This window comes from Vigna unguiculata, chromosome 5 (genome assembly GCF_037176805.1).
Source record: "Vigna unguiculata cultivar grain cowpea cultivar isolate G323 ecotype 2 chromosome 5, ASM3717680v1, whole genome shotgun sequence".
Lineage (NCBI taxonomy): Eukaryota > Viridiplantae > Streptophyta > Magnoliopsida > Fabales > Fabaceae > Vigna > Vigna unguiculata.
In genome coordinates, this window is record NC_140796.1 from 9,274,625 (window position 1) to 9,414,620 (window position 139,996).

General features: G+C 30.0%; 14 protein-coding genes across 24 annotated transcripts; 8 read left to right on the forward strand and 6 right to left on the reverse strand.

The window, feature by feature from the left end:
* The first annotated feature begins 5,611 nt into the window (after window positions 1-5,611).
* Window positions 5,612-6,898, forward strand: LOC114184323 (F-box/kelch-repeat protein At3g23880-like). Its single transcript, XM_028071632.2, has one exon. The coding sequence runs from the start codon at window positions 5,612-5,614 to the stop codon at window positions 6,896-6,898; it is 1,287 nt and encodes a 428-aa protein (XP_027927433.2).
* Window positions 6,899-8,700: 1,802 nt separating this feature from the next.
* LOC146886045 (F-box/kelch-repeat protein At3g23880-like) lies at window positions 8,701-15,185 on the forward strand. The gene is made up of 3 exons (XM_085673279.1): window positions 8,701-8,911; window positions 9,479-9,559; window positions 13,999-15,185. The coding sequence occupies exons 1-3, from the start codon at window positions 8,701-8,703 to the stop codon at window positions 15,183-15,185; spliced, it is 1,479 nt and encodes a 492-aa protein (XP_085529405.1).
* Window positions 15,186-27,560: 12,375 nt separating this feature from the next.
* LOC114184325 (F-box/kelch-repeat protein At3g23880-like) lies at window positions 27,561-31,435 on the forward strand. The gene is made up of 2 exons (XM_085673280.1): window positions 27,561-28,247; window positions 31,157-31,435. Exons 1-2 carry the CDS (start codon window positions 27,561-27,563, stop codon window positions 31,433-31,435), a joined length of 966 nt encoding a protein of 321 aa, XP_085529406.1.
* Window positions 31,108-32,437, forward strand: LOC146886046 (uncharacterized). Its single transcript, XM_085673281.1, has one exon. The coding sequence runs from the start codon at window positions 31,481-31,483 to the stop codon at window positions 32,435-32,437; it is 957 nt and encodes a 318-aa protein (XP_085529407.1). The 5' UTR covers window positions 31,108-31,480.
* A 4,919-nt stretch (window positions 32,438-37,356) lies between these two features.
* On the forward strand, window positions 37,357-38,652 carry LOC114184326 (F-box/kelch-repeat protein At3g23880-like). Its single transcript, XM_028071636.2, has one exon. It carries the CDS (start codon window positions 37,357-37,359, stop codon window positions 38,650-38,652), a length of 1,296 nt encoding a protein of 431 aa, XP_027927437.2.
* A 9,313-nt stretch (window positions 38,653-47,965) lies between these two features.
* On the forward strand, window positions 47,966-50,191 carry LOC114183882 (uncharacterized). Its single transcript, XM_028071048.2, has 2 exons — window positions 47,966-48,162; window positions 48,446-50,191. Exons 1-2 carry the CDS (start codon window positions 48,137-48,139, stop codon window positions 50,004-50,006), a joined length of 1,587 nt encoding a protein of 528 aa, XP_027926849.2. The 5' UTR covers window positions 47,966-48,136; the 3' UTR covers window positions 50,007-50,191.
* Window positions 50,192-50,769: 578 nt separating this feature from the next.
* On the reverse strand, window positions 50,770-60,087 carry LOC114185218 (MATE efflux family protein). 6 transcript variants are annotated; one of them, XR_014995193.1, is made up of 13 exons: window positions 59,815-60,087; window positions 58,795-58,919; window positions 58,244-58,402; window positions 57,995-58,128; window positions 56,995-57,130; window positions 56,481-56,577; window positions 56,279-56,379; window positions 53,162-53,325; window positions 52,583-52,654; window positions 52,356-52,472; window positions 51,820-52,114; window positions 51,590-51,708; window positions 50,770-51,317 (listed from the first exon to the last, which is right to left on the reverse strand). XR_014995193.1 is itself a non-coding variant. In XM_028072829.2 (13 exons), the coding sequence occupies exons 1-13, from the start codon at window positions 60,027-60,029 to the stop codon at window positions 51,257-51,259; spliced, it is 1,590 nt and encodes a 529-aa protein (XP_027928630.2). In that variant the 5' UTR covers window positions 60,030-60,087; the 3' UTR covers window positions 50,770-51,256. The 6 variants fall into 6 exon arrangements, 2 of the variants coding, with proteins under 2 accessions (XP_027928630.2, XP_027928629.2); XM_028072829.2 differs by having other exon boundaries at window positions 51,820-51,915; window positions 58,244-58,396; XM_028072828.2 differs by having other exon boundaries at window positions 51,820-51,915.
* A 4,311-nt stretch (window positions 60,088-64,398) lies between these two features.
* Window positions 64,399-69,565, reverse strand: LOC114183012 (receptor protein kinase-like protein ZAR1). The gene is made up of 2 exons (XM_028069839.2): window positions 67,649-69,565; window positions 64,399-65,467 (listed from the first exon to the last, which is right to left on the reverse strand). Exons 1-2 carry the CDS (start codon window positions 69,135-69,137, stop codon window positions 64,833-64,835), a joined length of 2,124 nt encoding a protein of 707 aa, XP_027925640.2. The 5' UTR covers window positions 69,138-69,565; the 3' UTR covers window positions 64,399-64,832.
* Window positions 69,566-73,088: 3,523 nt separating this feature from the next.
* Window positions 73,089-75,280, reverse strand: LOC114183018 (uncharacterized). Its single transcript, XM_028069848.2, has 3 exons — window positions 75,063-75,280; window positions 73,582-73,757; window positions 73,089-73,446 (listed from the first exon to the last, which is right to left on the reverse strand). Exons 2-3 carry the CDS (start codon window positions 73,741-73,743, stop codon window positions 73,303-73,305), a joined length of 306 nt encoding a protein of 101 aa, XP_027925649.2. The 5' UTR covers window positions 73,744-73,757; window positions 75,063-75,280; the 3' UTR covers window positions 73,089-73,302.
* Window positions 75,281-79,800: 4,520 nt separating this feature from the next.
* On the forward strand, window positions 79,801-83,221 carry LOC114183011 (putative receptor-like protein kinase At3g47110). Its single transcript, XM_085673677.1, has 2 exons — window positions 79,801-82,637; window positions 82,728-83,221. Exons 1-2 carry the CDS (start codon window positions 79,964-79,966, stop codon window positions 83,123-83,125), a joined length of 3,072 nt encoding a protein of 1,023 aa, XP_085529803.1. The 5' UTR covers window positions 79,801-79,963; the 3' UTR covers window positions 83,126-83,221.
* A 1,472-nt stretch (window positions 83,222-84,693) lies between these two features.
* On the forward strand, window positions 84,694-88,357 carry LOC114183015 (proteasome subunit alpha type-4-like). Of its 2 annotated transcripts, none has more exons than XM_028069845.2 (2): window positions 84,694-84,823; window positions 87,396-88,357. In XM_028069845.2, exon 2 carries the CDS (start codon window positions 87,402-87,404, stop codon window positions 88,152-88,154), a length of 753 nt encoding a protein of 250 aa, XP_027925646.1. In that variant the 5' UTR covers window positions 84,694-84,823; window positions 87,396-87,401; the 3' UTR covers window positions 88,155-88,357. The 2 variants fall into 2 exon arrangements, with proteins under 2 accessions (XP_027925646.1, XP_085529806.1); XM_085673680.1 differs by lacking the exon at window positions 84,694-84,823 and adding an exon at window positions 86,521-86,544.
* Window positions 88,358-88,780: 423 nt separating this feature from the next.
* On the reverse strand, window positions 88,781-91,047 carry LOC114183014 (protein trichome birefringence-like 34). 4 transcript variants are annotated; one of them, XM_085673679.1, is made up of 5 exons: window positions 90,630-90,952; window positions 90,348-90,511; window positions 90,068-90,264; window positions 89,749-89,910; window positions 88,781-89,314 (listed from the first exon to the last, which is right to left on the reverse strand). In XM_085673679.1, exons 1-5 carry the CDS (start codon window positions 90,760-90,762, stop codon window positions 88,966-88,968), a joined length of 1,005 nt encoding a protein of 334 aa, XP_085529805.1. In that variant the 5' UTR covers window positions 90,763-90,952; the 3' UTR covers window positions 88,781-88,965. The 4 variants fall into 4 exon arrangements, with proteins under 4 accessions (XP_085529805.1, XP_027925644.2, XP_085529804.1 ...); XM_085673678.1 differs by having other exon boundaries at window positions 88,787-89,314; window positions 90,348-90,525; window positions 90,630-91,046; XM_028069842.2 differs by having other exon boundaries at window positions 88,799-89,314; window positions 89,749-89,907; window positions 90,348-90,525; window positions 90,630-91,043.
* Window positions 91,048-111,230: 20,183 nt separating this feature from the next.
* On the reverse strand, window positions 111,231-113,490 carry TBL34 (TRICHOME BIREFRINGENCE-LIKE 34). Of its 2 annotated transcripts, none has more exons than XM_028069840.2 (5): window positions 113,069-113,490; window positions 112,787-112,964; window positions 112,503-112,699; window positions 112,170-112,328; window positions 111,231-111,687 (listed from the first exon to the last, which is right to left on the reverse strand). In XM_028069840.2, the coding sequence occupies exons 1-5, from the start codon at window positions 113,443-113,445 to the stop codon at window positions 111,327-111,329; spliced, it is 1,272 nt and encodes a 423-aa protein (XP_027925641.2). In that variant the 5' UTR covers window positions 113,446-113,490; the 3' UTR covers window positions 111,231-111,326. The 2 variants fall into 2 exon arrangements, with proteins under 2 accessions (XP_027925641.2, XP_027925642.2); XM_028069841.2 differs by having other exon boundaries at window positions 111,231-111,675; window positions 113,069-113,466.
* A 12,377-nt stretch (window positions 113,491-125,867) lies between these two features.
* Window positions 125,868-126,857, reverse strand: PYL4 (PYR1-like 4). The gene has a single exon (XM_028069847.2). The coding sequence runs from the start codon at window positions 126,689-126,691 to the stop codon at window positions 126,134-126,136; it is 558 nt and encodes a 185-aa protein (XP_027925648.1). The 5' UTR covers window positions 126,692-126,857; the 3' UTR covers window positions 125,868-126,133.
* Window positions 126,858-139,996: the final 13,139 nt, after the last annotated feature.

Consider the following 139,996-nt stretch of genomic DNA (forward strand, 5'->3'; position numbering starts at 1 on the left):
TTCTTTTACACTGATCTTTAAAAGATCCTTCAACCACCTTTGCTGCCAGTTGCTTTGCCCTAAGAGCCATAGAAATTGTGACCTTTGTATTCCATTTCTTGGCTGTTTTATTATGTATATCCAACAGTTTTAAATTGGGATTTTCTATTAATGAGTTGTCTAAGGTTTGACTCAACCATTTGGAATTCATCAAATTAATAATAAATTCTCTATTGTAGCTATGATGGTCTTGAACTTTTCTTAATTGCCATGTTTGACATGAAACCAGAAATACAAATAAAGTGACCAATCACACTTTCCTTGGGCCCCCAAACATCTCACCATCACTCTTTCTTTGTCATTTTTCTCAAATTTCAAATTTCTTCTAGCATGCACAACATAAGTCCTTACACCCTTCACAAATTGTGCCTTATCCACGAATGTTGTTCCCACTTCCCACTTGTAATCAGTCATAGATTTTGGTTTCTAAACTGTCCTAAAAAAACCACAACTGTTATTCCCATCGTGGTCTGTGTCACTGTCATTACCCTCACAACTAAACAACTCTTCTAACTCCCAACCATTATCAGACAGACCTCTATCGTGTTCGCATGGTCACTGTCATCAGGAACCCTTTCATTATTATCATGACTGTCTTCACTATCATGACTGTCTTCACTTGGACCAACTTCAACGAACACCATACCTTCAACAAATTTTTCTTTACCATAATCAACAATTATTTGTACATCAACTACGCCTTTAGCCACTTCATTATTAGAACCCCAATGGTTACCATCACTATCTCTAACAGAATCTGCATCAGAATCAATCCAACTTTGAACATCAATCTCAGTGTCTGTCTCCCTTTCGTCATCACCTTCAACCATATCTTGCAACCCAACCTCAACTTGTGGATTTCCAACACCTACACCCACATCCTCAAGTCCAACTTGAGCTTATGAATTTCCTACACCTTCACCCACATCCTCAACTACAATTTCAGGTTCAAACCTTCTTAAACCTTCACCCAACTACAATTTCCTACACCTTCACTAACATCCTACAATCCAACTTTAGTATCTTTGTTCATTACAAGTTCATCCACACCAAACCTTACTACAATATCAATGCCTACTACTTCAAATTCACCATCTATCTCAACTTTTATTGCATAAAAAACATGGTTGTTTTCACCACTCTCTAAAGGTCTCACCACACCTCATTCAGATTCAACTATATTGTCTTCTACTTGGGCTTCATTAACTCCATGCACAACAAACAAGTGCACTTAGCCACAACGCCTTGCGATATGAACCATATTAAGTGAACCCTTGTCATCATCCAAGGGGTGTAACAACTTCTCAACACAATAGCACAACCCCTTTATACTATAATATCCCATTTTCCTAAGTGACCATAATATTTCAAAATAACTTCATCTGTCAGGATCACATGATCAATTAGTAGTTTTCCCACCAAAATATTTCCACCACTCATCGTTGGCAAAGTTACCATGGTGGTGGACCACAACCTCAAATCTTTGGTTAGACATTGGAAACAACAATAAACATAAAAAGTTTGAAAAATGTTAACAATCTTTAAATGGGGAACAAAGACTCAATCTAAAGCCGGCAAACGATAATGAAACCCACCACGAAAACCGACAACACAAACAATTTAAAATTGTGGGTCACGAAATTCACCAAATAATACACCATCGATAAAGAAAATAACAAATTTAAATAATCCACCAAATGCAAAAGTGAAACCGACCAAAAACCCTAATCATTAACAGTAATCACAAACACTAATAAGAAAAATTAATCACAAATCCTAAACCATAAAACTGACCTTCGCGATGATGCACAACATCCAGGAAAAAATCTTCACCAAACACAATAATTTTTCATGCACAAGAACAATCTTTGATGTAAGTGAATGCACAATCTCCTCAGATCTCCAATTGAAAGAAATCCCTAGTTCTTAATGAATCCCTAAACCCAATTCCACCAATTTGTAACCCCAAAACTACCTGATTAAAATTAAAAAGGGCAGCACAATAAAATAATGATCACGTCATTCAACAATGCTTCATGTCATAGTAATGAACCACGATGGATACTATTCTGTTAACTATTTAGACAAAATTAAGAAAAAGGACCTAATTGAATGAAATTTACGAAAATTAGGACCAAATTAAAAACAAATCCTAAACTAAGACCAAATAGAAAAAAGTTAACCAAAACTAGTATCAAATGACTATTTAATCCTTTAAACTTTAGTAGCACATGGTCTTTTATTTTTTTAGGTTCTTTAGGGTTGTATATCTTTCAAAGAATTTTATTGTATGAATTGATTGTTTAATATAACTTATTTTTAATTGTTGAGATATATTATAATGAAACATAATTAAATATTACAAATATGGTATATAATTAGTTATGTAATTGTTTTAACTAAATAATGGTTTTATATATAATATTTAATTGTATTTCATTCTATTAATATGGATAAAAAATATATATTATTATGTATGGATATGAAAATTTTAAAACTAAGAAAATAAGAGTTATTAATAAATATTATAAGAATAAATATTTTAATTTATTTATCGTATGTATTTTATATTTTTTTAATATTAAGATTGTGTATATATGGAGGAATACAAAAGGCGCGTAAAAGGAGATGAAAAATAGAAAGATGGTGTGAATAATTTGATTAAAGTAATAATATTTTTAAAACATTATGAAGTGATATATTTTTTAAATGGTTAAATTAATTTTTATTAATTATTAAAGTTTAATTTAATTATATTTTATTATTAAATTCAATATTATTATTATTATTATATAATAACTATTATTTTGTTATTCTATATAACATAGATTTCATATTCCTAATAAGGTTATCTTAGACAAATGAATTTTGACATATATAGGTTCTATTGATATTTTACAGCCCATAATTAGTTATCATATGAAAATTTATCAAAAGAGTAAATAAATAAAATAACGTAAAACATAGAAAAAAACCACATCAAACTTATGATAAATTTGATAAATTTTAGACTTCATAATACATAAGAAAATTATATTTTTTATAAAAAAAATCTAAATAAATACATGAAACTAAAACATTAAACCTATTTTATAAATAAAGGCTAAATTTTATATATATATATATATATATATATATATATATATATATATATATATATATATATATATATACTAGAGAACATACATAATAAAAAGTATTTTTTAATTTTTATAAAAGTTTAAGTTAAGATAAATAATAAATATATAATTAATTTTTAAAGTAGTTGTTAAATATAAAAAAAAAAATATGTATAAAAAAATTTTAAAATAAAAATTTAAACAAAAAGGTTTTTAAAATAACAATTAAAAATAAATTATTTATAAAATAATTAATTTTTAAAATAATTAAAGATAAAATTGAAATAATGAAATATGGAAAAAAATATCTTTATATATATATTGCTGATTTTATGTATAGAATCAATCTAGAATTATATATATATATATATATATATATATATATATATATATATAATTCAAAAATTTGGAAGACCAGAGCTCCCACCAGCTTATTCTATCCCTTTGCCACTGTGAATGAGAGTTGTTGAGAGTTGATTAAATATTTCCTTCGATCGGTAGGGTGTTATAAACATGAATAAACAATATCAAACAATTTTTGTGCTTTTGAAAATAATTAAACATATATAATTATTATCTCATAATGTTTTTAAGATATTAGGTAATCAATTATATACTATAATGTTTTTGAAATATATAATAAAATATTATAATATGTTATTACTTAATAAAATAATATCTTTCAATATTTTAGAGATATTTAATATAAAATATTATCTTTTTAAATAATTTCTAATTAATTTTTATATAAATATTGAAATTCAATAATTACTATAAACAAATAAAAATATATCTTTTTGTGAAAAAATATATTTATAATAACATTTTAAGCTAAAAAAATTATTAATAAGCTAAGAAGATAACCAAATATAATAAATATATGTTACATTCAGTAAAGAATATATATATATATATATATATATATATATATATATATATATCATAAAAATGTATAATATTAGTTATCATTATCTGTTTAAACTGATAATCTCATTACGTAATAAGTTAAAAATGAATTTTTTTCCTTTTTCTTAACAAATACCAAGTAAAAAAAAAAAAACTGCTTTAATTCGACCTATTTCTAATCCGAAATGACAGTGTTCTTCGTGATCAACTCTCCCTATCTTCCATGGTGAACAATTTATTGATAGTTACGTAGTTGTAAAATTTTGAAATATTATAGGACTGAGGTAACAGGCATGTATGACTAGATAGATGCGTAAAATTATTTATAAAATTAATTGAACAGGTTAAATATGATTTAATTAATAAATTCACAATTTTCTCTTTCTTTTTCCGGAATTTTATTCACAAAATATGCTTTTGAAAAACAACTAAATAAATGAATTTATAAGGAAAAACATGAGAATATTTAGTGATTATATTATTTAGTTAAGAATTATTTCAATTATGTTTATAAATAGAAAATGTACTATTAATATATATATATATATATATATATATATATAATCCTATAACAAGATTATTTTAATTGAATAAAAATAAAAATATTTTTATTGAAAAATAATACCAAAGTACGTAGTTACAAAAAGTTAATTATGTGAAAAAAGATATAAATGATTAAATTAGATTTTGAAATGATATAATTTGTTATAACAATAACCATATTTGATTAGATAAAATATACTTATATTTGTTTTCAAATTTATTGAGAGTTAGGGTTTTGATTCTCTATATATAAGAAGTTTCACCTCACATATATTATCATACTATATAAATGAGAAAAATAGTTTGAGTTTTTTTCCTTATTTTTTTTACTATTTGCTTAAGCCCTTTCTGTGTTCGTAAGAATTGAGTAATCGTCGCAGTTGGTCATCGAAGATTCTTGCAGTGCAAAAGAAAGATAAAGGTAATTTCTTGATTCATATGTTTGATAACATTTTTCTTTCTTTTTTTTTTCAAGAACATTCTAAATTTTATCTTTAATCCAAACCATGAAGAAGTAAAAGGCTAGAATACTCTATATACCTTCTATTTTTCTTTTTTAATTATTTTATTTGTACAATTATTATGTGATTAGATATATATGATTGTTGTTTGAAGGGTCAAAAGCATTATGACTTAGCTTTAGATTGATTTTGTGGAGAAAAGTTCATTCGTAGAAGAGTTCCTTTCTCAGATTATCTAGATTTTAATTTTGATGATATCAAATCAATTACGTTTAGGTCAAAATATTCCTTCAATGTCTACCAAAGTTTCTAAGATAGTGATAATTCATCAAACACATTTGTTTATTAAAATTTTATTTTAATTAGAGGAAATAATTATAAAATTCCAAGGACCGAGACTAAGATAGTTGTAGATATAGTTAATATTTTCCAAAAATTCAAATTGTGATAATGGAAACAAAGATGTAAAATTTGCTAAAAGATTTCTATGTTATAAATTGTGAGTGATGTATCATATTAATTTTTACTTTCAGGTTAAAAAATATGTTGTGTGAAGATGCGTTGCTGGAAATTTTATCAAGACTTCCGGTGAAATCTCTTAAGCGATTCATGTGCGTGAGCAAGTACTTTCAATCTATCATCTTGGATGCTCGTTTTCTGAGAATGCATCTTGAAAATTCACGCAAAAGGACTCATTTCTTGTTAAGTTACTTAAGCGAAGGTAAAACTTCGGGCTTTCTGATTCCCTTACCTATAAGTTCTTTGTTGGAAGATTCAACACCCTTGTTTAATGCTGATATTATCAATGGATCTAAGCCTCAGAGGGAGATGTATAAGGTTATTGGTTCATGCAATGGCTTGGTCTGTTTGACTAAATGGAACCGAATGCTACCCGACATACTCTACTTATGGAATCCTGCTACAAAAGCACTAATTCAAAATCCATATCCTCCACATTCCGAACAACTTTCATTAAAACTTCATGAGAAAGAAAATGTTGTTATGGTGGGGTTTGGCTATGATAATTCAAGGCATTCCTACAAAGTGGTTGCAATATTTGGCCATATGATGGATTTCGAAGGTGATAATCATCCTTTTAGATCAGTAATTTGCAACCTGAATGACAAGATAGGTTGGAAAGACATTCAAGATTTTCCCGTTGATCCTACTGCAATGAAAGGTAATGGAATATACCTAAACAACACTCTTAACTGGTTAGGGTCACCATATTGTAACATCTATGACGAAGATGGCAGTTATATTTTATTTGATGAAGTGGTGATAGTTTCGCTTGATCTTGAGACTGAGATATACAAACAGATATTGCTTCCCTCCAAACTTAATGGGGTGTCTGTAGGAGATTTCTGCTTTCGTGTTGGAAAACTCCATTGCAATGAAGCTCCACTTATTGGAGTTTTGAGTGGTTGTTTAAGTCTTTTTCTTCATAATCGCAAGAAAAAACGTCTAAGTATATGGCAGATGAAGGAGTTTGGGAATCAACAATCTTGGACTCTCTTGCTGAACGTATCTCTTCGAGATCTTGGATTTAATACCATACGATCACCTACGAATTTCGGTTATGATTATTACCTATGGACTTTAGAAAATCAACATTTTTCTTGCAGTTATAGCAATTTTCTACCTCTGTGCCTGATTGAGAATGATCGTGACATCGTGATCATTCACGGTTCCTTTCAAGGTTGTGTGAAGCAAACAATAGTTTATAATCTAAGAGATAAGACAATGACTTCCAAAAAGATGGTTCACAACTTACGTTGGATCTATCCTTTGGATTATGTCGAAAGCTTGGTTTCCCCTCTATTAGATTAGGTGTTCTATAATGATTTTTTAGACATAATTTTTGTTATGTTAGTGAATATTGTTTGTAGATACTATCTTTAATTTTGGCTTCATCATGTCGAGTCCTCTGTCAAATTTAAAATTTTTTAATTGAGTTTCTATCAAAATTATAAACTTTTGAGCCATCAAAATTTTAAAACAACTTTTTTTCGTGCAATTAAATATTTGTTTGTGACAAGATCATTATTGTGGAGTGTAACATATTATTTTGATGAAAGAATAATTGAGAGGTCTCTCTTAAAATTTATTGTCATATAATATTTTGATACAAGAGAATGATTATGAGATCTCTTTCACAAATTTATTGTATTTATTTGTTTTAAATTTTAATTTAATTAAAATTATGAAATTAAATTTAATTAAAATTATATAATAAAAGAATATAAAATTTAAAAAATTTAAAAATTTAAAAACTGAAAAACTAGAAAATGAGAAAATTATGTAATTATATAAATATAAATATGTAATTATAAATTATATAATTATAAAAGTATGAAATTATAAATTATATAACTATAAAATCATAAATAAAAAAATTATTAAATTACTAGCGAACACACTCACGAACAAACCGGCGTAAGTGTGTTTGCATTTTCTTAATTTTTATAGAAATTTAAATTAAGATGATTAAGACATATATTAAAATATGTACATAAAAAAAGTTTTGAACATAACATTTTTAAAGATAAAAGAGGTTTTTACAATAACGGTTAAGAGTAAACTATTTATAAAATAATTAATTTTAAAAATAATAATTAAGTGTAAAACGCAAATATGGTAATGTGAACACAAAAGAGGATATCTCTTTATATATTGTTATAGATTAAATTATATTTCATAATATTATGTTTTTTTTAATTTTGTAGTTTTATAATTATCTAATTTTACAATTTATAGTGTAAAATCCTAGAAAATGGTATTTAGAAGTGATAGTGGTTTAAAAATAGTGAGACTCGATTATTTTAATATTAAAAAGGTTTTATTATAAATAGAATTGTTATAAACGAGTTTCATTATTTTAAAACACATAATCTCTTTAGAAACCACTTTTCTAGAACTGTCTGATTTCTCTCTAAAAGTTTTGTCTTTCCGGTCGTCTAATTGAAGAACCGAGACCGTAGGATTGATCCTCTCGGTGAGCTCTTCAATTTGGACCGATTAGTTCCTCCGTTCGTGTAAGTTAAGTTCCCGCTGTCTTTTTGGTCTTTTCTGTTTTCTGTTGCATGTAAGCCTCTTCCGCTTGCATGTGTTGTTTTATTTATTAGTATGAGTCTCTGCTGATTAGTGATCATAATGGTATATCCTGATCGTTCTTGTGATGTTTCTATATGTAGATAGAGCATCTTGTGGAGTTAGAGACGTTTGAAGTTTATAGAGTTGTTTAAGCAGGATACTAGGTAAGGGAAGCTAATGTCTATTATGTCTCACAAACTTGTTAAGAATGTTATTATATGATTATTTTATAATTGACTGATGTGTTTGATAGGTGAATTGAGTTGTGATGTTTGAAAACGATAAATGCTTAGGTTTTATATGTTGTTTGAGAATAATTGTATGCTATGGGTGCAATTGGATGCAATTGATGTGAATATTTTGATAGAATTAATGTTTGATACTCGAATGGTCTTTGGTGGAGGTTTTGCAGTTGTATGGATTGGTTGAATATGTATAATTTTGCTTAAATTAGTTTCTGTAGAATTATGCAGAATTGCTTACTCGCTGGGCGAATAAGTTGATATGCAGAATTATTCAGAACACTGATCTGCAGAATTATGCAGAACACTGATCTGCAGAATTATGCAGAGATTCGCATACTCGTTGGGCGAGTGCTACTCGTTGGGCTAGCATGGGCCAGTGACTGGGCTAGTGCTACTCGCTGGGCTAATTTCCAAGGAACTTCCAGACCTGTACCAATGGCTGAGCGAGTGGTACTAGTTGGGCGAGCATGGGCCAGTGGCTGGGCGAGGGCTACTAGCTGGGCGAGTGAGTCAGAACCTGAAACTTGTATTTTTGAGTTAAATTGGGTGGTGCTTTAGTTATCATAGAAGCTTTATAATTATTATGAATGATGAGTATATGATATGAGATTGTTTGTATGATACTGAGTTGAGATTGGTTAATGCTAACCCAAGGAGGATTAACAGTGATTGTGATAGTGTATGCATTGAGGTAGGGATTGTCTTGGCAGTTATCCTGATGCTTTAATAACCATTCAAATTCTCAAGTAGAGAGGAATAGGATATGTGGTGAGAGGAGCAGAAGGTCCTAGCCTAGGGGTTTTTCCTTGACCATAGGTGTTAACGAACTTATCTTGTATGTGGTAGAGTTGTCGCTCTTAAATCTATCACTACAATGCATGTATCCGAATTAGTTGAGTCATAGTTTATAAATATATGTATGTGGATATATGCTTGTCTGTAGTTGTTAGATATATCAATATTATATGGTTTAAGAAAATTCTTTAAAAGTCATTAACTTATCTTTCTTATGTGTTTTTGTCTTGTGTTGTATGTTTTTCTTTTGTGATGATCACCTATTCGGTGGGAGCAGTGGTGGTTGCAGTTTCAGAGGCACCCCTGAAGGTTGAGGAGTCATCTTTTAGGTCGAAGGAGGTCTCAGTGGGAAGTTATTGTAAGTGGTTAACTTGTGTTTAGAGTTAGAAATGTTTGGTATGTACAGTTGATATATTTATATAGTCTGATCATTTGTAAGACTGTATTAATATACTTTATACATTTGTTTTTATTTGTTGTGAATACTAAGGTGGAATATCCTATTTTATTAGTTTTAAGCTGCTAAAATTGGGATGTTACATATAGTTTCATAATTTTTTAGTTTTTTAATTTTTCTAATTTATATAGTTTCATAATTTTTTAGTTTTATAATTTTTTAACCTTATATTTTTATAATTTTATAGGTATATGTTTCGCATTTCTTGTAATTTATATTTTTTATTATTATTTTTATTTTAGAAAATAATTTTTGTTAGTAATGATATGTTTAGTTGTACTAATTTACTGTGCAAAGAAAATAACAATACATGATTTGAGGGTGAAATGCACTTTCCTCTATTTGAGAGAGAGAAGAAGAAGAGAAATAATAGGATTATTTGGTTGATGGTAAATTATCCTTCATAATCTTCATAATAATGAAAGTTATGTTTTTTAAAATAATGCTGAGCATAATAATTAATATCCCAAATTTTTAAATTGTTTGTCAAATCATTTTCTTAATATGTAATAAGTAAGTATATTGTATTTTTATTATTTTTTATTAATTTTTTTCAATTTTTTTATTTTAATATTTTTTATAAAATAAATCTAAATCATCTAAATATAATTTTAGGTTGCATTCAACAATAAATATAATTTAGTAATTTTATTTTTCTTTCAATTAAAATTAATTTTTAATTTTTAATCTATCACATCAATTATATCAATCACAAATGTTTATAAATTTTATTTTTAAAACCACTCACTTGCATTCCAAAATCACTTAAAAATAACAAGATAAACTTTTTCCTCTAATCCAATTAATCCTTATCATCTTTCTCCAATCAGTTAACTTTTACAAATAAATACACCTTAAATCTTTGAGAAAGATTTTATTATTATGATATATTATAAAAAGAATTATATAATGACATCTAAGTAGAATGACGATTCAAAAGATAATTCTCATATATTACATAATTAACATAACTTTAATTTATTTACTTGGTCTTTTTTCTTTTAAAATTCCAAAAAGTATTCATCTCGTCTCGTACCTTTCTTCTTAGCTACCTCATATCTCATATTATCAAACAAATAATTATCGCTTGATATGGGATAGTCCTATTAAACATATGATATGTCATTGTCTTATCAAATGAGATGACTATAACAACGAATTACTTTTAAAGTTTATTTTTGATAATATTTTTAAAAAAGTAAATCTCATAAACAAAAAGAATAAATGTATAACTAGTAAACAGTACAAAACTATTTATTTACTAAATTTAAATAATATATACTGTTTTACAATGAGGCTAAAATAATAGTTGTAGATATAGTAAAAATTAATTTTCCAAAAATTACTCTAAATAAAATCATATTTGATTAAAATATATTAAAATATTCAAAATTGTTTAAAACTTTCCAAAACAGGCCATGTAATATTATTCTCCGAGACCGCTCCATTATTAATAATCAAAAACAAGTGTTTTTAAATTTTATAATATTACGAGAAGTAACAATAATTTACAAAATATATTCACATTTGATTAAAATTACTTTAAAATGGGAGAAAGATAGTACATTTCAATATTTTTTTATTATCAATTAAAAAAATAAAAGATTTTTTATTTTATAACTTGTTTTTTAACCTAAGTAGGATTAGATATACTTGTATCAATAATTTATTATTTTATTTTATAACTTTATAATATTGTAATTTAATCCTACATTTTTGTTATTTATTTTAATCATTTTTAGAAACTTAGTTATTGGTTGAAAAAAATGTGTCTTCATCGTCTTATGTTGTCTCTTTCGTTTTTGCAAACTTTTCGTTTTTTCAAATTTGAAATAGTACTTCCTCCATTCAATCATGTTATCTCTTTTCTAAAAAAAATCTTTAAATTATATACTTTTTTAAATGAGATAATTTTGTACTTGTTTTATTAAAATGGGTAAATTTAGAAAACTTTACCGTAAGTTATGTTTATATAAACAACTTCAAACATGAGTTTTTATTTGATGTTTCGTACGTATTTTAGGATTGTATTTGAGTTGTTTATATTATTTGACATATTTTCGTTTTAATGTTAAGTCAAATACTAATATGAAACACGCTTAAAATGTCAAATAAACTTAACAAAATTTGATTAAAATGACTAAATTCAGCTATTTTGAAAGATGAAGACTAAATTGGTTTAAAGTTTCAAAATAGACTAATTCAAAAATTTACTGAAAGTTAAGGAGCCAAAAACATATTTAACATTTTTTTAATAATTGAAATATGTTGTAGGGTACACGTCTAATTTTGTTTTAGGTTAAATTATTTTATTAGTCTCATTTTTTTAAAATCTTAAATAGATCTCATTTTCTTTATTTGTTTTAATTTGGTCTCTAATTAAGAAAAATAGATATAATCAAGCCCTAATAATTAGAAGTGTTCGTTGTAACATCTCAAAATTTATATTACAATGTTTTTAGTATGTTAACACCTAAAATCTAATAATACATTACTTTTCATGTATGTTGTATCTAATCTAATAAATTATGAATATATAAATATAAAGATTATAAATATTTAGAATATACAAATAATTAAATATTTTATAAGAAAATATATTAAATACTTTAGAATTTATATATAGATATATGTTAATGGTAAATAATGTATAATCAATTTTATTACAATAATGGAAGAAAAGAAAAGTCTAAATGTAAAACAAAATTTTGTGGTAAATGATTGAGTTATATTATTCAATATTTAGTGGCCACAAATTTTTGTTGAACACGGTTACAGTTACAAAGTTTATCCGAAAGTAAGAAAAATTTAATTAGTATATATATATATATATATATATATATATATATATATATATATATATATATATATATATAAATATCATAAAATAATATAAAAGTGTATAATTTTAATTATCATAATTTATCTGTTTAAACTGATAATCTGATTACGTTATAAGTTAAAAATGAATTTTACCTTTTTTTTTTTTACAAATAGCAAGTAAAAAAATTCTTTAACTCGATTTATTTGTAATCCGAAGTGACAGTGTTATTCTCCTTATCAACTCTACCTATCTTCCATGGTCAACAATTTTTTTATGATGGGGATAGTTACTAAGTTGTAAAATTTTCAAATATTAGGACTGAGGTAACAACCATGTATGACTAGATAGATGCGTAAAATTATTTATAAAATTAATTGAACAGGTTAAATATGATTTAATTAATAAATTCACAATTTTCTGTTGTTTTCGGATTTTTATTCACACAATATGCTTTTGAAAAACAACCGTAAATAAATAAATTTATATGGAAAAACATGACAATATTTAGCGATTATATTTTTTAATTAAGAATTATTTCAATTGTATAATTAGAAAGTGTACTATTAATATATATATATATATATATATATAATTAATCCTATAACAAGATTATTTCAACTGAATAAAAATAAAATTGATTTTATTGAAAAATAATCACAAAAAGTTGTATGAAAAAAGATATAAATGAATAAATTAGATTTTGATATGATATAATTTGTTATATCCATATTTTATTAGATAAAATATACTTATATTTGTTTTTAAATTGATCAAGAGTTAGGATCATGATTGTCTATATATAAGAAGTTTCACCCCACATATTAACACACTAAACAATTGAGAAAAGTAGTTTCTGAATTCTTTTTTCCCTTACGTGTTTACTATTTGCTTAAGCCTTCTCTGTGTTGGTGAGGATTCAGTATTCGTTACAGTTGGTCATCGATTATCGCAATGGAAAAGAAAAATACAGGTAATCTCTTGATTCATGTTTGATAAAGTTTTTTTCCTTTTTAGTTTAAAAGCGTTCTAATTTATACCTTTAAATCAAAACAATACCATAGTATCTCTTTCTGAAAAGCTATGAAGGAAAAGTAAAAAACTATTCTATATATACCTTCTTTTTTTTTCTTTTTTAAATTATTTGATTTCTGAAATTATTATGTGATTATATATATATATATATATATATATATATATATATATATATATATATATATAATTATTGTTTGAAGGGTCAGAAGCATTATGAATTAGATTAGATTGATTTTGTGGAGAATAGTTAGTAGTTCACAGAAAAGTCCCCTTAATCAGATAGATTATCCCAATTTTAATTTTGATGATATGAAACATTTTACATTGACACGAAAATATTCCTTCGATGTTTATCTTAGTCATAGTTATATATATGAATCATATTTGTTTATTAAAATTCTAATTTTAGTGATAGGAAATAAATATAATTTTTTTTCCAGAAATTAAAATATTGATAACTCAAACAAATATGTTGTATGTGAAGGTGTGTTGTGTGAAGATATGTTGTGGGAAATTCTATCAAGGCTTCCCGTAAAATCTCTGGTGCGATTCATGTGCGTGAGCAAGTACTTTCAATCTCTCATATCGGATCCACTATTCGTGACAATGCATCTTCAAAACTCACCTAAAAGCACCAATTTCTTGTTACGCAACTTGCATGAAGATAAATATTCTTGTTTTGTCGTTCCCTCACCCGTCACCTCTTTGTTTGAAAATTCAAAACCATTGTTTACTGTTGATATTGCCCATGGATCTAAGGATCAGGTTCTTGGTTCACATAATGGCCTTGTTTGTTTGGCTAAATGGAACGAAAAGGGACCAATGTTTCACTTATGGAACCCTGCCACACAAGGAGTATTTGGAAACCTAATCCTTCCTGAGTTAAAAGAAGTTGAAATGCTAGGGTTTGGCTATGATAATTCAAGCCATATCTACAAAGTGGTAGCAATAGTTGTCCATCGGAATTCCAAAGATTATCCTCTTCAAACCTTAATTGGCAACCTGAATGACGAAAGTGGTTGGAGAGAGATTCAAGATTTTCCTGCTGATTCCACTATAGTGGTAGGTGATGGTATATGCCTAAACAACACTATTAACTGGTTAGGGATCCCAAATTATAAAGATTGTTACGATGAAGTTGATGGTTATGATGATGATGAGGACGAGAATGTTATTTCATTTGATGAAGTGGTGATCGCTTCGCTTGATCTTGAGACTGAGACGTACACACAGATGTTGCTTCCTCGCGAACTTAATGGTGTGTTTGTAAGAGATTTTTATTCTCTTGGTGAGGTGCTCCATTGCAATGAAGCTCCACTTATTGGGGTTTTGGGTGGTTGTTTAAGTCTTTATCTTCATAATCGTGATACAAAATATCTCAGCATATGGCAGATGAAGGAGTTTGGGAATCGAAGATCTTGGACTCTCTTGCTGAATATATCTCTTCAAGATCTTGGAGTTAACTTATATAGCCTCTTGCTACCTATATGCATAATTGAGAATGACCGTAACATCGTGATCATTCACAGTTCATTTCAAGATTGTATAAAACAAACAATAATTTATAACACGAAAGATAAGACAGTGACCTCCAAAAACATGACTGAGAACTTACTTTGGATCTATCCTTTTCATTATGTTGAAAGTTTGGTTTCTCTATTGCATAGATGAAGTGTTGTATCACAATTTCTTTTAAGTAAAATTGTTTTTTTTTATTATTATTTTTTTACATGATAATCATAGTGTTGTAAATTACTTTAATGTTATTTACGTGATTGCTTTTTTCTATTCAAATTCCAAAGACTATTATTCATCTCATCCCTTTCTTCCTAACTACTCCCATAGTGTTAACATGTTACTTCAAATCTAAACTAATTATCTGATACTATCAAACAAATAATTATCTCTTGATCAGTCATATTAAACCTCTGAAATGTGATTAAATCATGACTATAACTACGAATTACTTTTAAAGTTTATTTTAATAATATTTTTAAAAGTTGATGTCATAAACAAAATAATAGATGCATAATTTGTAAACAGTAAAACAATAATTATTTGCTCTAAATTTTAATAATATATATGCTAAATAGTCGTTGTACAATGAGGCTAAAATACTAGTTGTAGATACAGTAAAAATTAATTTTCCGAAAAATTACGCTAAAGAAAATTATATTTGATTAAATATTCAAAATTGACTTTTTCAAAACAGCTCAAATAATATTATTCTTCAAGACCGTCCATTATCAATAACCAAGAACAAAGTTTCTATATTTTATAATATTACGATAAGTAACAATAGTTTAGAAAATATATTCATATTTGATTACGACATTCATATTTCATTAAAACTACTATAAAATCGGAGAAATATAGTAATTTCCAATATTTTCTATTATCAATTAAAACAAAATTATTTTTCTATTTTATAACTTGTTTTAGAACCTAAGTAGGATATATATTTATATTCAATAAATTATTATTTTTATTTATAATATATGAATAGGTTAAATATAATTTAATTTTTTTAATAGGATAATTATTATTATATATTATTAAATTATATTTGATAAGAAATATACACTAAAAAAAGAAAACTTTTATAGCGTTTTTATTTTAGTGGGGTCTTGAACCGACAGAAAAAAATTAATTTTTATTTGTAAGTTATGATTTTTAAATTATTGAAATTTTAAACCACATATTTTACTGTAACTTGTTATTTAATATTTAAGAATAATATTTAAAAAAATATGGGACAAAATAAACTTGTAACCATTTAAAAATATTTGTACTTTTACTTTCTTAAAATAGTTATTCCTCTTTCTTTTTCACATAAGCTTCTTTTAATCCTAAATGTGAAACTTTTTTCTCTGTACCACTTTAATTTTGTTAGTCTTAATCAAAAGTCTTCTTCTAACAAGGGTGTTCAAAAAATATATTTTTTTAATTTGATCTACTTTTTTCCGATTTAATTCATTTAAAAAAATTCAATTTATTTAAAATCTATTTTATTTTATCTGAATCTCAATTATATCTATATTTTATATATATTTTTGAATTGGCTTCAATATTTCGACCCACTGACATTATCTACCTTCTTCCCTTCTCTTCTCTGTGGTTCGCATAACACTGGCAAATTTATATCCCTGAGATCAATTGGCTATGATGATGTTGTGTTTATAGACGTAAAATAATTTTGGAAATATTAGGACTGGGGTGACTAAATAGATGCGTAAAATTATTTATAAAATTAATTGAACAGGTTAAATACGATTTAATTAATAAATTCAATCACACTTTTATATTGTTTTCGGATTTTTATTCACACAATATTTTAAAAAACAACCATAAATAAAGAAATTTAGAAACTTGGATTCTTGGAATAACTTTATTGGGTTTACTAGCTTTGTGGAAAGCAAGTGGAAGTCTTATAGCATGGATCGGTCTGGGATCTTTGTCCTAAAAGAAAAACTAAAATTTCTGAAACGAGACCTAAAAGTATGGAATAAAGAAATTTTTGGGAACCTAAACTTACAAAGGAAGGATTTAATTAAGAGAATAAGCGATTTGGATAAGAAGGATGATGAAAGCAGTCTAAACGATGAGAAGAAATTAGAGAGAAAGGAATTGTTTAGTGAGTTAGAAGTAGTGAGCCTTAGACAAGAAGCGCTATGGAAACAAAAGTCAAGAGCTAAATGGATAGCCAAAGGGGACTCTAATTCTAAATACTTTCATTCTTTGGTTAATTGGAGGAGGAACAAAAATGAGATCAAAGGAGTAGAATGCCTAGGAAAGTGGTGTGACAAACCTGAAGTTGTAAAAGGCTTAGTGAAGGATTATTTTAAAGAAAGGTTAACAGATTCAACATCAAGTGATATTAGATTGGGGAAAGTGGACTTTCAAACTATATCACCAAGGGAAATGAAATGCTAATCCAAACCATTATAGAGGTTGAAATTAGAGAAGCAGTATGGCAGTGTGAGGGCACCAAGAGCCCAGGACCAGATGGTTTTAATCTAGGGTTCATTAAAAAACATTGGGGGATTTTGAAACAAGATGTGGTACATGCTATAAATGATTTTCAGTCAAATGGATTCATCCCAAAGGGGTGTAATGCTTCCTTTATTGCACTCATACCGAAAAATGATAATCCTATGGGCCTACATGAATATAGACCAATATCCCTGGTGGGCTGCATGTACAAGATACTAGCTAAAATACTAGCCAATAGACTTAAGCTTGTTCTACCTAACATTATTCATTGTACACAATCTGCTTTTGTTAAGGGTAGAGGACTACTTGATAGTGTTTTAGTTGCTAATGAAGTAATTGAGGACGCTAGACAAAATGCAAAGCAATGCGTAATAATTAAATTGGACTTTGAGAAGGCTTATGATTCAGTGAAGTGGGACTTTCTTTTTTATATGATGGCTAGACTAGGCTTTTGTACTAGGTGGATAAATTGGATCAAGGCATGTTTAGACTCATCTACAATTTCTATCCTTGTCAATGGTAGTCCAACTCAAGAATTCATACCAACAAAAGGTCTTAGACAAGGTGACCCTTTGGAGCCTTTTTTGTTTCTAATAGTGGCGGAAGGGTTAAATGGAATAGTTAGACAAGCCAACAAGAAGCAACTGCTGGAAGGAATATCAGTAGGGACAAAACAAATAAAAGTGAATATGTTACAGTTTGCGGATGACACTTTGTTCTTTTGTAAACCAGGAGTAAAAAACATAGTGGCCATAAAGAGTATCTTGAGATGCTATGAAATTGCATTAGGTCTTAAGGTGAATTTCCATAAGAGTGAGCTAGGAGGCATAGGAATAGCGGAAGACGAGTTAAAAAGAAGCTCTATTATCCTAAATTGTGGTGTGATGAAGGTACCGTTCAAGTACATAGGAATATGTGTAGGAGGAAACCCAAGGAAAAAACAATTTTGGGAACCAATAGTGACAAGATTAAGAATAAATTATCTCGGTGGAAAGGAAGATTTCTATCATTTGCGGGTAGAGTGTGTTTAATTAAATATGTTCTTACCGCTATACCACTCTACTATATATCTTTCTTTAAATTACCAACCTGTGTTAGTGAACACATTATAAGAATACAGAGGAAATTTTTATGGGGTTGGGGGGCAGAGGGGAGGAAAATAGCATGGGTTAAATGGGAAACTATATGTAAATCAAAGGGGGAGGGAGGTCTTAACATTAAGGATTTAAATATTTGCAATACAGCACTTTTGGCTAAGTGGAAGTGGAGGTTAAGTACAGAAGAAAAGGGATTATGGAAGGACGTTTTAGATTCAAAATACGAGTCATGGAGAAGCTTGGATGATAGAAAGTGTGGACAAAGAGAATCTCATTGGTGGAACGATCTCCGAAAGGTTTATGTATCAGGTGAAGAAAGAACTTGGTTTGAGGAAAGTGTGACTTGGAGAGTTGGTTCAGGGACTATAATAAAGTTTTGGGAAGATGTATGGGTAGGGGAGAAAGCACTTAGAGATTCTTACCCTAGACTATATTTAATTTCAAATAAAAAAGAAAGAACCATAAGCGAATGTGGGAAGTGGAAAAATGATAAATGGGAATGGAATCTTGGATGGAGGAGAGAATGGTTTGAATGGGAAAAGAATTTATTTCAATCTTTTATGGTAGACCTAGAGAGGATAAATATTGATAGTAGACGAGTTGATAGTTTACAGTGGATGGATGGGGAAGATAAGGAATATACAGTTAAATCAGCATATGAAAAGATGCAAGGCATTTGCAATGGAGAACAACTTCTAGTCTTTCAAAGCCTATGGAGGGTTAAAGTTATTCCATCAGCGATTTTTTTTGCATGGCGTGTTATGTTAAAGGGGGTACCTACAAAGGTAAACCTTAGACGTAGAAGAGTTTTATTGAATAATTATGGTTGTGCCCTTTGTGGAGAGCAAGAAGAAAGCGTAAGTAATTTGTTCTTTGATTGTAAAGTTGCCTCTAAAGTCTGGAACATGTGCAACAATTGGGTAAGGATCTTGAATGTCCACTATAATCAACCTTACGAAAGCTTTCTACATTTCCATGTATTGGAACTCAACCATAAAGGGAATGATATTTGGAAGGGGGTATGGGTGGCTGTAATGTGGAGTATATGGAAACATAGGAATAATGCTGTGTTTAGCAACGCCATATCTGATGCAGAAGAAATATTTTGTATGGCTCAACTAAGAGTGTGGGCATGGATGAAACATAAAAGCACTAAGGTAAGCTTCTCTTTTTCGGATTGGTGCATGTGTCCTATACACTGCATCAGATCTATAACATAGCAAACCATATAAATATTGGACTACAAAGGTAAGAACATTTGTGGGGTGAGTGGTTAGATGGAAGGTGGGAAGGAGGGGGAGGGGTTGAATTTTAACAAATATATTCCAGGTTTGTTTGGATACAGGTGTGGATATAAAGGGCAGAAGGGACTGGAAGAATGGGCAATCGAAAACTACCCATAACAAGGAGAAGGCATGCTATTACAATGTCAAAGGGTGATTGCTAAAACACTCATAATTGGGATGAACACATGTCGAAGGCATAATCAGGAAAACAACAAGCAATGAACGAGGGATATTGATGTGACGGAAGAAATATGCAATGTGTTTCCAAGAGCACCCTGTGAAACCTCTATATGAAAACAAAGACAAATGAATAATTTGATCAAAGTCTTGGAATCATAGCTAAGAGAAAGTGATGAATGGTAAACCAACCACAAAAATTATAGGTGTGGAAAGATGTATGGAGTATAGCAACACAATTCTTGTATGATCTATTGAATATGCTTCCCTAGCAATGCACACATAAATCTATATCGCTTTAAGAGTTATAGATATGATAGAAACACCTTCATTTGTTTGGTTGATAGGGATCTTTGATACCAAATGTACATGTCATTAACCTTGACATATAAAGGTAGAATGACTGGGAACACTTTATATATATTTTTTGTATACGGGTTGGAGTACCCCAAGTACTCCATTATACATATAAATACTTATACTTTGCCGATAAAAAAAAAGGGAAAAACATAAGAATATTTAGCGATTGCATCTTTTAATTAAGAATTATTTCGATTAATTGTATTTAATCCTATAACAAGATTATTTCAATTGAATAAAAATAAAATTGTTTTTATTGAAAATTAGTTACAAAGTAATCACAAAAAGTTGTATGAAAAAAGATATAAATGATTAAATTAGATTTTGATATGATATAATTTGTTATATCCATATTTGATTAGATAAAATATACTTATATTTGTTTTCAAATTGATTGAGATTTAGGGTTTTGATTCTCTATATATAAGAAGTTTCACCTCACATATTAACACACTATACAAATGAGAAAAATAGTTTGAGTTTGTTTTCCTTATCAGTTTACTATTTGCTTAAGCTATCTCTGTGTTCGTGAAGATTGAGTAATCGTCGCAGTTGGTCATCGAAGATTCTTGCAGTGGGAAAGAAAGATAAAGGTAATCCCTTGATTCATATGTTTGATAAAGTTTTTTTTTTTTTTTTAATTTTAGGTTCAAAAAGTTCTAAATAATACCTTCGATTTTTCTTTTTAACTTATTTGATTTGTACAATTATTATAGATATATATGATCCTTGTTTGAATGAGGAAGAAAAATTATGAATTAGATTAGATTGATTTTGTGGAGAAAAGTTAGTTCATAGAAGAGTCCTTAATCAGATTATCCAGATTTTAACTTTGATGATATGAAATAAATTACATCTAGGCCAAAATGTTCCTTCTATCTCTATCAAGGTTTCTAGTATATTGATAATTCTTCAAACATATTTGTTTATTAAAATTTTAATTTTAATTAGAGGAAATAAATATAAATTTTGAAGGAATGAGATTAAGATAGTTGTAGATTTACTTAACTTTTTCCAACAATTCAAATTTCGATAACTGAAACAAAGATGTAAAATTTGCCAAAAGATTTTTATTTTAGAAATTAAGTGTGATGTCATGATATTATTTTTTACTTTCAGGTTAAAAAAAAAAATAGTGAAGATAAGATGCTGAGCGAAGATGTGTTGTGTGAAAATATATTGTTGGAAATTTTGTCAAGGCTTCGGGTTAAATCTCTTAAACGATTCATGTGTGTGAACAAGTTCTTCCAATCTCTTATCTTGGATCCATGTTTTGTGACAATGCATCTTCAAAACTCACGCAAAAACACCAATTTTTTGTTAAAATACTTAGATGGAGATAAAACTTCACGCTCTGTCATTGCCCCACCTATCAATTCTTTGTTTGAAGATTCAAACCCTTTATTTCTTGATATCCATGGATCTACGCTTCAGAGGAACAAGTACCAGGTTATTGGTTCATGTAATGGCTTGGTCTGTTTGGCTATATGGAGGAACCGAAAGGGACCAAGCATGTTTCAGTTATGGAACCCCGCCACAAAAAAGTATGTTACTTACCCCAATTCTTCATTAAAAGTTTTTAAAGAAGAAAAAGTTGCTATGTTAGGGTTTGGCTATGATAATTCAACGCATACCTACAAAGTAGTAGCAATAGTTAGCCATATGGATTCTAAATATAGTCGTTCTTTTAGATCCGTAATTTGCAGCCTGAATGATGAGAGTAATTGGAGAGACATTCAAAATTTTCCTGTTAATCCTGCTGGAGTGGAAGCTAATGGGATATACCTAAACAACACTATTAATTGGTTAGGGAGGCCAAATTCTAATGACTCTAAATATCATTCTTATGTTAGATTTGATAAAGTGGTGATTGCTTCGCTTGATCTTGAGACCGAGACATACACAGAAATGTTGCTTCCTCATGAACTTAAGGGTGTGTTCATAAGACATTTATGCTTCCCTTGTGGTCAACTCCATTGCAATGAAGTTCCACTTATTGGAGTTTTAAGTGGTTGTTTAAGTCTTTTTCTTCGCAACCGCGAGACAAGACATCTAAGTATATGGCAGATAAAGGAGATTGAGAATCAAAAATCTTGGATTCTCTTGCTGAACATATCTTTTCATGATCTTGGAGTTAACACCATACCTACGAAATTCGATCACGAGTATGACTTATGGACGACGTTAAGAGTAGATCAACATTTTTTCTGTAGTGATAACAATTTGCTACCTCTGTGCATGGTTGAGAATGATCGTGACATCGTGATCATTCGAAGTTCATTTCAAGGTCATGTGAAACAAACAATAATTTATAATTTGAGAGATGAGACAGTGATTGTCAGAAAGATGGCTGCCAACTTACGTTGGATTTATCCTTTTGATTATGTTGAAAGCTTGGTTTCCCCTATTGGTTCCACACGAACATAATGAAATAGCTCCATTGTAATAAATCTCCACTTATTGGGGTTTTGAGTGATTGTTGAGGTTTTTTTTTTTTTCATTACTGCAACCATGATTGGTTTTCCCTCTTTAGTAGATTAAGCGTTCTATCACAGTTTGTTAAGAACGATTGTTATTTTAATCTTTTTTATTTTTTATTTTTTGCGTGCTAGTGATATAGATTGTGGATTATTAGTTTAATTTTATTTACGTGAATTGGTTTCTTTATCAAAATCTAAAGAGATTCATCTCGTACCTTTATTTCCTGGCTACATAATATTAACATGTTATTTAAATTTAAGGCTTAAATATATATTTGGTCCCTATTTTTGTTGATTTTATTCAATTTGATTCTTATTTTCGTTTTATGTTCAATTAGGTCTTCATTTTTATCAAATTATGGTTAATTTGGTCTTTTTCACTAACGGTGTTTAAATAGTTAACGTTTTTGAACAGTACATGCCACATGTCAACTCCTGGTTTTTTGATTTTTTTTTTAATTTTTTTTTAATTTTTTTAATTTCAAAAAAAGGGTCCACGTGTCAAGTCACAATTATGCCACGTGTCAATGCTAGTGCCACGTGTCAGTTTGTGATAGTACTATTTTTTTTGTTCAATTTAGTCCCTATAATCATTATTTTTGTTCAATTTAGTCCCAATTTTTATTAAAATAAATCAATTTTGTTCTTTTCAAATTGACACTAAATTTTATATCTTTTATACAAATTATATCAATATCTTTTCTAAAATTGACCTTTAAATTTATTATTTTTTAAATTCAATTATAAATTATTAAATTTAATTATAAATTGAATAAATTCTTATATTTAATTGCTAAATAGAATATAATTATTTAAAATATTATAAGAATATAATTATTAATTTTTTTTTCTAATATTTATATTCTAAAATATTTTTAAAATTGATATATAAAAATATTTTAAATATTCAAAATATTTTAGAATAATAAACTAATATTTGTAAAATTAATATTTACATATAAGATATTTTAGATTTTAATATCTAAAATGCAATAAAAATATTAAATATTTTAAATTTAAATGTAAATTTTACAAATGTTAACATATATTTTTAAAATTTTAATAATTATATTAATAATATTTAGATAATTATATTCTATTTAACAATTGAATCTAAGAATTATATTCAACTAATAATTAAATATTATAATTTATAATTAAATTTAAAAAATAAGAAATAATAATGTCAATTTTAAAAATTAAATGGTTCTATTTTAACAAAATTTGGGACTAAATTAAACAAAAGTAACGAATATAGAGACCGAATTGAACAAAAATAACGAATATAGGCACTAAATTGAACAAAAAAATAATACTACCACAAACTGACACGTGGCACTAGCATTGACACGTGGCACAATTGTGACTTGACACGTGGACACTTTGTTTGAAATTAAAAAAATTAAAAAAAAAATTAAAAAAATTAAAAAAAAAATTTAAAAAATTTAAAAAAATCAGGAACTGACACGTGGCATGTACTGTTAAAAAACGTTAACTATTTAAACATCGTTAGTGAAAATGACCAAATTAACCACAATTTGACGAAAATGATGACCTAATTGAACATAAAACGAAAATAAGGACCAAATTGAATAAAATCAACAAAAATAGGGACCAAATGTATATTTAAGCTTAAATTTAAACTATTTATCTCATATTATATATCGTACAAATGTATTTATCCCTTGATATATGGCATTCATATTAAACCTTCTACGTGGTTATCTTTATCAAGTCAAGACTATACGAATCACTTTTAAAGTTTATTTTGATAATCTTTAAAAAAAAATGTAGATGTCATAAACAAAAGAATAGATGTATAATATTAGTAAACAGTAAAAAATATTTATTTTCTATAATTTTTAATAATATATAAATAGCTGTTGTACAATGAGGCTAAAATATTTAGATATACTAAAATTTAATTTTCCAGAAAATTACTCTAAATAGAATTATATTTGATTAAAATATTGAAAATTGATTAAAACTTTTCAAAACAGATCAAATGTAAGACTTATTAAATAGTGTGACACAAAGGATAATTTAAGGGTAATTTAAGTTGCAAGGGTAATTCAAGAGGAATGTGAATGGAACGACAATATAATTATTTCAGGTTCCAAGAATTAGTGATTTTAAGAATGAATATTTAGTTTGATAAATCCATCTGCTGTGTAGTATGCTTGTCACATGTTGTTTAGTGATAAATTTTTGTATTTGTATACATGTGATTCTAATTAAGGAATATACTGGGTTTATGTAAATCCTAGAGTTTTATAAGATGTATTATTGGCATGAGTTGAATTATTTTAGTGTTGTTTTTATTTTTGGTATTTGAAAGTTTTATTATTTAATAGATAATGACATGAAAGAGAACTCGTCCCTTTAAGAATAAAAACAGAAAAAAAAATAGTTTATAGAAAAATGATACACATAAAGCAGAGAACTTTTGGTATATAATAACATTTATACTCTTTTTATTACAAGGACAACTTATCAATAATATTTTAAAATTCTAGAATATAATTTATCGCAAAAGAGTGAAAAAACAATGCGTTAAAAGACTTAACAAGATAGACATGAAACCGTGAAAGAAAAAGGAAAAGAAAATAATAGAGAAATAATATGACTAGCTTCATTTAAGACATAAATGATTATAGTTTGTCGATTTTGGAAACATCATATGTAAAGATATTTCATGAGGTTGTGTGAATTGATTTATATACTAATTTAACTTTTTACTTACTCACCTATATTGTAACTATTATCGTGTTTAGAGTTTAAAAAAATGAGAGTTATTATCAAATATTATAGCAAACATCATTTTTTTAAAAATTAAAAGTAATTTTTTAAAATATTCTGATTTCTTTATTTATTTTATGTTTGGCATAGGGAAAGATAAAACTCAATGAAACCATTTTTCATCTTAAGTGAAGAAAATAATTATATTTAAAATATAATTTTAAAAGAAGAACTATGTCATGAGAATCCATCATATATTATTATAAATTATTCATTTGTGCTTAGAGTATTAATAAATAACTTTTATACATATTCATCCACAATAAATAATATGAACTTTTATAAATATATATTGTGATAATATATATATATATATATATATATATATCATAAAATACTGTACAGGTGTATAATTTTAATTATCATAATTTATCTGTTTAAACTGATAATCTGATTGCGTAAAAATGAATTTTACCTTTTTTTTAACAAATACAAAGTAAAAAAAAAAATCTTGTTTAATTCGACCTATTCTAATCCGTAATGACAGTGTTCTTCGTGATCAACTCTGCCTATCTTCCATGGTCAACAATTTTTTGATAATGGGAATAGTTACTTAGTTGTAAAATTTTGAAATATTATAGGACTGAGGTAACAGATAAATGCGTAAAATTATTTATACAATTAATTGAGCAGGTTAAGAATGATTTAATTAATAAAAATTCACACTTTTCTGTTGTTTTCCGATTTTTATTCACACAATATGCTTTTAAAAACAACCATGAATGAATAAATTTATAAGAAAAAACATGAGAATATTTAGCGATTATATTTTTTAATTAACAATTATTTCAATTATATATGTTTATAAATAAAAGTGTACTATTAATATATATATATATATATATATATATATATATATATATATATATATATATATATAAAATCTTATAACATGATATAAATGATTAAATTAGATTTTGATATAATATCATTTGCTATAATCATATTTGATTAGATAAAATACGCTTATATTTGTTTTCAAATTGATTGGAGTTTGGGTTTTCATTTTCTATATATAAGAAGTTTCACTTCACATATTTCAGTTTTTTTTTTCCATATCTGTTTAGTATTTGTTTAAGCTCTTTCTTTGTTTATGAGAATTGATCAATCCTTAAGACTCGTCACAGTTTGGTCAGAAGATTCTCGCAGTGAAAACGAAAAACGGTAATCCCTTGATTCATATGTCTGATAAAGTTTTTCTTCTTTTTCTTCAAAAGCGTTCTAAATTATTTCCCTAAATCAATTAATGCTACGGTATTTTTTTTTTTTTGGAAAACTATGAAAGAGAAGTAAAAGAGGCTAGAATATTATATATATATATATATATATATATATATATATATATATATATATGATTATTGAAGGCTCCGAAGCATTATGAATTAGACTTGATTGCTTTTTGTGGAGAAAAGTTAGTTCATAGAAGAGTTTCGAATAAGATTATCCAGATTTTAATTTTGATGATATGAAATAAATTACATTGAGGCCAAAATATTCCTTTTATGTCAATCAAGGTTTCTAGTATAGTGATAATTATATATCAAATATATTTGTTTATTAATATTTTAATTAATTATAGGAACTAAAAATATAAATTTTCAAGGAATGAGGCTAAGATAGTTGTAGATTTACTTAATTTTTTCCAAAAACTAAAATTTTGATAACTGAAACAAAGAAAAAATTTGCTAAATCAATTTGTATTTTATTAAAATATTCACATCGAATAAAAAAAAATCCACTTTTTTTATTAAAACAATGTTTTCTACTTTATAAATTATATGTTTGATGCTATGATATTATTTTTGACTTTCAGAATAAAATAATATAGTGAAGGAAAAGATGTTGTGTGAACATATGTCGGGTGAAGATGTATTATGTGAAGATATATTGCTAGAAATTCTGTTAAGACTTCCAGTGGCATCTCTTATGCGATTCAAGTGTGTGAGCAAGTACTTTCAATCTCTTATATTGGATCCATGTTTCGTGACAATGCATCTTCAAAATTCACGCAGAAGCACCAATTTCTTTTTACGTTACTTAAATGGAGATAAAACTTCATGGTTTGTTGTTCCTTCACCTATTACTTCGATTGAAGATTCAACGTCCTTCTTTGATGATGATATTATCCATGCATCTAAGGATAATGTTCTTGGTTCATTCAATGGCTTAGTCTGTTTAGGTGAATGGAACGAAAAGGGAATCGTGTTTTACTTATGGAACCCTGTCACAAAAGAAGAATTTGGAAACCTAACACTTACTAAGAAAGATAACGTTGCTATGTTAGGGTTCGGGTACGATAATTCAAGGCATACCTACAACGTGGTAGCAATAGTTTACCATCTGAATTCTGATCATCCTTTCAGAACCTTTATTGGCAGCTTGAATGATGAAAGCGGTTGGAGAGAGATTCAAGGTTTTCTTGCTGATCCTTTTATAGTGGAAGGTGATGGAATATACCTCAACAACACTCTTAACTGGTTAGGGATACCAAATTATAATGACTATGAATATGATGACATTGCTATTTCATTTGATGGAGTGGTGATTAGGGATGGCAACGGGGCGGGGTGGGTACGGGTATCATGATCTCATCCCCATCCCCATAATAAAAATTCATCCCCATCCCCATCCCCAAACCCAACGGGTATACAACTTTTGACCCATCCCCATCCTCATCGGGTAACGGGTATTTTCTTATACCCATACCCATACCCATTTTTTTATTGTTCCATATATCAATTAAATATTTTTTATAAAAAAAATTTAAAAATCACACCAACGGAATCATGATACTATCAAAATATTCAATATTAAAATAACATACTCTTTTTGATTTTCATGATGTCAAATATTAAGAAAAATATTATAATAGTATAAATCTCAAATTAAAGTATCAAATAACAACTAAATAAAATTCAAATAATTACATAAAAGCTAAAAAATTACACATTACTAAAATTTTATAATAACCAAAATATTTATTAATTTTACAAATGATCAGTGGTTTCATTTGCATTCGATCCACCTACACATAGAAAAAAAATGAAAAATTAGATATGATATAATAATTGAAATTGAAAATTTTAATTACTAGAATATAATGTACCTTCTTCATCAGATTCATTTTCACTCATGAGAACATCTTTTCCTTTTAATTTTTTAACACCTACAAACACCAAATGTAGAATATTAGATGAGAATTCACAAAAAATACTAACAAAAAATATTAATAAATTTGAGTAACTTACCTAGATGGTTTGAGTTCCATATCCAACTTCTTGTACACATCAAAGCCTCTATAGTAAATAATTAAACATTATCATGAAACAAAAAATAAATAATAAATAAAATTATCATAAAGGAGTAAAGATAATTAAATGTGTGACCCAAATTTGAGAATATCCATTTGAACATAACATAACGGAAAAAAAAATGTATAATTAAGATTATGATAAAAGGAAAAGTACCTTGAAGATCTGCTTAAACCTTAAAGAACAAGCCAAACAATTAAAAGAGAGTAAAAAAGTGTATAACCAAAGTAACAAAAAGAAGAGCTACAAAATAAGAGTCAAACATTTTCATGAAAATAAATAAATAAATAAAGATAAACAAATGTGTAACCTAAAAATTATTTCATAGAATGAAATTGAGGAACACCTATTTGAACATAACCATGTACAGAGAGTAAAAATTATGTAATAAGAAGAAGAAAAATTACCTTCAAAATTAAATCTTGAAAAACAAACCAGACAATTGAGAGAGTAAACAAAGTGTATAACAAAAAACAAAGAGAATGAGAAATATGTTATATATATATATATATATATATATATATATATATATATATATATATATATATATATATATATTATATTATATTATATTATATATTATATTACTATGTATATATATATATTATATGTGTGGATATCTTATGTTTATATATATATAATTATTTATATATTATATTATATTATATATTATATTATTATTACTATGTATATATATTATATGTGTGGATATCTTATGTTTATATATATATATATATATATATATATATATATATATATATATATTTTTATAGATATATATTTATTTTAAGTATATATTATATTATATTATATAATAATATAAATATAATAATATATATTATATTATTATGTATATATATTATATGTATATGCGTAGATATTTTATGCTTTTATATATATATATATATATATATATATATATATATATATATATATTAAATTTTTATAAATTTGTCATGTTATAAATTTGTTTATAAAAGATCTCACTAGTTAAATGATTAATTTGTTTTATACGTATATATTATATATATTATATTATATTATTATGTATATATATTATATGTATATTATATTATATTATATTATATTATATTACATGTATATGTGTAAATATATATATATATATATATATATATATATATATATATATAAAAGTATATTTTATTTATATGTATATATACTATATTATATTATATTATATTATATTATATTATATTATATTTTATGTGTAAATATATTATTTATTTATATATATTTTTTAGATTATTTAATAAATTATAAATAGTTTAGTAATTTAAGTGGGGACGGGTATTTGGGCGGGTATATATATATCCCCATCCCCATCCCCATCCCCAGTTGAAAATTTCAGGTATTACCCATACCCATACCCATACCCAGTCAAAGCGGGGATTCCCCGTCAAAACGGGGACGGGTTCGGGTATACCCACGGGCACGGGTTTATTTGCCATCTCTAGTGGTGATTGCTTCGCTTGATCTTGAAATTGAGACATACACACAGATGTTGCTTCCTCACGAGCTTAATGGTGTCTTCATAAGAGATTTCTGCTATCTTTGTGAGGAGCTCCATAGCAATGAATTTCCACTTATTGGGGTTTTGGGTGGTTGTTGAAGTCTTTTTCTTCATAATCGCAGGACAAAATGTTTCAGCATATGGCAGATGAAAGAGTTTGGGAATCAAAAATCTTGGACTCTATTCTTAAGATCCAATGGCATAGCTATCTTTATCTGCGTAACCACATAACTACTGTGTAAACCATTTTCTGTTTTTCCGTTTGTACGTTAACCTAAACTTTCTTCTCTTTCTGTTTGTATAAAAGGAAGAGACTCCTCTCTTTCTAACAACAAAAATATAATAAACACTTCTGCTATCCATAACAGTTCTTTTCTATGCGTTTCTGCACTCTTTTGCTTTCCCTCACCATTTCCGCTTTTCCCATGCTCTCTTTTTTTTTTTACGTGGAAAAGTCAGCCATGGTTATTCATGAAATCTGATATGGTATCAGAGCTCTTCGTATGAAGAGCTCTGCTGCGCGCCTGGACTACTCTGATAAATCTCCTAATTTTTTTTTTGGTTTTTCTTTACATTCTAAATACTTTTCTCACCTGATTTCTTTACAGTTCTTTCTTTTTCTTTTTCATATCATGGCCAAAGAAGAAAAATCAGAAAAGATTTCAAATGATAGCTATCTCTACCTGCACCCTGGAGAGAACCCAGCCATAGCTCTTGTTTCTCCTGTTTTAGATTCAAATAATTACCATTCATGGAGAAAATCGATGCTCACAGCTCTCAGTGCAAAGAACAAGTTACAGTTTGTGAATGAAGCCGCAACTGAACCCGATAGTGATAGCCCCCTGCGTGATGCCTGGATGAGGTGCAACAATATGGTGGTTTCTTAGCTGGTGCACTCAGTTTCACCACAAATACGACAAAGCATCCTATGGATGGAAAATGCAGAAGATATATGGAATGACCTGAAAAACCGCTTCTTTCAAGGAGACCTCTTGAGAATCTCAGACCTTCAATCTGAAGCTACGCAGTTGAAGCAAGGAGACCAAACGGTGAGTGAGTATTTCACCAAACTAAGGATAATCTGGGACGAACTTGAGAGTTTTCGACCAGACCCTATGTGCAGTTGCAAGAAAGTCTCTGAACTTATTGCACAAAGAAAGCTCGAGGATCGTGCCATGCAATTTTTGAGAGGTTTGAATGACCAATTTAGCAATGTAAAGTCACACGTATTATTGATGGAGCCCTTGCCTCCCATTACGAAAATATTTTCCTATGTTTCACAGCAAGAAAGACAGTTTTCAAACAATGCTTTCAACCCAGAAGTCAAGATCATTGCTGCTGCTAATAACTCAGGTTCGTCATGCACTTTTTGTGGTAAAAATGGTCACACTGAGTCTGTATGTTATAAAAAGAATGGATTTCCAAGCAACAAAGGAGGCAAGCGGGTTTGTTCACATTGCGGAAAAACTGGCCACACTATCGATACGTGCTATAAGAAGCATGGGTTCCCTCCTAGCTACAAGCCTTTCAGTGCCAACATCAAGGCTGATGATATCAAGAATGATGAAGATGAGCAAGAAATCAAATTCACAAAGCAACAATATCAGGCTTTGATGGCACTAATCAAAGCTACAGGAGAGTCCGCTACCACAGCACCAAAGTCAAGTCACATCAGCAGCATATCTACGAATAATATTGACTCAGGTAACATCGTTTCATGCATTAATATGATACATAACAGAGAAAAATGGATTGTGGACTCAGGGGCTACAGACCATGTTACCATAGGTCTGGATAATTTTGACTCTTTTAATAAGATCAATGATATCCAAGTTAATCTACCTAACAAACACAAGGCCAGATATCACTTATGTTGTCAATCAACTTAGCCAATACGTAAGTGCACCCACCAAGGATCATCATCAAGCCGCATACAAGGTTCTTCGTTACCTAAAAGGCACTATTGGGCAAGGAATATTCATGGATGCGAAAAGTGATGTTCACCTCAAAGCCTATAGCGACTCCGATTGGGCTGGATGCACCGACTCTCGTAGATCCGTGACTGGATATCTAGTATACCTTGGAAACACCATCATCGCTTGGAAATCAAAGAAGCAGACCACCATCTCCAGAAGTTCTGCTGAAGCCGAATATCGAGCCTTGGCTCACACGGTCTATGAGGTGCAATGGTTATATCATCTCATGCATGACTTACGTCTCTCCACCACGCAACCCCCTACTATCTATTGTGACAACACATCTGCCATAAAAATCGCTAATAACCCCGTCTTCCATGAACGAACGAAGCATATAGAGATCGATTGTCACACCATCAGGGAGAAAATACAGCAGGGATTGGTCAAACTTCTTCCAGTGAAAACGAACCACCAACTTGCTGACATCCTTACAAAAGCTTTACCTCCTAGTCTTTTCTCCCAACTCAGCTCCAAGCTTGGCACGCAGAACATCTATTGCCAGCTTGCAGGGGGTCTTAAGATCCAATGGCATAGCTATCTTTATCTGCGTAACCACGTAACTACTGTGTAAACCGTTTTCTGTTTTTCCGTTTGTACGTTAACCTAAACTTTCTTCTCTTTCTCTTTGTATAAAAGGAAGAGACTCCTCCCTTTCTAACAACAAAAATATAATAAACACTTCTGCTATCCATAGCAGTTCTTTTTTATGTGTTTCTGCACTCTTTTGCTTTCCCTCACCATTTCTGCTTTTTCCATGCTCTCTTCTTTTTTTTTTTACGTGGAAAAGTCAGCCATGTTATTCATGAAATCTGATATCTATCGTTGAACACATCTCTTCAAGATCTTGGAATTAAGACCAACATATATAGCATCTTGCTACCTCTGTGCATGATTGAGAATGATCGTGACATTGTGATCATTCACAGTTCACAAGATTGTGTGAAACAAACAATAATTTATAATCTGAAAAATAATACAGTGATTCTTAGAAACAACTCAGAACTTACTTTGGATCTATCCTTTTAATTATGTTGAAAGCTTAGTTTGCCCTATTGCATAGATTAGAATTTGGATCTATCCTTTTTTTTATTATGTTGAAAGCTTGATTTGCCTATTGCATAGATTAGAAGTTATGTAACAATTTATTAAGCACAACTTTTTTAAAATTTTTTTTTACATGATAGTAAATATAGTTTGTGAATTATACTTTAATGTTATTTTAGTGGTTGCTTTTTTCTTTTCAAATTCCAAAGACTATTCATCTCATACCTTTCTTCCTAACAACCCCACACAGTTAACACGTTTACTTATAAAATTTTAACTAATTATAAAATATTATCAAACAAATAATTATCCCTAAATATGTGACATTCATATTAATGTGATTAAATCATGACTAACTACAAATTACTTTTAAAATTCATTTTAATAATATTTTTAAAAGTACATGGCAATAACAAAATAATATATCATAACTTGTAAACAGTAAAAAAATTATTTGCTCTAAAATTTAATAATATAAACTAAATAGCTGTTGTACAATGAGGCTATAATAATACTAGTTGTAGATACAGATACAGTAAAATATAATTTTCCGAAAAATAGCACTAAATAAAGTCATTTGATTAAAACTTTTCAAAAGAGGCCAACTAATATTTTGTACGGGATTGACAAATATACTAAGTCCAACAAGAAATAAAGTGAATATGATTAAGAGACTTGTGTAACCTTTGACAATTCTTAAAATGTATAATTTGATTAGACATCAAATTTCACAAAAAAATATTTCTTTTGTATTTTTATCAAGCATATGGTATGTAACCATGTATAATAAAGACTTTAATAACATTGGATTTCATGATTTCATTTAAAGCAAAAATAGTATAAAATATCCTTCTAATTCCTAGTCTATAATTCACACATTGTGCATTTGGACCTAAAGTCTAAAACTTAGAATAATAAAATAAAAATCTTATGTCTAACAATATTTATTATGTGTTTGTCTTAAGATAAAAATTTTGATGTTAAGAATGATCAATGATATACTCTATGTATAAATGCACAATTAATTAGCTGCCTATTCTACTTTAGGTTATAATATCATGTCCAATGATTACATACTCACAATAATTATAATGTAATTAAAACAGTGATGAAAAAGAATTATATTGAATACTGAAATTCACAAAAATTTAAGAATACATTACGTCCAACCTTTAGTTATCCCTTAATGTTGGTTCCGAATACTAAAATAAAAAATAATGATGAAGATCTTAACATTATGAATATTAAAATAATGATAAAGATGAATGTTTCCAATATTATTACTTTCAAATATTTTTTTCTAAAAGTATTTATTTTTTTTCCTCTCTTCTCGAAAGGGGAGTTTTATTCCCAAAAGGTTGATGACTTTTGACTCTTGAACCCTCTATTTAAAGTCTTTCTAGAGTAAATTTCAGGTTGAAAGTTGTATTTAAATTTTTTATTGAATCTCTATTGACAATTAATTATGTTGATAATTTAATTATCCTTGTTCATAATCTTTTGAAATATCTAAGATTTTCACTTGAATAATAATATTGAAAATATTTTTTTAATTTTCAAAGATTTCTCTTTATTTAATAATCTTGGAAATAGTTTTCAAATTTTGATGGACTTCCACTTGATCTATCAAATATAAACCAAATACTTATCTTTTTACATCTCATTAAATAAAACTTAAAAATATCTAAAAATATAATAATAAAATAAAAATTAAAAAATAAAACATCATAATCATTCTTAAAAAACTCACATTTTTTATCAGTTTTTTTTAAAAAATTTATAAAAAATACTTTTAAATTGTTATAAAAAAATGATAAGAAATTACAACCAATTCTTTTTTGCAAAATATTTGGTATAAAAACACTTTTCAGAAAAGAAAAACCATATTTGATTATATAAAATAAAATAAAATTTGTTTTTAAATTGATAGAGAGTCAGGGTCTTGATTCTCTATATATAAGAGGTTTTACTTCACATAATAACACACTAGACAATTGAGAAAAAAATTGTTTTTGAGTTTTTCTTTTCTTTTCTTATCTGTTTACTATTTGCTTCAACCCTTTCTGTGTTCGTTGAGGATTAGTTGGTCATCTGAGGATCGAGTAATCGTCGCAGTTGGTCGTCGAATCGAATATTCTTGCAGTGGAAAAAAATAAAGGTAATCGTTTGATTCATAGTTCTGATAACGTTTTCTTATCTTTTAGTTCAAAAACGTTCTAAATTATATCTTTAAATTCAAACTATGAATTATGAAGGATAAGTGAAAGGCTAGAATTCTCTATATATCTTCTATTTTTTTTTTTTAAATTATTTGATTTGTACAATTATACTGTGATTATAAATTATGATTTTGTTTCGATAAGATTGCAAACGCTTTTCATGTAGTTTAAATTTTTTCTTGCCAAAATTATAAACTCATGCAACTTTTTTGTATTTTATACAAAACTGCAAATGCTCTTCTCAAAGACAATTACTACTGACTCCTTTCAATTAAGTCAACTATCAAAAGTCCCTTGTACTATATAGTGAGTTGTGATTTTCCTCTCAAATCAACTATTATTTTTATAATAATTTTCTTCTTCTCATATCTATTAAAATTTGGTGAACACCCCCTCCAAAATTAATTTTTTTATGGAATATATAGTTGTAAAATTTTAAAATAATAGGAGTGATTTACTTAATAAATTAATTCATACTTTAGTACTGTCTTCCCATTTTTATTAATACAATATGTTTTGAAAAAACAATGATAAATAAATTATATAACGTTAGAATATTTAGCGATTATTTTTTAGTGAGGAATTATTCAATTATACTTATAAATATAGTGTAATATTATATATTTAATCCTATAACAAGATTATTTCAATTAAATAAAAATATAATTGTTTTGGTGAGAAATAACAACAAATTACTTACAGCAAGTTGTATAAAACAATATTTAAATGATTAAATTAGATTTTGAAATGATATAATTTGTTATAATCTATTTGATTAGATAAAATATACTTATATTTTGTTTTCAAATTGCTTGAAAGTTAAGGTATTGATTCTCTATATATAAAAGGTTTTACCTCACATAATAACATACAAGACAATTGAGAAAAATACTTTCTGAGTTTTTTTTTTCTTATCTGTTAACTATTTGTTTAACCCTTTCTGTGTTTGTTGAGGATTCTCACAGTGGAAAAAGAAAAAGTAATTCTTTGGTTCATAGGTTTGATAAAGTTTTTCTTATTTTGGCTAAAAACGTTCTAATTATACATTAAAATCCAAACTAAGAAGTAAAAGGCTAGAATATACTTTATATACCTTTTATTTTTATTTTTTTTTTAAATTATTTGATATATGTGATTAGAAATATATGATTGTTGTTTGAAGGGTAAGAAGCATTATGAATTAGATTAGATTGATTTTGTGAAGAAAAGTTAGTTCATAGAAGAGTTCCTTAATCAGATTATCCATATTTTAATTTTGATAACATGAAATACATTACATTTAGGCCAAAATATTCCTTCTATGTCTATCAAGGTTTATAGTATAGTGATAATTCTTCAAACATATTTGTTTATTAAAATTATAATTTTGATTAGAGAAAATAAATATAAATTTTCAAAGGAATGAGACTAAGATAGTCGTAGATATACTTATTTTTTTCTAAACTATTCATATTTTGATAACTGAAACAAAGATGTAAAATTTGCTAAAAGATTTCTATTTTATAAATTATGTGAGATGTTATGATAGTATTTTCTACTACCAGGTTAAAAAAATCCGTAAAAGGGGAGATGTTGAGTGAAGATGTATTTTGTGAAGATATGTTCCGGGAAATCTTGTCAAAGCTTCCTGTGAAATCTCTTATGCGATTCATGTGTGTGAGCAAGTATTTTCAATCTCTGATCTTGGATCCACATTTCGTGACAATGCATTTTCAAAACTCACGCAAAAACACCAAATTCTTGTCAAGATACCTAAATGAACGTAAAATTCCCTGCTTTGTCATTCCCTCACCTATCCATTCTTTGCTTGAAGATTCAACACCTTTTTATGCCGATGATATTACCCATGGATCTAACCTTGAGAGGAACAAGTATCAGGTTATTGGTTCATGTAATGGTTTGGTCTGTTTGGCTATATGGAAGAACAGAAAGGGACCAAGCATGTTTCACTTACTGAACCCCGCCACGAAAAAGCTATTAACATGCTCTCATTCTTCCTTAAAACTTGCTAAGGAAGAAATAGTTGTTATGTTAGGGTTTGGCTATGATGATTCAAGGCATACATACAAAGTGGTAGAAATAGTTAGGCATATGAATTTCGAATATGGTCATCCTTTTAGATCCATAGTTTGCAGCCTGAATGAAGAGAGTGGTTGGAGAGACATTCAAAATTTTCCTGCTAATCCTACTACAGTGGAAGGTGAAGGAATATACCTTAACAACACTCTTAACTGGTTAGGGATGCCAAATTATAATTATTATAACTACGATGACCTTGATATTTCATTTGATGAAGTGGTGATTGCTTCACTTGATCTTGAGACTGAGACCTACACAAAGATGTCGCTTCCTCACGAACTTGATGGGGTGTTCATAGGAGATTTCTGCTTTCCTTGTGGTCAACTCCATTGCAATGATGCTCCATTTATTGGAATTTTGGGTGGTTGTTTAAGTCTTTTTCTTCGTAACCGCACGACAGAATATCTAAGCATATGGCAGATGAAGGAGTTTGGGAATCAAAGATCTTGGACTCTATTGTTGAACACATCTCTTCAAGATCTTGGAGTTCATCATACCATACGATTACCTGCGAATTCCCGTTACCATTATTACCTACAGAGGATTTTAATACAAAATCAACACTTTTGGTCTGATGATAACAATTTGATACCTCTGTGCATGATCGAGAATGATCGTGACATCGTGATCATTCAAACTTCGTTTCAAGGTCGTGTGAAAATACTAATTTATAATTTGAGAGATAAGACAGTGACTTCCAAAAAGATGATTGACACCTTAAGTTGGATTTATCCTTTTGATCACGTTGAAAGCTTGGTTTCCGTTGCTGCTTCCTCGCGAACCTAATGGATCAACTCCATTGCAATGAAACTCCTCTTATTAAGGTTTTGAGTGATTGTTTAATTTTTTTTTTTTTCATAATTACAGCCACGTTTGGTTTCCCTTTTTAGTAGATTAGGCATTCTATTAAGCAGTATTGTGTTTTTAATCTTTTTTATTCTTTTATTTTTTTGCATGTTAGTAATATAGTTTGTATATTATTACTTTAATTTTATTTACGTAGTTGGTTTTTCTATTCAAATTCTAAAAAAGATTCATCTCGTACCTTTATTTTCTAGCTACGTAGATTAACATGTTATTTGAAAATTTAAACTAATTATCTCATTATCAAACAAATATATTTATCCCTTGATTTATGGCCTTCATATTAAACCTATGATATGTTATTTTATCAAGTCAAGACTATACGAATCACTTTCAAAGTTTATTTTGATAATATTTAAAAAAGAATGACACGTCATACACTACAAAATAAATTATTAGCGGTTTATTTTTTTTATTATGTGAAACCGTTAAAAAATTTATAAGTTCTGTTAGTTTATATTACTCGTAACAAAATTGTTTATATTATTTTAATATTTTTAATTTTTTATAAAACGTTGAAATGATATGAATACATGGGTTCATTTTCTTTCCAAAATTCACTCTGAATACCTGAAAAACCCTCTCGTCTTGCATCTTCAGGTGTATGAAAGAGTTCTTTGCTTTCTTCCTAAAACAAAAGTAATTTTGTAATCAACTGAACTATTTTTGTTTATAAAATAAGGGCTTGTTAGTGTCCTCATTGTGCAGCTAGGTTTGCATATCCCTATTTCCTCTGCTTTTGTCTCTCAGACAATGGTCCTTCTGTCATTAAAGAAACTATTCAATTATTTGATACACAAATTTTACTGAAAAAGTTATACTACATAGAGATACACTGATAGAAAACAGAAGAAAGAAAGATAAGAATTCTTTTTCATCAGAGACATTGAATTGATACAAAATTCATAAAGAAAAAAAAGACATATAAGACAATTAGTTTAATTAAAAATAATATATACTATGAGAAATATTGTATGAATTTTTTATTATCATCATGATTATGAAAATACCGGCTTGTCTTACTAAGTTGTCGAGGTGGAATATTAGAAACAAGAGGAAGGATTTTGTGAGTGTTTGGTTCTACGTCAAAGTGATTAGAATTGATTTTTTAACATTGGATCGGTATGTGTTTGGTTTCTAAAATTAATTAAAGAGTAAAAAATTTATATTAAATGAGAAATAACTAATTATTTTTTCTGCGTTACAGAATTTATTCAGCTGACATTAATTCTTCAAAATAATCAATTGGTAGTTTTTTTTTATGTGCCGAAGGCCTACCATCCTGCAAAATTCTGTTGGTCATGCTATTTTGTGTTATTTGTGAGATGTGAATGCAGAAATTTTGAAGTTGTTTTTGATGCAAAACAAAAAACAATGCCTCCACCAGTTATCTGTTATCTACTAGTACTGTGATCATTGATCATATATCTGTAGTAGTGTGAGATTTTCCTCCTCCTTCTGCAGCTGCAGTACCAACAAAAGCTCTAATCAGTTTCTGACTAGGAAAACAATTACTTAACGGGCCATGTATGGAAGGGTTAGTTTTCTTTAGTAATACCTTTATCATCTAACTTTATTATCATTATGAAAATTTTGCAGATTTTCCTGTTATAGTGGAACACAACATTATTTTAGGTGGGTGAAAGTTAGTCAACAAACTTAGTTTTGTTGTTTGTCATATTAAATGATAACTCATCTTTTATATAAATTTCTGAGTGGATGTTAGTTTATAAGATAGCAAGGGTTAATTCTTGTTCATGTTCTCCAACTTCTTCTGTATTTTTTTTCTCATAATTCTTTGTTTTCTATTTTAGTTTTTGAATCTTCTAATTTTATCGAGTCCTCATTTATATTCAACTAGTTTTTTCTCCTTAAACTCAGCTAGACAAATTTACTAATGAATACATGGCGGAACATGCATATGATACACTAGAGCCACGGCTTCCTAAAACTTCTTAATTTTACTTTTTATTTATATTTTAAAATTGTATTTACATATTATTATCTTATTTAAATTAAGTAATATAAATATATATATATATATATTGTTTAAAAAGTAAAATAAAGATAAAATAAAAATCAAATTGATGAATGTTGGTTAATAAAGGAATTAAGTTTCTCTTTCTGACTTCACATCACATCACTAAAATTTTTCATATTACATGGGAATTTTCTTGCAAATTTGTTAAAAAAAAATTGCAAGAAAAGACTTTTTCCTGCTATTTTTTCTAAGAATTTTAATTGGCAGGTAATTCCTTCGTGGGTAATTATTTCCTACAAAATTATAAAATTTGCAAGTATTTCCTACAAAATTTGTTGTAAAAAGTGTTTTATACAAAATATTTTGCAAAAAAATTGGCAGCAATTTCCTACAAATTTTTTTTCATAACAAAATTTATAAGTATTTCCTACAATAAAAAATTAAAACAAAATTGGCAGGAAATATGAGTTTTTTAGTAGTGTCAAGAGAGTGTGGAAGTAAAAAAAAAAGACAAAGAAATACATTGGAAAAAGAATATTGGAAGACAAGATTGAAGAATGTATTCTTACATAATTTCACAAAATCAATGTTCGTATTCTATTATAATTTATGTATGTTAAATTTATTATTATCTTAATACGATGTTTCTACTAAATTAAGTTTTTTCCAAATTAATATGAACTGTAGTTATGATTTTTAGAATTCTTTTATGAAATTGGGATGAACCATAATTATATTTTTCTCAACTTAGTATATCCCTAAATTGTAAAATTTAAGAATTTTGTGCTTTCCACGACATATGGTAAAATTTGATGATGTATTGTGGGCTACATTACGAATTTTGTTGCACATAATAAATTAGTTAAATAACCTTGAATTGGAATAGAAATTTGAATAATTGTGTCATATTCATGAATTTAATGAATTCAATGAATTAGAAATACTAGAAATTGAAAAACTGTGAATCACGGTATGAAAATAAGTTAAGTAGAGGAAATGCGGAGTTTTTTTATTAGAAAAAATAATTTATATTTAAAAATCTAATTTGATGCTCCAAATTTTTTTGTCCAAATTCCGTCACTGAATGGATAAGTCATGGATTGATATGCCACGAAATACAACTGAATATCTAGATGGGTTAAATAAGTTTCTAGACTTTGCATTTGAATACTGATCTGTCAATGATACAATAAGCACTAGTGCAGGGAAGGGAAATGACAGCGGTTATTTCCAGCTTTTGGCTTCGGGTCCACAACCGAGGCATATACGGCCGAGGTAAAAAGGTAGTACTTTATGTCTGGGTTACAAACCCGAGGCATATTTAATATTTGCTGCCTCAGTTTTCTCATAACTGAGGCTTAATGGGTAAACCTAACTAAAAAAATAAAGCTTCTTCTTCCAGCAGCCTCTTCTCCTTTCCCCTTCAAACCACCACAACTCCAATCTGCCACCGCACGCCCCCATCTTCTTTTCACCATGCCACCATGTCGACATCCCTCTCGACGACCCAACCACTTCGTTCTCACGCACACATCGACCCTAACCCCGCGAACCCCAGGGCCACTGCCATTGGTGTGCGTCCTCCGTTCAAAGCTCCGACTCGCCGACGACAACTGTGGTGGTCGTGACTGGTTCGTGTTATCCGGCGAAGTGTTGTAGTGGTGGTGTGCGACGGTGGTTGGGAGCTCGTAGTTTTCGCTGCTGCGCGGTGGTGCAGAGATGCAATGGAGGTTGATGCGAGGTGCAGCATGATGGTGCGGTGATGAAGTTGCGAACAGGTGCAGGACGTTGGTTGAAGATGATGGAAGCCTGCACGTTTCCGCTGCTGCGTTGGTTGTGTGCTATTTGGAATTTAACAAAAGAGTGTGTCGTTGCTACAGTGAAGAAATTGGGGTTTTTTAACCCTACGAAGGGATACTGCCTCGGTTATTCGAAACCGAGGCATATTGTCTCGTTATATGCCTCGGGTAGCAACTGGACCGAAGCATAAGGTTTCTACTGCCTCAATTAAAAAAAAAACCGAGGCATATTGCTTCAGTATAAAAAAAAAATTTAATTGTGGGTCAATGCGAGGGGTCAAATTTTTTTAAGTTATATGCCTCGGTTAGAATGGCAACCGAGGCATAAAAGATGACTTTAATTACAAAAATGCCACCGCGCGTTTATATGCAGCGGGTGCACATGAACCGAGGCATATACTACGATGTAAAAGCCCTAAAGTGCACTAGTGAAGGTGTCTCTGTCCTAGATGTCACTATAATAAATGGGAAATCAGAGACGTTGTGTTTGACCACTTAATTTGCAACTAGTTTCCAAAATGATATATATATATATATATATATATATATATATATATATAAATGATGTATTTAGGAGAATAGAAATGATGACGAGGATTATAATGCATTGAAAGATCTTCCAAATTTGTAGAAACCATGCCAAATGAAGAATATATTGAGTTGCTTAGAGTTGTAACCAAAAGTTGTATGAAGATGTCAAAAGTACTCGAAGTTGTCTTTTCTATTAAGGTTGTATCATATAAAATGTTTGTATGGTATGATTAACAAGGCTATGATGATGATTTTAGAGACACATTTGAATATGAAAATTTTCCCATTTCATTTTATGTGGCAAAGAAGGTGATATACAAGCACACATAATAAAAGAATTAAAAAAAATATGACTATTATTCGCTATTATATTATGGTACCAAATCATGAATACCATTTTAGATAAACCCTTCCTATCTCATCAATTTGATTTTGTGGGTATTGTCAAATTTGATGACTCTTTTCCCGAATTGCATTCTAATGAATTTTTAAATTCATTATAGATAACTCTAAGAACTTTAGAGATTTTTTTTTCATTATCTTTAATTCTTGGTTCTCATGAAAAGTTTAGTTAACCTATATGCATTTTTTTGCATCTTTATCACAAACCTTCTTCTTTAAAAAAAGAATCAATTTTTTTACTCTTTATCATAATCTTTCTAATATAAATTTATCACCATTCGTCTATTTAGAAAAAAGATAAAATTTATATTCACAAATCACAATTATCACAATATAAAACATAACAAAACTCACACCACTTTAATTAAATAAGCAACAATGTATAAAAAAAATTTACCATAGACAGCAGAAAACACAAAATCTCTAAATTTCATAATTAAAAGTTATAATAATTTGGGAAAAAATATAATTAGGATTCATACCCATTTCATAAAAGAATCCTAAAATCATAATTAGGTTTATACTAATTTGGGATAAACTTAATTTGGGAGAAACATCCTAAAACGAATTATAAATCTAACATACATAAATCATAATAAGATACTAACCTTGATATGTGAGAGATCATGCGAGAATGTATACTTCAATATCATTCAATGTATGTGTTCCTCAACCTCTATTTTCCAATCTATCTCTTTGTATTTATTTCTCCTCACACATTTTCATGATAATTTACCTATAGTAAAAAAATCCTAATCTCTTTAATAAACCAATGTCTCCATTAAATTTTTTATTTATTTTCTATTATAATTTCCATAATATAAACTTAATATAAATAATATAAATAATATATAAATATAATTATATATATATATATATATATATATAATTTCAAAAAAAAATTGGGGGAGCCACAACTCTCCCTGTCATTACATAGTTTCACCACTAACTGACATGTAACATTATTACTGTCATGTAACACGATATATTGGCTAGACACATGGGCATCTTTTTTAAATTAAAAAAATAAAAAAATAAAAAAAACACAAATTGATACATGATATATATTGTTCACTTATCGTTAATTATTTAAACGACGTTAGAAAAAAACACTAAACTAAACAAAATTAAGAAAAATTGTGAAGAAATTGAAAAAAAAAATAGGATTGAATTAAAAAAAATTAACGAAAATAATGACCAAATTAATATTTACGCCTATTATTAAAAAAGGAGAAGTATATTTTATTAATAACAATCATACAAAGGATATTTCACCATTGTAACAATCAAAGCCTTTAAAATAAATGAAAATACATTGAAATTAATCAAAAAAATTCAAAAGATAATATCTCTTATTTACAAATGTATATTTATACTAAATTTATAGGGGACATTTATGCTTTAAACATGCTTCGAGGGAGGAGTTTCAGCAACTTTGGTTGGGAAGTGGTTATTCTCTTGTTGTCATGGTTTTTTGGAGTAATAAGTGATTTCTTGGAGTTTTACAGGGGATGATGTCGGTTCTTCCATTTCTGTACGTATATTCAGTTTAAAGTCTCATATTTTTTGTAAAGAAAATTATTGTGCTAATAAATTAACTAATTTATTTTTCATTTATAGAAAACAATATAAGTGGTTTAATGTTTGACCTTCATGTATTTATTTAGATTTTTTGTCTTCTAATAGGTATAGTTTACTTATATTTGGTGAAGTATGACTTTTATCAAGGGTTTGATTCCCATATTTTGTATTCTTTTATTTTTTCCTTTTTTTAATAAACTTTTATGTGAACACAAATGGTTGTTTGGCTTTGTACTTAAGATATCAATGTTCATAATAATGTATAACATAATCTTATCGAAAATCTCTCTTAACTATTAGGAAAAACTGATGATATCTTTATTTGAATAATTTGCAATTTACAAAACTTTCCTTTATAAATGAACATAGACACTTTCCAACTTACTTATAACATCCTAAAATCTAGTATGGTGAAGTTCTTTAGTGAAAATGTTTGTTATTTGAAGTCTTGTAGTTCTTTAGTGAAAATGAGTTCTGATTATAATACTTTTTTGAGATCATTTTGATAAAGTGTGTTTCAATTTTAATATGTTTGGAGAATTATCGACAATTCTTATGATTAACTTGTTATTATAATACAACTTGGTAAAAATATCAACCTTTATTTTAAGGCTGTCTACTATGATTTTCTGTTGATAACAAGACTTGTACGATTTACATCAATATAAATTTTTAGGATCAAAGTGTTTTCCTTCTTAAGCGATGGTCTATTTCCTTGACTTTATGTACTGAACAATAATTTTGTTGACTACTTTCATGTATCTTTTCTCTTGGAGCATAAATAAATTAACTTATCACACCAATTGCATAGGCAATGTATAACTTTTCCTACCTATTTTTAATGTTGAATTATAATTTTACTCATATATGTTATGACATCGACAATAATTATCAACGTTCGAATTGAGAAATAAAATATTAGATTAAATATGATTTTAGTAATTTTATTTTAAGGTAAAAATTAAAATTAGTCATTTTTTAAAATTTTGATATAATTTAGTTCTTTATTTTTAAAACTGCATAAATTTAGTTATTTTAAATAAATTTTGTTTAATTTATTTGATATTTTAAATATATTTATTAATTAACATTAAAACGAAAATGTGTTAAATTATATAAACAAATAAAATACTACTATAAAACATATTTGAAATGTTAAATAAACTTAATAAAATTTAGTTGAAATAACTAAATTCATACATTTAAGATTGATACTAAATTCCACCAAAATTTAAAAAGAAAATACTAATTCTAATTTTTATTATTAAAGAAATAAAAACCATATATGACTCTAAAATATTTAACAAACGATGTTTCTTACTTTCTTAATGCAATGAGTAAATTTTCAATAATACTTACTTTCTCAATGTTATTTTTGGGGATATTTAACTCTTCTTGCTCTAAAGTTAAAATTAAAATGATGTGTTTCCTTTTTTATATTATTTGCCAAAGAACTTATCTTCTTCTTCTTTTCTTCTCTGATTTCAGTCCCATTTGCAATTATTTTATCTTTACACATTCAATATAAAGACAATATGATAATGACATGAAAGAGAACTCGTCCCTTGAAAATTAAAAACTAATAATAAAAATAGTTATAAAAAATGATACACATGAAGGCAAAATAACTTTTACTATATAATAAGATTTATACTCTTTCTATTACAATAAGGATAACTTATTAATAATATTTTAAAATTCTAGAAATATAATTTAACAAGATAGACATGAAACTGTGAGAGGAAAAGGAAAAAGAAAATAATAGAGAAATAATATGAACTAGCTTCATTCAAGACATTAATGATTAGTTTGTTGGTAAGGTACATCACATTTAACAATACTTATCTTCAGTCGATTTTGGAAACATCATATGTAAAAGATATTTCATGAGGTTGTGTGAATTGATTTATATACTAATTAATATTTTACTTACTTACCTATATTATAACTATTATCTACACCTAGCCCATAAAAGAACTGTATTTGTGTTGTTATCGTGTTTAGAGTAAAAAAAAAATGGTTATTATCAAATATTGTAGCTAACATTTTTTAAAACTTAAAAAGTAATTTTTTAAATATTGTGATTTCTTTATTTATTTTATGTTTGGCATAATAAAACTCATTGAAACGATTTTTCATCTTATGTGAAGAAAATAATTATATTTAAAAGATAAATGAGAATCCATCATATATTATTATAAATTATTCATTTGTGCTTAGAGATTAACCATTAAAAAATTATCTAACTAGTGACTAATACTATAATAAATAACTCTTATACATATTCATTCACAATAATATATCTCTATTTTTGTCATCTATTCAAGTATTTTTTTAAATCTTTAAATATTCAACAAATGTTTGAATGGAATTAAATACATGATTCAATAACTAAAAGACATTTACTATTAAAAATAATATTTGAATGCTCAAGTTTTATCCAAATCTAAATTTATAATTTATTTGAAAGTTCTGTTATATTATTATAGGATAAATGCATGATTCAAAAAAGCTATCAGCAAAAAAAATTTATTAATAATACGATAACTTAGTGTAGGGTGTACTAGCTAAAGATAGAACATTATCAAGATTTATACGAATGTATTTTAGAAAAATAAAATAAAAGAACGTAAAATTGAAAATTTGTTATTATAATGAGCGTAAAAAATAAAGAGATAAGTGAAGAGTTGCAGAAAGTAAGACCAAATAGAAAAAGAGCCCTTCGCAGTGAAGAAAGCTTCTATGGAGTTGCCACCGTGAAACCATTTCCGCCACGTGTCAGAACCCCAGATGCTCATCAGCCTCGCGAACACCATGTGAGAGAGTGCCACGTCATCATGCCTATCTAAACCTACCAATCCTCGTTTCGCTCTTCCAAACGTAAATTGAATTCTTCAACTTTTTCTTAGACAACAAGTCAAGCATGACGTTTGTATTCACAAAACACACAAACATCCAAATCAAACAGCCGCAACATAGGAAAATCCAAAACCTCTCTAAAACCCTGCAACACAATTTCTTACTAGCTATTTCATTTCATATCCCAACACCATCTTCTACAAGGAACCATATTGCATCCTATTGCTACATGCTTCTTCCATAGCAGAAGCGCATGAAGACCAATACTAACGTTTCTGGGTCAGTACCTCACTTCTTCATTCATCTCAACTCTATCTGGTTTTTATTCTGTTTCGTTTACTTTCTGCTACCCAATCAGATTTCGTGCATAAAAAATCATGTTTTGCTTAGTTTCTGAGAAAATGATTAGAGAAGTCAATAAATTTATCATATCATACGCTATCATGTCATACGCAGTTTGTGATTACTGCATAAGCTTTGTTATGCTATATGTTTCTATATAAAAATTTCGTTGTTTGAGTGGAAAGTTAAGGTTTTTATTTGTTGGTTGGAATGGGTGCAGGGAGAGGAAATCGCGTAAGAGGCGCAGTAGTGGAAGTGATTCTGTGGAGAACACTCTTGAAAAGTGGAAAGAGTATAACAGGAAGCAACAACTTGGGTCAAGAGAGAATGGGGTGGAAGTGATTCAGAAAGCTCCGGCAAAAGGGTCGAGAAAAGGGTGCATGAGAGGTAAGGGAGGGCCTCAGAACTCCGATTGCAAGTTCAGAGGTGTGAGGCAAAGAATTTGGGGGAAATGGGTTGCTGAGATTCGCGAACCAATCAATGGAAAGCTTGTGGGTGAAAAAGCAAATAGGCTTTGGCTTGGTACTTTCTCCACTGCACTTGAAGCTGCTCTTGCTTATGATGAAGCTGCGAAGGCCATGTATGGCTCCTCTGCGCGTTTGAATTTTCCCGACCCTTCTGTGGAGCCAATACACTCTAATGGATCATCATCATCATCATCATCATCTAGTGGATGTGATAAAAAATCACCGAGTGGTTCTTCAGAGAATGACGGTGATGTTGAAAAAGCTGGGTCAGAAAGGAACCTTCATCAGCCTCATGAAGAGAAACCAAGGTTTTCTGAGGTTGGTGTTTTTGAGGTAACACAAGAGAAACTGGTTCTTTCTGGAGGTTGTGTAGCTGATGACTCAATAGAGGAGTTGAAGGAAATGACAAGTGGCTTTGAACAATGTCAAACAAGTGAGGAATGTAAGGCAATAACTTTGAAGAATATTAAGTCTGAAATACCTGAAGAAAGTGAAGGGATAGAGAGAGAATTGGAGAGGGTTTTGAAAAATTCTGGCATAGGTGAAGAGGGAAATAATCTCTTGCAGAATGAGCCTTTGGACATAGCCATGAATACAGGAGCTAACTACTGCAGCTCTTCTGATGCTGCTGAACATGACATTGTGGAGAAGAGTGAAGAAACAAGAGGAGAATCAGTTGAAGCTTTGAAACCATGTGAGTTAAGCTGCAGCAGCCATTGCCTTGGATGTATGCATAACATGCTGCCAGATAGCAATTCAAAACCACATTCTGAGCACTTTAGTAACAACCAAACTGAGGCATCCATAGCAAGAAAACATACCGAGGAAGTAATTTCTGAAATCCTGGGCCTGTGTCACAGCAAGAGCTTGAAGATTAGTCATGATCAGTCACCACATGAGCATTATAGAACTGAACATTTTGATGAGATGAGAACTCAGCTTAAGTGTTTGGAATGCAAGCTGAGAGCACATTCTATTCATTACAAAACTCAGGCATCCATGGTTGGGGATTCCAATTATCCTTCAATGCAAGGAATTCATATGTTTGGTGGTGGCACTGTTGGACCAATTGAAAGCATGTCCCAAATTGATGCTATGAACAACATCAACACAAGCAGAAATTCTCTATGTTTGTGTGATCTTTCTCAACAGCTACACAAACTTGGTGGTTACCTTCCAGAGCATTGGAATAACATGCAGTTTGCAGACTTGGAAGTGGGTTATGATTATAGTTTCTTAAATCCTGATTATGATTTTGGCTTATTGGAGGAGCGGAAGTTACTTGATGTATGTTTTCCCCAAATAGGATCCTAGTATTCCTGAAGACTTGCAGTGTTTGTTTTTCGCTTTGGTGGGGTTACTTATACCATGGTTTTCCCCGACCTTGCGATTCAATAAGTTATGTTTCTGTTCTCATTCACTATAGAGACTTTGTAGTAAGAATTTTGTATCATGTTAATAAATGTTGAACAACTATGATGCTAGCTTATAGTCTTAAACTGAATTCCCACGTACATTATTGTTGTCACTATCCATAAAGTTATATTTGATATCTTAAAGTGCATACTTCATGACCTTTTAGTACAAAAGGTTTATTTTATTACAAGCACTAGCTTTTCGTCTAGACAATAGTGGGACTGGTTCTTTCAAGGTTTTATTTTTCCTAACTTGAACTTAAGCCAAGAAAAATTAGAGATATACTATCTAAACTAACCACTCGTTACTAAACAAACTAAATAAATATAATTTATTTACTGCTAAAGAAAATCTACAAAATTTCAATTTAACTTTAATATTATTTGAAACGACTCATAAGAATTAACATTTAATCTTTAAAAGAAAAAGGTTAAACTCTTTCTACAAGAATAATTTAATTTAGTTTTAATCAAAGAGAAAAATCATTTAACTTTCCATACGATTGCTAAGATTATCTTTGATGAAAACCTTAATGACTATATACTTAAAGTTGATAATTATTTATTTAACAACCACTCACTGACGTTGGTTAATAAAAATAAGTAAATAATGAAAGACAAATTAACTAGATGTATGTGAAATCGTTAACAGCTAATACCACTGAATGAATAATCATAATAGCTTGAAGATTAATGATAACCATTAACAAAGTTGTACATAATACATATCATACCCACCTAACTTGAATAGCAGCAAAGGACAATTCAGAGTACCTATTTTCACTTACATTGCAGCCTTTACCAATGAAAATATACAAAATTCTGCATAACTTCGTAATAAATACAAATTTTGAACAAAAAGTAAGCTGGTCATTAACCATTTTCTCCTTCCCTGTTCTGTTGGTCATTCAGTATGTACCTGTATCCGAGATTTTGGCAATCGGTATGCAGCAATTGCTGAGACATTTTGATAATTTATTATTGGCCTGCTATCATGCTGGATTCTCTTGATTGCAAGGCTTTAGAGTCCGCATATTAGAGCTCTTTGAAAATCAACAAGTCATGTCTTCATCATCCTAAAAACGGCTTTTTAACCTGGTTATGGTTGGAACTTTTGAGTACCGAGTAAATGACTTTGAATGCATTTAGTCAATCTTCTGCTCCGTCTTTGTACCAGATTGTATCCCAAGGCCCACTTTTGCTGCTCAACCTGAAGAAACGAACAATATTAACTCAAAAAAAAATCTTAAGAAAATTCTGTTCGTGGATGGATACCCTACACCTCCCTAGTAAAAAAATCAAGATAGGAGAGAAGAAAAGGTAAAAATACAACTTGATGACAATTCAGATTCATCCAACATGTACTATATGTTTTTTCCTTTGCTCTTTGAGCTAGGATTTGAATAAGGAGGACTAACGGGTCTTAATACACGAACATGAAGTTTCCCAACTACCACCTTCAAAATGAATTAAATACTTCACCTCCAAACTCCAGCTACAACACGCAAAGCCATGAAGATAAACAATCCAGTCCAGACTCCAGGAAGCCCTGCTGGAGCAGCCACCAGAAGGAAAGCTGAAGAAACTAGTCCAACCAGCACCTACCCAAAACAAAAGCCAAAAGGAAAAAATAGGACACAAGGAAACGAGTTCATAGGAAACAATCATATGGAATGAGTAACTATCTTTCAATCATTGAACTAGGCAAATACCATTGAGTAAGCAGCGAATCCATAGTCTGATACCCCATAATAAAGCCCGTCAATAACAAATGCCAAAGCATTCACTGGTTGAGATCCAGCAATAAACTGCATTTGTAACTAAATGTCAGGAATGCCAAATGACTTGTGAATACATGCTTCCACAGAAAGAATGGAGAATTGCACGGCATATAATGAATATTTATTAGTTATACTAAAAGGTTACCATGTCTTAAATAGCCATCAATCACAATAATTCTGATACTGTCCAAAAACATTAGCTTTCAAGGTATATCCACACTAGAGGCTAGAGGAAGAACAATCAGGCAAAAAAAAAAAAAACAATAGAAACAGACATTCAAATGAAATACATTAGAAAATGCCCTATAGTGCTTTTAAACATAAGTATTTCAATTTGGAGTTGGCTCTCATGACTTGGCCATTCAGACCCATTTCTATCAGGCTGAGTCCAAATCAGCAAGGGAGTAGCATATAAAGCCTACAAAATGATAATAAAGGTTACTTTCTGCAAATCTGTGGTTTCTTACCCATATACCTGAGCGAGCAACATCCAAAACTTCAGAATCTGTGCTAAATAAAGTAGAAAATGATCCAAACCAAAAGAATAAGATCATAGACAAACTGAATCCTGCTCCTAAACCAATCTGTTTAACATGTAAAATAGAGTAGGAGAAAAGAATTCTGGGTCAGTATAAGTTCCAATCTAACTAAAAGAAGGTATGTAAGAAAGAAGAAAGCAATTTCTGGTGACAACCTGTATCACTCTGTATATAACAAGGCGTGCTTGTTTATAATTTCCCACGGAGTAACTGCTGGCAAGAAGTGCCTGTAAAGAAATGTCATTTTAACATGCAGGTAAGATTCAGCCAAATAAATTTCATAGACCTAATAATTTTGACATAGTTAGTTTGGATCCCATCTTCAAATAATATGAATTCTACTAATAATAGATCATATCATCTGTATCATTTGAAACTGCATATACAGAGTCCATTCTTCCAATCCTTGCCAATTGCTTTCCTTTTTGGTAATGTATTGTATTTCTTATTTCTTGTTATTACCATTCAGTATCTTGGCAAATGGAAAAGTATCAAGCTCATCATGTAAAATGAAATGCCCCCCCAATTTTCCACCTGATATGGTAAGGGAAAGCCCTCAAATGTTCACCATAATAGATTTCATATTATAAATTTTATTCTTCTACAATCATGCGATTTTGAAACTGGGTGAGATGAAGTGCCCTTGAGATATTTATTGATCATTAAAACTGGAATAACCTTGGTGTATCCAAACAAAATGCAATTTATAGTCCAATGCAATATAATTATCTAACCTGACCAGCAAGTGCCAGAGCATCAGTGAGCAAAGACACAGACAACCAAACTTGCATGCAAATTTGATGACCAGCCATAGGTATAGGGCCCTGCTGAGCTGCTACAGATGTTGACAGTGTCACAGTTATAAACACGGCCAAAGTCCTAGCAGTAAGAAGTCCACCTACAAAAGGCAATAGTCAAAAAGTAAACATGCTGCATCCCTCATTATAGATGTTGTTAACCAAACAAAACATTTTGAAGCTAATGAAATCGTACTCCATCCCTATAATAAAACTCTATTAACTAATTTGCAGGAGTTGAGAGCATTAGTCAATTCAGTCCGTGATGAGGCCCAGAGCATGAGTGGGCTTCATCAATCACTAGCCCACGATGGTACTAAGACAAGATGAGGAAAAGTGTATGTGAGAAAGAAGAATTGGATGGCTGAGGAGGCATGACTTACAGGTAGAACAGTTAGAGTACAGAGAAGAATATATGGATGAGAGAAAAAAATCAATCGTGGAGGGAAGAATGGGAATCCTATTTGTATTCATTTTTGCCGTTAGTTAAGGGAGGACGGGTTTTGGTAAAAAGGGAGGAACAGCCTGTGTTGCTCTAGAGGAGCGTAGCTTTGGGTAGTGGGATCTCTTATCCTTATGTATTCTGCTTCCATTAACAACATGATACAAACATTAATGTTTACTTCATTTCTTTCTTTTTCTTCTTGCTTTTGAGGTGTGGGCTTGTAACAGTTCATGGCATTAATTTTAAGAATTGTGTTATCTTCTAAAAATATTCTTAAAATATTGCTTTTTCCAACCTTAAAACGATTTTCCACCAAAACAACCAATTGCATTGAGAATAAAGTTACAAAATATCGAAAACCTCAAGTAGACCTAATATGACTCAGGTCCCCAAATATTTGAGTGAACTAAAAAAAAAAGAGACAAAGCTCGTTCAGAAACACTCTTAGGAAAAGAACTAAATCTATGTGTCCCTAATTGATACAATTCACACAATACAACTACGTAAACAACTTATACAGACATGATACAAGGTATTGCATCTTCTTAGATAGCTAGAATGACCCAATTGAACATGTATGAGAGAAAGGGATTTCACCATCAAGTCAACATGAGCAAAGGTTCATAGTTGATAAAGGCCATGGGACTCACATCTGGTACCAATCATTTGTTCCAAACTTTGGCTTTTAAAAAAACAAAATATATAGCAAAAGAAATAAAATAATCAAGAGAATGAGTGCGACAACTAAGGGACAATAATTCAAACAAAGACCAGGGACATGAAGGACATTGTCAATGGAGAGAAAAGAGAGAAATGAATAGTATCAACACCTTGAAAAGGGGTTGGAGAGGCATTAGCCACAATGCTAAAGAGTAAAAAACCATAAGTGGTAAGAGACGAGAAAAGAGACTTATTACCAAATATATGATTGGTGGCATCAAAGTTGAAGACTCAAAAGCTAAGATAGGTGGAGTGAGTGAGACTTGTGAATGAAAAGTCTATGTGCACAACAAAAGTAATGGAACTGGAGGCTTGACGTTCCTCGTACCATTTGAGGAAGTCACAAAAAAGAGTTGGAGGTCTAAAACTGTTAAAGGGAGTGGCACCAAAATTAGAACGCATAGGTGTGACAGCGGAGCAATAGAAATTGACAAGGGTGACCAGACAAGGTATCAGATTGATTAATTATATGACTGAATTTGTGATAATGATCACATTTGGAACGACATTTGTCTAATTTGCAAGAGCAATTATTGTCATCATAGTAAGATACCAATGCTAAGGAATCACAAAGAAGACAAAAGAAGGTATGTTATGTGGTAACTTGCATGAAACACGTAACAAGGTGGGGAACATGCAATATTCAGTGTGAGCACAATTGAAAACCCATAATTTGATCACAATTTGACGAATACTCATCATGAAGCCCATACAACAACATCAACATAAAGAAGGTTTGATTTTGCTCTAGTTCTTGGGCAGGAATGCAGTAGGAGGCAATAGTTCTTTGGAATCATGTAGAAGATCATGAACTTTGCCTAAGTTTTCAGCCATGAGGCTATCAAGGCACTTAGGGGTGATGATACTCATGAGATTTTGGCAAACACAATAGAAGCAAAGAGCATCATTCGTGTGCAACAATTGGACTTCTTCTAAACCCCAATTCATGTTTGTGAGCACAAAAGATCAACTTCAAAAGAGGATGAATAGTTGACTTAAGAACACAACATACTTGGGCATCAACTTTCAACTATCAAGGGTGATCTTTCTCATCAATGGAGGACATTGTCTAGGTGAGGTGATCAACATAATCTTGCCCCTTAAGCAAAAACATGATGCAAATATGTAAAATGAGTCCCTACAACGAAATCAAGACTAGATTGGAGGAGAGGACATTGAGGCAAGTCTGACGCCAATGAGATTGGCTGGAATGATGGCTGAACACACTGCCATGCCTAGTTGCCAATGACAGATGAAAAGAGAAGTACCCCTATTTCTAGACACATATAAAGGAGTGTGAATGCTTTGATGGTCATCAGTCTGACGGCACAATGGCCGCCTAGGCAAGGCAACTATCATGGTGAGGTCTCTAGTTACGTTGACTACAACAGCATAAATGGTGTAGAGCATGTGACAAAGGAGGCATGACACTAAAAGGATGCCAAAAACAAAACATGATTTTTGGGAAAAAAAATGGCAATGATCGACAGCCAATCCACCAAGAGGACAAGCATTCAACTAGGCTCTCGATATCATATGGAAATAAATGATAGATATTTATATGATGGAATCTTTGTGTTTCACAAGCACAACAAAAGAACATAATATATATAGAATGTACATTGCTTTGCATAAAGATGGGCCTAGGCCCATAGAGTAAAATATATCTAACATGACTCATATCTCTACTCAATGTGAGACTAAATTATCATCTTTATATTTAAAAATAGTGCAACCCCTAAAGATGCTACGACTAGTAGCTAGGAGTGACCACAATTTAGGCCGCTTTCCAATATCAATCACATTTGATCATTTCATTATCAGTACCAATTTTCATAGAAGGGTCCGACAGCAAAAGCAACAGTAGAACTTAATTGTGAAAGACGTACCAGATTTCAGATAGCTAAAAAATTTTCTCCCATCAAATTCAAAAGGGATTAGCAACACTTTGCCGCTCAACTTCCATAGCAGTATGAAAGCTGTTAAGTATCTGGTGAACAAAGAGAAATTCTGTTAAAATAAGATCCCATGAATTAAGGGATGTGTGCACAATGCACTGATAATACTAAGTTTACCACATCATTGACGTACTCAGAGATCACAGTAGCAACTGCAGCTCCACTAACACCAAGGCCAAAAACAAATATTAAAATTGGATCCAATATGGCATTAAGAAAGTTTCCCGCGCCTGACATTCCAAGACAAACCTTCATTATTTACACATCAAGCAACACAAGTACACATCAACATTAGCAGGGTTGCATGGAGCATTTTGCAATGTAAAAGCATGAAGCTGCCAGCCAAATTGCACTGGCAATTTATATAAAACCATCATATAATCACGCATTCCCCATTACATATTGCCCTTTAACCATGGATCATCTTTGCGAATGGATACTTGTTTGTAATTTAAAATTTAAAAAATGTAAACTTTGTCTCTTTTCCTGATTCATAAAGCATGATAAGTGTCAGTCAAAGTTGAACTATTGTTAATAATAAAAAATTCAGAATTGTCAGTTAAAATTATTGAGAAGTACTGTGGGTAAATGAATACTTTGTCACTAGTTTTATTTGTATGTAACATGAGTAGTGCTGAAATACTTGCCAACAGCATATAGAGGTGTCTTTGTATCCAAAAATCCACGAAAGGTGCCTTGTGCAGCTAATGCAAGCACGATTGGGGGAGAACCAAAGGCCCTCAATGAAAGAAACTGCTCAGCAGGTCCACGCATCGGAGAATCCTGTACAGCATATAAAAATGGAAAAAAATATTATGCAAACAAGATCATAAAAGTAAAGCCCAACCATATAAAACCAAGTGCCCGTGAAGAGAAGCCAAAAAAATGTTTTTTTTTAATTTCATGACACCCAAACCATAAAAAAAAAAAAAAAAAAAAAAAAAAAAAAAAAAAAACAGGATATGTGAATTTTCTTGCTGTGGATACCATAATACTGATAGCTAATGAATGCAAAGGAAAAATGTATATTTATATTATTGATATTGATTGTTAATGTTATATTTCTCAAAAGTCAAATCACAGAGAATTAACAGTTTGGCTACAAATACAGAACATAATTGGTGTTTAAAATTTTCCAAATTTTTACAGAACACAAAGGAGCTAACTCAAACACATTTTATATACCAATTAAAAGCTATCTTAAAAAAGAACCTAAGTCTACAACTGAAAACCCCTATTATGTTTTCCAACATTCAGATGATTCATTAAAATTACTACACAGCACAAAATAAGAGTAAGAAAAAACAAGCTTACGTGCAATTAATTACAAGTTCATAAGCAAACCTCATATGTAAGTTCAAAATATTAGCTAAACCTGAAATATTGCTTTCGGTTAAGATAGATTGTTCATGATAGATTTATCTTGCCACACGGTGGTTGTTCAAAGACATTTAGATCTAAACCTGAATAAATACATGTGCTTCAAGTGTCCTGAGATAATGATTCTTCTTTTTTTTCCTTTTCTTTGTGCTGAATGGGTGGGTTTGTTTAGCCAGTAAAATGCAGTCAAAAGAAATAACATAAGGAAACGTAACATCAGTTATATGAGAAAATATATGGATCAATGATTAGCCAAGTACGACATACAGCAGGTATACCCATGATATTCAAAAGAATGCCAGAGCCCAGGGTAAGCGCCACAGTTTCCCCAATTCCAAGAGCTGCAGCAAGTGCTAAAGAGGTTGAAACTGAAGGAAGGAGCTTCTTGCTTTGGTACTTGCCTGAGAAATCATGATAACACCCACATGAGATCAAAACTATTAGTAGATACATCTGAAATAAAATTACGACCAGGTCCAGGAAAATTAGACATTACTAAAACTTTGTGATACCAACCATTTCCATCTTTTGGACTGGACTCTACTTCCCTGTTAATCAGTGCCTGCTCCTCCGCCACAAAGGATGTAGTAATATTAAGTAATGGAACATTGAATGCTTTTGACACAAGATTAAACACAGAAGCTGAAACCCCAACTGCAGCCAATTCAACTGCCCCTGCATAGAAGGATTACAGTAATTATTTATCAATCCAAATCAGAACAAACAGAAACAGAAAAAGCGAATACTTGCTACTACGACGAGTAGAAGGTACACTTTGGTTTGAGAAAAAGCTGTGTAATGTAATCATTACAAACTCTGTTTCATGAGTTTGAGAATTTGAATAAGAAATGACAAAAATGAGATTTAAATTGTTTTCATCATTTCAAGTATCGAGACTAAAACGGGAAACAAATATGGCATTTTGTAAATTTTTAATTAGTAGTAGTAAAAATCGAAAACGACTACCGAATTCAGAATAAAAAGCAGCAGCCAGCTAACTCGTTAATCTTTTTTTTTCCTGAATTAAAGTAAAGCTCAGATCATAAAATTCACTTCCACATAAGTACCTATATGGCCAACAAACGCAGTGTCAATCAATGAGGCAATAGGATCAGCCGCCAACGCCAAAGCAGCAGGCAGGGCAATGAGCACTATCTCCATCCCAAGTTCATCAAATTTAAACCAGCCTTTACTGTTCATGGCCCAATAAACAAACTTCAAAGTAAATATATATGCTTCAAAGAAAGCATAGACGATAAATTCATGAAATTTAATCCACCCATTTCTTATCAAATCCCAACATTCAATTTCCCAAACCCCAAATGTGTAAATGAACATACAATCAAACAAATAAAATCTAGCTTACGCAAAAAATAAAAAAAATAAAAAAAAATCCCAAAACATAGCATAAACAGCCAATGGATCAAATTAAACCCCAAAACCCGAGAAACAAATATATAGAAATAAAAACCTTATTTTTAATACGAAATTATTTCACTGTCAATCAAATAGAAGTAACTCTACATGTAAAATTTTAAAGCAGTTATTTTAAAGTGAACAATTTTACGGCTACTTTGTTCCTTTAGTATAAGTGGGAATCACAGTCACAATTTTTTATCTTTGTTAGTTTCTTTCTTTTGTTCATTACATATTATATACCATAAATTTGAAAAAGTGTTAAAAGATAAAATAGGAAAACAATGATCAGTCAATAGAGAAATAGAAAGTATTTAAATTACATAGAAAGAAAAACATCATTAGACGACAAGTATTTAAGTTAAATAGAAAGTAAATAGAAAGAAAATATGAAACAAATTTCTTCAGGCTAAAATATTCGTAAACATAAAATCTCTCTCGTATTACCTCCTATAAAAACTCTTTTTGTTTTTAAATTTTGCACAATTTTAGTTTTCAGATAAATTTATTTCATGTTTCCTTCATATTTGATTTTGCTGAAAGTCCTCAGAGAGAAGTATTTACAATCAGACCTGAATTCTAAGATTGAAAAACTTGATATCAACTTCAAAAGAAAACAAAGCAAATGTCGCAAAAGGAAAAAGAGAAGTTCTAAAAGGTCCAAAAAGTACCTGAAACGACGACGCAGGGAGGAAGATGAATCATGAGAGACGGAGGGAGCTTCAACGGAATCAGTGTTGGCATTGTCGTTCCGGGAAGAAGCTCTGGATGGAACTCGAACACGAAGACGCGCGAAGCAATGAGGCTCAGTGGTAGGTTTCAATTTCAACTTCGGCGATTTGAAAGAGTGTGTGCAAAGAAAAGAAGTAGAGAGAGAATACATCATTTCTGAATTTGGAGCACGAGAATCAGAAATTAATCAATGAGAGTGGAAATGCCAAACAGAGAATAACCATATATTTATTCCATTTTCATTTTTATTTTTATTTTTATTTTTCGTTTTTTAAGTTAACGGTTTGTGTGAATTTATTTGGTCACAAATATCTGGGTTGGTGGGTTACAACTGGGTTTCCTTAGTTCTGTAGTTTTGGAAGCATATAAATATTTATTTTTAATAGTTAAATTTAATATAAACAATTTTTTAACATGTTAATTATATTCTAAATTTCGAATAAATATATTTCACCAAAGTTTTTCAAAAAAATTTCAAGGAGAAGATTAGATGAAAGTGATAGGGTGACAGAAATAAGAAGTTAAGAAAACAAAGTATAAACATTAAAGAGAGCGATTTTAGATAGTTGAGGAAATTTTAATTAATTATTAAATTGAAAATTTTAATTAAAAACTAATATTTTTAATTAGATAAATTAAAAAAAAAACAATATTTGTATCATAGGGAATGTTAATGTTAATGTTTTAACATCTCTACGCTAGAGAAAATTTTAATGTTTTAACATCTCTATACTAGAGAAAAATCATACATGAAATATATTTGCATTTTTCTAATTCTAAAAAATAAAATATTACGGTTAATATAAGTTCAATACATTTAAGAAAATATTTATTTAATGTAAAAGATATTAAAAATAGAAGTATAATGGAAGAGTAGCAGAAAAGATAACATTTGTATGTTTCACATCTAAGAGTAAATTTAGAAAAAATTTGTATCCACAAAAAGAAAGAAATCTTATTACATTACTATTGAAAACACAACACAAGTGATGTTCTATCTTTATCTTTATCTTTATAATTTGAAAATTTTAAAAAATAATTTGAGTAATTATGAAATATTACAATTAAAAAATTAAACACGTGTTTTTAAATTTTATTTCATTCTCTTATATATTATTTTATAAAAAAGGGAATGGAATGGTTACATGAAAATTAATAGTGGTTATATAAATTATATAATTATATAGAGAAAATAGTTATATTTGAGTATAATTTGTGTCCTCTAGAAAGAGAACCTTATTGTTATATATCTTAATTTATATTTATATGAGATATTTGAAAGTTAATTAAGAAAAAACAAAATATATATATATATATATATAACATACCTTTCTTTTCTAAATTTCTATTTCAAAGCAGTACACTCAACAAATTGCACTTACAAAAAGTACAGTAGTACAACTTAACATGTACATATGTACTACATTTTTTCATTTCTATTTTTAACCAATTAGTTGGAAAAGAACAGGTGCATTGAAAGAATTAATATTTAATTATAGGTTTAAATATTATTTTGGTTCTGATTTGATTCAGTTTGTTCAATTTAATTCTTCTTCTTCTTTTTTTCATTTTTTGCGTGTTCAATTTGGTTTTTATTTTGCTAAATTAGGTTAAATTTTGTCATTTTTATTGATGTTGTTCAAATTGATAATAGCAGAGTGTACATGCTAATATTGTTTACAATACATTAACTGTTTTACTAATTTAATCACAATTGTTTATGTTTAGTTCAGATAAATTCTTATTTAAGTTAAATTTGTTCAGTTTAGTTTCACCTTCCACTTCATCTTCCTCATCCTCTATTTTATAACTCTTCACCAGTGCACCCCTTCACTGCCACCACCACCCCCACTATTTGTGCCATCACACCATCACCACCACTATTGTCGCCATCAGCACCATCAACAAACTAAAACCACCATTACTATTGTCACCACTACCACCATTAGTAAACTAAACCCATAACCATCATTACCACCACAACCACCATCACTACCTTCTCTCTGTGGAGTAGTAGTACCATTTATGTTCAGATAGTCTCCTTCCATGGACCTTTCTTTATCATGTAGTTTTCATTGAAATTTGTAGCCTGTAAAGAGAACAAAAGAGAACCATGTGTTATAGCGGCGATAATGGTGATGGTGGTGGTGGCGGTGACAATAATGGTAGTGATATGAGTGGTGAAGGGTTATGAAATAGAAAGTAAGGAAGATGAAGTGGAGGGTGAGACTTTGAACAAATTTAAATAAAATTAGGACTTATTTGAACAAAACACAAACAGTCATGATTAAAATAGTCCACGTGTTAATAGTGTCAATTGTCAACATGTACGCTCAATAGTTATCAATTTAACCAACATTAATGAAAATAACGAAATTAAATATAATTTAACAAAAAAAAAAACAAATGGAAGGAATCACCATAGATGAAATTATTGTGATTCTACCTTTCCCCAAAATCGGAATAGCATTATTGTTGCCAAATTTTATTATAGACTTTACCGATTCATCTAGAAAAGAAAATAATTTATTTTTTCCACATTACTACAACCAATATCTGAATACTAAATATTTTCATCTTCAAAAATATTATTACTTGCTAAAAATAAACTTTGTGGGTTGTTCAAATTCTGACCAATATCTTCGAACTAGTTTTCTGCAATCTTAACATGTCCCTAGAATCTACAATTTGTTGCTTTGTGGTCAAACTTCCCACAATGAAAGCAATTAAAATTAGTATCTTGATAAAATTTGCCATTACCTCTTCCATGATTAGAGGACCAAGAATTATTGTTTCTCCATTGATTGAAATTTTCAACGTCCTCTTCCTCTAAAATTGGCATGACTTCTTCCTCTAAAATTTCCTCTTCCTCTATTATTGAAACCATCACAATCTCTATCTTCTTCAACTTGACTACATTCTATTATAATTAGAGATGAATATATGTGTTGGCTCGCTTCAGACCAATTTTTTTTGTCTACTTCGCATAACGTTTGACCGCGGCTTGCATAAGAATCGAACAAAATTTATTTAATTAAATTAGTATAAATAATATTTTTATAAATTCATTTTTTAAAATAAGTTATATTTATAATTTTAAGTACAAATCTATTGGAAATACAAATGATTTTGTGATTGAGCTGCAAATAAAAGAACTACTTTTGAATTAATAGAAATATTAGAGAAGAAATGTTAATATACAAGTTTGTTTAAAAGAAACATACCACAAGATATATATTGGTATTGTTGAATTTTAGAAATTTAAGTCGGTACAAATTAATTGAGTCATCTTGCATACCTACACCGGCCCATCCTACATTATTATTCCTAACTATAATGTTGAAATTCACCTGAATCTTCATTCTTTCTTGATTTATCTTTTTTGTTTTTTTCGATATTTTCCTTATATGATTTTCAATGCTTCCCTGCAACTCTACTATTGATACATTATTGGAGCCACCACATGATCATATTTAATTGGAAAGGTACATACGTAAAAAAATTTCCACCACCTTTTTGTCAGGTATCTCTTTTTCATATACATTCATCTTATTAACAAGGTCGATAATACGGGTAAAATATTGTTCAACACTTTTTTAGTTGGACATCTCACACTTATCTTAATCTCTATGTAAAGATTACAACTTCGACTTTTGTGTCTTTCCTTTGTATGATAACTTTAAAGTGTTCCACGCATTTTTAGTTTTACAATTCGCAATTTTACCAAAAATATAATAGTCTACTCCTTGTTGGATTTTGTGATAGAGCCAACCAATCCTTCTTTTGTTTTTCTACACTAGCGTCATCTAATAAGCCTGGATCAATCAAGCTCCAGATATTGTGAGCCTTTAAATAGGTAATTATCAACAACAACCAATAACTATAATAAAGTTTTCCATCTACTTTGATACCTGACCATATAATATTATAATTGATTGTTATATCTCACTCTTTGTAACATTTTTTTTTTTGGCTATGAGAACTCTCTCGATCCTCACTCATGTTTTATTTTCTTTCTATATATGCTTTTTCTATATAGTCACACTCTTTTAGGCTCACAGTAGTAACCAGATACCACTTTGATATCAATGAGACATTATAATACCAAAACAAAGTTTACACTCACGGAAGTATGAAACAAGGAATAACTTGTTAACTCATCATTTGTTATTACATTACATAACGTTTATAAATGTTTTTATACAGGTTTCATAAATTACATTAAATAAATAAAAAATATGACTACCTCTTAAATCAAGAGAAAATCCACAAATAAGGGAGAAATATAAGGTGACTCGGTAAAACTTATTAATTTCTATCAAAAAACACTCCCATTTTAATACATACATGATGATTGTTCTAGTACCTGATGTAGACAAATTATTAGGTTAAACTAAATTAAAATTCAGTATCTGTGCGTGTCGCTATTTTTCAGCATAGTCTTTAGATTGGTTAATGGTAAGAGAACTAATTCGTAAATTTGTTGTGAGTACCGTCAATCTTTAGAACACCAAAGAAAAATGTGAAATGAAACCGAGTTGCCATTGATAACAGAGATCTGAATTAATTTTATTATACACATGATTGCATCTTAACTTGCCAACCAAATAACGCATAATATTGTGAAATTATTGTGATCAGACTCGTGATAAAATGAGATCAGAACAAAATTTAAATATTTCTACGAAGTGCCTTCATTTGCCGAAAAAAGAATAAAGAGGAGAGACCTGTGATGGGGATAGCCGTCAAAAAATTGCTTTAACGTGAAAACACAGTAGGGCTTGCGAGCGCAGTTGAAGATAGCTAAGCATTTGCAGCACCATCTTGATACCCCCAAGAGAAAATTTTCCGGGTGGTACCACAGAAAAATGCATTATGGGGTTGCAATGCATCTTCATTGAGTATCAAGGAAATTCCAGTCTCAGGTGCAGTACTTCAGCTTGTAAACGTTAGAACCTTATGATCCAATTTTTTCTAGATTTTCAGAGACGGTTTTCATCCTTGGCCTGATCTCAGGGTCTCCCTCAGTGCATTGCAGTGCTACATGAAACACGGCTAGTACTTCTTTCTTGGCTTGCACTTCATGGAGCATTGAAGGATCGACCATTTCAGACAATGGACTTTCTTGTTCAAACCCTTTCCTGACCCACCTCACCAAATCAGGGACTTCCATGGAAGTTGATGCTGCCAGAGAAGAATCTGGGGACTTTCCAGTTAGCAATTCAAGTAATACAACTCCAAATGAATATACATCCCATTTCTGGGTGGGTCTGCAACCGGGAACCCGAGCTTCTGGTGCTTTGTAGTTGTTAGTTCGCTCTGTTTGTGATGGCTTCAAGTAAGGAAGTGCTCCTCCCATAAAACCACCAGAGGATGGGTTGTTGCCTGTGATGCTGATCAGTCTGTTAAGACCAAAATCAGAAATGTGTGGTTGAAAGTCCGTGTCAAGGAGGATGTTGGAGGGTTTTATGTCACCATGAACAAATTTTCTGGGACTGCATTCATGGAGATAGGCCAATCCCCTGCCTGTTCCTTTGATGATCCTTAGCCTGGTTGACCATGAGAAATTCGGTGGTGGTTGACCATTTCTTCCTGCATAAATAAGTAGGAGTAAATATGAACTGTTTTTAGCGGAAATTTTGTATTGGGAAGATTATAATTTTAGTGTAGAATGCAACGGATTATGTTATTTTTTGTTGCAATTAAAAATTATGCTATTGATTCAAAAATGAATTTATACAAACTTCATATAGACTGACATATTTTCTTGAGAAAGGTCATAAAGCAATTTCACATATTTTTCTAGATAATTTCAAATATACCCACTAGAATTGACTTTGAGGCGGAAAGTTTGCATGATGCTCTTAAGTTAAAAACTTACAAAATTTATAAAATAATTTCAAATACAAAAAATTATGAATTATTGGTTGGATTATCTATATCCCATATTATACACGTTGTTTTCTAAGCAAAAAATTAACCTGTGTTCACAATTTCCTAGAAGAACAGAGACAGAAAAACAGTATGAAAACAGCTCTCGAAGGGACTGGGTAATCAAGTAAGAAAGTTTAGCCAAAAAGAAATTAATGAAACAAGGAAAAGTTACGTTTTCTACTGGGAGTCAAAGACCAAGGAAGTTCCGCTACAATAAATAAATAAATAAATTAAAAAAAAAAAAAAAAAAAACTAGAAGTTCAATTCTACAATTCTACAAACACAAGGCTCTGTACAAAGCTTACTTTAAGAAATACGGTCTGCGGAGTTTGTGATAACTGAGAAACTGGAAGTATGCGTATAAAAAGGAGATCCAAAGAAGTAGATAAAACTAAGTGAAACACAGAGAGCACTAGGGAAATGAGTTGAAACTGTGAAACAGCAACTTTTCCACCTAAAGTTTTGGTTTGTTAAGTGGCCCATGTGCAGTAAGTGAGCTAAAGATCTAGAAGCTCATGGTCCCCAACATGAGTGCCACTGCCATCACATTTCCCAGACACATGGTGAATGTCTTACTTTCTCGTCGGATGTCCCCAATGCGATGTCATTAACATTAGCACTGTTGTCTCACCAAACACTTTCTTGGATCTAACGCCCCTTAGCAATAATAAATAAACATCTAACCAAACTGCTCATCTAGCCATACACTTATACCTCAAATAAATTAAATATAATGCCATTTCTTTATTTGTACCGAGACAAGTTAAAATTTAATATTTGCACATTTGGACCAGTTAACCTACCATTTTGGTCCCATTGTCCCACAAATCTAAAGCAGAAACGACAATTCTATTATCCTAGCAAAAAACAAACACACACAATGAAAACAACTCAAAATTGAAGAACAGCAAACCCAAATAGTTTCATGTTTCCCTGAAAGCATATTTTATTATTATCACTTCTCTGAACAAAAACATGTTCAATTTATATTGATACCAATCCTTTCCAAAACGGACTTTTTTTTTTTCTGGCTAAATTAAGAAGGACAACAGTTAATCTAATCAGTGAAAAACACAGAAAATAACATGCGGACAGAACCTCGTTTGCACAGTTAAATGACTCTTCTAACTAGTGAAAGCCAAAAACTGAGTAAAAAAATCCGGGAATAAGTTCACAGGCTTATTATATATCAGCTTCTAGAATAATAATTCAATTATTAGTCCTAAGTAGTGGAAACATTCCACCATTAGTGATAAAAAAAATTATACTGTGATGGGTAATAGTGCCTAGAGTTGCTAATGCAGTAAGCTATTGTTGCACTTTTACTTTTGATTAATATATTTTCATTGGTCGCATCGGTGATAATGCTATATTAAATATTTTCTAAAAACTTACTTATTGCTGGATTAATAAAAAACAATAACACCAAATTTTGTAAAAAACCAATGTGTCAGTGAGGTTGGAATGGTAGATGGTCAGGCCTTAATTAATTCTCACTCCCTTTTTTTCTTAAAAAAAATCTCATTTGGTACAATACCATTCATTTGACATAAACAAACGGAATTGAGTAAAACGAGCTTTCTTTATCTTGAGTTGCCGAATATAAAAATTCACCCAATTATCATCTGTTATCATTATTTTTTATTACTATTATTATGCAACTCTATTTACTAGACATCCCATTTTTGTCTGTGTAACTGGGAATAATAATCATCACTACTGAGAAATGACCCCAAACATCAAAGACCCTAGTCATTGGAATGCAATGAAGAAAATAAATGATCGAAAACAAAGGGAAAAAAATGAAAAGATGGATAGAATGTGAAAGAAGACACTCACCTCTAAGGGCAGTGGCCAAATTGCCATTGGAGATGAAATCACTGATCAAAAGCTTCTCATCAGGAGCCCAATAATATGCTCTCAACTTCACAATGTTGGGATGCTTGACTTTGCCAATGGCTTGAACCTCAGCAGCAAACTCCTTATACCTCTGTTCCCCACCCTCCCCCAATCTCCTCACAGCCACAGGCACCCCATTCCCCAGGACAACCTTATACACAATCCCTAACCCACTCTTCCCCAACACATATGCAGAAGCCCTCAACAACTCATCAAGTTCAAAGTTAAAACCCTTATCAATGGCCACCAAATCCCCTTCCCCTCTCCCACCCTCCCCCTCTTCCTTCTCCACCTCCTCCACTTCAGAATCATCACTCTTCATCCCATTACACCAACAACACAAACTAGCTTTCTCGTTCTCCCCACCAAACTTCCTCTTCAAAGTGCAACTACACCCATTGGACTTGCCCTTCCTCTTCCAATAAACATACACCACCACAAGCCCGATCAAGGCCACCCCGGCCGCGTCCGCCACCGAGATCAAAATAATCAAACCGGGGCTCAGCCCCTTCCCAGATCGGTGCGCCGCCGGTCCACGAGAACTGGGACCACGCCCCAATTCGCTGGGTGCTAAACCTGTGCACGGTTTCTGCAAAGGAAACCCACACAGGTTCGGATTGTTGAGAAACGCAGTGGGACCCTGGTTCGAAAACGACCCCGTCTGGGGAATCTCACCGTTCAAGTCATTGTTCCGAAGATCGAAACTCACCGTAACAGGCAAATTCCCAAGAGATTTAGGAATTTTACCAGATAAGTGATTGAACGAGAGGTTTAAGGTTCCAGTTAGGGTTTTAAGCTCCCCGAGTTCGTCCGGGATCGAACCTTCCAGAAGGTTCGATGACAGGTCAAGCTGGACAAGGTTTTTCAGCTCTGGCCAGGGACTCGACGGAATGACGCCGGAGAATTTGTTGCGGGCGAGAATTAGTCGCTGGAGCTGGGAACAATTTCGTAGTGTGTCGGGCACTGCGCCGGAGAGGGCGTTATCGGAGAGGTCGAGGTTTTCGAGGCGAGGGAGGGTGCAGATGGAGGCAGGGAGGGTGCCGGAGAGGTTGTTACCGTGGAGGAAGACGCTGTGGAGCGCGGTGGCGTTGAATAGCTGCTCCGGGATGGCGCCCCGGAGGGCGTTGGTATGGAGGTTGAGGCGACGGAGGTAGAGCAGCGTGCCGAGCTCCGACGGGAGGTAGCCACGGAGGCCCCTGCCGGAGATCGCGATGCCGACAACGCGCGGCTCGAGCTGGCCGGAGATGTTGGCGCACGTGATGCCGGACCACCGACAAGGGGTGGCATCGGCGTCGTTCCAGTTGGAGAAGGCGGCTGCGGAGGACGCGTCCACCGCCAATTTTAGCGTGAGAAGCGCGATGCCGTCAGAGGAGAGAGCAACGACGGGGCGAAAGAAGAAGAGGAAAAAGATGAAGAGTGTAACGGTCATTTAGAATGCGTTGTACGGCACCGTTTGGAAGAGAAATAAACTGGTACGGAGCTTTGAGTTCAGTGTTGGAGAGTGGAAATGCAGAAGAAAGTTTTTTTTTTTTTCTGTTGAGGCGTAAGAAAGAAAGCATGTATTGTATTTATGAGAGAAATGGGAGAAGAGGACGAGATTTTAATTTGGTGGGGTCCAATTCCCGCCAAAAAGATAGAGAATTAAAACACAGAAGAAAGAACACAGTGAAGTGAAGTGAAAGAGAAGCAATTGCTATTTGGGAGAGGACGAAGAATTTTGTTTCATTCATTTGGGTACAACTTCAGATTGGATCATTTGATTTGGAATTTGTTTGAGTTGGTGATGTTGTTGAAATGTGGTTGATCATTGTGCTGTAGTTGGAATCGTGGACTCTCAATACTTTTTTTAAAATTGTATAACAACAAATAAAGACAAGTTTTTATTCACACGAAACTTGGTGCATGTGAAACATTAATTCTTTCAAAGTTCTTATTTGTTTCTATTGTGTTTCCTTTGTGGACTTTTTTTTTTTTAAGGATTTTGTGTACCATAGTTGAATATAATAAAATACTTATAACATTGCACCACCATTTGAATCCATGACCAATTTATCTATTTCAATTTTCAACAAAGTCAACTTTTCTTGCTGGTTTATTTTGCCACGTGTTTCACTTTTAACAATTTAGTGTCTTTGAATTTCAGTTAAGTAAACTTTTATTTCTAAGGTTTTTAGTTTCATAAACCGAAAAAAAAAATGTTACTAGTAATGATGGATCATAGATGCATCGGCAAAACCAAAGGACTTCAACCAAACGCCACTCATAAACATTCATAATGGCAGGGTTACCTCCTGCATTGAAGATTAAAACACTTCTTTGTACGTCACATTTATTTTCAATTTTTCTTAATTGGGTACAACCGAAAAGCCCATTTTGCCATAATTATTCATTCTTTGAATGAAACTATACGTGATTATTGCATCTACTTCACAATCATGCAAAAGAAACTTAGAAGCTACAACATATGGCCACACGAACTATAATGCAATTTTTTTCAGTATTTCTTGTGCGTATACTTTCAGGAATGATTTGCATCGGCAAAAGATAGAAGAACTTTATGCATGCCCAATGATATCTTCCCCTGTTTCAGAAGAAGACAGCTTAAATTCGCACACACAGAATAATTAACACTTTTAAGAAAGAAAATAGATTAATAAAAAGCTTTGCTTTATAGTCAAGGGAAATAGTTGGTACCAAATGGCTTCCAACTACACAAAACCAGCAAATTAACTCAAACAGTTATTAGATCAGAAACATAGGTCCCGCACCTTAATAAATGAACTCAAGAAAATGTTGCATTTGTTCTGTCATTAGATCTAATAGTTCTGGAGTATTCCATTCATTCATCTGTGAGAACTTTGCCTTTCATTTGAACATGGACAAAACCAAAATTAAAATCCAGTGTCTTGATGTGAAGAAAATTCATGTGAACTTCAAGTGATATATAGATGCAGTGTTGTTGCGGAAATAAATCCAGTACCAAAAAAAGACTTAGGTTTATTGTCTTGGTATGTATAATATATTGCCATAAACAACTTTGCCCGAGGAGCAAGACATTAATGTGTTGAGAAAAGGTCAACGTGCCACTTGATGCGTACATGAGTTATTATTAATGCACCATGTGCACCTAGCATATGTAACTCAAGTTGGTTTCAGACCTCTCACTTTTCATTTTCCAATTCCGCCCACCACCTTCGCTCCTTGGGATTTTGTTTTTTTATCAAATCCATCCTGAATGAGAAATTCATCAGTTTTCTTATCTACAAAAGGAAAAATGGTCCTCGTTGAATCTTTGGTATCAAACTATCTCAATTTCCAAACTTTATGATACTTTAAAAGTGTCAACTATGCCGAAAATTAAAGAAATTACTCACTATTTAACAAATTGTATTCATAATGATGCCGCATGGGACATCAAAGTCGTCATAATATTGGGGATTGGGGAATGGATAATAAAGTGTGTTGAATAAGTACGAACAAACGAATTCCCCGTGGTTCATTTCAATCTCAACACGAAGGCAAAGTCTCCCATAAGAATGGAACAACAGAACAGATTAATCCAACTTGGGGCTTTTTTACTTTTCTTAGAAAGTCGATGCATATATAATACAGCAGCACAACGTAAGACTTGATTTATTACCCAAGAGAACTGGCCATAAAACTTGTGAATAAATCATGTGAAAATATTTCCTTATTTGATTACAAACTAAAACCCATTTTTTCATACGGAAATTAGTACAAAAAATAAAATAAAAAATACAGCGGCCTGAATGTACAGCATCAAATTATCAGGTTACCAATCTTATAGTATATCATATTACCTTTATCCTGCCACCAAAGTAAAGAAATAATATCCAAATACAAAGTAAAGGAGGGAATAAGTTCCGTTTAAGGCTAGAACAAATTTGGGGCTCAGATTTCCAATTATTCTCAAGTATCTTTCCAACAAAGCAACAGTTTGGACAACCTTCTACCTACGATCTGAACCACCTACAAAAGATCTGTTCTTTTGTAGTTTTAAACGCTTGCATAAAATAATTAAATCATACCCATACAATTTAACCCTCCTCATGTGTTTTGTTCTACGTATGAAAAAGTGAGCCCTTTTGGTCAAGCAAAAAGTTGACACTGGCTACCTTTTCATGCCGTGCTAGGTCTTGGAATCACTCACTTCAGTGATGATGTCGTTCTCTTTTTCTTTTAGTAAGACTAAGGCTTTCAGATTACTTACTGTCTCAAGGAGAAAGATAATTTCACCAATATTTCATCAATCAGAATTCTTAATGTCGGAAAATATCAGAGACTCCCTCTACTATGGGGAGTAGATTTTGAAAGACAGTCCTTAATCCAATGGAGAGAATATTAAGAAAGGATGCCTTCTAAAAGGCTAAGTTTTTTAATAGACAGGGCATAATTCGTCCAGTAAAGTAGGTAATATTCTCCATTCCTATATGCACTATGCAAACTAAAAGAGTGCCAGAGATGAGTGAGCATTTTATAAGTTTGAGGAAAGCTTCCCGCGAACTCTATACACACAGACACTTTTTGTAACTATTTCCTCATATGCACTGATATGATACATATCGAATACGGTCATACTATTGTTTTTAAAAAACTATATTAGATAAAAAAAACATGAAAGATAAATATATAATATATGTATGCATTAAAATTCATAGTAAATATATAATTGCAATACTACAAATGCGAACTAATAGCATACTTCTTAGGCTATACTAAAAAAAAAAAATTATAAATCACTTCCTGTTGTCCACAATATCACTCCTTCATTAAAATCTCCATTAAGAATACCATTTCAATTTTTGTATAGCAAGCGTACAGTCAAAATAGGCTTGGTCCAAGGGGCGGGCCTGCTTGATACAAATAGTTTAGGTGGCCTATCGGGCGGTTAGACACCTCTAACCAAGAGACAAATGCTTCTATGTTAGGTTCTATTGGATTTTCACAACATTTTTAAAGACTCGGAAGATACTTTACAAATATGTATTGGTGAAAGTATCCAACAAAGCACTAAAATCATTTACAGATATATGAAGCAAATTAAAAGTATCAGTGTTTCATAGATTTCCTCAACAACAGTTTACCACTAACATGTTTTGTACGCCAGCATGATATTACCATTGGATGATGCAGATATTAACCAACATAGCAAGGAGAAAACATAAAAACAACTATACTCAGAAGTCAGAATGTTGGAGTTGGGGAAGGGCAATCAGGGAAGGTGAAAAGGCCCGTGTCCACTACATAATTAAACACATTCATGACTCATAAAAAATATATCTCTCGTGTGTTTCTATAAAAATTATCTCTCATGAATTTGTATAGACTAAGGATTTGAAGGATGGCAAGAATCAGAAGCTTGGTATAATAGTTTATAGAAATAATTAAAGTAAGAATAGTACAAAACGGACAAAAAGAAAACAGGGGGGAACCTGTAGAAACATGTGATGCCAAAAACATGTCCACAACAGTGTAACCTTCCACAAGTGTGGGGAACATTAGAAATACTTAACAGCAAACAATCCTGAATTCAGAAGGTCAACTAAATTCATACATTCAGACTTTGAGTCAATTTATGAAGCAGGTGCTTCAGAGCTGGAGCTGACATTTTTAGACATTGGGGTGGAGGGTGGAACATAAATCCGTGCCTTCTTAAGAATTTCAGCAACAATCCAATGTTTATGCTTGCTCAATGGCCTAGAAGGATTTAGTCGAACCTAAATAACAGGGAAAAATCAATAGATGTAGTAGCCTTTGGGCAAAACAAGTGTACTACTAATTAAGTGATGAGAATAAGAGGCACAACAATATAAGTGATAAACAAATTAGATGGATAAGTTCATGTTACTAACTTTGTCACCAATGTTGCAGAGGTCGTTCTCATCATGAGCCATGAATTTGGAGGTGCGCTTGACATAACGGTCGTACACCTTGTGGTAGAATAGTCTATCCACTGCCACCACAACAGATTTCTGCATCTTATTGGAAACTACCATTCCTACTACCTGCTTCATTTTCTCCTCCCAACCTGCAACACACCACTTGAATCTTTTTAAAATCGATAACATTAATTACACATTTGAACTTCATGGGCTGGAACCAGGGATGTACACAAGCAAATATTCGTCCAAAACTCGCAAAATTTAAATCCCTACAGACGGTACTTAAAATATAGCTCCCAGCAGCCAAATCTGATCCTTTAGTCCTCACCAACAAGACAGATGAAGGACACAGTACACAAAATTGCAAACTCAGTACGTATTATGCAAGAACAAGACCTTGCACACCACCAGACAGAAGAAAAATACTGACCAACCAACTACACATGATTTGTAGAAGCTGTTACAGACAAAATTGTTTTCTATTTCCTTTTTATAAGTTTACCTATAATTATGTTACCTTATTTTATCTTTACTTTCTGTTTTGAAAATAACTATATTTATTTAGGGTCCATTTTGATAAACACCTTACTTAAGGACATAGGGAACAAGTGTCTGTTTGGATAAATTTCTCTGAGTACTTAAAGAAAATAATTAAAAGGAAAAATACGAGAACAGTTTCTTCAAAAACTACAATTAGCCCATACCTATATAAATTGGTAGAATCCCTCTCTTATTAACTTCTTAAAGGTGTTTATAAAAAGTTTATCCCATCAGACCCTGCGTGCTTAATTTCATATGTACTAGTGTACACGTTGTTTATATAATTGACAATAAAATATGATTACACTAGTTTCCATATATGCAATAAGTTGTTTACATGAAGTACAATACTTTTTAGAAAAAAGGAACAAGTTAGAAACAGTTGACATTCATAACTCATAAGTTCTCTCAAGAAATTTGCTTCGATGTTTTTTTATGGATCATAAAATAAAGGAACAAATAGACTGCAAGAATCCAACTAACAGTTCTCCTGAAGAACATTCCAAAGGCATCAAATGTCACAAATATATTACGAGAAAACAACTAGTGCATAAATGTCTATATGAAAAAGTCTAAACATCTTGCGTACACGCATACAAACTCTTAAAATTTAACCTTACTCATACAATCATTTGAAAATATAAAATAAAAATAAATAATACAGTCGCATTTTTTATAATTACATTATAAACAATAAATGAGATTGAAAAGGATTTTAAGAAAAAGAGAAACACACGAATCTGTGATTATCTCAATCAGATAACTGCAACAGTAACTCTCACTCAGATATCAATGTTGGGAGGAGGTGAGGGATATCACCCGGACTGACAGTGTAGTTCAATTCCACACAAATAAAATGCTCAAAAAATAAAATCGCATAAATATTGGGAGAAATTGCAGGGTTAACGAACCTCAAACAAATCGAAAGCAACGAGCAGTGATGAAAATTATTCCCAAACCGGGAAACGGAGTCTATTTCAAGGAAACTTTTCTTGGTGTTGTCCGTCGCGGTGGCGGCGACGACCGGAGGAGGAGGTGGAGCTGCGGCAGAGCCCTCTTCAACTGAACGAAATGACAAACAAGAGGAGTGAGAAGTATGCGATTGGAACCTACGCTACTAGGCTTAAACCCTTTGTATGGACAAATCAAATGTTAAGTGATTAATCTATAAAATTGAAAACAAAAAAGTATTCAAATTTTTTAAATTATCAATTATAATTCTCTTTAGTCTTATTTTTTATTGTTTTAAACAGATATATAAAGTTGTGACTCCACGACTAAACTACGAAGTTAGGGATCCAAATATTTCTGTAATAGAAAAAAAAAACACTTATGTTTCATAAAAGATTATAATAAAATTGTAAAAACTACACAAAGTCATAATACACAATTCAAAATATTTAAGTTTCTAAAAATACTTATTTCATATTTAAAAGTATTTATCATTGTATTTAGATCTTTATATACATTTAATATAAGAATTAGTTTTTATAGATAGCTAGAAAATAAATTTATAAAATAAATAGAATGTTACTATTTAATATTAAATTATTATATAATTATAAAATTTTAGTTAAATAACATTAATTTTCGAAATTCAATTATACATTAAATAAATTTTTTTTTATTATATTATAATTTTTTATTCTTAAGACCTTAAAATAATCATTTTGATTTCGGTAATAAAAATATTATATTGAATTTATAACAGTTCATGGTTAAATGTAAAATAATTACTAAAGATAAATTAGTATGGCTATTATTATTATTAATATTCAGAAAAAAACAGTAACATATACAATATAGAATGTAATAATAAAACTTTTTATTTTTTAAATAATTATGACTTGTAAGATTTAAGATTCTTCTTTCTTTTGGGAGTCTAATCTGCAAAGATTTTAACTCTCACTAGAACCACATTTCATTGATCTATCTTTTATCACTATTATCACTATTTTTTATCATTATTTGTTATATCGATCATGAATTGATCACATAAATTAACTAAATTTTGAAGTAAAAATTTAAATTCTCATGTTAAAAAAATTAGTTGAAATTCTGGCTAATAAACTACTTTTATTGTTGAGGTATTTTATCATCCACGTAGATCTACTTATTTCAAGACCATATATTTTTCTCTTATAAAAAATTCTTGTGATTAGTAACTTAAACCCGTAGTTTGATAGGAATATGTCAAAAGTCCTTCGTAGTTTTCTATTTTATAATATTGGATCAAATTGCATCAACCATTGAAAGTGTAAATTGGAAAAAACATCGTCATTACTTTCTTCTTCCTTTGTGTTTGAAACCTTTCTTTTAATTATATCCAGATAATTATCCTTCAATCTTTTTTAAGAAAATGAAAATTGGTTTGGGATTCATTTCTAAGAACCACAATATCCTTTTCTAAAATGCAAAAAAGGTAAAATTCATATCGAGAATTTATGCTCTAACAATGTTCATTAAGTATACTAAATTAAGTATGTATTTGTTATTTATTTTGGGTGCTCTATACTAAATTAAGTATGTATTTGTTATTTGTGATCAGGGTAAGCTTAATCATAACTCAATTGTTTTCTAAATTTGATTATTAAATTTTTTGTGCTAATTAGATGACTAGTTAATCCATTCAACATCGTTTCTGACTGGACGACGTGACACATAATTTTATGAAAGACCAGGATGGGAGTTTGGGGGTAGTCCAACTGTTGACATTGATAGTGGCGGATCTTCAACTAATATTTTAGGAGTGCAAAAATTTTGGTTGAATTACTCTTTTGTTCCATTTTTTGTTAAAAAATGTCAAGTTGGTCTTCTATTTTTTTAACCTCAATTTGGTCCGATTTTTTTAAAAATTGATTCAATTTGATTATTTTTGTTAAATTTTTTGAAGCGGAGCAATGATCTTTTATCATGACTGACTCTAAGATTAGGTCAGTTACATAAACAAAACAAATCATCTTTATTCACAACTTCAATTTTGATTAAAAATTCTTAGTCTGATTCAGAAAATTTAACAAAAAATGATCAAATTACATCATTTTTTAAAACATCGAGATCAAATTGGAACTAAAAAAATCTGGAGAACTAAATTCATATTTTTGAACGAAAATAAAAATTAAAAGATTAATTTCAAAATATTTATATAAACTGGTAAAAACATTGTATTTACTTTTTTAAGATAATAAATTTATAATTATTGTTATCATTATAATTATAAAATAAATACAAATAAATTTTATAATTTTACTATAATTAATTTTTATTTATAATAGATATAAAAATTTTGGGGAGGGGGGCCATGGCCCTCCTATGTTCCTTCATAGGTCCACTTCTAGACAGTGAGATAGACAATTCGACGATCGAGCAATTGTTGATAACATGAATGAATATCTTCTTCGAAGTAATTTCACATGATCGGTGAATTTCGTTCGATCACATATCTGAAAATCTTCTTCGAAATAATCTTATGCAACCAACTGGTAGATACACGTTCGAATACATATTTGGAGATCTTCGAAGTAATCTTAGATGGCTTTATGATTGGCTCAACCGAACGGACCATACAATACTTTATTATTTCCTTGAATACATAACTTTTATGATGATAAGGATATATAATATTTGAAAATCTACATTTTCAAAGCAAAAGGATAAAAACACATTTGATATTTAATGTAAATTAAGTTCAGATTAAATATTACCTCAAGCAAAACTAAATGATTTACCTCAAACACGCTCACCACGAATCCTTCTTGCGGCGAGTTTAATCTCTTGCAAAACTAAAATAGCATGGCTCTGGAAATGAATATCAATATGAAAACATAGCAACATTATAAATTAGACAAGGTTATCTTCTCACATAATCGATTAGTGACTATAATACATCAATACCTTGAAATCCTAAGCAATTTCATGAACCAACCTCTAGAATAGGACTTTCCTAATAAAAAGCTCGGTACTCTTCTGGTATTTCCTAATCTCACTGTTTCAAAAAACAATTATTATTAGAGATAGCCAACCACGAAGAAATGACAAGAAAAGATCAACTAAAACCCTAAACACTCACAGAAGACTAACGGTTTTGAAATGATAACGGTTATTGAGATACGTGATGAAATCCACTATGATCAACCGATGTCCAACCAAGCCAATTGTTGTTGGTTTTTTTTTTTTTTTTTCATCTTGTTTCACTCTACATCTTTAGCAGGATTGAGATTCTTACGTTCATATTGTATAAGATCAGACCAAATTTTCTTGGCGTGTATTTTTTTCAACCAAGCCAATTTTCTTACGTTCATTTTCTTGTTCACACTATAGTATGGTTGTCCTCTTAGCGTGTATAAAACTTTTGTTGAATTGTGTTTTTCCTTATTCCAAGCTGGTTCATAAGTTTTCAATCTCATCACAGTCCATTGGAAAAAAATGTAAATAATCGTGGGCCAGAGTGATGGAAAGTTAAGTTTCCAAACCAATACCAAAATTTCCTACCAATGACAAGTTTGCTGTAAATTTGAAGAGAAATACCAAACTTTCACAATATGAATTCTATCACATCATTCCAATACTATCTTATTGTAGACTTTTATGTTGCAGTGTGCTATACGGTTTCATTGATGTTTCTAGAGTCTCTCCTTGACTCAACAGTGATCATGAATCGCAATTTCTGCAACAACTATAAGGTTTTTAGAGTGTCTGCAACCACAAGACAACCCCAATTGTGTCTGCATATATACTGCACTTTCCCACAGGTTCTCACAATATCAAGAAGTGTAATGAAACGGCAGTACAACACAAACTTCAAAGTGACTAATGTAGGTTGGTCATGTATGTTTCATTCCCAACTGAAGTATGAAATTATATATCCAGGATTAGTTGTCAACTTGAACATTTTAGTCGTGAATTAGTACTCTAAATGTTATGTTTAGAGCATTTGATTTTGCATTTTATATACTTGTTTGATTACTACAAGTTTTATTCACTGTTGCCTATAGAATTTGTATAAAATCATTTGAATCAATCAAGTCAAACAAAATATGTACTTTAATTTTTAAATTAGATGATCATTCATATATATATATATATATATAAAGTAGAGGTGTTTTAAAGTAATCAAAGATACAATAGTTTTTCAATTTCGTAGTTATCATGATTCATGAATCAGAATAGGGTGGAGAAGAAATAATCAAGGTGAAATCAATATCGTTCTGTTGATTATAGTTTTTGAGGTGTTTCAATTATTGTGATAAAGTAGTATGCAACCGACACAACCAGATATCTAAAATATGCTACTGTTCATTTTTTGATGCAGTTAATTTCTTAAATTTTATAAATGAATAAATATAGTTCTTCTGATCTAACTCTGTAAAATTTTTTTAATGTATTAAATGATATTTCATATTGACATTTGAGCTATTTACAACAGGTTATAACTCAAATGACATTGAATTTTTTGGCTTAAAAAGACTATTTCTATTCATTTTTTAAATTTTGGGATCAAAATGTACCAAAGTTTAGAACAAGAATAGATTACAATTTTGTATCAAAGTTTAGGAACTAAAAATATATTTAACCATAATGTTTTTAACTTAGACATGCATAAAGTCTTTGACATAACTAGTTCAGCTTGCATGATGTCTTGCAGGGAAAATTATAGCTAGAAGTTCTGCTGGTGTTGGAGTGTTGAAACAAACATTATTCAAATAAGGTAGTATAGTATGCGTAAACTGTGGTTATTTACAAATCACAATCATAACTATATCATGAGTTGGACTCTAATTTCCATAACTCTGGTTTTCAGTTGCTTCCTTTAATGATGTCAAGTGTTGCTTGGTCCATATGCATTGTCTGGTTTCTTCTCTGCTGTTCAAACTTTTGGTCTCAAAATATAATAACTACCTTTGCATTTGGAAATGAGACCGATCAATCTGCACTGCTCAAATTCAAAGAATCAATATCTCTAGACCCTAATGAAGTGTTCAACTCTTGGAATAGTTCAAGCCACTTTTGCAACTGGTACGGAGTCACATGCAGTACACGGCACCAAAGAGTTAGAGAGCTAAATCTATCAGGATGTCACTTGCATGGTTTCATATCACCACACATTGGTAACCTTTCGTTTCTGAGAATCCTCTTCCTCCAGGACAATCACTTCTATGGTGAAGTTCCACAAGAATTAGGGCGTTTGTTCAGATTACGTGTACTATATTTCACCAATAACACCTTAGTGGGAGAGTTTCCCATCAACTTGGCAAATTGTTCTAAATTGAGATATCTGAGTTTAGATAGAAATTTTTTCACTGGTGAAATACCAAGGAAGATTGAATCCTTTGGCAATCTTAAAAAGTTTAGTATTAAGGAGAATAATCTAACTGGACAAATCCCACCTTCCATTGGAAATTTATCTTCCCTCACTCAACTTTCGTTGAGTTCAAATACATTGGAGGGGTGCATTCCAAAAGAAATAGGCCTTTTGAAAAATTTGATAATATTGCGCTTGCCAAATAATAAACTATCTCACAGCATTCCACTTTCCTTGTACAATTTGTCCTCTCTCCATGTCTTCTCACTCACAAACAATCAATTTAATGGCTCTTTTCCAGACAGCATGTTCCTCACCCTACCTAACCTTGAAGTTTTTGTTGTGAGTGGGAATCAATTCTCAGGTTCAATCCCAGCTTCCATCACTAATGCATCAGGGATGCAAATATTGGATATTGGTGACAACCAATTGGTAGGACAAGTTCCAAGTCTAGGGAAGTGGAAGAATATTTCAACTCTGCAGCTAAGTTTAAATAATCTGGGTAGCAATTCATCTAATGACTTGCAATTTTTGAAATCTTTGATGAATTGTAGCCAGCTAGATATATTAGATATAGGGCAAAACAATTTTGGAGGGACTTTTCCTAGGTATGTGAGCAATTTTACCACCCATCTCAGCCAACTATTTGCTGGTGGTAATAACATTTTTGGAGAAATTCCTATGGAATTAGGAAATCTTGTAAACTTAATTACCTTGGCTTTGGAGAAAAATAGCCTAACTGGCATCATTCCAAGTACTTTTGGTAAGCTTCAAAAGATGCAATTATTAAGTTTGGGAGAAAACAAATTGTTTGGAGAGATTCCTCCTTCCATAGGCAATCTGAGTCAGTTGTATTACCTAGAACTGTCATCTAATATGTTTGTTGGAAATATTCCTTCAACCATTGGAAATTGCCAACAGTTGCAATTTCTACATCTTTCAAACAATAGCATCACTGGAACCATACCATCACAATTGTTTGGAATTCCAACTTTATCTACTGCACTGGACCTATCATATAACTCCTTAAGTGGCAGTCTACCAGCAGAAGTGGGCATGCTAAAAAATATTGACTTCATGGATGTGTCTGAAAATTATATCTCTGGTCTCATTCCTGAAACAATTGGAGAATGCATAACCTTGGAGTACCTTCATTTAGAGGGTAACTCCTTCCATGGAACCATGCCTCCTTCATTGGCTTCCTTAAAAGGTCTTAGAGAGGTAGACCTTTCTAGAAACAACTTGTCTGGATCAATTCCAGAAACACTTCAAAACCTTTCCTTTCTGGAATACTTCAATGCTTCTTTCAACATGTTGGAGGGTAAGGTGCCAACAAATGGTGTCTTTCAAAATGCCAGTTCAATTTCCGTGGCTGGCAATAGCAAGCTTTGTGGTGGGATATCTGAACTAAAGCTTTCACCTTGCCCTTTAGAAGCTAAGAAAAGAAGAACGCACCATAATCTCAAGTTAGTACTGGCCATATCCTGTGTGGTTTTCTTTCTTTCTACACTATCATGTGTCCTTGGTATGTATTTGATAAGGAAAAGACACAAAAAGTCATCATCTACCAATTCAACAATTGATCAACTTCGTCAGGTATCATACCAGAACCTACTCCATGCAACTGATGGGTTCTCATCTTGGAACTTGATAGGAATAGGAACTCATGGGTCTGTATATAAAGGAATTCTTGATCCGATGGAAGGATTTGTTGCTATAAAGGTTCTGAACCTCCAAGAGAAAGGGGCTAAGAAAAGTTTTATGGTTGAATGTATAGCATTAAGAAATGTTCGGCATAGGAACCTGGTGAAGGTTGTCACATGTTGCTCTAGTGTGGATTACAATGGAAATGATTTTAAAGCTTTAGTGTTTGAGTATATGCCAAACAGAAGCTTAGAGGAATGGTTGCATCCACAAAATGGAAGAGAAGAGCAAACAAGAACTTTGAACCTTGAGACAAGATTAGAAATTGTGGTTGGTGTTGCTTATGCACTACACTATCTTCACCATGAGTGTGAGGAACCTATAATTCACTGTGATTTAAAGCCAAGTAATATTCTTCTTGATGATGACATGGTTGCTCATGTTAGTGATTTTGGCTTGGCAAGACTTGTCACAACAATCAATAACTTTCACAACCTTAGTACAAGTGGAATAAAAGGGACTATAGGTTATTCTCCCCCAGGTATGTTTTCATCTTATATTATATATTTCTTTTTAGATTAACTCTATGAAAATGGTTCTGAAAATACTGATGGTTTCTCAAATATTTCAGAGTATGGAGCAAGTTTTCAGGTGTCAACACAAGGTGACATGTACAGTTTTGGCATTCTAATTCTGGAGATGTTAACAGGGAGACGACCGACAGAAGAAATGTTCAAAGACGGACACAACCTCCATAACTATGCTAAAATTTCATTTCCAAATAACTTGTTGGAGATTGTTGATGCAACTCTTGTTTCAGTGGAAACTGAATCTCCTACAATTACAGTATCAGAACAGCACAACATATCTGAGATTGCAGATAATTTGCATCTTAATACCAAAAAGTGTTTGTTTTCATTGTTTAAGATTGGTCTAGCTTGCTCAGTGGAGTCACCAGGAGAAAGGATGGATATGATGGAAGTCACCAGGGAGCTAAATGTGATAAGAAATGCTTTTTATGGTAGATGAATCAGAGGTAATTATAGAGATAAGAAGTGTTTGATGCTAATTGTAAATGCCATCAGGGTGAAAACTATACTGATAAACCTGATGTGTATTTAATAAGTGCAGTCTTTAATATATATATATATATATATATATATATATATATATATATATATATTGAGTTTATTTTGTTAAGTTGAATTATTTTACAAGTCTTACAAGCATGGATTTAATTTTCGACTTGGTGAATCAACTATGTTTTCATTTCAAGTGATATATATATATATATATATATATATATATATATATATATATATATATATATATATATATATATATATATAGGTTGCATAGCAGTTGATAGAATCGTAAAGCTAAAAGATTTTTCAGACAATTTGGATTTCGTTTTTCTTGTTGTTATTAATAGTTTTTAAATTTAAATATTGAAATTTAACACATTTTTACATGATTTTTCATTTTAAACCTCAATACCTTAGTATGCAAAAATTTATTATACCTTAGTATGCAAAAATTCTTCCTCTTTCTTTAACATTACACCTTTTATTTAAATTACTATTCCTTTAAGCTTTTTATATTATTTTTAATAAATTTGGTTATTTCTGCATTCAACTATCTTTACAATAGATTTGAGGAAGCTATTACTCATAGTGATTCAAAGATAAACAATATTCTTGTTCATGATGACATGGTTGTTCTTAGCATTTATGAATTCTAAAAACTTTTTTTAATAATTAATCAATATAAACTTTACAATATAACCAAATTCCTTGGAATGAGAAGAATGTTTATTTGTGTTTAATGATGAATTATTCTTCTTTTGATGTCATTAACATGCTAATTAAGTAATTAGATATTTAAAGATTAAATCTATTTTAGTTTATCGAATATAAAGTAAACTTGTGTTTATTCCTAAATTTAACACTAATCCTTATTTGAGAAAAGAAAATGTTAATAGTGCTTTGTATTTCAAATGGAGTAAAATATTTTACTTTGGAAACACATTATAACTTACTAGTGAAATATTTTTTTATGATAAAAGAAATAATAAAATATAATTAAATCTATAATTTTATAGTTTTATTATAAATATTTATTCTATTTTAAGAGAATGGTTAAGTTAAAAAAAATGATCAAATTAAAAAAAAATAGATAAACTTTTTAAAAACTTACTTAAAAGGTAAGATTGATTTTAATAAGATATTATTTAATGAGTAAAATAAGAAATAAAATGTAAACACCAAAAATATGATTTCTTTTTTATTTAATGGTATAGATGTATGATAAATTATTTAATCTTATTTTTCTATTATAAAAATTAATTGCGTGATAAGTTTAATTTAAAAGGCAGAGTCTACATTTTTCAAAATAAGATAATTATAAGCATTTATTTGAATGAAATTTAACAAAAGAAGCCCATTATGAATTTAATATTTTTTTTTTCTATTTTCTAATATGTTTCTTTAATTTAAATTCTAAATATAATTTATATATTTAAAAATATTTAATTATTATTATTATAATATACAAAATAATTATCTATAAAATTATTGATTTTTGATTCCGCTCCTTCTCTTTTCAGCTTCAGCAACACTCACTGCGCTAACACCTTCTCTCTCCTCTCCCTCTCTCTCCTCTCTCTCTCTCTCTCTCTCTCTCTCTCTCTCTCTTCTCCTATCGTCGTCTTCCCTTTCACCATTTCTGGTAATTTTTTTTTTTTTTTTTATTTGCTTATCTTTCTTCTATATCCTGCAATTTTCATCTCTCTGCATTCTGTCTAAAATGTAGTTAAAGTTTATTAATTTTTATTTTTTAATTTTTGATTGTGATACTGTTCTTGTGGTTTCTGAATCGTATTTCCCTATACCAATAATCGGGAGTTTAAAAATTTCGTCTTCTAAAACGTTGGCAAAAGTTATAGTAGATTCTTAGCATTCTGGAAAATCTGTGCGCTTCGAAATAAAATTGCGATTCGGTAGATGAAATCATATTTGCACTTTTTTAGGGATCTCTGCTAAGAGTTGGATACTTGATTTATCGAATATGGATGATGATTTATTCATTAGGAAATCCTCAATTTTGTCCCACCAAGATGGCAAAAACCCTATTCTGGTTCCTGAGATTCCACTAGTTTGAGCCACGTTGGTCTTTCTCAGGAACTAATTTGTTTAGTGTATGAGGGTTATTATGGTTAGACATATGTGGCTCTTTAGATTAGTGTGAACTTCTTACATTTTCTGGGACTAATATTTCTGCCCCAATTTTTTTTGGGCAATTTTAGAGATTGGATCTGTTTGTTTTTGAAGTTTGATGGAATTGATGTTAGTACCCAGTTTCTAAGTATGAGACCTGAGTTTATTGCGTGATTGATTTTGTGGAAGGGAGATTTGTGTTTGCTGCCCTTTATCTACTGTCTGGGCTGTAAAATCTTTAAAGTGATTTCTGTATTGACTATTAGCTCTACGTTTCTGGATTGCTGACATTTTCTGAGTTTCTAGGTTAGTAGTCATGCATTACTTCCACATGTCCTCTGAGGTTTCTCTCATTTTTCTTAGCATGTATTTGTGTAATTCATGTTATTTTCAAAATGTAATTTGCTTACCTTTTAAATAGAAGAGTTAAAGCCCCAACCATTGATTGATGCTTCAGAATGTCACAATTGTTTGTTTGGAGCTATTGATATGTGAGAGATTATCTTTCCTGTGAATTTATGTTCATCTTTCAATCTCTTCTGGTAGTGGGGATATTTATATGGTCTATTACTTGAAATTTGAGAATCTGGTTTTAGTAAAATTACATGATCTTGCTTCCTATGAGGAGATTGATGTTTCTCTCTAGTTTGAAAAACATTTGAATATTCATCAATGACCATCTAAATCCACTCTGAAATCCATTCCAGAATGTACCCCTGTCCCCTCCCTTTTCTTGCAAAACCCTTCTAACTGTTTTTTAATGAAGTAGCAGTCTTGACCAATTCCGGTTCACCTTTCGACAACTTCGTTTCTTCATTAATTTTTAATTTGAAGGTTGTTAGAGAGTATCAAAATTTGCATTGATCTCTCCCAAACTTTCAAGCCACTCCAAAACCGTGGAACAACATCAGCTCTGCCCAAACTAAATAAGAAATTTTTTTGTTGTATCGTCAACTTTTGTAACTCTGGTAACAACCCTTTACACTTGCCTCAACACACAATTTTATGGCTGTCACCAACCTCAAATGAATATGGATTTTTATTCACTACTGGTAACTGGAGTTTTGTCACCAATTCCGTAGAAGTAAAGCTGTGACACAATCACATAATACCACCACCTTGTGACCCAACACATGCCCCCACCCTGTCAAATAACTGAGAGTTGTTAACCCCATTATGTTGTGCAGGTATGATTGAGTTATCTATTGCTGCTCTTCAGTAATTACAGCCTCTGTATGTGAACCTTCCTCCTACTCCTTTTCCTTCTAACATCACCGTGACATCGAGTTGCTTGTTCTCAAACATGAGTTAAATTATATTTTTCATCAAAACAAAACACTATCAGTTTTTAATCTTCTCTTGCAGTTGCAAATGTGTTAATCTTTTAAAATTTTCTCCAATAAACCTTTGTAACGGGCCACACCCTATCATCACGTCTCCAGAACAGTACTTGGCTTTATATGTGAACCTAAGTATGGTCTTTATGTTGTTATATCTGCTTTCAGTTTTCTTAATTTTCTATGGAAGCTTGATATTCTCTGATCACAAATTGCAGACTTATATCTTATACTTTCTTGGGGTTGCAAATAGCTTTAATTAATAAGATTACTGTAGGTAGGAATGTTGCTGAGTCCATGATTACTAGTTTTGTACTTTGTTTTGTTGGCCGTTTGTACTCCCTTCCTATGTAGATAATAGACCCAAATGTGTATCTCAGAAAGTGGAGTTTAACTGTGACACAAGCTCATAAAACTGGTATACTATAGTTTTCTCAAGTTGTTATTTTGATACTACTTAGTTTGTTATATTGAGCTTGCAATCTGTGTAGAGATAAGTATTAACAAAATTAATCCATGGAAGAATTTAAAAAATAAACCATTGACAAAAAAGAAATGCATGATGAAAGAGGTATTATTTGAAGTGGTCATTTAATCTATTCATGATAAGGTATTAACATAACAATGACTGAAATGGTTATCTTTTTGTTCAATAGGAGTGCCTTTTCTCATTTATTTTCATTTACCAAAGCTATACTTTATTCATTTCTCTGCTCTCATTTTCTTTGTTCTGAACTAAAAATTCAGATCAATATGTCTCGAAGATATGATAGTCGTACAACAATCTTCTCCCCGGAAGGACGACTTTACCAGGTAGAGTATGCAATGGAGGCAATTGGGAATGCTGGTACAGCAATAGGAATATTGTCAAAAGATGGGGTTGTTCTGGTTGGCGAAAAGAAAGTCACATCCAAGCTGCTGCAAACCTCAACTTCCACTGAGAAAATGTACAAGATTGATGATCACGTTGCATGTGCCGTTGCTGGAATTATGTCTGATGCCAACATCCTAATCAATACTGCTAGGGTCCAGGCACAACGTTATGCATACGCTTACCAAGAGCCGATGCCTGTTGAGCAGCTGGTTCAATCTCTCTGTGATACCAAGCAAGGTTACACACAATTCGGTGGTCTTCGACCATTTGGAGTATCATTCCTCTTTGCAGGTTGGGACAAGAATTTTGGCTTTCAGCTTTACACTAGTGATCCCAGTGGAAATTATGGTGGTTGGAAAGCTGCAGCTATTGGTGCCAACAACCAGGCTGCCCAGTCAATTCTGAAACAGGACTACAAGGATGATATCACAAGGGAAGAAGCAGTTCAACTTGCACTGAAGGTACTGAGTAAAACTATGGACAGCACAAGTCTTACCTCTGAAAAGCTTGAACTTGCAGAGGTTTTACTCTCACCCTCTGGAAAAGTCAAGTATCAAGTTTGCTCCCCTGAAAACCTAACTAAGCTGTTGGTGAAGTTTGGGGTGACCCAACCAGCAACAGAAACTGCTTAGGTTGTTTCATATCATATGCTATGTCAAACAGTGCATTTGGAACGTTCTTCCTTTCAGAATAGACTTCGGAAAGTGTCCCAAATTTATTTCAAAGTTCAAACTTTAAGCATTGTGTTTCTTAGTAATGCTAATTGCTTTTTAGGTCGTATTTATTTTTATTTTTGGACTTGATCTATGATATTTGCAACCCTACCTTTCTCTTACCATCTGTCCGTTCTCCTTTCTTGTTCGTAATTAGAGTTAGAGGTGGTAGAAACAACGCATCAACACGAGTTTGACTCTTATTTATTTTGCCTCTTCAACTAACCAACCGCACTTTGTTCTTATTATTGTTAAGATATACAAATGTTTTATAGATTTAGTTAATCATTTTCTTATCAGGTTTGTTTTTTTTGAGTTAGTATTCAGTTATTTCATTTTAATGGTTCTATCATTCAATTATTTGTTGATCCTATTACAAGTTTTTTTCAACCGTAGCGAATGATTAGATGACAATTAAAAAAAATCTACACAATACTGAGTTAAAATTAAGTAGATGATTTTTGTAATTAGTCTTTTGGTGTGGCATGCTAGAGAAGAGGATTTGACGAGAAGGATAAAGATTATGATCTTGTTTAATAGAAACTACAAAAATGAAAATTGCAGTTTTTCATGTGTATAATCCTCAATATTGTATATAATGGTATAAGTTTGGTTTATTTTCGCGTCATCAATAATTGTGCACAAAATTTGATTTTTATTAATCCAACAATTACCATAACTTTAAGTTCACTAAATTTTCTACACATACGTGTTATCCTGTAGCTTTATGTTATTGATGGAAAATATAGGCATAAAGGAGTTCATTCCACACATCAGGAACTCCAGGGAGGCACCAATGTATGCAATCTGCATAACTTTTTGGGTTTGCAATTTGCTCTTTGGTTAGAGGATACCACTGCTTCCTGTAGATAGATGGGTGTCCTTCTTTCCTGTATTCTGAGAGCTGTGTGATGTTAAGCATTTCAACATTCAAACCTCTTGCTTTCAAATCATCAACCACATTCTCCACCACATGCATCATTTTAAGATCAGAATCCTGCCCCCAATACCCCTCTTCTGTAATCATATCTGTTTCGTTGTAACAATTGTTACCATTAGCTTCTCCCCATTCCTCAGCCCTGCATTTTTTTTTTTTCAATTGCAAATGTAATTTACAGTTATGCACTGCATTGTATGGATATCTGGTAAAACTTAATGCCAGTGTTCAAAGAAAGGATTTTTTTTTTTTCATAATTTTAAAGGTGATTTTACAACTTCAGTTTTTTTTTTAGGATTATTAATAAGAAGTTTCTTACTGTTAAGTGGAGGATATCCCCACATACGTTTGTTACTTGAAGCTCATCCTTTGAAGATGTATGAATGATAGTTAAACTTTTGGAGTATATAGAAGTCAAATTTTAAAGATGAAGTTGAGATTTTTCCAATACTTAAAATAAAATAATTTAGGGTTTAATGATTTTTTATATCTCGAAAAAGTTAATGGCATAGTGATGCTAGCTTGATCATGAGTGGTTTTTACTTTGGCTCAAGAAATATTGTAACCTGAGGGTACCTTTTATGAATGGGTGACATGCTAACGAAAAACAACCGGGTCTTGTTACGATTCACATGCACTTCCAACCAATCAGACCAGGTCCTAAGGGCCATTTCATACACTCTCAACATTTTAACCTTTTTGTATATACCATCTGGGTCTCCAAATGACCCCCACCTGCTTGTAAATTTGTCACAATCAAAATGAATTTGCAAAGTTGGACGCATGCATGCATGATTTTGTGATGAATACAGTAAAATCATGTCATGTGGTGGTTGAAATTGAAGTTAGAGCTGTTGGTATGCAAGTTGATGGTTAGGTTAACTGCTGAACTTACAGAACATTCATGACTGGCCTTCTCCACCACAGATATGTGTTGAATACCAGAAAATCTGCATCAGTCCAATACTTCGCATGTTTTTCTATTGCCTTCACTCTCACTGTGCGTTCTACCACCCTATGGTTTACTGGGTCATCTGAGTTTGATTCTACAAGTAATGGGGACCAATAGTGCTCAATACTTGCATTGTATTCCTTCATTAAACATGTTAATGAAACATATATGTCAGCAACATAGACAGTATTATGTACAAGTCCTATGTTTAATGAGAACTTACTTTGGCCCTGAAAATGTTGAGTGAAGCATTAGCAGTGGAATGCATGGATTTGAGGGTTTTGGGAAGTATAGAGTCAACAAGACAAACCATGGAAACCCATTGGCCTCTGATGAGTGAATCCCCCACAAACACAAGTCTCTTGTTCCTTAGTCTTTCAAGCAATGCTGTGGCATTGAACCTTATTAACATAGAAACAACCACATTCCACAAACCTCAAAAACTATACCCAAACCTAAAGATTGTTTAAGAACATAAACACGTAATAATTATCTTAGAACAGACCTTGGAAGATCACAGTGGTGAGGTTGCCATCTCCAATTCTGGTAACTAAGGTCTTTCCTTCCAAACGTCTCACAAGCCACTTCTTCTGACATGAAGCTGCACTGCTTCTCTTTGTATAATGGATAAGATTCATTATCAAAAACCCACTTACCAGAGAACAAGTTACATTGTGATGTTGAAGAATCACTAGGAACACTTATTTCTCTAAACAAGTGTCCCCTATCCTTTCTAAGATAGATGGTAGTGGCAACTATAAGGGCGGCTAAGATGACCAGAGAAGAATAAAAGGTGTTTCTGATTCCGCATAAACTCCCTTCAACCACTATTTGGTGTGTCTTTGCCATTTTCATTTTGCATTATTGGTTCCTCAGTCTCCTTTTTGAAGCTTAGTGCCATCGGTTGGTGAGAGAGATTTGTATTTTTTCTTCGCTAGTCAACTTAATTATCCAAAGTAATAGGTAGAGTATGATGCACAAAGCACCTCTCGCTTCGATAACTCCACATTTCAAAATTTGATAATACAAAAGTTTCTGTCATGATATTCAATAATTTTACATTGTTTAAGAGTCAAAGTCAAAAATCATTTAAATACTCCTTTTAATTTATATTTTTCGAGACAACATAACCAAAGTTTAGGCTCCCAATTGAACCATATTTTATATGTAGGGTGATTGACTCTAACGATGAGTGTCTCACGTCGATCCCAAAAGTATGTGGTATAGAAAAAACACAGTATTAAATTATAAATTATAAATTTAACATAATTTATATTTTATTTATATAGTATATTTTAATCATAAACGTGTTGATAGACTTTTATATCTTTCATTTTCATATTTGATGGCACAAAAAAGTTGAGATAGTTTAGAATAAATTTCTCCTTTCGAATTTTATATGACGAACAGTCCAATTAATTACTCATGATATGTCATGTAACCACTATATATATATATATATATATATATATATATATATATATATATATATATATATATATATATATATATATATATATATTTATAGAATTGGGTGAGAGCAGTTGGATGTTTTGTGTGGTGTATGAATTGTTAGGTAACGCATGCATCTCTTCTTCTGCTCTCTACATTTAATAAATCTTCTTTACCTTAAAAAAAAAAAAACTATATATACTATACAACTTGTGGTTTCAATAATTACAATTTTAAAGTATTTCTCATACATACGTTTAATTAGATGCGTACGTAATAATCTACGATTACTTTTGTACTTGCATTACTTATAGTTGTCTGAGATAAAGAGTCTCTGAATTTATTTTACTTCAATATCTTTTAAATACTAAGACGTAAAGACATAAAAAGAAGGTAAAACAGAAAAATTCTGAAACTGGGTTGTCTACTTCATTACTTGCGTCATAAAAGAAACTATATATATCAATCAATAATAAAACGACAAAGCGACAATGACCTGTATGATAGGCCTTTTCTTCCTGCACCCCTTTTTTTCTTCGTGCATCCCCTTTTTATTCACCCTTTTTATGCTGTACCACGTCAAAGTTCCAATCTATCCCTTATTAAAATTATAATAAAAATCTCCACACTTCTTTAAAACATCTCCCAAAACATTAAATCTGAATAGTATAAAAAAACACATTCTAAATTAAATAGTTCAAAAGATATTTTTAGATCTAAAAATACATTGTGAAACACTTTTTTGGAAATATAAAAACGGTTCAGAGTAAATGTTTCTGTATATATATATAAAATATTCTAGAATGACAATTATAATAATACATTATAGAACAATAATTTCAAAATTAACAAAAAAATTTTAGAAAATGATTTCAGAAGTTGTTTTCAGATCTAAAAGTATCTTTTGAAACGATCATTTTAAAATGTATAAAACATAAATCTTCCCGGACGGGTGAAACCAATGCACGTTTTTTCCCTTACCATTCACCACAAAAGGAGAAAATATATACTATTACTGAAAACATACGAGCTATGAGCGTGGGTTGACTTTTTGACTTTTATTATGATAATTAAAATAATAGTTATTATTATTATTATAATTATGAAATTAAATATAAATAATTTTTATAACTTTCTTATAAATAGTTTTTATTTATTTTTATGGGTAGTTATTTAATTTAAAAAATAATTAAATTTAAAAAAAGGTCAAATTGAAAAAAACAATTAAATTAAAGAATCACTAAAATTGATAAAATAACAATTTTAATTACAAAATTAATTAAAAGGTAAATTGGAAAAGTATATGTAGATAAAAAGATATTTTTAAATATAGATATAGATCGTAGACTATTTATTATTATTTATTATTATTATTATATAATTATTATTACTACTACAATTATAAATAATAATACTACAATTATTATTGTTATTATTAATACTATTATCATTACTATCTATTGTAAATATTATTATAATAAATATTATTATTATTATTATTATTATTATTGTTATTATTATAACATGAAAGAGTAAAAATTATTAAATAATGAAGAAAGACAACTTGGTAATATGTGAAATTAGTATTGTGCTCAAAAGATGTAAAATGATAAAGGAAAAACCATAGCAGACACGTGTCACTGAGAATTGATAATAGACTAATTTAATCAATTTTAAAATAAAACTTTATAATCAATCATATCATATGAGATCAAATGGAGCCAATGAAATATATTTATAAATTTAGTATGTGCTATACATCGTTATCTATATTTTCTCTAAAGAAAGAAGAAAAGAAATGACAATTATTTAGTTAAAAATATTGTTCTGATATTCGAGTATGAGAGGTTTATATAAATTTTTTTTATCTAATTTAGTTCTTTAACTATAAAAATACGTGAATTTAAGGTAAAGAACACAAACCATATCTCAATCATGTTAAAATGCAGGTATGCTGTTTCACTTTAATTGAAGTTATAATGTGTGTATTTCCGTTGTTTAATTAGGGGAATTTTAACGATACCAGGTTTTATGAGTTTAATTAGCATGTTCACATAATTGTACTTTCTTGACTCTGATGATGCACTAAGATTGTAAAGGTTTTTTACTCCGAGCCATGGACATTAGCATAAGGTAGATAGTGTTTGTGTACCAACTAAAAACAAATTACAGAAAGGGTACTTTTGATTGGATTATTCAGGAAGAGAATGTTCATAGAAGTTCAAGATAACATATTTCAATTTGAAAAACAAGGGAAAAATTTACGTTTATGTATAAAATTTTGTTTGTTTACTTTGTGATACTTTATGCTTTTTCTTCTTCTTATTTTTACCATTTCTAATTGTATTGGTTTCACAAGTTATATCTCAATTGTTTGTGTTTTATGATCACTCAGTGGCTTTTAAATTGCAACGTTTAAGTTCAATTTCATTTTGATTCAATTTTTGTGAGAGGAAGCTATGTACAATAGGACTTTTTTTTTTAATTAGGATTCTTTTTCTATTTTCTATATCTTTTTTAAAAATTATGAATTTCAACTTTTATATATATATATATATATATATATATATATATATATATAAAATTAAATGTTACAATAATGTTAAGTTAAAGACACTATAAAATAACTATTTCTTATAAACAATTAATTGTTTATTATTAACTAAGAAGATATTATTTTCATTGCAAGAAAATCTTCTAATCTTCTATTAGAAATCAATTTTAAAAATAAAAAATAGAAATAGTTAGTTACTGTAGTGACCAATTTAAATATCAATTTACAAAATTAAAAATTATTGATTACTAAAATAGTCACTATTATAAATAAAAATTATTATAAAAAATTTAAATTTTCATTTTGGCCCAAGTGAAAGTATGGGCATGGTTGAAACATAAAAATGCAAATGTAACCTTTTCTTTTTTCTGATTGGTGCTTTTGTTCTATACATTGCTTAAGATCAATAGATAGGCACCTATCACATACCTAGGTGCTTTTTATTATGTATTTTTAGGCTGCGAACTTTTATTATGTTATTTCTATTATGTAATGTATTTTTTTTAAATTAATTTATTGTACCAATAAAAAAAATTAATTCCCAACAAATTAAATATAATAACTACTGTTAACAAAATTGTGTAAAAAAAATTTATCAAATCTAAAAGGTTAAAAAAAACTGAAAACTGAAAATTTTTAAAAGATAAAATAAAACTTCAACGTTAAAAAAAAAACAAAAAAATTGAAACCGGCCACTTGTCTGACGACTTCAGTATTATATATGCAGAAACCGACCTCCTGTTTGACTTCGTTTTTTAAAAAAAGAAAAAAGGAAACCGGCTTGGGAAGGACGACTTCACCTTTAATGTCGTCCTCCTCTCTAACGACATGACTCAGTTTTACAAATAAATTTTCAACCGACCATATTTTACAAATTGTTGGTCAAAATATCCAGAAAACAAAAAAGCCGTAAATAGGATGGTAACTCTGAATTAATTTTACTTCAATATCTTTTAAATACTAAAGACGTAAAGACTTGAAAAGAATGTAAAACATAACAATTCTGAAACTGGGTTGTCCACTTCATTACTTGCGTTATATAAAAAAGAGGGACAAAGTGACAGTCACCTGTATGATAGGCCTTTTCTTCGAGCACCCCCTTTTATCTTCGTGCACCCCCTTTCTATTCCCTTATTAAAATTATAATAAAAATCTCTACACCTCTTTAGTTTTTATAATTCCTGGATTAGGTGTTCTAGAAAGTGTTTTCTAATCTAAAAAACATCTCCCAAAACATTAAATCTGAATGGTATAAAAAAATACATCTAAATTGAATAGTTCAAAAGATATTTTTAGATCTAAAAAACACATTGTGAAACAGTTTTTTGGAAATATAAAAATGGTTCAGAGTAAATGTTTCTTTATGTATATAAAAAATATTCTAGAATGACATTTATAAAAATACATTCTAGAACAATAATTTCAAAATTAACAAAAAATATTCAGAAAATGTCTTTCAGAAGTTGTTTTCGGATATAAAAGTATCTTTTGAGACGATCATTTTAAAATGTATAAAACATAAATCTTGTCGGACGGGTGAATCCAATGTATGATTTTTTTCTTACCATTCACCACAAAAGGAGAAAATATATACAATTACTGAAAACATATGAGCTATGAGCATGTGGGTTGACTTTTTGACTTTTATTATAATAATTAAAATAATAAAATTAATTTTATTATTATTATTATGAAATTAAATAAAAATAATTTTTATAATTTTCTTATAAATATTTTTTATTTATTTTTATGGATATTTTTATAAATTTTTTTCATCTAATTTAGTTCTTTAACTATAAAAATACGTGAATTTAATTTTTTTAATTAAATTTTATTAAATTTATTTAACAATTCAAATCATAATAGACACGATAATAATTAATCCAAATATCGAAAGTAAAGAACACAAAGATTTAAGAATAAGAAGATATATATAGTTTTATTTTTGAAAAGTAGTGTTTTAAGGTTAAACACAACAACACATGGGATACATAAATCTAGACTCAACAGTACAGGATCCGCCCTTATATCCACTCTTTGTGCATTCATTGTTGCAATCGCCCTCACATGACCCTAAGCAAACCTTAATCGGATTCACGTAAATACGCCCTTCACATTCTCTTGGCCCTGCAATAACAATCATCCATTTTAAAAACTAAATTAACTTCTTTTATAAATATTGCTTTTCTTCCAAATAAACTAAACAAAAACATTAATATCTATTTTTTTACCTGAAGCAATTACGATAAAAGCAATGCACATAATTCCAATCAACAAACTCCTCATCTTCTCAAACTTCCTTACTTTCAAATTTTTTATTTTTCTTTCTAATGTGGATAACTTGGTGTAAATCATCACCCTATATGTATAAATTATTTTCCTCTCCAATTTTATCCAACATTAAACTCAATAACAAAAAATTAATTATGCATTCATTTCTTAACTTTTAATTAATCTTTAATACATAAAATTTCTTTCCTAAATATTTAAATATAATTAATTGTTTCCCTAAAATTAAAGATTATTGATTCTTTTAATTCAAAATAAAATAGCATAAATATTTTACTATACAAAAAACTTCAGCAAAAAACAATTAACATATATAATAGTTAAATTAAATATATTATATATTTTACAAACTGAAAATAGTAAATCATTTTGTTTTAACAAAAAAATCAGCATAAGCAAATATATAATATAATTAATGGTTTCCTTAAAATTAGAAATCATTAATTTCCTTATTAGAAAACTATAATGCCATAATAATCTTGCAAAGTTAATAAATTTACTAAAAAAATTTCCTTACTCCCCATTAAGACCTCTTGGATCTCTTACTCTGAATTAAAACTTATTCAACTTCTTAATGAAGATCTTCATCTTTCTCTATTTTTATTTACCTTCAACGTCTTATGATTTTGTCATCACTATTTCTCTTAAATATCATACATGAATAATTATACTAATTTGAATTTAAATTTATCCAATAAAACTGTCCATATGTTTATTTTATTTCTCCTATAAAAATATTTGTTTTTACAAATAATTATTGTTTAATATATATATATATATATATATATATATATATATATATATATATATATATATATATATATATATTCTTTTATCTGAAAGCAATTAAAACACTTATGGTTCTTTACACTATTTTTCTTTTCCCGTAATATTTATTTGCCGATTTTCTCTCTGTGAGATTTTATTTAAATGTTGTTGTGTTGACATCAAAAACCTCAATTTTATTTAATCAAATTATTTTAAAGATATGCATTGGATAATTTCTATTTTTTCTTTCAAAGTGATAATAATTGACTATTTAGTTGCAATTGAGCCTGCCGTTATTTTATTAAGCACCTAAAAAATTTATTTTCTTCATTTTCTTTAATAGTTGTTTACATTCCTTTCACTCCATACTTTTTATTCTTTCTTTTTCACTACTTTAACGTCTATCAAGTTTACTTGGACATCTAAGATACTTTTTCTTCGATCACACTCTCCATTATATATTTTTTCCTGGATTTCTTTTATTCATTTTGGAAACTAAACTTTAATTTCATCAAATTAAAGTATATTTGGTGGAGGAGTGCCGTCAAGCAGTGGCCAGCGAGCGCTTGGTATAGGTATTTGGCTCAAAATTAAACTTTTGTTATTCAAAATATACTCCTGAAGTTTTTATTTATTTTTCTACATCATAAATATTATTTTTTAACTTATTTAACACACTTAAATTAGAGATTAGAGGTAAAAACAATCATAAAATAATTAAAACACAAAACAATACAAAACACACTAAAACTTGAGAATATAAATATTATAAAAGAGCTAGGAAATAGTTTATTTATTAATGACAGTAAACACACAAAGATAAGTAAAAATAGACCTTATCAGTCACTAAAATTAGCTAGGTAGGTTTTTGCTAGCAAAATGAGTTAGTTTCTAAATTAGTCTCTAATTAATTAGTAATCAATTTAGTGACTAATTATATTTTGTTTTTTAATAATGGTGACCTATGATGCACTCATACTTCACCTTAGATCACGTATTCGTAACTAACATGTATCGTGTCCCATAATTTATGATACTTTATTGATATTATTTATCAATGAAGTATCTAATTTATAAAGTCGTACTACACTACAAGAAAATATATATTTGAATAGTGATCAATTTTAGTGACAAATAATAATTAGTCACTATATAATGATCAAATTGACAACTAAAATAGTTCCAAAAAATTATAATTGGTTTCTTAATTGATTTCTAATTAGAAAATTGGTCTCTAACATATTTTTAGTTACTAAAATTGGTCATTATTTAAAAGTTTTCTTGTAATGGTACTTCTATGATGACAATAATTTATATTTTATGTTGACAACTTTAGTACATATACTTTTAATTTGGATTCACACAAAAAGAATCATATATTTATTATGTTTTTAAGAATTAGTATATATGGATGTGGAACGTGAGACATGAGACGTAAGATGTGACACATGGGACGTGAAACGTGAAACGTCAGAGACTTGAGAGACGTGGGACATGGGACATGGGACGTGAGATGTGAGACGTGGGACATGGAACGTGGGACGTGAGACGTGAAATGTGAGACGTGGGACATAAAACTTGAGAGACGTGAGACGTGCGATGTGAGACGTGAATAATGGGACGTGAGACGTGAGACATGGGACATGAGACGTGAGACGTGAAATGTGAGAGACGTGGGACGTGGGACATGAGACGTGGGACGTGGAACGTGGGACACGTGGGATGTGGGACGTAAGACATGAGACGTGAGAGACGTGAGACGTGAGACGTGCGACGTGCGGCGTGCGATGTGCGAGGTGCGGCATGCGACGTGTGACGTGCGACGTGAGACGTGTGACGTGCGACGTGCAACGTGCGACGTGCGGCATGCGAAGTGCGACGTGCGACGTGCGACGTGCGACGTGCGACATGCGACGTGCGATGTGCAGCGTGCGACGTGCGGCGTGCGACGTGCAGCGTGAGACGTGCGACATGCGGCGTACGACGTGCAGCGTGCGACGTGCGGCGTGCGACGTGCGGTTTTGCGGCGTGCGACGTGAGGCGTGCGGCGTGCGACGTGAGACGTGCGGCGTGCGACGTGCGATGTGGGGCGTGCGACGTGCGACGTCCGTAAACACTAAACCTTGAAATTTATATTAATAAACTTTAAAACCTTACAATTTAATTAAAAATTTTAGAAGTTTAATAAAAGAATTTTTAATGTATTCATAAATTTGTACTAACAAATTTAAATTATACTTTTGTAAAAAAAGTATTAATAAAAAGAGATTAAATACATATAAATATGGTAAAAATAATAATTAATTTTTATTTAATACCTAAAAATAAAAATTATGAGGATAACAACAATAATTTATATTTATTGAACTCTTAAATGAGCGGAAAGAAGCATATGATGATATGAAAAGTTAAACTAAGGATGAACAAAAAATCTAATTTTCATGATCCAATCCAATTTTGCTATGATCCAATCCATTTAATATTCATTTTATTAAAAATCCAATCTATTTTATTGTATCTGGATATCAATTTGATCTACATTTTATATATTTTATGGATTGTATATCCATACTCTAAATCTATATTTTCAAAATGGATAATCCAAAATATCCAATCCATATTTTCAGTTTATATTTTTGGTTAGGGTAGACTAAAGGTTGAGACGGACTAGCCAAATTTAGTCGTATTTGATTGAGTTGGCGTGACCCTATACAAAATTTGGCTGAATTATGCCAAATTCTTTCAAGTCGGTCCTGATCGAAATTTGGCCTAGCTGGTCCTGGACAAAATTTGGAAGTATTCGGTTGAGTTCACCCCGATCCAAATTTGACTGCATTGGACTGAGTCGACCTAGACAAAATTTGACCGTATTCGGCCGATACAACCGCGACCAAAATTTGGTTGTATTTAACCTAGTTGGCTCCAGTCAAAATTCGGTCAAATTCAATCGAGTTGGCCCCGCTTGAGATTTAACCGACTCGGCCTAGCCCAAATTTGGTCGTATTCGGCTGAGACGTATTTTTTAATTTTCATATATCGCGTATCTATTACGTATCGTATCCTATTGTTTTGAAAATGAACGTATTGACGTATCGGATACGTGTACGTATCGTATCGTATCTGTGTATCATAGATGGTGACTATTTTAGTAGTCAATCATTTTAATTTTATAAATTGGTATTTAAATTGGTCATTATAGTGACTAACTATTTTTTATTTTTAAAATTGATTTTTAAAATAATATCTTCTTAGTTAATAATAAAAAATTAATTGTTTATAAAAAATAGTTATTTTATAAAAGTTGAAATTCATAATTTTTAAAAAAAGATACAGAAAATAGAAAAAGAATCCTAATTAAAAAAAATCCTCTTGTACATACCTACCTCTCACAAAAATTGAATAAAAATGAAATCGAACGTTAATTTAAAAGCTACTGAATGATCATAAAACACAAACAATTGAGATATAACTTGTGAATAGAGATAACAAATAAATCCGTCCCCGTGGGTATTGCCCAAACTCATCCCCATTTTGACGAGGAATTCCCGCATTGACTGGGTATGGGTATGGGGAATTCCCTACTTTTTCAATTGGGTATGGGGATGGGTATGGGGATGTACATATCCCCGCCATATTACCCGTCCCCATTTAAATTATTAAAATTTTCCTAATTAATTAAATAACCATATATATATATATATATATTATTTTTTATTTATTCTAATTATTTGGTTTGTCATGAAACTCATTCACATTTCAATTATATTTTTCATTTTATCATAATCTTTATGTAATTATGTTAAAAATATGTATATTAATTAAAAAATTTTATGTCTCACATTTGAATATTTCTATTATTTTTTAACATTTTTATTTCATGTATATTTTTTTTCACATGAAAATGTTTAATACTCTCAATTTAAGTATTTAATAGCACAAACATTTCGTTTACTAGGTAATATAAAAAAAAATCATTTACTTATTATTCTTATTATTAGTTTTTGTTTCATTTGAATAACTTTTTTATTTCACTAAAACATTTTTTGTTATTTCTCAACTACTGAGTATATATGTTGATATTTGAAAAGTTTTCTTAGATCTCTAAGATATTTTTCAACTTATCATATCCTTAATTATACATTTGTTTTCGTTTGTGCGATTTCTTTCAATAGTCTCTCAAATTATTTCAAAATATTTGTTAATTTGTTAATATTTTTATTTCTTGTTTATTTTCATTATGTAGAATACTATTTCGATATATTTTATTTAATTTTTTATTTTTTAACTCATTATCAATCATACTGTAATTTTGTCACTATAATTGTGTAAATAACTTTTATTTACTACAATATAAAAATTTAATGTAATTGTCATTAATATTTTTTTATCACCATCCAACATAATTGAAGTTCAAAAGATACAAGATCTATGTTAAAATTTTATTATTATGATTATTATTTGTTCTTTGTATCATTTTGATTAAGTAATGTATTATAACTTTTATTAGTGTATAAAAAAGAGATTCATTAGAATTTTAAAGATTGAAGTAAACAAACATTTAAAATATATTTTAATTTAAATATTTGTTTTCCTTTTATATATTTTTTAAATATTTTTAAATTTTATCAACTAGGTTTCATTAATGTTTGCAAATTTAATAAATGTGTTGGTTCTCATGAAATTTTATTTGGTATTATAATCTAAAATGTAAAAAATTATAATTTATTTTAAACTTTTATTATGATTATTATTTGTTCTTTATATCATTTTGATCAAATGATGTATTATAACTTTTATTAGTGTATAAAAAAGAGATTCATTACAATTTAAAAGATTGAAGTAAACAAACATTTAAAATATATTTTAATTTGAATATTTGTTTTTCATTTATATTTTTAAAAAAATATTTTTAAATATTATCAACTAGGTTTCATTAATGTTTGTAAATTTAATAAATGTGTTAGTTCTCATGAAATTTTATTTGGTATTATAATCTAAAATGTAAACAATTATAATTTATTTTAAACTTTTATTATAATTATTATTTGTTCTTTGTATCATTTTGATCAAATGATGTATTATAACTTTTATTAGTGTATAAAAAAGAGATTTATTAGAATTTAAAAGATTGAAGTAAACAAAATTTTAAAATATCAATTATGTTCTTTGTATCATTTTGATCAAATGATGTATTATAACTTTTATTAGTGTATAAAAAAAATATTTATTAGAATTTAAAATATTGAAGTAAACAAACATTTAAAATATATTTTAATTTGAATATTTGTTTTTCTTTTATATTTTTAAAAAAATATTTTTAAATTTTATCAATTATGTTTCATTAATGTTTGCAAATTCAATAATTGTTTTAGTTCTCATGAAATTTTATTTGGTATTATAATAAAAAATGTAAACAATTATAATTTATTTTAAAGTATTTGATATCGAAGAAACAATTATCATTCTAATATTGAATATTTGATAATATTATGTTTCATTTATCATAATTTTTTTATTATTTTATAAAGATTAATTAAAATTAATATTGAAATAGTAAGAAAATGGGTATGGGTATGAGTACGAAATTATACCCATTACCCGGTGGGGATGAGGATGGGTCAAAAGTTTAATACCCGTTGGGTTTGGGTATGGAGATGAGGATGAATTTTTTTTACGGGGATGAGTATGGGATAGCGAAACCCGTGCCCGCCCCGCCCCGTTGCCATCCCTACTTGTGAAACCAATACAATTAGAAATGGTAAAAATAAGAAGAAAAAAAAACATAAAATATCATAAAGTAAACAAACAAAATTTTATACATAAACCAAAATTTTCCCATTGTTTTTCAAATTGAAATATGTTATGAATGTTTAGATCCAGATCCATTTAAAAAACAAAGATTGCATTTTTTAAAAATCCAGATCCAAATATTTAGATCAAGTTTAAATCCAGATCTAAATATTTGGATAGTTCAAAATCCAAAATCCATTTTTCATAAAATAAATTCAAATTAAATTTTTTAAAACTTGTGTCCATAAGGCTGACACCATAGAATTTGACAGATTTTTTGTCGGGGCCAATGAGGCCAAATTTCAGCATGGGGTGAACTTGGATGACTTTTGAACGAATTTCGGTCGGAGACGACGTGACCAAATTTGGGCCAAGGAGTTGAGATCAACTTGACTGGATTCGACTGAATTTCGGTCAGGGCCGATTTTGCCTAATATGACCAAATTTTGGCCAGAGCCGACTTGGCCAAATATGACCACATTTGGGCCAGGGCCTGATTAATCAAATTCCGGTCAGGGTTGACTCCACTAAATTCGTCGGTCGGGACCGACTTAAATGAATATGGCAAATTTTCGATCACAACCAATTAAGTTGAATATAGTTAAATTTCGATCGGGACTTACTCGACCGAATACGGCTAAATTTGGGCTAGTGCCGACTCAACCAAATTTTGATCATGACCAACTCGACTGAATTTGGCCAAATTTAGGTCAGGACCAACTCGCCTAAATATGACCAAATTTTGGTCGCGATCGACTGTGCCAAATACGACCAAATTCAGGTTAGGACCAACTTAGTCAAATTTTGGATGAGGCCAACATGACCGAATTTTGACCAGAGCCGACTTGACTAAATTCGGCCAAATTTCGGTCGTGGACGACTCAGTTGAATACGGCCAAATTTCGATCGTGACAGACTAATACGGCCAAATTTCATCCTAGGTCGTCTCAGCCGAATACGACCAAATTTGGGCTAGGGCCGAGTCGGTTAAATCTCAAGCGGGGCCAACTCGATTGAATTCGATCGAATTTTGACTGGAGCCAACTAGGTTAAATACAACCAAATTTTGGTCGCGGTTGTATCGGCCAAATACGGTCAAATTTTGTCTAGGTCGACTCAGTCCAATGCAGTCAAATTTGGATCGGGGTGAACTCAACCGAATACTTCCAAATTTTGTCCAGGACCAGCTAGGCCAAATTTCGATCAGGACCGACTTGAAAGAATTTGGCATAATTCAGCCAAATTTTGTATAGGGTCACGCCAACTCAATCAAATACGACTAAATTTGGCTAGTCCGTCTCAACCTTTAGTCTACCCTAACCAAAAATATAAACTGAAAATATGGATTGGATATTTTGGATTATCCATTTTGAAAATATAGATTTAGAGTATGGATATACAATCCATAAAATATATAAAATGTAGATCAAATTGATATCCAGATACAATAAAATAGATTGGATTTTTAATAAAATGAATATTAAATGGATTGGATCATAGCAAAATTGGATTGGATCATGAAAATTAGATTTTTTGTTCATCCTTAGTTTAACTTTTCATATCATCATATGCTTCCTTCCGCTCATTTAAGAGTTCAATAAATATAAATTATTGTTGTTATCCTCATAATTTTTATTTTTAGGTATTAAATAAAAATTAATTATTATTTTTACCATATTTATATGTATTTAATCTCTTTTTATTAATACTTTTTTTACAAGAGTATAATTTAAATTTGTTAGTACAAATTTATGAATACATTAAAAATTCTTTTATTAAACTTCTAAAATTTTTAATTAAATTGTAAGGTTTTAAAGTTTATTAATATAAATTTCAAGGTTTAGTGTTTACGGACGTCGCACGTCGCACGCCCCACATCGCACGTCGCACGCCGCACGTCTCACGTCGCACGCCGCACGCCTCACGTCGCACGCCGCAAAACCGCACGTCGCACGCCGCACGTCGCACGCTGCACGTCGTACGCCGCATGTCGCACGTCTCACGCTGCACGTCGCACGCCGCACGTCGCACGCTGCACATCGCACGTCGCATGTCGCACGTCGCACGTCGCACGTCGCACGTCGCACTTCGCATGCCGCACGTCGCACGTTGCACGTCGCACGTCACACGTCTCACGTCGCACGTCACACGTCGCATGCCGCACCTCGCACATCGCACGCCGCACGTCGCACGTCTCACGTCTCACGTCTCTCACGTCTCATGTCTTACGTCCCACATCCCACGTGTCCCACGTTCCACGTCCCACGTCTCATGTCCCACGTCCCACGTCTCTCACATTTCACGTCTCACGTCTCATGTCCCATGTCTCACGTCTCACGTCCCATTATTCACGTCTCACATCGCACGTCTCACGTCTCTCAAGTTTTATGTCCCACGTCTCACATTTCACGTCTCACGTCCCACGTTCCATGTCCCACGTCTCACATCTCACGTCCCATGTCCCATGTCCCACGTCTCTCAAGTCTCTGACGTTTCACGTTTCACGTCCCATGTGTCACATCTTACGTCTCATGTCTCACGTTCCACATCCATATATACTAATTCTTAAAAACATAATAAATATATGATTCTTTTTGTGTGAATCCAAATTAAAAGTATATGTACTAAAGTTGTCAACATAAAATATAAATTATTGTCATCATAGAAGTACCATTACAAGAAAACTTTTAAATAATGACCAATTTTAGTAACTAAAAATATGTTAGAGACCAATTTTCTAATTAGAAATCAATTAAGAAACCAATTATAATTTTTTGGAACTATTTTAGTTGTCAATTTGATCATTATATAGTGACTAATTATTATTTGTCACTAAAATTGATCACTATTCAAATATATATTTTCTTGTAGTGTAGTACGACTTTATAAATTAGATACTTCATTGATAAATAATATCAATAAAGTATCATAAATTATGGGACACGATACATGTTAGTTACGAATACGTGATCTAAGGTGAAGTATGAGTGCATCATAGGTCACCATTATTAAAAAACAAAATATAATTAGTCACTAAATTGATTACTAATTAATTAGAGACTAATTTAGAAACTAACTCATTTTGCTAGCAAAAACCTACCTAGCTAATTTTAGTGACTGATAAGGTCTATTTTTACTTATCTTTGTGTGTTTACTGTCATTAATAAATAAACTATTTCCTAGCTCTTTTATAATATTTATATTCTCAAGTTTTAGTGTGTTTTGTATTGTTTTGTGTTTTAATTATTTTATGATTGTTTTTACCTCTAATCTCTAATTTAAGTGTGTTAAATAAGTTAAAAAATAATATTTATGATGTAGAAAAATAAATAAAAACTTCAGGAGTATATTTTGAATAACAAAAGTTTAATTTTGAGCCAAATACCTATACCAAGCGCTCGCTGGCCACTGCTTGACGGCACTCCTCCACCAAATATACTTTAATTTGATGAAATTAAAGTTTAGTTTCCAAAATGAATAAAAGAAATCCAGGAAAAAATATATAATGGAGAGTGTGATCGAAGAAAAAGTATCTTAGATGTCCAAGTAAACTTGATAGACGTTAAAGTAGTGAAAAAGAAAGAATAAAAAGTATGGAGTGAAAGGAATGTAAACAACTATTAAAGAAAATGAAGAAAATAAATTTTTTAGGTGCTTAATAAAATAACGGCAGGCTCAATTGCAACTAAATAGTCAATTATTATCACTTTGAAAGAAAAAATAGAAATTATCCAATGCATATCTTTAAAATAATTTGATTAAATAAAATTGAGGTTTTTGATGTCAACACAACAACATTTAAATAAAATCTCACAGAGAGAAAATCGGCAAATAAATATTACGGGAAAAGAAAAATAGTGTAAAGAACCATAAGTGTTTTAATTGCTTTCAGATAAAAGAATATATATATATATATATATATATATATATATATATATATATATATATATATATATATATATATATATTAAACAATAATTATTTGTAAAAACAAATATTTTTATAGGAGAAATAAAATAAACATATGGACAGTTTTATTGGATAAATTTAAATTCAAATTAGTATAATTATTCATGTATGATATTTAAGAGAAATAGTGATGACAAAATCATAAGACGTTGAAGGTAAATAAAAATAGAGAAAGATGAAGATCTTCATTAAGAAGTTGAATAAGTTTTAATTCAGAGTAAGAGATCCAAGAGGTCTTAATGGGGAGTAAGGAAATTTTTTTAGTAAATTTATTAACTTTGCAAGATTATTATGGCATTATAGTTTTCTAATAAGGAAATTAATGATTTCTAATTTTAAGGAAACCATTAATTATATTATATATTTGCTTATGCTGATTTTTTTGTTAAAACAAAATGATTTACTATTTTCAGTTTGTAAAATATATAATATATTTAATTTAACTATTATATATGTTAATTGTTTTTTGCTGAAGTTTTTTGTATAGTAAAATATTTATGCTATTTTATTTTGAATTAAAAGAATCAATAATCTTTAATTTTAGGGAAACAATTAATTATATTTAAATATTTAGGAAAGAAATTTTATGTATTAAAGATTAATTAAAAGTTAAGAAATGAATGCATAATTAATTTTTTGTTATTGAGTTTAATGTTGGATAAAATTGGAGAGGAAAATAATTTATACATATAGGGTGATGATTTACACCAAGTTATCCACATTAGAAAGAAAAATAAAAAATTTGAAAGTAAGGAAGTTTGAGAAGATGAGGAGTTTGTTGATTGGAATTATGTGCATTGCTTTTATCGTAATTGCTTCAGGTAAAAAAATAGATATTAATGTTTTTGTTTAGTTTATTTGGAAGAAAAGCAATATTTATAAAAGAAGTTAATTTAGTTTTTAAAATGGATGATTGTTATTGCAGGGCCAAGAGAATGTGAAGGGCGTATTTACGTGAATCCGATTAAGGTTTGCTTAGGGTCATGTGAGGGCGATTGCAACAATGAATGCACAAAGAGTGGATATAAGGGCGGATCCTGTACTGTTGAGTCTAGATTTATGTATCCCATGTGTTGTTGTGTTTAACCTTAAAACACTACTTTTCAAAAATAAAACTATATATATCTTCTTATTCTTAAATCTTTGTGTTCTTTACTTTCGATATTTGGATTAATTATTATCGTGTCTATTATGATTTGAATTGTTAAATAAATTTAATAAAATTTAATTAAAAAAATTAAATTCACGTATTTTTATAGTTAAAGAACTAAATTAGATGAAAAAAATTTATAAAAATATCCATAAAAATAAATAAAAAATATTTATAAGAAAATTATAAAAATTATTTTTATTTAATTTCATAATAATAATAATAAAATTAATTTTATTATTTTAATTATTATAATAAAAGTCAAAAAGTCAACCCACATGCTCATAGCTCATATGTTTTCAGTAATTGTATATATTTTCTCCTTTTGTGGTGAATGGTAAGAAAAAAATCATACATTGGATTCACCCGTCCGACAAGATTTATGTTTTATACATTTTAAAATGATCGTCTCAAAAGATACTTTTATATCCGAAAACAACTTCTGAAAGACATTTTCTGAATATTTTTTGTTAATTTTGAAATTATTGTTCTAGAATGTATTTTTATAAATGTCATTCTAGAATATTTTTTATATACATAAAGAAACATTTACTCTGAACCATTTTTATATTTCCAAAAAACTGTTTCACAATGTGTTTTTTAGATCTAAAAATATCTTTTGAACTATTCAATTTAGATGTATTTTTTTATACCATTCAGATTTAATGTTTTGGGAGATGTTTTTTAGATTAGAAAACACTTTCTAGAACACCTAATCCAGGAATTATAAAAACTAAAGAGGTGTAGAGATTTTTATTATAATTTTAATAAGGGAATAGAAAGGGGGTGCACGAAGATAAAAGGGGGTGCTCGAAGAAAAGGCCTATCATACAGGTGACTGTCACTTTGTCCCTCTTTTTTATATAACGCAAGTAATGAAGTGGACAACCCAGTTTCAGAATTGTTATGTTTTACATTCTTTTCAAGTCTTTACGTCTTTAGTATTTAAAAGATATTGAAGTAAAATTAATTCAGAGTTACCATCCTATTTACGGCTTTTTTGTTTTCTGGATATTTTGACCAACAATTTGTAAAATATGGTCGGTTGAAAATTTATTTGTAAAACTGAGTCATGTCGTTAGAGAGGAGGACGACATTAAAGGTGAAGTCGTCCTTCCCAAGCCGGTTTCCTTTTTTCTTTTTTTAAAAAACGAAGTCAAACAGGAGGTCGGTTTCTGCATATATAATACTGAAGTCGTCAGACAAGTGGCCGGTTTCAATTTTTTTGTTTTTTTTTTAACGTTGAAGTTTTATTTTATCTTTTAAAAATTTTCAGTTTTCAGTTTTTTTTAACCTTTTAGATTTGATAAATTTTTTTTACACAATTTTGTTAACAGTAGTTATTATATTTAATTTGTTGGGAATTAATTTTTTTTATTGGTACAATAAATTAATTTAAAAAAAATACATTACATAATAGAAATAACATAATAAAAGTTCGCAGCCTAAAAATACATAATAAAAAGCACCTAGGTATGTGATAGGTGCCTATCTATTGATCTTAAGCAATGTATAGAACAAAAGCACCAATCAGAAAAAAGAAAAGGTTACATTTGCATTTTTATGTTTCAACCATGCCCATACTTTCACTTGGGCCAAAATGAAAATTTAAATTTTTTATAATAATTTTTATTTATAATAGTGACTATTTTAGTAATCAATAATTTTTAATTTTGTAAATTGATATTTAAATTGGTCACTACAGTAACTAACTATTTCTATTTTTTATTTTTAAAATTGATTTCTAATAGAAGATTAGAAGATTTTCTTGCAATGAAAATAATATCTTCTTAGTTAATAATAAACAATTAATTGTTTATAAGAAATAGTTATTTTATAGTGTCTTTAACTTAACATTATTGTAACATTTAATTTTATATATATATATATATATATATATATATATATATATATATAAAAGTTGAAATTCATAATTTTTAAAAAAGATATAGAAAATAGAAAAAGAATCCTAATTAAAAAAAAAAGTCCTATTGTACATAGCTTCCTCTCACAAAAATTGAATCAAAATGAAATTGAACTTAAACGTTGCAATTTAAAAGCCACTGAGTGATCATAAAACACAAACAATTGAGATATAACTTGTGAAACCAATACAATTAGAAATGGTAAAAATAAGAAGAAGAAAAAGCATAAAGTATCACAAAGTAAACAAACAAAATTTTATACATAAACGTAAATTTTTCCCTTGTTTTTCAAATTGAAATATGTTATCTTGAACTTCTATGAACATTCTCTTCCTGAATAATCCAATCAAAAGTACCCTTTCTGTAATTTGTTTTTAGTTGGTACACAAACACTATCTACCTTATGCTAATGTCCATGGCTCGGAGTAAAAAACCTTTACAATCTTAGTGCATCATCAGAGTCAAGAAAGTACAATTATGTGAACATGCTAATTAAACTCATAAAACCTGGTATCGTTAAAATTCCCCTAATTAAACAACGGAAATACACACATTATAACTTCAATTAAAGTGAAACAGCATACCTGCATTTTAACATGATTGAGATATGGTTTGTGTTCTTTACCTTAAATTCACGTATTTTTATAGTTAAAGAACTAAATTAGATAAAAAAAATTTATATAAACCTCTCATACTCGAATATCAGAACAATATTTTTAACTAAATAATTGTCATTTCTTTTCTTCTTTCTTTAGAGAAAATATAGATAACGATGTATAGCACATACTAAATTTATAAATATATTTCATTGGCTCCATTTGATCTCATATGATATGATTGATTATAAAGTTTTATTTTAAAATTGATTAAATTAGTCTATTATCAATTCTCAGTGACACGTGTCTGCTATGGTTTTTCCTTTATCATTTTACATCTTTTGAGCACAAGTTTTGTTACCTTTTGAATTTCTAAAACATGTTAATTATGATAAGTTTAATATATTTTTCTTCTTAGTTGAAAATTTTGTTTATCACAAAAATAAAAATCTAATATAATTGGATTAAAAAAACTACATTAATTCATTTTTAAAGTTTGAAAATAAAAATGTATTAAAATATCCACACTTTGAGTTAACCTAAGAATGTTTTGAATAACGGTGGTGTTCCATAGACATGTTAAAGGAAAAAGGAAAAAGTTGATGCTTTACAGTTTTGTTTGATTGATTATAAAATGATTAAATAGCCTGAAAGATAGAATGAATTAATGTGTCATTTGAACACATAGTATTCGCAAGCTTTTGATGTGTTATTGGTAGAAAATATAGGCATAAAGGAGTTCATTCCACACATCAGGCACACCAGGGAGGCACCAATGAATGCAATCTGCATAAGTTTTTGGGTTTGCAATCTGTTCTTGTGTTGGAGAATCCCACTGCTTCCTGTAGATAGATGGGTGTCCTTCTTTTCTGTATTCTGAGAGTTGTGTGATGTTAAGCATTTCAACATTCAAACCTCTTTCTTTCAGATCATCAACCACATTCTCCACCACACGCATCATTTTAGGGTCAGATCCCTTGCCCCAATACCCTTCCTCTGCAATCATATCACTTTCACTGTAACAATTGTTACCCTTTGCAGCTCCCCATTCCTCAGCCCTGCATGCACTTCTACATTCATTCATTCTCGTATAATCATTACTTTACTATATAGAACAATCATTAAAAAATCTTCGAAAAGTTTCTACCAATAAAAAAAGCACCTAGCTAGCATCAATGGCATTTAACGAAAAAAGCAAGATAATTTTGCTTTTCGTAGAATCAATACAACATATTGGAAACGTGAAATTTGAGTTTGATTGAAAAATCATATATAATTACTTCTCAATGTTTGAACATTTTTTACGGGAGAGGGTTCCACCATAGATATTTAGGATGAATTGGCCCACCTCCATGTGCATCAAATTGTAAATGTAGTTTCCCCACTTCAAAGAATTGTACGTGACAAAAACCCTTTCAACACAAAAGTTTGAGTTAATTTTATCACTTTTATCATTAAACTCATGTATTTTGGGGAACGAACCTATGTAATGGCTATGATTCTATGTATCACCAATGAACAAATATGATAGTTGTTATGTTAATGTGGATACCTTTCATGAGTGGGTGACATGCTAACGAAAAACAAACGGGTCTTGTTACGGTTGACATGAACTTCCAACCAATCGGACCAGGTTCTGAGGGCCATTTCATACACTCTCAACATTTCCACACCTTTGTAGACACCATCTGGGTCTCCAAATGATCCCCACCTGTTTGTTCAATTAACACCGAGTCAAAATTAATTTGTAAAGTGGAGTTAGATGCATGATTGTGTGTTGAATATTACAACACAACCCTACACGATCATGTCATGTGGTGGTTGGAATTGAAGTTAGAGCTGTTGGCATGCAACTTGATGGTTAGGTTATAACTGCTGAACTTACAGAACATTCATGACTGGCCTTCTCCACCACAGATATGTGTTGAAAACCAGAAAATCTGCATCAGTCCAATACTTTGCGTGTTTTTCTATTGCCTTCACTCTCACCGTGCGTTCTACCACCCTATGGTTTACTGGGTCATCTGAGTTTGATTCTACAAGTAATGGGGACCAATAGTGCTCGATACTTGCATTGTATTCCTTCATTAAACATGTTAATGAAACATATATGTCAGCAACATAGACAGTAATAGGTTATGTAAAGTCCTATGTTTAATGAGAACTTACTTTGGCCCTGAAAATGTTGAGTGAAGCATTAGCAGTGGAATGCATGGATTTGAGGGTTTTGGGAAGTATAGAGTCAACAAGACAAACCATGGAAACCCATTGGCCTCTGATGAGTGAATCCCCCACAAACACAAGCCTCTTGTTCCTTAGTCTTTCAAGCAATGCTGTGGCATTGAACCTTATTAACATAGAAACAACCACATTCCACAAACCTCAAAAACTATACCCAAACCTAAAGATTGTTTAAGAACATAAACATGTAATAATTATCTTAGAACAGACCTTGGAAGATCACAGTGGTGAGGTTGCCATCTCCAATTCTGATAACCAAGGTCCTTTCTTCCGAACTTCTCACAAGCCAATTGATCTGACATGAAGCTGCATTGCTGCTCTTTGTACAATGGATAAGATTGGTTATCAAAAACCCACTTACCAGAGAACAAGTCACACTTTGAAGATGATGATGATGATGATGGTGAGAAAGAGGAATTGTTAGAGGTATTTATGGTTGGAGATAAGTGTGCTCTATCATGTCTTACATAAATGGTAGTAGTGAGAAGAAGAAGAGTGGTTAAGATGGCTACAAGAGAATGAAAGGTGTTTCTAACTCCCCAAGAACTTCCTGCTACCATCACTTGCTGTGTCTTTGCAATTTTCATTTTGGCTTCTTCGTTTCCACAGCAACATCCCTTCCTCCTTTTTGAAGCTTCGTTGCAATCGGTTGGTGAGAAAGGTTTGTATTCTAGCTTAGACAACTTGTCCACTAAAAGTAGTTGGTAGAGTATGTTGCACTTCCAAGCTTTTCTTATTCATCATATATTCCCACTCAAAATGGTATCATATAAGTATTTCATGAAAAAAAAAAAGAAAAAAAAAACTATGTTAAGAATGCCACCAATTTTGTTAAGATTAAACTTGGATTTTAGTTTTTTCCAATAAATCTAATAGTCTCACATCACTTAAAAATTGAGGTCAAACATAAATTAAATAATTCTTTCACTCTCTAAAACATCTTTTAAAAGATAAAAACATAACAAAACTCCAATTCAAAACAAACAATAGCTCGTATAGGATAATGAACCCTAACAATATCTCCACTCACTTGGGATCAAACAGTTTTAATATAATAAATTAACTTAGTTAAGGTTTTAATGAAATAAATTCTTCCAATGCTACTTGATTTGCTCCGTAAGTACACGGATTTTCTATCTTCACTATATTTATATAAAAAAAATGGTGAAGCTACTTCACTTTTTATTTATAATTGATAACAACGTTCAAACGAGAAAAGTATCCCCAAAATTGAAGTGAAGGGTTAGAAATAGATTCTAGCACATTCTATATTATTAATTCAAATGTATTAAAACCATAAGATCAAGTTTTTTCTAAGATAAAAGTGAGTTTCATAAAATATATAAATATATACGTCAACTTTCATAAAATTTAACCATTTAATGAATGCACTTATTATTTCCGAAAAGTGAAATATTGCATATATATTTCAGGCTATTTAGTGTGAGGTTGAAGAGAGTGATTAGTTAGAGATTTAGAACTTAGGTTTTGAGTTGATAAATTAATATAAATTAAAGCAGCACTTTTAGGTATTTATTGTTTACAACTTTTATATGATATGACTTAAATGCAGGCCCAGTTTAACGATAGAAATAGCTTTAGGTTGTGTTGTTGACGTTTTCACCAATCGATAACATTGCTTGAAGTAAGCTCGAAGCCTCATTGTGCTTTCCACATAATTTAAATTAAAAATCAACTAACAATTATCATATAATAATATTTCTCAATATATCTTTTCATCTTGTAGTGGATAACAGATCAGATATTCTTCAGATTAAGTTTATTTGGTGTTCTCATGACAGAGAAGAAAGAAAAAGAAAATTGAGAGCGAAAGAACAAATCTTAAAAATGCACAATTTATAATAAAATATGGCAAAAGAAGAAAAAAAAAACAGAGTGAAACAAGAAAATTTAAACAAAAACAGTAATTGTAGCATGAAAATAGAAGTTAATTAGAATATATACAATGGGTGAAGTGCTTTTTTACGTATAGTAATAAAAAAATTGGATGAAGGGTTCAATCAATTTTACTTGATGAAGAGGCAAAACATTTTTAATTCAATTTTTTTTATTAATGACTTTTGCACCTATTTTACAAAACCTTTACTTTTGCACTTTCCTATACACAAAAACTTTCACCCTGAGTTACAAGGTTCAAGGTTGAATCAAGGTGAAGAAGAAAATCCTTATGTGAAGAAATTGAGGAGTTACTTGTAGTCTACCACAATACCATTTTATAGATGCCTCTACTTAAAATTTAGTTATATATGAAGTTTGTGTTTCCTTGTTAATTGGAATTAGTGTACATATTAAATTAATTTTAAGATAGTGTATAATAGTATATTCTTATCGAATATTGTTGTTGAATTTATATATTAATTATGTCACCACAAACGTTCAATCTAGTAAAATATGTTTGGATTAAATTAGTATATATGCGTGTTTTTAGAATATGGATTAAATTATATTGTGGATCAATTCCATGCTATTAGGGTTAGAATTAGCCAATACTTTGCGTTATTCGAGAAAAATGAAGAAATTGTCACACACTTATTCTTCTGTTATAAAATAGCTCAAATTATTTAGAATTTATGTGATAGATGGATGGGAGGAAGCTCACTCCACCATAACCAACCAAAGCTTCACTTTCAACATTTTTACCTAATAGAACTAAGTGCAAGATAGAAACAGTGTTTGAAATTGACATAAAAATTGTATTTTACATGAGTTTTTGAATTAATTAATGAAAAAAAACCATTTTTTAAAACTTTCCAGAAACCCTAAATCTGTAATTGTGATACATAATTGTTAGTCAAACAAAACAACAAAACATTTATAATAATTAAGAGAAGAATGAAAGTTTTAAAATAATTTACAAAATAACATTGAATAATTCATTTTAAAATGATTAAAATATCAATATTCAACAATATTTGTTAAATTAATATGTTATCAATTGATACTATATACAATCTTATCATAAATAGAATGACTACACGAAGAAGTACCTAATTATACATTCAATACCGGTATCAATTGTCCTGTGGTAAAGGTCAAGTGGATCAGGTCACAATCAAATGATGACATTTGGACTGTTACTAATAGCTATAGTAGAAATAGTTGTGCTCTGATTAATAGCTATAGTTTGTTATCAAGTTGTAAGCGCTCAATCTTAACAATTGGTATCAGAATCAATGTCACGAGTTTGATTCTAAGAACTCAATAGTTAGAAAAATAAAATAATTAAAAGTTACCTTAAAAAGATGTTATAAGTTGATTGTGTAAAAAAAACAAATTAAAAACGTTTGTTTATGTCATGTTACCTAACATATGTAAAAGACACTTTTAACATTCATTTCTTTCATAAAGTTACACAAATTATAAACTTATGACTATCAATGTTTTAACAATTCAATTAAAATAGGTATTGTAATTGTTTTATTTTACATTAGTACTTGCTTAGAGAATTTTACCAACAAAAAACAAACTCCCGATAGTAATTTATAATTGTCATCAATAAAAATGACAAGGGATGTGGTTGTAACTTTAATTATATCATCTTCGTTTCTAAAGTAAAAATTCATTTCATTCCCACATTTAATAGACAAATTTTTTGTTTCATTCTTATTGTCATCGAAAAACAAGTATATATTCATAATTGTGCTCATACAAAATCATATTATTAAGTATTAAATGTTAAATACAAATAAAGAAACTATAATTATATAAATATCAAATGGCAATTAAATATATGTTAGATATTTATAACAAAGAGTAAACAATAAAATGTGTGTTTTAAAAATAAGTTATGAAATTAAGGATAAAAAAAGTTTATGTAAGTTTTGTAGATTACATAACTATGTTTACGTGGACTAGCTCGGTGTAACTTAATATTAAAAATAGTATATTGTGTATTGATAAAAATACGGAACAAATATGTTTATATTCATTTTCATCCTCATATTTAATTCAAAAAATTTAGATATTAATATCTTTACTCATATTCATATCCTGTCACTACAAAATGGAGATGAATCTAAATAATACATGCTAAAATCGGTTTATTTAGCATCCTTGATTAAACATGAACATAGAACACCTGACAAAAAAAATCAACAATAATAAAGAATTAGTGGTGTATCTTCAAATAAAAAATAATAACAATTATTACTATTGAAATTAAATATTTAAAAATAAGATTTTAAAAGTTGTTATAGAATGTAAATTATATATATATATATATATATATATATATATATATTATAAAAGTGGATATAATATATAATATTCATATTCATCTAATAAATTTATAATTAAAATATATGTATATATTATTAGGAAATATTTATTAAAAATACCAATTTTATGTTGCTACTAATTTTATCCACCAATATCATGTGAACATTTTTTAATATAGTAATTTTTTCCACTCTAACATCTCATCTCATGAACATTGTTTATCAACATTAAACAGTAGCTTCAACAAATAAAATGTCCATCACTGAGTTAACAACACAATAGATGGTAAAGTAATATTCAACATCACCTTTCATCAGTTAAAATTAATCAAAAGAATTCCCCAACAATCAATTATCCTCCTATTGCTAATCCTCTACGATTTTAAGCATGAATTTAGCGATCCACTCAATAAAAATTTACTTTTCAGTTTTCATATTAAAAATATTCCTTTCCATAGAAAAATTGACCATTGACAAGTGACAAAGTTGTCACGTGACAACAGGGTTAGATATACACCAATAGTTTAAAATAAAATTGTATCACTTCTACACAATTTTTTTAAAAATAATATAGAATAATCCACGAGACACTTGTGTGCATATATTAACACACTTTTCATCATTTACATACACATGCGAAAGTCCAATCAATGCAGAGAAATGGTGGTGTCGTCCTTTAAGAAACACAAGAATTGAGATAACCATGGTTCCATGAAAGAATGTTATAAAACTAATATGAACATCATATGAATAAGTTTTTGAAAAAGTTAATAATAAATAAATGTTTGATATTGTACTTGGTACTTGGCAGGCAATTGGTACAGTTCAGAAAGGAAGAAACACAGGCTGCAACCATATTCATATGTATGGTCAATTTTCCAGTTTCAAAATAATGCAGCAATAATGGAGTTATCAGTCTCAATTAATGCTTTAAAAAAAATTCAAACGTGAGAGAGAAAGATAGAACTGAAAAATGAAGATTCAAGAAAGCAAATTTATTTGAATAATGGCTTAGAACATACAATAGAATATTAATTATATGCACAAATCAAAGGTAGTACCTTTTTTTTTTCTCTCATATATCTCCATCCATCATCAATCTTTTTCGTTTTTATTCTTTTCTGTGTGGCGTGTTTGCCGAAGATGTTTTGTATATACTTCTCTATCTTTTTCAACTAAGGAAAAAGTTAAAACTTGCATAAATTTTGAAGACATAAGTTTAATGCCTCAAATATAACCTATGAAATATCCGATGCACTTTATACAACGTTATCATATTTTAAATCTCAATTTTGGCTTTTGTTTTGGTATATTATATGTTTCGGGGGTAAGAGCACCTATTATCAATACTTGAATTACCTTCAAGTTTTTTGTTTTGTGCTCTCTTTAACTAACTAGTCCAATCCTTTGTTCAATGCGATCTTTATCTTCTTCTGTCCGGTTAGTCGGACGATCGGGGTACCTATCTAAAAGGTCCTGATGCTTAAGTCAGTTAAGGCCGATCGGCGAGTGGTAATAAATGTTGTAATAAATGCGGGTTTCAGATCCTTACCAACCTACCTTAGGCCTCTATTTATAGTTTTTAGTATGGGCCCGCGATTAAGGTTTTTTAATCATGGCCCAATTGCTTTTTAAACTTGATTACTGACTTGCATTATCTTATTTTACCTTTAACTTACTGATCCAGGTTTTGGTATGGCCGCCCGACCGGAGAACCGTGCGTCCTGTCGGTTGTCCTTATGACTGAGGGTCTCCGTAGAGGTGGAGACAAAGTGCAACTAAAAATGAAGACGGGGCGGGGGGTGTGTTTAGTCCGTTTGACCGACGGGTAGCCGATTTAGTGTGTTCAAAGTTGCTACATCAACGTCCCAAGGTGAGGTCCGCCTGTAGCGGGTGGCCTGCGACCGCTTGACCTTGGTCCGCCTGACCGATGGGCCATATAGTACATTATAAAAAAAATTAATATTGTTATAAAAGATGAAGAATGGTTTATTATATTTTTAAAACTTATTGAAACATATTTTAAAAAACAAATTTGTAGAAGTATATGAGTTAAAATGGATCTTTGTTTGAATGTGACAAATTTAACTTTATTTTTTGAGTCAATTATTTACGGAGTCTTTAAAAGTTATAGATGTTTGTTGATAAGTTTTTGAATAGTTTTTTTTTCTTTTTATCCGAGGTTATGGAAATTTTCTCCTTAATTTTTTATTAGTAGCTATTAACAAAAGTCTAAATAATGGAGTAACTTTATATGAGATTTTCTTGTTCCTAGTTAGTGTAATCACTACCAGAAATATTGTATTTATCGACGGATCGATACCGACGGATATATATTCGTCGGTAAATGATCTTTACCGACGGACTTATCGACGGATATCCATGGTTTTCATTACTGACAGATTATTTCTTTGGTAATGTTTGTATGAAGTTGTCTTCTTAGTTACTGATGGATTAATCAGTTCGTAATGTTCATATGAAATTGGTCACTTATGCACCGATGGTAGTGGCGTACTTATCAACGGATGATATCATTCGGTAAAGTTCTCGCACATATGAAATTGCATTTCACTTTCCTCTTCCCCCAAATTCAATTTCTTCCCAAAACGCAAATCAAAACCCTATGTTGCTGATCGTGGGTCTGGCTTGTCGCTGTTGTCACCTCTATGCTGCCACAGTGGGTCTGACTTCCACGTTCATGTTGGTTGTCGGTTGAGGAAACACAACGACTCTGTATTTTCATCGGCCACCACGTTCTTCGACCCTCGCTGTCGTTTTGGTGAGTTTCATTCATTTTGGTTCTTGTAATGTTGATTGCTGCTACTTGTTCTCACATGGTTCTTTGATTTGTAAGGGATTGTGTTCGATCTTCCCACATCTTCGTTGGTCATAGAGAGCATTGATCTTGTGGTGTGTTTGTGAGATATTGGAGCTATTGTAAGGTGTGACCACTTATCCCTTTTTCTCTATATTTTAAATTCATTGATTGGTTATGCTTTTGGTTTAATTGTTGATTGGTTCTGTTTTTGGTTTGATTATCGTTGATTGATGCTTAGTCCAAATTGAAATTGTCTGAATTGTTATTTGGATAGAATGATGGTATTTGGTAAGATTATTTTTTAATGCATTGATTGGTTTATGTGTTAATTCTCTCCCATTCATAGTCATGGTGCAGTGAGGTAGTCACGCATCTCCCCCATTCTCTTCCAAGAATTGAAGAGTATGAACCTATGTCACTTAGGTTCTCCAACCTCAAGCCTAAGAACGGAGAGAGAAACCCCGTGAGAAAGTAACTAAAATTGGAACTGTTTTAGGATCTATCAAAATTGTGTTTTTTACTTAGTTCATATTCTATTTATATAACTACTAAGTACCACTAGTTAGCTAATTGAACTGCTAAGTAAAACTTACTTAAAATTCTCTCCAAATTAACCAAAACTAAGTTAAAACACATTCTAAATAGGTTGCATTCCACTCTGGTCCAGCTGGCATGATTCAGGCCACTTCTTGTGCTTCAAAGCTACTCAACAATTCACCAAATGCACCTCTAAAAGCCTCCCAAATCCTATCAACAATTTTTTAAAATCTACCTTACTGTGCTAAACTTAGGTAGATAAGGGTAGCATGACATTGGTCCAAGACTCCACCCTATATCCCTTTTCCAGGGTTCTCTTGCTTCCAACAAATGTAATTGGACTTCCCACGTATATTCCCAATGTTAAATCAAGTATAAAAGCTAAATTCTAAAAAGTCAACCCAATATGTAAAGATTAATCATTTGTGAAGGTTAAGTGAGATGATTATAATAAACTCAAAAGATTCATTGTCTCGTATGAAACATTTATTAAAAAATATATTTTATGTAGATTATTTACTTGATGCGAATATTGTTATGTAAAAAGGCAACAAGATGAAGGATAGCTTATTAAGGCACAACATATGTGGAATGGGAAACACAAAGGGTGAAACTACTAAAAAAAAGTTATGCATATTGCATTGATTAGTAATTCAATTGAAGTAATAGTATTTCTACATCAGGTGCTTAAGGAACAAATGTAGAAATTACATATTACATTGATTGCAACCAAATGTGAGATACATATCATTTACCACATTGAATTCTTGAGGACTTATAGATGTTGATTCTCATTTAAAAACTATGATAGAAGTAGATGGTGAGAAACAAGAACTAGTCAAGAAAATGATGAGGAACAAAGTGTGGAACAAAAGGTTAACAACGAAATGTTATCGTAGAACAAGTTATGAGGAACAAATAATTGTTCAAGAGGAGATTGATACTAAGGATTTACATGTTGAAAAATAACATGGTAAAGAAACGAATGCTAATGGAGAAGAAGGTTGTGGTAAGGACTCATTTTTAATGATAGTTGAGGGTGGTTTATACAAGTCACACCTCTTGTTTACAAATAAGACAACATTAATGATAAGGTGAAAGAATATTCTCCTTCAAAGGTTGAATTCAAGATAATATTTGTGTGAGACAAAGGGGAAATGTTCCAACACCTATGTCTTTTTTAAGGGCAAGAATAAAGAGCTAAGCATACTATTAGAAGGCGTTATTAGAATATACTTAATGCACACTGTGTTAGAAAGTCTATCTAATGAGAAAAAAAATCAACCAAAGTTACCTAGTGAAAATGATGATATTTATGCACCTAATGGTATACATCTAACACACAAAGGATATCTACAAGTTCAAAATGTGGACGAAAACAATGGTGGAAAAGGTGCATTCCGCATCTTAATAAAAGTTCACATCACTAGTCCAAAAATCACCTTTTACATCAGTTGTATAGGACATATTACATTGGTTATAGACCTGATGTAGATGCAACTGATGTAACAAGTTTTAGATATTTTACATCGTTTGTTAAACTGGTGTAAAAAAAAAGGATCATATAACATCGACTATAATCACAACTAGCAATGGAACAAATATTTGTAACCCTGAATATTTGCGGGTAAAATTCGTCACGAATAGTAAATGGATACCTTAAACGGGTACTCATGGGTAGCAAGTAGCGGGTAAATTACTAATCGTTAAACGGATCGGAGCGGGTATCATACTACCCATACTCGCGGATATTCGTCACCCATTAAGAAAATGAAACTATACTTTTATCCCCCATTTGGTTATCTTATTTTAAGTTGTTATGTATGTATATACTTCTTCTTCTTCTCTCTGTCGTCTAAGGTTCAATAGCAAACCCTTAGTGATTGAGCCAACAACAAGTAAGCAATTACATTCTTCCTTGTCTTACATATGTTGGCGCTACATGTTGATTCTATTGCTTTTTTTGGGAATTTTTTTGCCTTGTTTAGTGTTTGTTCTTCCCTAATTCTATTGTTTGTTTATTTAAAGCTTACCTTTTCAATTCAAACACACATCCTAGTTTTTTTGGGAATGTTGATTCTTCCATCATTCTATTGTTTGTTTCTTTAGAAGTTGCCTTTTTTATTCAAACACACATCCCAGTTTTTCTTCTTCATTTTTGCTAATAAAAAAAATACTCTAGTTCTTTTCTAACATATTTGATTTTGTTCTTAAGCTATATACTTGGTTGGGCTTGTTGAAACTTAGTCTAATTAGGGCAAATCATGGGAAACTAATTATTTAAGTACTATTTGTTTTTAATTTATTTCTTTTGCAATTTTATTTGGATCTCATTTAAAAAAATAATATTTTTTTAAATATCCACAGGTATCCATGGGTATGTCTAGATTTAAAAAAGTTCACGATTTTTTTTATGCAAGTATGTAATAGGAGAGGGGACAGGTAACATGTCAATTTTTTCGTACGGGTCGAATGGCAGGTGGGCATTATCTATGCCTGACCCGACCCATTGTCATCCCTAATCACAACCGATCTAGAATGTTAGTGATTTAAAGAAAAAATTGATAGGAATGTTGATCGTCGCGGGAAGAAGAACAGTGGCACGACTTGGAGCCCACCGTAGCTGATGGAGATGTGCACGAGGGTTGCCGTTTGGAGCACACCACAACGTAGTCACCAACAGTCTACTGCATCTGTGGATGCATTTGCCCTCTGTATATACACATTAACATGAATCATTATTCAATCTAGCAAAAACGAAAGGACAAAGGCACATTCATTAAACCAAAACCCAAATTCAACAAAATCCAAAATCAACCCAAAATCAAGGTTGAAACCATAATACAACAAACACATAACAACCCAAAATCACATTCATTTAGCCTAAACCCAAAATAAAACAAAACACAAGCATTTTAACCTTGCCCAAAGTAGATTAAGGTTCAGGTGGGATGTCACCACAGCTTTGTGAGGCTTCATCGGAAATAGCAGCAATGACTCAAGGTAATGGCGAACGAGATATGAGTGGTTCTGCAACCGTTGTGGCAAAGGGGACACGGGTTAAAAATTCTAAAAGGTAGACATAATAATCCCTATTTGACAATTAGGAATCACTTAAATGTGGGAAATGTCTCAACTATAACACTTAACTGATTATTTGAACATATGTTAGCATTTTCACCCGTTGAGAGATAAATATCATCATATATATATTTTTTAAAAGAATCAAGTATTAAAAAAAACTCATTTTGAAACCTATCAACCACCAATAAAGATGGCAAAACGGACCTGACCCAGCAGTCAACCCGCTAGCTCGCTAAAATCTAGCAAATCAGGTTTGAATTTTCAACCTACGAGTCCGCTTTAACTCACTTAGCCTGCTAGTCCGTTTAATTTCAAATATAAATCAAAATAAAATAAAAATTTGAAAATTATTATTTTTGTGTATTATATTATTTGAAAGATGCAAATATATAAAAGTATTATAATTAAATTATTAATAGTTATAAATTAAGTTTTAATTATTAGTTACGATGTAAAGATAATAATTATTTTAATTTGTTCACATTAATTAATCAATTAAAACTTAAAAAATATTCATGATGTATTTTTAATATATACATCTATAAATATAATTAAAAACATTTAAAAAAACCTAAAAAGAAAAACATGATGGGTCAGTCCGTCACCCAACTTTTTTTTAACGAGATGAGTTAGAATTTTCAGTTCATATTTTTGAAGAACTAATAACGAGATGAGTTAAAATTTTCAGTTCATATTTTTTAAGAACCAATAACGAATCGAGCCAAAATAGACCTTATCTATTTTGTCACCTCTAACCACCAACTATAAGTTTCAATGACTCAATCAATATTTTATTTTTTAGTAAATAAATATATTATAAAGCACTCACAATGCCTACTTATTTAATATTAATATTAAGTTAAAATTCACCTAAGCGATTATTTCACAGGTCTAACTATATAAACTCTTAAAAGATAACATGCTGAACTAATTCACAACTACGAAAAGTTCTCTATCAATAAAAAGGATACGAGGATATTCGAAACGAAAGTTCGCAGTTGGAAATTTTATCATTTGTGTATGAATCTGTATTGATAACATATATATTATATTTTAATTTTTTTTAAAAATATTTATTTATTTATTTACTGAGCGAGTTGATGAAGATTTTAAATATACATAATTGAAAAAGCGGAAGAAGAGGACAAAATAAAGGGTGGGTAGAGCCTGCGGTACAGGGATGATATGAAGAGCATCTATTATCTCGTGTAAATGTTAACTTATCACCCACTTGCACACCAACTTGCATAAACCGACGACGATTCGGTGATTATTCAAACAAACCAACCCATGCTGCACCACATTTCTTTTCTCCTCTTTTATTTTATATCCCTTTCCATCAAATTAAATAACAACCACTGTGTCTCAACAATATTCAAAATACAATACTCTCTCTCTTTCTCTCTGCTGCAACTTGCACCCTTTTTCTCTTTCTTTAACCTATTGCCTTCTATTCATCTTTGAAACCCCCCAAAAAGTCACAATACAGCCGAATCCAGCTAGATACCTCTCCACTCTTCATTCATTCTTCTCTCTTTCTTTATTCCTCTAAATCTATTTACCTTTCTAATTTCAATATAAATGTCTTTCCCCAACTTTTATTTTAATAAGCTTTTTCAAGGTGTAGTAGCAGAATCCAGATAACTACTTGCAAAGGTACAAAACAAAATCACCGGGTCAATTTATGGCACCACAAACTACAACATGCGTGATTATTTCATCCACCTTTCTTTCTTTCCAATTTATGCAGTTCAAAACTTACCACTAACTTCTGGGAAGAAGCATTTATGTTGATACTTTTTCCGCTTGGTAATTAAATTGTCATTAATGGAAAAAATCATGTACACGTGACAAATGGATCCGTGCACAATTTCACCCAAACAAGTCAGAAAGTGAAAGCACAAACGGAACCCATGCTGCAACTTGCATCGCCCCACAACTAGCCATCGTCACATTCGCCTTAACTTCTGGGAAGGTCATATCAAAAACTCTGCATTTCATGTGGAAACTTGCAATTCACATCACCTCCTCCTAAGTTACACAACCACTACCTTCCAATATCATCAATTCTCAAACAACAACAACTACATAGTCGGTGCAATTCTTATCCCCTCCATCACATTTATATGCATTCTAACTCTACAATATTAGCAAAATCACAAACACCTTATGTGTATATATCAATGTAACTGATATGAGAAATTGGAAAACAAAATGAGTAAACTTTGATGGTATTCATACTGATTATGGATTATAGACTATGGATAAACGTTTCTACAATTGTATTGAGGACAAGGAAATTAGTACAAAGGGAACAGAGATTACACTAACATTACATAAATCCTTGTTTCATTGTTCACTTTCTCTCAGCAAAGAGAAACGGTAAAATGATCATACAAGGGTAAAATTAAGAGAAACTCGGGGGGGGGTTTCTCTGGTGACAACCTCACACAACATTGTGATATTAATCAAAAAGTATACAACAGCTACTTAATGGCTAAATTACAAAAGGAAAAAAAAAGGTGAAAAGCCGAAAAAAAGTGAATGGGAAAAGAGAAATACGAACAGTGTTTGAAGTTTGAGGGTTGGAGATTGAAGTCACCGTTGTTGATGATGCAGTTTGGTCGTTCGGGCGAGATTTTCGGCGAATTTGGCGAGGGATTGGAGGTTGCAGCGGAGGATGGTATCGACGAACACGCGCGTGTCGTCGGTGGTGTTGCCGGGGGGGACGTCCACGACGTAGGACTCGACGACGACGGTGCCCGCGGCGGAGCACGGGTGGAGGGTTGTGACGGAGCGGTAGTTGGAGAGGCGGTGATCGCCGCCGACCATGCTGAAGCCAATGACGTGGCGCTCGTCGTCGAGGACGTCGAGGCGCTCGGTGCTCACGGCGGCCGGGAGGCCGGAGATCACGCGCACCTCGCGGAGCGTGCCCACGTCGCCGTCGCCCAGGATGACGTGGCAGCTCTTCACGAAGTGCTTGTAGGCCTGCGGGTTGTCGAAGCGCCGCACCACGGACCACACGGTGGAGACCGGCGCCGCGATCTCCTGCACCACGGCGGAGCAGCACTGGTGCGGGGACACCGCGTGGATGTGGTGGCGGGCCACCGCGTCTGGAACGGCAGCGGTGGTCGGAGAGAGAGAGGGATTCGGCATTTTTTTGAGGTTTGGATTGAAGAAGGTTTGTGACCAAAGAATGGAATGGTTTGGTTCGGTTTTTCTTTTTTTTTTTTTTAAGAGAGAGAGAGAAGGGTTGTTGTTTTAAAGGGAATAGAGGGAAGTTAAGTGAAGTTGGAGGGACCAAGGCACAAAAGAAGTTTCAGTTGCTTCTGCAGTTATTGCATTATTATTTATATGCATATAAAAACATTTATACAAAGAAAACAACATTTTTAATTAAATAATTTTACTCTTTATTCAACTACAATAATTTTACTATATAACTGAGAAATAAGAATGGTGTATCTTATTGAATAAAAAATGTTTTTACTTAATTAAAGATAAAATTATTTAATTAAGCAATGAAGTTAAAAAAATGTATTCTTCTGTATAAAAATATAGGTGGCGGGATGATTGCTAACTCAAAAATCATGTGTATTTTTTTTATGAAACGTTTATTATTAAATTTATATTATTTTAATATAAATGTGGTTGTGTTACGTATGTGTATGTCAAGTTGCATGAACGAGATAATGTACTCAAGGAAGATTCAATTATTATTATTTTTTCACTTTTTATTGAGTTGAATTGTTGATAAAAAATAATTTTTAATTATAAGTTTACTTATTTGTGGATTGAATGTTTAATTTGAGATGAGAGAGAAAGGTTGAAGAAAGGTTCGGCGGCTGGGATTGTCAAAGCATGAAAGGTTATTGGAGTAATGTGAGTAATGTGAGATAATATTAAAACAAATTTAATTTTCAATGTCTCAATTCTTCTATGTATTTTTCAACATAATTCTATTTTCTTACGAAATTTAAGACAAGCAATGGAGTTTTAGTTCAAGACATTGAGAATCTATAACCTTAAGTTTTTAGAAATAGTAATAATATATATTTCATGATGGTTAATTAGTTAATTTTATTTTTAATTATTTGTCTTCATTTCTCTCTTTTACGTGTGCCTCGTTCTAAGTTAAAACTTGAGATAAGAATTATCATAGAAGTGAAAATTGAACATAAATTTTAATTTATTTTGATAAAATTATTTTATTGGTGTTTGGCTTCATAGTTGTTTTAGTATAGTAACTTTTAGTTTACTTCAATAAGGTACTTTGACGATATCTAATCAAATTAGCTGAAAATATAGTTGAAAGTTAAAAGATTTAAATTATAAAGGTAGACAAATATTTAATAAAAAGTGTAAATTGTAAAAGGAAAAATAAAGATATGATTAGTTCTAGAATGAAATCTTAATATTATGTAAATAGATATTTTTAACAATTATAATTTTATATTTTTTTTAATTTTGTTAAAAAAAATTAAATATAATTATTTATATGAATTAAATTTCAAGTTGTATTTCGGTAAAATTTTATTCTTCATTATACTTTTAAATAGTTTTCATTTACTGATAAAATAAATAAATACTTTATTAAAAATATAAAAAAATAATTGAATAATTAAAACAATAATAAACAAGTCTAACATTAAATCAATAACAAAAAAATATAATAAAAAAATAATAATAATAATAAGCCCTGGACGTTAAAACGTTATCTCTTCAATATAATAAAGTAATATTATCAAAATTTTATTTACTAATTTCATTTATAATTTAAATAAATTTACTAAACACATTTATATTAAATATGTTTCTAGTAGTTAAAGTTTTGGATGTGAAATTAAAATTCTTTTTTTCCAAAATTATCATTTTTTTCTTTAAACTTTTAAACTTTAAAATAAATAGATATAGTCATTTTAATTCAACTTTGAATTTTGTTAACTTGACATCCCATATCTACATTTGAGTTATTTTATATCATTTAACACATTCAAGTTCAAATTTAATCTCAAAAGTAGTTTAATATATTATAAAAATTTATGGTTGTTGAGTTAAAATGAATGTATTTATTAACTTTTAAAGTTTGAATATCAAAATTTAAAATATGGACAAATTTCAATTTTATATCAAGTTTTGAATCCAAAATTATATTTAACTTTTTTTTTTCATTTATACCGAATCGAAGATAAAATAAGAGTGATTTTTGAAAGAACCATCAAAAGAAAAAAATTCATTAGAGAGTTAGAGATGGAAAAAGGAAGCATAAATTCCTTAGAGTTAATAATGTTAAAATATGAAAAGTGATAGTTATTCAAAATATATTTACTTAAATATAATTTATAGCTAAGTAATTAAATGTATTCCTTTATCTTATTTTATATTTATCAATTATTTTAATAACTAGTTTTACTAAATATTTTAATCTAATTAGTCAATTAAAAATCTTTCAAAATCGAGATTCCAAATTGAAATTTTGAACTAAATGTCCGCTGATTTTGGCACACACTCTTAATTAGATCATTCAAGCAAATTATGATTTATTAATTGGCAGAGTCTAATATAGGTGGAGTTATTAATAAGGCTTTAAATACCACTTTGTTTTCTTTCCATCCACTCCCTCTAATGATCTTATCAACTTGATTGGTATTAACAAACTCTATTTAAATCAATAAAGATTGTCCACATGATTGTGAGTAACTAGTCCACTATATGTTTTTATTTTCTAAACAAAAACGTAACAAAATTACTTGTGTAATAAAGCAAAGTGCACCATTGATCAAAGTCCTTCATAATTGTATCATTCCAATTTTGCAGCAATTTTTAATCTGAATTTTGTTTTTGATTTCTTGTTTATTCTTATAATAATTAATCCATCACTTATTTATAATTTTAACTTCTTCTTTACACTTTAGTTCTTAATATTGAAGTAATTTAAATCTTCTTAATCATTTATCAACTTTAAATAAATAGATTGATTATTATAGTATATTTTAGGGGCATTGGATTCTCACCAACGTTTACGTTACTCAAGCTGACATTCTTGTTTATGCTTCGTCCAACACTGCTCGTGCGAGTCTTTTCCCTTAAGGTGGAATGCTCCCCTATCGATTCATTCTGACATCCCACGGCTTCGACAAATCGCTTAACCTTGTTCATCTTCGATGTAAGAGCACTCGATCAGTGAACTATTACACACTCTACCAAGGGTCACATGATTAAACTCGACTTATTTGATTATTTCATGATAATATCACGATAATAACATCCATCAAACTATAAAAATCATCCTATAAACACCAAGTTTTAAGCATGAAGAAGGTGAAAATATGTAACTCAATTTGCAATTGTACTCTTGAGTGTTTGGATTTGGTTCCTAAAACCTTAATGAACATTTATTGAAACAATAATGTATCTTTTGTTATAGTTCATGTAATTCTTAGTGTAACATCTCTGGCTCGCCCAGACCATGTCAGGTTACTACAGCCCACCCAGTATGAATGGACGGAGAAGGGTGAGAGGTTGGGGTGCATCGGGCTATAGTGACCTGACAGGCTCTCGGGGAGAGAGATGTTACAAAAAAGTGCAGCGCAACTGGTAACATCTGTCTCGCTGAGAGGGTGTTAAAGGTCAGGTTGGGGGTTCGATTCCCACTGGCAACAACCCACCCAATATGAATGGACGGAGAAGGGTGAGGGGTTGGGGTGCATCGGGCTGTAGTAACCTGACAGGCTCTCGGGGAGAGAGCGAGACAGATGTTACCAGTTGTGCTGCGGCGCAACTGGTAACATCTGTCTCGCTGAGAGGGTGTTAAAGGTCAGGGGTTGGGGTACATCGGGCTGTAGTAACCTAACATGGTCTGGGCGAGCCAGAGACGTTACACTTAGCATACGCTTTGATTATCACAAAAGAGCTATTAATATAATTTCAAGAAAATTTAGCATGAAAGAAACTATATTAGGAGATGGTTATGTTGCTAAAAAAAAAGACAAGTTTAGTCTTGAACACTTCTCTCTTAGTGAGTTGTAAAGGAAGTGTTATATTATCAAAGCATTGATTATTAGAATTCTTGTGTATACTATAGTTTGAATTCCTTTTATGTAGTTTTTATTTATATTGAGAGTATTAGAAACTTGAGTAATCTTGACATATAATATTCTGAAAGCACATACTCTATATCCAAATTTATCATTAATTTGGTAATACTAAAAAAAACTCTAATAGTTCTTTTGATCACATAAATAGAAGTTATAGTTTAGAATATGATGACATATTTTGCAACTAGTCTACAAATTGAAATCATATTTTGATAATGTTATCGATAACAACAATATTTCTATCAACTTAAAATTACATATATAAAGGTTTTGGTTGCAAATAAAATATTTTAGGGAAAGAGATACTCATAGGACATTGTCAAAAGAAACAATATGTCTATTGATCCATTAACTAATAATTGACATTAAAGTATTTAATAAGCATGTTGTTCGTATTGTCTTTTTATTTCTTTTCATAGTTCTAGTAAGAATCATGTTCACTTTTTATATTTGGATTTGTATTTCATGTATTACTTGAAAAGGAAAAAAAAATTACAATCGACCAATTTATTATTAGACCTAATAAAGATCATTTATTAGTGTGCAATTTGTAAATTACAACTAGTCTTATCGAAATTCTAATGTCTTTGAATCAAATTGTGGATAAGGTGGAATTTTTAATGTTTTAATATAAGTTGTGTGACAATAACAAAGAATGAGTAAATAACTAGAAGTTTCATTGTAAGATCGTGAATATTTTAAAATAAATAGGAAATGAAATGTATAAATAGAAGTTATTCATTCTTTTTTTTAGTTCATTTCTTTCTTTACAATTTCTCTAACAAACATTTTTTTCTTACCATGGTTTTTTTAATGGATCAAGGACCTATGAAGATAGTCAAGTTTATAAAGTTTTTGAACTCATCAAAATTTCATTTTGGTAAGTATATTCGATATTGTTGGTGTTTTAGTCCTTTTCTTATCCTTCTCTCACATGTCTTGGTTAAGAGATCATGTTGTGTAGGATTATTATTTGAGGACTTAATTGATTGTGAGGTTACTAGAAAGGATTGTTAACTGATGATTGGATATAATCAAGCATCAATCTAGGTATAAGCAATTAATAGTCCTTGTATATAATGTGATCCTGGTTTGAAATGCATGGATTATTAGAAAGGTGATATTATACTAGACATATAATGAAAATGATGAATTGATAACATACAAAAAGTTAAGTAGTGTCGGAAATATGTGTTTAGTATGAGATTTATTGAAATGGTAATAATAGTTATTGTTTTGGAAACCATTATGGTCTAGACATTAATTTTGAAAGTATAAATGTGATATTGATTTGATGAAACTTTAATAAGGTTGTCATTTTAGTTTGGATTGCTTTCAGTTCTAATATCACTCAGCAATGTGATATTGCTCAAGTGAAGCCCAAGTAGTGAGCATTAATTATCTCACATTGCTAAAGTGATGTGTTGTATAATTTAAATGATGACTTATGATATTTAATGTTGTTCTTGAAATCAAATATTATAATTTTCCTCTAAAATTTGCAATGTGAAGCACAACTTAGGATGACACATATATTGATTGTATTCAATCTTTAATATTCTTCCTATACAAATTAATTTGAAGGCTTAAAGATTAAAAAAAGTATAACACATTGAAAAATGTAACAAATTGCATAACCAAAAATCAAGAAGATGAAAATGTCAATTTCACACATTTAAGAACCAAAATTCCTCTTATCATAGTCATTTAAATATTCAAATACAGGTTTGAACAATTAATTGATTCAATTAATCAATTAAACTAGTTATACGAATCAAATAAAAATATCATTCAATCCAATTTGTACCTAATTATCAAATTAAGATTCAATAAATTCTTAACTTGATTTCCAAAATTAGAAACACAAATTATAATCACAAAGTGCAAAATTGAAGTTAGAGAATTGAAAAATAAAGTCAAAATGTTAAATTGTCGATACAAAACGTTGTTCGGCTTGATTGTTCTTGATTCTATAAATCCATCTTCAATAATTAGTTATTCGTTGATGAAGAACAGAAAAATTGAGAGAAGAAGAGAGAAAAAGATGAATAACTAAAATGAAATTGGAGAAGAAAGAGAGAAAATGAGATGAACAATTTTTATGATTGAAATTTAAGCCAATGATTTTTATGTACAAGTTTATAGCACATTTAAGTTATATATAAGTTCTAAAATTTAAAGGAAACATGGGCCTAAATGTTTATTCTAATCAGGTCGATAAACCCAAATACAAAAATTTAAACTATAGTAAATAAAATTCAATTTGCATGGATTCTTTTATAAAATTTTATCAAATCTGTCTCAATTTCAAAAAATCATAGAGAATAGTATAAAACATCAAATCAAGCAAATCATATGTTCATTTTGAAACCTTCAAAATTTAAAATGCAACACAACTAGAATAAACCACAAAAATATCTACTAAAATAATTATGACAAAAATAGTAAGAAAAGATTAAATGAGCCAAAAATACAAAATTAAAGCAAATATGTATAATATACCCAATTTATTACTATTAAAAGGAAATGAGTTAGATACTAAAAATAAGACATGTAGAGAGTGGTTTCACTGTTTAACAAAGTTATAAATGTGTTTACGAAATATGTTTCCTCAACGTGCAACATGAGTGTGAGAGGGTTCAAAGAATTTTGTCAACTCTGAAAACATATCATTCAAGAGTTAAAAAGAATGTTCAAACGATATTGATTGTGGCTCAAACATTATTTTTGAACACTTAGCATAGCATAAAAGCAATGTACATGTGTACTAATGTGAGATTGTGTGAGATACGTGGCTTGGACACTCAAGTGATAGTTGGATGCTCAAGCATTTTAAGATGGTGGATTAACATTTTGAAACTTTTTTGGGTTATTTCCAATGAACAGTGGTCACTCTAACATTGATCATAACACTTAAGCGGTGAACGTTTAAGTGCCAAGAGATTTGGTAGCAAGGATAATCATGAAAGGGTGTTATTCTCGGGTGCATTTCACTTAAGCAAATGAAATGGTTGGAACCATGTTTGTGTTGAAGAGTTTGCTTGAGCACAACGGTTGGAACATTGTTTGTGTTGATGAGGTCGCTTAAGCAAGAAGATATGGCTAAACAACAATGTGTTAAGAGTTTGATGATATGTGTTATATTCCATGCTTTTATACATGTTTATATGGATGATATGATGTATAAAAGGTAAGATTTTATATATATATATATATATATATACTATTATGTGTGCGTGAATGAAAACTTATATGAAAAGGGTCATGTTTTTCCTTTTGTATCAAAATGAATGACATAACTCGTGTATATATCAACTTTCAATTATTAATCAATGTTAAAACTTTATTCCTTTCTATATTGATATATTACACAATAAATTTAGAATGTTGAAAGTATTTCACTACAAAAACGTTAACTATTTAAACATAGTTAGTGAAAATGACTAATTAACCAAAATTTGACGAAAATTAGAACCTAACTGAATATAAAATGAAAATGAGGACCAAATTAAATAAAAACAACGAAAATAGGGACCAAATATATATTCAAGCCTTTGTTTTAATAGAATTTTGTTAACAAAAGGAAAAAGAGTATATTTTAGATAAGACGAAGGGGAACAATGAGAAATATAAGGAAAATCAAATCTCCCATGAATCTGATGTGATTCAACAAAAATTGAGGAAAAAAAATATATTGATAAGTATCAAATGTACAATACAGTTTAAGGGGAAGTAGAACAATATGAAGTTATAGAATTCACCATGTAAATATTGCATAATATAAACCAAAACTAAATCATACAACATTCGACCTGAAAATTACATCAAATATGGGACTCCTTAAAATATTATATTTTATCCAATCTTATATTTTGTTCTATCCAATCTTATGTTTAGTGATAAAAGAATATGTTTAGAGACCAAATTCGTAATTAGAGACTAATTTAGAAATTAATTATTTTGATAGTTAAAATTTTGGTAGCTAATATTAGTAATCAATTCAGATACAAATTAATAATAAAAACTATTTTAGTAGACAATCTAAAAACTGATTATAATATTTTGAAACTACTTTAAATACCAATAACTTTTAATTTATAAATTAGTATTTAAATCAGTCACTATAATTACTAATTATTTTTATCACTAAAATTTATAATTATTAAAATATTTTCTTGATAATCTAATTTGGACATCATTCTTCCATATTTGTTTGTTATATATATTAAGCAAATGCGGTGATTGTTATTGTGTAATGACACACTAGATTTGATAAAAGTTGTGAATTAATACCGAATAGACCGATTGTAAAGGAAAATCTAAATGAATTGTATACAGACACACGTGTCCAAGCTATTTTAATATAATTATTAGATGCAGGTATCCAAGGAATTTTTAAAATAATTATTTAGCGAGTATTACTAAATCTAAATGAGAGATATTGTTGAAAATTTATGTCTCCTTGTCTAATATAGAGTAACATGGTTATATGGTTGTAATTATAAATGGTCAAATTAAGTTAGTTAGACTACCCGAAAAAGAAAATTACGATTTTAATTATTGGATATTTGGTAAACGTTAACATAACAAAACCTTAGTAGTGTCTCTATTTTCTCCATCTCACACCTTAGTTATAGATTCCCATAACATCAAGTTACATAATATTTATCTATTTTCTCCTTCTGAAGAATTATAAAGGTCTCATTAAACAACCTTAATAAGTGAATTTATTGGACAACTTTATGCAAACAAAACCGCAGTAATATTAATAAATAAGAAACCCTAGTACATGTATGGTGTTTACAAATTTTTGGCTTCCATGTAAGAAAAAGTAAAGAATATTGAATAAGTTATAAAAAAAAAAGAATAAAATTAAGTGCGAAAATTTTATTCACATCACGGAAAAGACAGATCCGAAATTTAATTAAGTCATGAAGGTATGAATAAATGCCGTGTAGAAAGATAGGCTTATTCAAATGAATTATGATCAACTTGCAGATAGGTCGTAAGCTATGAGATCATATACCTACTGTTTCAAACATAATAAAAGATTTAGAAAGAAAAAAAAAGCAAAAAATTTCACGAATTGCATACTCAATTACAAAATCATCGAAAATTTTAAGCAAAAAAAAAATGCAATTTTTTTGTTAATTTTCGAAAATATTAATACAGTTATTATCCTTATGTAATGAATTAATGGAGAGGTTATACTCTCAAGGTCAAGTGAAAATTTGGAGTTGACCGAATAAGATCTTTCGATTATAATATAATATGTGAATGCTCAGTCTTGAACTTCATTAGTAAGTTTAGAAGTGGTAAAATATTACTTTAATATTTGATGTCTCTATCATTTTATCTAGAAAAAGTGTTTTGTGAGTTAGAAAAATAATGTATTTATCACTGGTAAACAGGATAAAGAAACTTTTATCTTGTATTTTCGATAATCTCATTATTTAAAAAGTTAAGATTAATGAAAATTTAAATATATTATGTTCTTCTAATATTATAATATACTTTTTAAGAATAAAATCACGAAGAAATTTCAAATTTTAAAGTAAATAATATTTTGAATTGATTATCGATCATAATTATATTATTTAAAGATATTTAAGGTTAAAACATTAACGTTATTTGTGAAAACGAAAATATGTTTCAAAGAAAATTTTTATTCTTCAAAAAATTAGAAATGTAGTTTTAAAGATGAACACTCATTTTAGTTCTTTTAGTTCTCAAGTGAGAAAATGGAAAAATAATTCTAAAAATGATTGATAGATTTTGAGGTGTCAGCATACTTAAGATGTCAAAGTTCATAATAATGTCTAATATAATCTTATTTAAAACTATCATCTTTTTATACTTTAATGGAAAATAGTATTTCTAATATGTCTATAAAAATTTCATATTATTTAAAAATCGTAACAATATTTTAAATATACTATTCTCTTCCGAGATAGAGTTTAAGAATCTAGACAAATAATGTATTGATTAAACATGAAAATACTATTTCGATCCATTAGAGCTCGAAACATCCCTAAGTCTATATTCACCGAATCGAAGAATATATAAGGCTATAATATATATATATATATATATATATATATATATATATATATATATATATATATATATATATATATATATATTAATATATTAATTTTGAGTTATTTATAATATAAGTGATGCGTGCGATAGCCGCATGTACATGTAGATTTATAGATTTGACGATTTCCAATTTTCCACAAAAAATCCTTATATATGAACGCAGCCAGGTTCATGGGTTTTTGATAATTTTCGTTGTTCAAAGTGAAGACTTGACAGAAAGTCTGAAACTGTGCGTGACCACGAATGGGATGGGAGTGGCAAAGGCCAAATTCAGACTTTAGACCTAATATTTTTATGCACGTGACATCAAATTCATACCATCACGTGCATCTCTTCCCTCCATTCACTGCTAAACTTACAAAACCTCACCATTTTCTACCAACTTGCCTTCTCTATGCCATGGGACCATGCACGTCACATTTTCTTCACTTTACTACTTTTAATTGCATTTTCTTTTCCTTTTCCAAGAATATATATATTATCCACTTCCTTTCTACTACTACTTGTTAAGGAATCAAAATACCTTATACCACCAATTATTACTATCAATATTTATATAACAAATAATTTAAACATTAGATATTATGGTTTTTGTTATTGGGTTTTATCAATTACGGGTTTTAGAAGTTATAATGTCCCAATTGCATTCTCTTTTTTTTTACTTTATAAACAAGTTGCATGCTTTTTAATATGAATTGAGATGTGTTGAAGAACTTTCATTTTATATGGTTGCTTTCATTTTCGAAGAAAAAGGAAGTTCATATTCTCTTGTAGTATCCTTTCATTGTTTCTTCAACTTGACCATCCAAATATAATAAGCATGATACCCAACAAGGTCCACTTGAGAAGAAGACTGATTCTAAAGGTCCCCACCCCAAATACCAACTCAAATATATGATTGTAAAAAACTTTACATAAATATCCAACTTGTGTGATGATTCTTCCTGTCTAAAATTTATTTTATTTAAATTTTCTGTGAGGTCAATTATCAATTGTATACAATAAAACTCTCTAAAAAATACATCTTTTTTTAAGATTGTCATAATGTATAATGTTCTTGTATGATTTATTTCCATATTAGAACACCCTATCTAAAAGAAAATTATTGTATTAACATGCACTATAGAAACAAATAAAAGAATTGATCGGTTGAATTTGAAGATTTTGTTGTGAGAATCACACATGCGGTCTTCAATCTTCAAACCGATAAACAGGGGTTAAGATATTTTAGACGGAAGGTAGAAGACTCTTAGAGAAGAGTTGTTAGAGAAGTAAAGTGTTTTTAACTGGTGATATCACTTTATGAAATTTTTATTTATAGTTAAGCATTTTATTATTAAAATAATATGACTCGTTATTTTAAGATATTGTCACTCTAAAAATATATATATACTTATATTCATACAATAAATATATATATATATATATATATATATATATATAAAGGAAAACGTGATATTAAATAACAACTGAAATATCTATTATTATCTTTACCAATGTTTGAAAGGGAAAGTATATCAAAGATTTTAGTAAATGTCATGAATATTGAATAAGTGTAAATGGTTGAAATAGTGTATACAACTCTAATTTAAAAATACAAATTAATTTATAATAAATAATAATAAGTAATTAAAACATTGGTAATTAATGTTAGAGACCAATTTATATTTTAATTCACAAATCAATTATATTTTTTTATTAATAATAGAGACTAATTTAGATACCAATAATTTTTAGTTTATAAAATGGTCTCTAACTTAATGAATATAATTACTAATTATGTGTTTCTAAATTTGATTTCTACTTAATGATTTTCTTTTAGTGTTTGATAAAGTTCACTACAAGAAATACTAGATTTATCGATGGAATAAAGATTTGTCAAAAATATTGTGTTACTAATTGATATTACTAACCGATTATTTTGATTTCGTTACTGACAAAAATATTTGTCGATAAAATCATATGTGGAATGTTTTAAACAATATATTTTTTATAGTTCTATTGATCAAGTATGTGTTTGGAAGATTGATGAATATGTTCAATTCGCCTCTACACTTTCTTTCCTCTTACAAGCCAAAACAAGTAATATTAATTCAAAATATACCAATTAAGCTAAATTTACATATCTTTGAAACAAACTCTACATCAAACCCAAAATACACATATCAATTTTTAGCTAAATCATCAATTCATCCATTTCACTAATTAATATTATCAAACAAACAAAATTACATCATACATTGAATTCAACCACTCTAAAGGAGAAATTCGATAATAATATCATACAACAACACAATCAATTTTAAATATCTAACTTCCCTTACCTGACAATGAGCACAACACAAAATCTCCCCTGTCTCTATGCATTCTTAATCACAGAGAAAACAATATCTTTATAAAGAAAGCTCATATCAATAATCTGATCATACCCTAACAATTGTAATTGAACATAGATTCATCTAGACCTTTTAGACCATACATTCAAACTCTAAAGACTATACATGTAGCCCAAAAATCAAAACACTCTAAAAGGAACAAAAAAAGAGTTTGCTATATTCAAATAATTGATCAGATAAAAAGATTTTTCGCCATCAAGAATCCTATGATATATTTCAATATTTAAACATGTAGATAAAAAGATCAAACACTTAGATGTTAGAGGAGGAAGAAGATTTTACTTTAGAAAGATAGTAGTTTCTATAAAACAAAACTCGATGTAATTGATTTCTATTTATCCTAAAATTTTTAATAATAAAATAATTGAATGTCTATTATAAAAACTATTTCTCATCTGAGTCTTACATTAATTATTTTAACCAATATTTCATAGTTAATACAGAGACAAAAAGAACTGACTAAAATTTCAAATATTTAAAAGTAAAATAATTTAATTAAGATTAAAGTAAGATAGAATAATATTTTTAGAGACTTATGTTGTGTTCTTTTCCACCTATTTACTATTCATAGAAATCAATTTGCAAGAAGTTTCGTGTTCGCTTCAAATGATTCGGGAAGTTCAAAGATAATGATTTGTGGATGTAGCAGAAAAAGTATCCTCGCTGCAATAAGGAGATGTAAGAGTAATTACTCTTTATTTAGGTTGTTTATACTTAAATACCTTACATTTTTTTCTGAAAATTTGTTTGCATGGCATGGATGTTCTTTTGGTGGTGGTGGCTAGTCTCTTTAGTGGTTTAGTTTGGACTTGATATGGTGCTAAAGCGTAAGGTGTAAAGTAGATAATAACAAATAGCAATAATAA

Excerpts from the sequence above, each read along its gene's own strand:
- LOC146886045 (XM_085673279.1), top strand. The coding sequence starts at position 8,701 with ATGCAGAACACTGATCTGCAGAATTATGCAGAGATTCGCATACTCGTT. Across the intron at positions 8,912-9,478 it reads GAGGGCTACTAGCTGGGCGA|TGGTGGTTGCAGTTTCAGAG; the intron begins GTGAGTCAGAAC and ends CGGTGGGAGCAG. Across the intron at positions 9,560-13,998 it reads GGTCTCAGTGGGAAGTTATT|GTGTGTTGTGTGAAGATATG; the intron begins GTAAGTGGTTAA and ends TTGTATGTGAAG.
- LOC114183015 (XM_028069845.2), top strand. The coding sequence starts at position 87,402 with ATGTCTCGAAGATATGATAGTCGTACAACAATCTTCTCCCCGGAAGGA.
- LOC114185218 (XM_028072828.2), bottom strand. The coding sequence starts at position 60,029 with ATGATGTATTCTCTCTCTACTTCTTTTCTTTGCACACACTCTTTCAAA. Across the intron at positions 57,131-57,994 it reads ATATCATGGGTATACCTGCT|GATTCTCCGATGCGTGGACC; the intron begins GTATGTCGTACT and ends TATGCTGTACAG. Across the intron at positions 56,380-56,480 it reads GTTGCTACTGTGATCTCTGA|ATACTTAACAGCTTTCATAC; the intron begins GTACGTCAATGA and ends TTTGTTCACCAG.
- LOC114183882 (XM_028071048.2), top strand. The coding sequence starts at position 48,137 with ATGAAGACCAATACTAACGTTTCTGG. Across the intron at positions 48,163-48,445 it reads ACCAATACTAACGTTTCTGG|GGAGAGGAAATCGCGTAAGA; the intron begins GTCAGTACCTCA and ends GAATGGGTGCAG.
- LOC114183014 (XM_085673678.1), bottom strand. The coding sequence starts at position 90,979 with ATGAAAATGGCAAAGACACACCAAATAGTGGTTGAAGGGAGTTTATGC. Across the intron at positions 90,265-90,347 it reads TCAACATTTTCAGGGCCAAA|GAATACAATGCAAGTATTGA; the intron begins GTAAGTTCTCAT and ends TGTTTAATGAAG. Across the intron at positions 89,315-89,748 it reads ATGTCACCCATTCATAAAAG|GGCTGAGGAATGGGGAGAAG; the intron begins GTACCCTCAGGT and ends AAAAAAATGCAG.
- LOC114184326 (XM_028071636.2), top strand. The coding sequence starts at position 37,357 with ATGTTGAGTGAAGATGTATTTTGTGAAGATATGTTCCGGGAAATCTTG.
- LOC146886046 (XM_085673281.1), top strand. The coding sequence starts at position 31,481 with ATGGAAAATGCAGAAGATATATGGAATGACCTGAAAAACCGCTTCTTT.
- LOC114184325 (XM_085673280.1), top strand. The coding sequence starts at position 27,561 with ATGTCGGGTGAAGATGTATTATGTGAAGATATATTGCTAGAAATTCTG. Across the intron at positions 28,248-31,156 it reads CTATTTCATTTGATGGAGTG|TTCTTTCTTTTTCTTTTTCA; the intron begins GTGATTAGGGAT and ends ATTTCTTTACAG.
- LOC114183012 (XM_028069839.2), bottom strand. The coding sequence starts at position 69,137 with ATGACCGTTACACTCTTCATCTTTTTCCTCTTCTTCTTTCGCCCCGTC. Across the intron at positions 65,468-67,648 it reads TTTGGCCACTGCCCTTAGAG|GAAGAAATGGTCAACCACCA; the intron begins GTGAGTGTCTTC and ends TTATTTATGCAG.
- LOC114183018 (XM_028069848.2), bottom strand. The coding sequence starts at position 73,743 with ATGAAGCAGGTAGTAGGAATGGTAGTTTCCAATAAGATGCAGAAATCT. Across the intron at positions 73,447-73,581 it reads TCTGCAACATTGGTGACAAA|GTTCGACTAAATCCTTCTAG; the intron begins GTTAGTAACATG and ends CCTGTTATTTAG.
- TBL34 (XM_028069840.2), bottom strand. The coding sequence starts at position 113,445 with ATGAAAATTGCAAAGACACAGCAAGTGATGGTAGCAGGAAGTTCTTGG. Across the intron at positions 112,329-112,502 it reads AGGCCAGTCATGAATGTTCT|GTGGGGATCATTTGGAGACC; the intron begins GTAAGTTCAGCA and ends TTGAACAAACAG. Across the intron at positions 111,688-112,169 it reads ATGTCACCCACTCATGAAAG|AAGTGCATGCAGGGCTGAGG; the intron begins GTATCCACATTA and ends GAATGAATGTAG.
- PYL4 (XM_028069847.2), bottom strand. The coding sequence starts at position 126,691 with ATGCCGAATCCCTCTCTCTCTCCGACCACCGCTGCCGTTCCAGACGCG.
- LOC114184323 (XM_028071632.2), top strand. The coding sequence starts at position 5,612 with ATGTTGTGTGAAGATGCGTTGCTGGAAATTTTATCAAGACTTCCGGTG.
- LOC114183011 (XM_085673677.1), top strand. The coding sequence starts at position 79,964 with ATGATGTCAAGTGTTGCTTGGTCCATATGCATTGTCTGGTTTCTTCTC. Across the intron at positions 82,638-82,727 it reads TATAGGTTATTCTCCCCCAG|AGTATGGAGCAAGTTTTCAG; the intron begins GTATGTTTTCAT and ends CAAATATTTCAG.